Source organism: Girardinichthys multiradiatus, chromosome Y (assembly GCF_021462225.1).
Source record: "Girardinichthys multiradiatus isolate DD_20200921_A chromosome Y, DD_fGirMul_XY1, whole genome shotgun sequence".
Classification (NCBI taxonomy): domain Eukaryota; kingdom Metazoa; phylum Chordata; class Actinopteri; order Cyprinodontiformes; family Goodeidae; genus Girardinichthys; species Girardinichthys multiradiatus.
This window is the reverse complement of record NC_061818.1, coordinates 15931556-16070971: the sequence shown is the minus strand read 5'-3', so window position 1 is coordinate 16070971 and position 139416 is coordinate 15931556. Positions and strand designations below refer to the sequence as shown.

At 41.0% G+C, this 139416-nt stretch overlaps 3 protein-coding genes across 3 annotated transcripts in view; 2 read left to right on the top strand and 1 right to left on the bottom strand.

The window, feature by feature from the left end:
* The first annotated feature begins 28029 nt into the window (after window positions 1-28029).
* On the top strand, window positions 28030-31900 carry LOC124863674 (actin, cytoplasmic 1). Its single transcript, XM_047358105.1, has 6 exons — window positions 28030-28186; window positions 29481-29610; window positions 29767-30006; window positions 30352-30790; window positions 30882-31063; window positions 31152-31900. The coding sequence occupies exons 2-6, from the start codon at window positions 29488-29490 to the stop codon at window positions 31293-31295; spliced, it is 1128 nt and encodes a 375-aa protein (XP_047214061.1). The 5' UTR covers window positions 28030-28186; window positions 29481-29487; the 3' UTR covers window positions 31296-31900.
* An 8267-nt stretch (window positions 31901-40167) lies between these two features.
* On the top strand, window positions 40168-121503 carry LOC124864646 (trinucleotide repeat-containing gene 18 protein-like). Its single transcript, XM_047359505.1, has 30 exons — window positions 40168-40312; window positions 41923-42265; window positions 71624-71764; window positions 75414-75518; window positions 75900-77633; window positions 81710-81797; window positions 84290-84519; window positions 86098-86244; window positions 87588-87772; window positions 87936-88323; window positions 89840-90766; window positions 93351-93496; window positions 93583-93716; window positions 94279-94392; window positions 94476-94647; window positions 94732-95044; window positions 95649-95858; window positions 99347-99520; window positions 100098-100558; window positions 100922-101050; window positions 101235-101376; window positions 101456-101573; window positions 108991-109066; window positions 109243-109351; window positions 109503-109619; window positions 110212-110355; window positions 112584-114313; window positions 114421-114657; window positions 114773-114847; window positions 116589-121503. The coding sequence occupies exons 2-30, from the start codon at window positions 42058-42060 to the stop codon at window positions 116793-116795; spliced, it is 8961 nt and encodes a 2986-aa protein (XP_047215461.1). The 5' UTR covers window positions 40168-40312; window positions 41923-42057; the 3' UTR covers window positions 116796-121503.
* Window positions 121504-134855: 13352 nt separating this feature from the next.
* The window catches only part of LOC124863856 (equilibrative nucleoside transporter 4-like), a 35380-nt gene continuing 30819 nt past the window's right edge, over window positions 134856-139416 (bottom strand). The window contains exon 11 of the mRNA XM_047358381.1: window positions 134856-135921. Coding sequence (XP_047214337.1) covers window positions 135785-135921 — 137 coding nt within the window. The 3' untranslated portion in view covers window positions 134856-135784. The remainder of the gene's footprint in view (window positions 135922-139416) is intronic.

Here is a 139416-nt window from a genome sequence, read left to right as displayed (position 1 = left end):
TAAGAGGGTTAGGGTTAGGGTTTTGCTGTTCAATAATGTCAGAGCTTGGCTCATCCCTTTCAATTTTGCCATAATACCACCGCCTTATTGGGCTGGTATTCACAGGACAACCCTTAACAGACCAAAATGTTATTTAATAAAATATTAGAGTATTAATATTAAATATTAATTAATATATTCATATTCATAATTACAACACGTCATACGCTTTCCATTTTCAGATGATGGACTGAACAGCCCAAAGTTTAAGATTTAGTTTTTTAACCTACCCCCACTTTAAAGTTTTCCCTCTCTTTCTCTTTGACCTGTCTGCTGTGTTCCTTAGTCTTCATGCAGCTGTGCACTAATGCTCTCTGTCACATCCACTGTGGCCTTCACAAAACACCTGGATTTATGCTGAGATTCATTTACGCACAGATTCATTCTATTCACTAATTAGCCGACTTCTAAATACAATTGATTGAACCAAATTTTATTTGGTGGGAGCAAAGTACAGGGGGAAAAATACACTCTAATGTCCTAGTTTGTGTTGGTCTGTCACATAAAATCCCACAAAATACATCAAGGTTTGTGATAGAATCTGAAAAGTCTAAGAAGTGTGAATACTTCGCAAAGAACTGCATCCTACAGTAATCTTTTATTCGCTACACCCGAGGTTATCATCAGTCAGTCATTTTCTACCGCTTCTTCCATAGTGGGTTGCGGGGAAGCTGGTGCCTATCTCCAGCAGTCTATGGGCAGGAGGCGGGGTACATCCTGGACAGGTCGCCAGTCCATCGCAGGGCAACACACAAACTACCATGCACACACTCATTCACACACGCAATTTAGAGAAACCAATTAACCTAACAGTCATGTTTTTGGCCTGTGGGAGGAAGCCGGAGCACCCGGTGAGAACCCACGCATGCACGGGGAGAACATGCAAACTCCATGCGAACCCAGGATATTCTTGCTGCAGGGCAACAGTGATATCAAGCTGAAAATAAGACTTCAGGATAATTTTAATCCGCTTCTAATCAGCTCTTCTGGACTGCCCGTCTCAGCAGTGTATGTAATATTATGGCTTTCCAGAAAAAAACTCAATCTGTCAGATTATTGTCTACTGACTGCAGCCCAGATCAACGGAGGTTTCAGCTGAGTAATTCATTCATTTTTAATGAGCGATCAGATGGATGGGAACTTCATCCACCTTACTCTCCTAAAACCTACTATTAAAAGGTTTCTTTACTGTCAGAATAGTTTCATAAAATGCATTACTAACAGGGCGTTTGTATATTTCTCTGCCTCGTCTATCTAGCTTCTGAATCAAGGTTCACTAAAAAGGTCCCAAAGTGTGGGATGCCTCCCCCAGCTGATGTTAGTGAATGGAAAGCATGATGCAGCATTTTGCATCCAATGACAGGCAACTTTGCAGCTAACTGAACACAACAATTTGAATCATCAGGATCACATATAAGCAAATCAGTGACAGGTGGAAAAATATTCAAAGAGGAGTGGTACTGTAGTGCATGTGTGTGCGTGTGCTGGGCCACACCTCATGGCTCTCTAAAAATCTCTTCCTCCAGACAGGTGCCTCCATTGTTACAAAAATGAAAAAAAAAAAAAAACTCAGACACAGTAACCTACATAACTATCTGATTGAGCGTCTGTTTTTCATATGTTCTGTCCTGTTTGTGTGATGAGATTTGTGATGATTTCTGATGGCAACATCCATCCACCTCATCCAGAAACACACATTGACAGACAATGGCCGCCAGAGACACCCACAGCTGGTTTGGAGAACAGGAGCGGGGGTAGCTATCTTTGTTCCTAAGGAAAGTTGCCATGGATACCAACCTCGAATCTGAGGGCAGGCGGTGTGCGCTGACACACTGACACACTTGCTGCCTCTGAAGCATGCAGACACTGCAGCAATGCAGCAGGGCAACAGAAAGCGGACCAATCAGCATCATTCATCAGCAAACAGACCTTACACAAGCAGAAAAGATGTGTGGAAGAACTATGAGCTGAAAGGGTCTGGGTTGTTTTTCTCAGAGTCCAGTTTGCTGCAGCTGTTGAAAAGCTGTGGCAGGTTTTAGTCATAACTCCCAACTTCCCTCCCAAGCGGTGAAAAGTTAGGAATGAAAGGAACTTATCCAAATGAGAGAAAAAGAGGGAATTTTGTGAGCATGTACTGGAGAGAGACGGCTGGTGCCGGGGGGATTTTTGTCTCTCATCTGACCTATATTCACTCTGTCTCCTATGACCCCAAGCTGCAGAGTGATGATTATTGTATCCATGTAGGCTTATAGTATACAGAGACTATATTAGGTCACTGATTTTAGGTTTCATCAAGCAGGTAGAGAGGTACCTATAAGGCCTGATCTCAAGAATAGAGAGATTATTAAAAAGAGAGATTCAGGGTGAAGATCAGAGGGAGCGTCACAGCCACTGACCTGCATCTTACTGTGAACAGCCAAAGCTTTTTTGTTTTTTTTATATTTCTACCTTGTGTTTATCTGCATGCTTACATTTGCTTGTCACTTTGCCACTGATGCACCTGAATTTCCCCACTGTGGGACAATAAAGGATATCTTTACTCTATTCTTTCATTCTAAAATGGATGCAGCAAGCAATGTAGCAGGTAAAGTTAGGATTTCTGTGAAACTGACGTCAACAATCACGTCCCGATCCGTCCTACTTTGCTGCAGACACAGCAAATCACGTGATGTGACATACATGGATACACCAAATATTGCATCAAATATTTAAATCGGAAATCTCAAAATATTCCTGGTTTACCTTCATTACTAAACCATTTGCAGATAGTGCCATGGTTGCACTGATCACCTTTATGATTATCCTCGAGCCACATTCTAATTTCGCTTTGGTTGATTGGACTTACCTTCCAGTGTGATTGTAAGCAATGAGTTTACTTTCTAGCTGGTTTGAAATTAACTAATCATGAACTTACTGTTACCTAACCATAAATTACTGAACTAATCATGTAATGTTAGCAACCACTGACTGATGATTTTATTTCAGAGTAACACTGCTATTAGTAAAGGATCAGTTTCTGGTTAGCCGACTAAGCATTCACTAAGGCTCTGACCAAAACACATTGAGGTTCTCAGTGGGCAACCATCAACTAAGCATGGACTCACCATCCCACAATGATTTGACATGGAAAAATGTTTATAAGGGCTTCAGTAGTTAATAGGTAACCAGCAGTTACTTCATGTTTAGTTTACCATTGGGTAATGGTTAGCTAGCATTTAGTTTAGTATTACTAAATGGTTAACATCAGTTTAGACATGATTAGGCTCAGAATAATAAATAATGTGTTTTGGCCTTTATGATAAGTGTTACTGAGATAATAAACATGTTTTAAGTTTTACCAGCATTCACAAGCTGCAACTCTGATAAGCAACAAATGGTCTATATGAATGTCTGCAACACAATTTGCAATACATCAAGAACAAAGTTGCAAAGTTATTTGCATAAAAGCGGTCTTGTATGAAATATTTTGCAAGTTTATGGGTTGAAAAAGGCAAAAACCCTAAATCATTGTTATATTTCAAGCCTTCTATGGTTTCCAGAATTCTTGTTTTCTTAAAAATCACCAGAAAAGTTAAGCAAATATTGAATATTAGACCAAAAGATTGAGCATGGATTTCAGCCAGTTATGTGTCATGGGTTGGATAACTATCCAATTAAAATCAGGAAAACGTTTTTGCTAAATGGTGGAACATGATTTCAGGAAAATGTTATTTGAAACCTCATTCAGTCACAGAATCAGTCCACCAGCATGGCCTGTGCCATAAAAATAGGCCAAGGGCCATGACATATTTTTAAAAAATTATATGTTGCTGAAAATGGCTATTTGATTAAGTAAGCTGTGTGTCTGTAATCGCAGTGGAATGTATGTGTGTGTTTGCTCATGGGGGTGAGCACACAGCTGCAGCTCTACCAAGGGCCTCCTCTCCACTAACAAAGAGCTGGAAGCTGGAGCCACAGGGGAACACCACATACTCCCCTCCTCCTCTCCTTCACCTTCGCTCTCCACACAACAGTCAGGTCAGAAGGTCAGAATGTGCATACATGAGTGTGTTTGTGTGCGAGGGTGAAATGGGGTGGGGGGTCTTGCATCCCCTTTATTGCCATAGCGACAGCTAAAGGCGATCAAGTCCCCCGGTCAGTCTCTTGGTTTCTCCCTCTGTCGGACATTTTATGAAATGGTCAGGGTGCGTGTGTGTTTGCATCGTGTTGATGGGTCTGGCAGGAGAAATACAGCAGTGAGGCACAAGGATGCTGCAGATGCTGCCTTTAAATCGTTGTATGTTAAGCTACCTTGCTGGTACAAATTACCCTGTTTTGCATCCTCATCCACTCCATTACCTTTCTGCACTTTCAAAAAATGTAAACTAGTGCTTCAGATTCTTCTCTGGGTCTCTACTTTTCAGTATGCAGCCATTTGGTGTGTGGTTTTGCATCTGCTGAAATCGATCGGATGCTCTGGTTGGCGCCCTGAACACTGACTGAAGGGGAATTTGATCAGGATGCCACTAAAAATACCTCTTCCTGCCTCTCAGTGAGGGCCTGTGACTTCACATCCTGGCCTCACAAATGAGCAGTGTTACTGTGGTCAGCTGCCCTCCTTCCTGACTGTTTTCCTTCCTTTTAACACCTTGTATGCATTGTTTCAGTTCTTCAGCAGCATAGGTATTGCTTACAATTCTCCCTTCTGAGTGAACAGAATGTATGCAAATCTTTCTTCTAAAGCGTAAACTAATCTTAAGGTGCTGCAGGACCATATTTTGATGGGATTTTAGCATGACCAATACCAGTGCATAATTGTGAAATGAAAAAATCTGTGGGGAACCTGATTAAAAAAACATCGCACTTCTCATATTTCTATTCGTAAAAATAATAAAATACAATAAAACATGTTAAAAACATTAACTAGATACTACATAATATGACTTAGAGGCTCCTTTCTCCTACAGGTCCTTCTCAAAATATTAGCATATTGTGATAAAGTTCATTATTTTCCATAATGTCATGATGAAAATTTAACATTCATATATTTTAGATTCATTGCACACTAACTGAAATATTTCAGGTCTTTTATTGTCTTAATACGGATGATTTTGGCATACAGCTCATGAAAACCCAAAATTCCTATCTCACAAAATTAGCATATTTCATCCGACCAATAAAAGAAAAGTGTTTTTAATACAAAAAACGTCAACCTTCAAATAATCATGTACAGTTATGCACTCAATACTTGGTCGGGAATCCTTTTGCAGAAATGACTGCTTCAATGCGGCGTGGCATGGAGGCAATCAGCCTGTGGCACTGCTGATGTCTTATGGAGGCCCAGGATGCTTCGATAGCGGCCTTTAGCTCATCCAGAGTGTTGGGTCTTGAGTCTCTCAACGTTCTCTTCACAATATCCCACAGATTCTCTATGGGGTTCAGGTCAGGAGAGTTGGCAGGCCAATTGAGCACAGTGATACCATGGTCAGTAAACCATTTACCAGTGGTTTTGGCACTGTGAGCAGGTGCCAGGTCGTGCTGAAAAATGAAATCTTCATCTCCATAAAGCTTTTCAGCAGATGGAAGCATGAAGTGCTCCAAAATCTCCTGATAGCTAGCTGCATTGACCCTGCCCTTGATAAAACACAGTGGACCAACACCAGCAGCTGACACGGCACCCCAGACCATCACTGACTGTGGGTACTTGACACTGGACTTCTGGCATTTTGGCATTTCCTTCTCCCCAGTCTTCCTCCAGACTCTGGCACCTTGATTTCCGAATGACATGCAGAATTTGCTTTCATCCGAAAAAAGTACTTTGGACCACTGAGCAACAGTCCAGTGCTGCTTCTCTGTAGCCCAGGTCAGGCGCTTCTGCCACTGTTTCTGGTTCAAAAGTGGCTTGACCTGGGGAATGCGGCACCTGTAGCCCATTTCCTGCACACGCCTGTGCACGGTGGCTCTGGATGTTTCTACTCCAGACTCAGTCCACTGCTTCCGCAGGTCCTCCAAGGTCTGGAATTGGCCCTTCTCCACAATCTTCCTCAGGGTCCGGTCACCTCTTCTCGTTGTGCAGCGTTTTCTGCCACACTTTTTCCTTCCCACAGACTTCCCACTGAGGTGCCTTGATACAGCACTCTGGGAACAGCCTATTTGTTCAGAAATGTCTTTCTGTGTCTTACCCTCTTGCTTGAAGGTGTCAATAGTGGCCTTCTGGACAGCAGTCAGGTCGGCAGTCTTACCCATGATTGGGGTTTTGAGTGATGAACCAGGCTGGGAGTTTTAAAGGCCTCAGGAATCTTTTGCAGGTGTTTAGAGTTAACTCGTTGATTCAGATGATTAGGTTCATAGCTCGTTTAGAGACCCTTTTAATGATATGCTAATTTTGTGAGATATGAATTTTGGGTTTTCATGAGCTGTATGCCAAAATCATCCGTATTAAGACAATAAAAGACCTGAAATATTTCAGTTAGTGTGCAATGAATCTAAAATATATGAATGTTAAATTTTCATCATGACATTATGGAAAATAATGAACTTTATCACAATATGCTAATGTTTTGAGAAGGACCTGTAGATACTTTTCAAAATGGAGACAGAAGAACAGATGATTCAATTAAGGCAGATGTGTGTTGATATTCATAAGTCAGAAAATGAATCAAAGAAAAGAACTCTGCCTAAATGTGCCTACATCTACAGTAAAAGTGACAATTAAAGGGTTTTAAATGACTGGAACAGTGACAAACAAGGCTGCTTGAGAGCCTATATTAACCTCACCACTACACACAGTGAGAAGGATGGTCTGCATGACAACTATTTATTTCAAGGCATTTTTTAACATATCTTTAGCAGTGATGCCAACAATTGAGAGCTTTGTATCTTTGGACACAATCGTGGCTCAACCCTTGAGTTTAGCTGCCCCTTTAAGCCTGAATCCTTCATATGTTTAAGTTTAAAAGGCTAAACAAAGAAACTTGCTCTGTAAATTAGCAGACAGACTGGAAACAAGTGAAAAAGAAGAAAATCTGAAGAAATATTGTTTGAGATCGCTTTGAAGGAAAGTGATCCCCATTCATTATGTACAAAAAATCAAGAACCTCCTTCCCTGAACTTTCTTTCTAAAAAAGCTGAAGACAGCTTTCAGTTCTTCATAAAGCTATTAATAAATAGATCTAAATAGGCAAAGATAGCAAAACTTGCAAAAAAACAACAACTTCAACATACTGCAGATCGCAGAATCTGATATAACGTTTCCTATTTATTTTGGTATGTGTGTTTGCATTTTATAGATTCATATCAGAGAGAGGGAGTAAGATTTCTCACTTCCAAAAAAAATAAAGGTTCTGTGAGTTCAACGATTGTTCATTTTTAAGTTAAAGACACAACATATCAATCAAAATTGGAAAAAATGCATTAATTTCTACCACATCAAACCTGTTTCTCTACATCCAATTACTCAGCTTCTATTTCTCCTTCTTCTGGCTCATCTCTCATGTGGTTTAAAGGAGCTCTTCTGCGCCATCCACTGGCAGCAGGGTCATACTGCACTTGTGGAATTTATTCATGAAGGGATTCATTGTAACATTCCCTCAGATCTGCACTGAGAACAGTTCATGGAAGTCCTGAATGGACGAACAAACATGTAAACAGAGGATGGACATAGCTAAACTGGCAGGTGTTACTGGTTACTGCATCCGCTTCCCTCCTGGATCCCAGGGGTCCCCCCCCCATCCCCCTCTCCATCCCTCCACCTCTGTGACTCTCTGCATCCATCTCGCCTCAGATTTTCATCGCCTTCTCTTGATGGCCAATGAGGAGTTTTAGATGCTAATGATATGCCCTCTTACAACAAAGGGTTGGAGGCCCCCTCTGGACAAAACACAACACACACACACACACACACACCAAACAGCAGCTGTTGTCTGCTGGCCTCTTATTACACAGAAATAAAATAAAGTCTTTTTTTCACAAAGATGCTATTTAATAAAGGCTTTTCTAACAGTCATAACAGATATTTATTAAACATTTAGATCAGTATATGTTTTGAGAAAGAAAATTAGTCATTATGTAAATACAAAATTTTATTACTTTTTTTATTTAATGACGTATTTTAAACACATATTTTATTTTTTATTATATATTATTTGAAACTATTTATACTCTTTTAATTTCTCGGGTGTCAATCTCCTGGTGTGAATAATTGATGACTGGGGGAACTGATAATGGAAGTGTGTGTGTGTGTGTGTGTGTGTGTGTGTGTGTGTGTGTGTGTGTGTGTGTGTGTGTGTGTGTGTAAGCAACACAAACCATATGCTCACACACACATACACCATGCTAACACACACACTACACACCTAGCAGGGGATGACCATCCTGAAATCTTAAACACATGATCTGAGCTGCCACTTTTATAGGCCTAACCACTGGGAGCACTGGTTTCATCCCAGCAGGTGAAACAGTAATAAATGCTAAAAACAAACACATTTTGTATGGTTGTTTACAGCTATCAGTTTGTCACTGTCTGATAAACACTCTGCAAGGGTTGTACACTCTATAGGCTGAAGGTAATGAAGGGAAAACATGTCAAAGCAACAAATAATGACATTATTATTGTATTATTGAATTGACTATGTCAGTTTAAAAGTTTACAGGCCTGAACATGTGACACGCTCATCGGTTAACTGGGAAAAACATTTAAATGTGGCAATAACAAGGGCACTTTCTGTTCCTGATAGGGCTAAACACAGGAAATCCAAAACAGCAGAGCTGTCATAACTCCACACAGTTTAAAGAAAGCTTTCACCGTTCAGCAGCCAACTGTTCAGTAGATCCACCCCTTCCTACTGGGTGCAGACAGACTTCACCTTTATGTTTTACATATTTTTATTGCACCCAAAATGCAAAAATGATAAATGAGTCCCACTGAAGACCTGATCTTTGATTTGGTTACATCTCTGCACATATTACAACCTGAATACAGTAACTTTGCATTGCTTGCTAAGACCTTTAGGTTTTTTATAAGGCTTAGTGGAAGCAGGGGTTATCAGATTTTATTGTGGTTCAGTAGATACAAGCTTTCACTGCTGTTTCATTCTTTAATCCCAGCTAACTAGTTGCTTGTTCCAGATCCATATTTTCTGTATCAATCTAACAGGAGTATCTGACAGGAATCCCAATGAGGCCATTTTTAACAGTCTTTATCAGTTTCATAGACCTTGCACATTATTTTGGTAATATAATTAATCTGGAGTTCCCCTACAATCTAAGTGGTTTTCACAATTTACAGTGTGTGCAAATTATAAAAGCAAAAGAAAGGTTGGTTTTAACATTCTTCTGTATGTTTTTATGCAATATCAGAATGGCCTTTATTTATGGAAAGGGCTTACTCAGCTGGCGTCATTCTACGAAAATGAATAGTTTGTTTCCTTTGTAAAAGTTATATGATTCAATTTGATCTAAAATTTGAAAAATAGAAATACATTTTAACTTAATTTATTTGCTTTCAAAATAAAACATTTCTTGTTGTACATATTTCTTAAATCTATTTTTGTGGCCCTAGACACACTTGATGTTATAGCAGCAGAGGCAAGAGAGGCTCTTTGAATTAAAAAGGTTGTGGACCCTTTTTAAATTAGCTTTGAAGCTTTGTGGCTGACATATCCCGAACTGCCATGTGGTTAACATAAAAACAGTCAATATAAGTCAAGTCAAGTAAGTTTGGAGAAACTTAACTGGCCTGCACAGAGTCCTGACCGCAACCTTCTTAAGGACCTTTTGGATGAATTAGAGCAGAGGCTGCAATTCTGGTTTTCTCATTTAACTATGAACACACTCCTAAACCTTGTGGAAGATGTTTACAGAATAGTTCAAATTGCTATTGCTGGCAACGATGGGTCTATCAACAAATTGGACTTTATAGATTAAGAATAGGATGTCATCAAAGTTCATGTACATGTAAAAGAAGACAGACAAATACTTTTGGCAACTGTTCGTTCATCCATCCATCCATCCATCATTCATCCATCATGGGGGACCTGGTGCCTATCTCCAGCAGTCTACAGAGACAAGAGGCAGGATAGACCCTGGACAGGTTGCTAGTCCATTGCAGGGCAACAAAGAGACATACAGAACAATCAACCATGCACACACTCATTCACACCTAAGGGCAATTTAGAGAGACCAGCTAATCTAACACTCATGCTTTTGGACTATGGGAGGAAGCCAGAGTACCCAGAGAGAACCCATTCATGCACAGGGAGGACGTGCCAACTCCTTGCAGAAAGACCTTCAGGCCGGGAGTCGAACCCATGACCTTCTTGCTGCAAGGCAACATTGCTACCAACTGTGCCGCTATGCAGCCCCTAACTGCATATGAAAAATATGAAAACTTTTAATTATTGATGTTTTTTTTTTTGTTCTGCTCATGTCTCTGATTTGAGAGAAATTGATTTTCACAAGAAATGTGTCCAGATATATTGTTAATTAGACAGCAATGTGTGCATGGGATAATAACGTGCTATACATTTCTGCAGAACAGGGTTATTAATACACCAAGGAAGTAACAAGCAAGGATGTAAACTGGTTCCGTTTGCCCCAAGCCACAGCGGGTCTTTTACATGTGAAGCAGACACAGAGATGCATAAATGAACCACAGCTGCAGTTGGTCTCTTTTGACTGAAAATATGTCAGTGTGACTAACCCAGTTATCTGTGCCTCAAATAAGGCTGACATGAGGGGAATGCGAGCTTCTTACACACTGTTCACACACACACGGTCTCTCAGGGTGTCGCCCGTCTCTTATGTAACAGCTCAGTCCTGCATTTCAGGTTATCAGCTTACAATCAGATGAGCCAAGAAAGACGTTGCACCGCCTGTCTAAATCCCTCCCCATCGCATCTTCTTGTCTCCTCTCACTTATTGCACTTATCCTTCCCTCACCTTTTGTTCTGCAAGTGCTTTGTTACACAAAAGGGGGTACGTGTGAAACTGGGAGTGGCAAAAAAAACAACAAATCAGAATGACATGATGGAAAGACAGCAAGCTGTGAAGGATTTTCCTTAAAAGGGAAACCCGCATGTGATTACCTGCAGTCTGCAGCCAATGGCAGCGCTGCGAGTCATCTACATGTAATCGTCTTGTTCTGCTGCCTACTGATGCCATTATCTGGACACACACTGCTAAGTACATACTGAAACATTTTCATATCTGAAGTAAGAGTGTAGAGGTGGAACATCTGAGAAAAGTGCTGCAAGAGCTGCTCATGTAGTTTCTCCCAATAATTCTTCTCGAACCTTTTTACATTTTGTCAAGCTGTAAAAACAAACTTTGCATCTCTCCAAACACTTCATCCACACAGAGAAACATGGTGGTAGCAGCGTCAAGCTGTGGGAATCCTTTTCTTCAACAGCGATGTTGGTCAGAGTTGGTGGGAAAATGGATGGAGCTAAACACAAGGCAGTCCTGAAAGACAAACTGTTAGAAACTGCAAAAGACTAGAGACTAGGGAGGAGCTTCATCTTCTAGCAGGAGAACATCTAGCCAGAGCTACAACTCTAATTCCAATGAAGTTTGGGATGTTGTGGAATACGTTAAAAATACAGAATACAATGATTTGCAATTTCTGTTTAACCTGTAGGTAATTGAATATACTACAAAAGCAAAATATTTAATGTTAAAACTGACTAATTTTATAGTGTTTTGTGTTTTTGCATATTCACTTGTTTTTAATTTGATTTTTGCAACACGTTCAAAAAAAGCTGGGATGGTGATCAAAGCTACTTGAGTGGCCCAGTTAAAGTACAGACCAAATCCAGTTGCTGAAACTTGCTGTTCAACCCCTTTCAGTTCAGTATCACTGAGTTTGAACTATTTGCAAAGAAAACTGAGCTAAAGTTTCTGAACCTAGATGCTGGTAGAGGCATATCCCAAAAGACTTCCAGTTGTAATTGCAGCAAAAAACAGTTTCATAAAGAATTGACTTGGGAGGACTGAATATCAATACACACCATTTGTAAGCAATTCTGAATGAAGGTCATACCAGTGCCTAAGACCGCTCATCCAACATCCAATGGACCTCAGCATTTGCTAGCCACTAGCACTGACCTCACATCTGATGAAACCTTCAAGATGTTGATCCTCAACCATTTTCATCCCTTGGTAAGATCTTTGTTCGGCAGTTCTCTAATCAGCCTGGCATTGGGGTGGATGATGCCATCATCTACGTCCTGCACCGAGCTCTGACCCACCTGAAGAAGCCTGGAAGTACTCTTAGGGATCATGTTCTTTGATTTCTCCAGTGCTTTTAATACCATCCAGCCTGGACATCTGAGAGTGCAATGTGACCTATTTGTCTTGACCAATAGGATACCCCTTCGGCCGCATACCAGCTCACTTCTGCATGCATGCACAGACACAAATATCCAGTTCTACACCTTTTTAGCTTTCAGATTCATCTCCATCTGTCATTTGTTTGACTCTTTGACAGCATGTGTGTGTACACTGCTAGGATAAACTGTATGGCAGCTAGGAGACAGCTTTATCCAAATGAAAGAATGCAGAAGGAATAAAGAAATGGAAAGCAAAGGCTGGGGGGTGGGGGGCTGTTGTTTATGCACATGCAGAGATGGTGCGGTATCACTGACAGAAACATGCCAACACCTTGGAGATAAGGAGAAAGTCAATTGTTCTTTACAAAACAAAGAAGTAAGTGAAAGGTTTTTCTTGGTGAGCTGATGTCTCTGTGTCCATTTAGAGCTGCAGACTCTCTGCTTGAATGCACAATTAAGAGGTTTCAGTGATATTGCAGGGATGGACTGCACAGGGATGAGTCAGTGGGGGTGAAGCTTGGAGGTGGCCCTCAGAGAAAGGAGAGTGTTAGAAATGACAGAAGTAAGAGTTAGAATCTGTTTATTAATTTCCTGTTTTGCACAAGCTGCACAGCCAAATTCCACAGAATCAGCTCCTTAATATTGCTTTGCTGAGAACCAAAAGTAAAAATAATGAAAAATAAAGCCATAATTCAAATAACAGAAACCCAAGAGTCACATAACTACTTAAATTACATCCTGACATAAAAACCTTTCATGATAGTGAAACAGAAAACATCTTCTGTTGTTGGAGCATTTTGGAAAACCTCAAACTGTTTGCTGATGACAGCCAAACATCCTCAGCAGCCTGTTGCCCAAAACTTCCTGTTCTCATGCTGACTAACTGGCTTGCGCGCTGTGCAAATCATATAAGGAGACATGCTTCACTCAGCCTCGTTGGTTCCACTGGCTCAGCTAGTGTAGAATATGTCTACCTGGTAAATGTTAACCTTATATGGTGCCTGATAAAGGAAAAAAGAGGAAGTCCCTTTCTGTGAGCAGCAAAACAGAAGGCAACTCTGGTTACAGTAGGTGCTTTGTGACTGTAGGAGGCAGTAGTGAGCAGCCCACAGTGAGGGTACAGCCAAAGGAAGTGCTCTTTTTCAATTCTACCTTTATTCACTTGTACACAAGTCAACAGGATGTAATGAAATAAATAAAACAAAATAAAAAAGGAGCTGTGGTTTTTTTATGTTTGAAACCCTTGTACTGCAGTGCCTAGCAAGCACACCATGAATTGCTCTCTCTCTCACACACACACACACACAGAGAGAGAGAGAGAGAAAATTGTTCTTCTAACAGAGAAGGAAATTGTAACAACCTCCTCCTTTGCAGTTTCCAGTTACTGAAACATAACTGAAAGAGAAGTGAAATTGTCACACACACTTACCCCACCGACACACACACATCACACACATAAAATAGACACACACACACACATTTATAATACATAAAGACATAATGTCTTTTTTATTTACTCTAATAGTTGAAAAAGAAAACATGAATGCAACAATGACTGAAGAAATTCGTAATTGCACACACAGAAAACACACACACACACACAGACACACATAATTTCGACTGTCCTCAGGAGTGAAACAGATTTCTTGAGATGGCATCCCATGTGACCAGTCTTGCATTCCTCAGATTGTTGTCATGTGACAAACTTAAAGATCTCCTTTTATGGACGTCAGGGTTAACAGGAAGGTGTGGCCTCAACATTACACACCCAGGTCAACAAACACACACAAGCACAAATGAAGAATGCATAACCTGACCCTAAAACTACAGTATGCTGCACACACACTTCTGCCAGCACAAGCCTTCAGAGACAAAAGAGGTAAAGGAGTTGCAAAATCAGAACTGTCACTGTACTTTTTCCTGAATGTCACAACAGCTGTTTCATTGTGTGGATTTCAGCTTTCCAATCATGCAAAAGGCCTTAGTAATCATTAGCCCTGTAGTTTCTAGCTTCAAGGACTGTCCAGCAGCTTTGTTAGTACATGATGGATCCATTGTTGCCATGTGTCAACACCAAGGGACAGGTCCAGGTTCTATTTAACAGGTATTAGTTTATTCCAATGGTTACTTCATTTGTCTATGATAATGACCAAGAGAATGCAAGTATCCAGGACCTGTATTTACAGGTCTGCTTGATAGTATTTAGGTGGTTCCACGTCAATTCGGTCCATTTCGTACCCACTTGGTTCAATTTTGCCCTTTCCTAGAGCAGTTTGGTGTCTGCAATAAAGTCTTTTTGTGCCATGTTAACTGGATATATAGTTGTAAGGTCCAGGTGTAGAGTAACTCTGGATAAAAAGTGTTACCCATATGGGTCCTAGATGGTGTACATATATTAAACCCATTTAATTAATACCGATTTTAGACACAGCTAAGACCTACATAGGGTACCGAACTGGTTTTGTCACAACAGGTATATATAGTTGACCCAAAAGGGACCCACACAAGAAGTTCAGTGTCAACTAAGGCCTATTTAGTATCCATTCAGCCTGAGACAAGGCCATATGGGGCCCAACTAGGTGGGAAATAGGCTGGAAAATTAGCCCCTAATGGAATTGGTGCAGATTATGTGTTTGTTGCCAACACAGGTTAAATGAGGTTCAAATCTGAAAAGAAAAATAGAACCCACTTGGATCCTAAGAAGGCGGCATAAATTTAACCTATATTTTGACACCTTCTTCAGACCCAACTAAGACCTACATAGGGTGCCTATTAGGTTTTGCCAATAGAGGTTGCATATAGCCAGTCCAAATGAGTCCCATACAAGAAGCCTGTTGTGAACATAGGCCCACAGCGTAGCCCATATGGGGCGCATATTCACATGGTGGTTGGTTTATGTCGCTGAACCTTGTTTGAGCTGGTCAGGGGTCAAATATCAGACCAAAATAACTCTGTTTGAGCTCATGTTAATAGATATTTTATGGAATTACATAACCAGATTTTCTTACAGAGGACTGTGAGTTGTCAGTTATCTGTTGAACAAAACGTTCCTCTTGCAAGGTACAAATTGGCACATGATAAGTACAGAACTGTTTTCTGCACATTCGTATTATGTCCTGCTGCCGAATAACGCCGGCTTGGACTTTGTCAAATCCTTGGGTGTAAAGCTCAGCTCACATGCTGAACTAAAATGAAAGATCTCTGCCATGACAGATTAAGAGATTTTCAGTCACAGCTTTTAAGCTTCCTAAGAGACTGCATTTGTGACACAAGTGTGTCAAGATGCTAAGTCAGGAAAAGGAGATAGTAGTAAGATATTGAGAATAATCAAGACTGAATCATGAGATGAGATAAACAATGAGTTGATGTGCAGTGAAAAGTTGGAGATGGATTAAAAAACAAGATGTGCCACACTTGTTCTTGTGAATCTTCAGCAATCTGCATGTTTCTCTTTGACAGAAAGCTCTCCACTTCCTCCTTTGCCCCACTTCCTGCCTCTGCTGCTGGCCTGTGTCCATATATGGCAGCTGTGGGTGGCCAATCGCAGCAGAGCAGGCAGCTCATTCAAACAGCCAGAGAGACGGGTGGGAACTGCAAACAAAAATCCAGCACTGCTGCATACATAATAATGTTTCCTCACACAATAAAATAACGCATTTCTAAATCAAATGGCAAACAGGTAGCAGGGAGATTGGTTGTCATGGAGAGGAATAAAGGAGAATATGTACACATTTTGACTTTGATGTATGTAAATGCTCCTAAATAGCTGGCAAGAAACTGGGGAGGGAATCAAAAAACCAAAATGAAATGGTGAGTTGTAAAGCTATGTAAGGGATGTTTATACAGAGACAACTGCTGAGCTCATGAAGAGGCGAACCCCTCACTCAGTTTGCTTTGCCTGAGGGGCAGCAACGCAATAAGGAAGATCAAAAAGCTAGAAAAGGACTGCAGCCAGTCAGATGCCACAAATCCCCAAACGAGCCAATCAGCAGCCTGGAAGCTAATGAACCCCTCCCACTGAACAGAGGCAGATGGTCGAGGATGGATGAGTCCCCCTGGGTCCATCAGCATGCAGGAGGGGAATACAGAGTGTGTGTGCTTGTGTGTGAGGTCAGCTTTCTTTTGTAAATGTCTCTAAAGTCTATTGCAAAGTTCCCTTTACTTTATATTCAAAACTCACTTATTACACATGCATGCCTGACTTTGCATGGACGTCATCGCAAAACACACCACACTACAACACAGTCACATCATTATACAAATATGTGCTGCAATGAGACGGGATGAGATGTTGGTGACAATGATGGAGGCTGCTATGTCATCAGTGCTGGGTTTGGACGCCACCTGAATCAAACCTCACACCCTTAAAAGGCACCTCAACTTCCACTGTGGGCCAATAGGAGGTAGGGGCAGCATAAGGAAGTGAGGTGGGTGCACAGGAAGAGGAATAGAACCAGCAAAGGCGACAGAGGCCCCAGTGTATATACAGGTCCTTCTCAAAATATTAGCATATTGTGATAAAGTTCATTATTTTCCATAATGTCATGATGAAAATTTAACATTCATATATTTTAGATTCATTGCACACTAACTGAAATATTTCAGGTCTTTTATTGTCTTAATACGGATGATTTTGGCATACAGCTCATGAAAACCCAAAATTCCTATCTCACAATATTAGCATATCATTAAAAGGGTCTCTAAACGAGCTATGAACCTAATCATCTGAATCAACGAGTTAACTCTAAACACCTGCAAAAGATTCCTGAGGCCTTTAAAACTCCCAGCCTGGTTCATCACTCAAAACCCCAATCATGGGTAAGACTGCCGACCTGACTGCTGTCCAGAAGGCCACTATTGACACCCTCAAGCAAGAGGGTAAGACACAGAAAGAAATTTCTGAACGAATAGACTGTTCCCAGAGTGCTGTATCAAGGCACCTCAGTGGGAAGTCTGTGGGAAGGAAAAAGTGTGGCAGAAAACGCTGCACAACGAGAAGAGGTGACCGGACCCTGAGGAAGATTGTGGAGAAGGGCCGATTCCAGACCTTGGGGGACCTGCGGAAGCAGTGGACTGAGTCTGGAGTAGAAACATCCAGAGCCACCGTGCACAGGCGTGTGCAGGAAATGGGCTACAGGTGCTGCATTCCCCAGACCTGGGCTACAGAGAAGCAGCACTGGACTGTTGCTCAGTGGTCCAAAGTACTTTTTTTGGATGAAAGCAAATTCTGCATGTCATTCAGAAATCAAGGTGCCAGAGTCTGGAGGAAGACTGGGGAGAAGGAAATGCAAAAATGCCAGAAGTCCAGTGTCAAGTACCCACAGTCAGTGATGGTCTGGGGTGCCGTGTTGGCTGCTGGTGTTGGTCCACTGTGTTTTATCAAGGGCAGGGTCAATGCAGCTAGCTATCAGGAGATTTTGGAGCACTTCATGCTTCCATCTGCTGAAAAGCTTTATGGAGATGAAGATTTCATTTTTCAGCACAACCTGGCACCTGCTCACAGTGCCAAAACCACTGGTAAATGGTTTACTGACCATGGTATCACTGTGCTCAATTGACCTGCCAACTCTCCTGACCTGAACCCCATAGAGAATATGTGGGATATTGTGAAGAGAACGTTGAGAGACTCAAGACCCAACACTCTGGATGAGCTAAAGGCCGCTATCGAAGCATCCTGGGCCTCCATAAGACCTCAGCAGTGCCACAGGCTGATTGCCTCCATGCCACGCCGCATTGAAGCAGTCATTTCTGCAAAAGGATTCCTGACCAAGTATTGAGTGCATAACTGTACATGATTATTTGAAGGTTGACGTTTTTTGTATTAAAAACACTTTTCTTTTATTGGTCGGATGAAATATGCTAATTTTGTGAGATAGGAATTTTGGGTTTTCATGAGCTGTATGCCAAAATCATCCGTATTAAGACAATAAAAGACCTGAAATATTTCAGTTAGTGAGCAATGAATCTAAAATATATGAATGTTAAATTTTCATCATTACATTATGGAAAATAATTAACTTTATCACAATATGCTAATATTTTGAGAAGGACCTGTATGTGTTAGGGAGCAAAATAAAAAAACACTTTATGACAAGCTTTCCAGCCTCAGGCATTGCTGCATGTCATGAACAGCATGACTGTAAACTGGGTTGCACACTTCCAGCTTTTAATCAGATTTAGCTCTGATGATCATATGATTTTTGAAAGGCCAGGGTGTCTACAACAGTCTTGCAATGCAATGCAAAAAAATCTTTCTTTTGCACTTCCACTTCTCCAGTTGAAGAAAACCAACCCAAGCAGGGACATAAATGTCCAAAAGGAAGCAGAAAACCAGTGAGCCAAATAAAATGGGCTCAGTTCCTCACAATGAAACCCTTTTTGTAGTCTTTACTACCAGCTGCACTGCTGAAGATGTACTTTTATGAAGGCAAAGCACAAGGAAACCGAAGAAGGTTTTATCACAAATATTTTGTATAATCTAAAACTCACCAGCCACATTATTAGGTACACCTGCTCAATTGCTTTATAACATCTAAATCTAAAATCTAACACAGTGATTCATATTAAGTTCCACCTCAACACATATCAAGTTTGCCAACTTCCCACTTTAACTATGCCTTCCATTTATGTTCAGAAGTTGAAATTTACTAGTTTTAAATTAAGAAAATTTACAGAATGGTTCATATAAAGAGCAAAGTGTACCGGAGTCAAATTCCTTGTTTGTATGCACAAACTTGGCAATAAAGCTGATTCTGATTCTGATTCTGATTCTGATATAAGCCAGAATTCCATGAGACAAGTTGGACTTTTCTAACCAGCCTTGATTTGAAAATAAAACATGGCTGCCTTGAACATTAAATGTAATATTTTCCCCAAAGTAAAACAAAATCTGCCCTTATCTCTCAAAAACTCAGTACATGTTTTAGTGAACTTGTGGTTACAATGTTTGAAAGTAATAAAAATGCAGCCTATTGCTGTTAGCTTGTTTATCTAGTCATAGTTAGCTGAGCATATCAGAGGTACTGTAGATCCAGAACTAAATAAAACACAACAGAAGCAGCCACCGCCCCCTTATTCCTAGTCTGCTGTCGTCTCCCTCAGTACCAAGCGGGAGTTCTTGAATTATCTTCTCTGTACTTCTGGGATGAAGAGTTTCTGATGAATTAAAGTTCAATGTGCACAACTCATCCTAACTTATTGCTATTTACCAAGTAAAGACCTTGTAAATTAGCTAACACTAAAGGCAATTTAAGTACACAGTTGTACTTGTGCCACAGTTTGAGAACTATTACAGTTATGTTCATATATTGACATGGCTGTCATCCCAGAAGGAAGACTCTTCTGAAGATGATGCACAAGAAAGCCCTCAAACAGTTTGCTGAAGGCAAGCAGACCAAGGACATGGATTACTGGAGCCATGTCCTGTGGTCTGATGAGACCAAGATAAACTTATTTGCTTCAGATAGTGTCAAGCATGTGCGGCGGCAACCAGGTGAGGAGTGCAAAAACAAGTGTGTCTGCCCTACAGTCAACCGTGGTGGTGGGAGTGTCATTGTTTGGGGCTTGCATGAGTCCTCCTGCCTGTAGGAGTTTTATTGAGTTTTTATTTATAGTTTTATTGAGGGAACCAGTATTCCAACATGATAACGACCCCAAACACACCTCCAAGATGGCCACTGCCTTGCTGACAAAACTGAGGGTAAAGTTGTTGTACTGGCAAAGCATGTCTCCAGCATCTGTGGGAAGGCTCAAATAGAAGGTGGAGGGGGCAAGGTCTCGATGTCGTCTTTGAGATGTCATGGAGTAGTGGAAGATGAAGCTTTAGTGAACTCCATGCCTAAAAGGGTTAGGCATGGAGGTAGGTATGGTAAGAGAGGCCACACAAAGTATTGACACTTTAGGCACAATTTGGACATTTTCACTTAGTGTTGTACTCACTCATGTTTCCAGCGGTTTAGACATTAATGGCTAACAAATTTACACTATTAAACAAGCTGTACACTGATCACTTTACATTGTATCAGTGTCATTCCTTCTGTGTTGTCTCATGAATAGAAATCATGAAATATTTACCAAAGAGTGAGGGGTATACTCACTTTTGTGTGATGGTGTAGCATCCTCATTAAATATTAGCAGTGAAATCTCCTTCAGTCTTAACCTTCTGTGCTATGTTTTATCAAAAAGGCCAACTTTCCTTGAACAAAACATGGCAAAAACATTAACAAAAAAATGTTCTGGCATTTTCTGTGGTATCTCGTTAAAAAGAACCTGACATAGAAACAATATAAGGGAATATTTTAGCAGTTTTGAAACCTTCATATACCTTAATACTGGTAACAGACAAATTCCTATAAGTTGTAATAAATTACATATATATTTTTAAGGCGTGGCAAGAAGACTGTTTGTTTGGGTAAATGTGTCAATTTGTCAAGAGAGAGGCAGGCTGGGAATTAATATGGGCTGTAAATGGGAAGCTAATCCAGTCCAAACAAACTGGCCAGCTGGCAGGCACAGCACACAAACACACACACACACACACACACATACAAATTAAAACACAGCTGGTAACTGGCCCGTGCCTTGGAGTCAGGCCGTCACCACAGTGACCCACGGATCAATGATGCAACAGACGGCAGATCTATTGGCAGTGTCGCAGGGGAGGAGCAAAGAATGAACACGGAGGAGGGCTTCCCTCTCTGAAACCATGACCAGTCACAGATGGCAAACAACTGCTCGGCTGGTCCCTTTTCATCAGGAGGCACAAGGTGAGGAGAAAGACAGGCTGTGCTGGCGAAGAAGGAAAAGCCTGGTCTCACAGGCGTGCGTCCATCATGTCCAAGATGATCCTACCACTTAAATAGAAGACATTAAACTGTTCCAAATGAGGGTTCCTTTAACATGTACTGTAGATCCAGCTGCTCTTACAGAGTATTTTGCATTTACCATAATGCAGCTGTGTCCAGACCTTTTACACAAAGCACACACCCATGTATACAGTGGGTAACAAAAGACAAGGCATTAAACATTTCTTGTTATCTGCTTCTTTTCTTCTCTTTTAATTCTATAATGCACCACCCAGATCCCACTTTATGGATTTAGCCCTTGTCTCTGTCTTACTGTTTCCCAACCATCTTCTAGCATCCCGCATCAGCTATTACCCTCTCTCAGGGCTAATTGCAGTTAATGTATTCTGCATTAAGATGCATGCTAGTACCAGGAAGACTGGAAGTGGTAGATGTTTTAAAGTGTGTGTCTGTGTGTGTGAATAGAAATAGCAAGCAGCCTATTCAAGTCCACCCCCCGGTCTCACTCACCCATTTGCAACAGACCTTCCCCCTACCATCCCCCACAAGGGTCTGGACATAAAAATGGAAGCAAAAGAATAAATCGGGTTTTTTTGGCAAATAAAATATAATCTGAAAAGTGTGGTGTACATCTGTGTTCGGTCCCTCCTGGTTCAGTACTCTTTAGAACCATGTTTTGCTGGCTCTAGTATGGCTCTACCAGCTCTGCACGTTTTGAGACTGAGATTTCTGACCACCCTCATTTGCAAACTAGCTGAGATTCAGTCAGATAGGCTAGAGAAGACCTGTGAACAAACCTTTGTAAGCCTTGCCAAAGATTATCAATCAGATTTAGGCTGGACTACTACTGGGCCATTCAAATACATGAATATGCTTTCATCCAAACTATTCCCTAGTTATGGCTCTAGGGTTGTTGTTCTGCTACAGTTGTAATTTGCATGACAAATTACAACTGGAACAGTTTCCATAAAGACCAGATTTGTAGAGTGCACAACTGCACTTTAACAAACTCTCTTACATAAGCTTTGGATTTCTGCAGCTCCTCCAGAGTTTCCATTGCTTCTTGGCCGCTACTCTGATTAATGCTTTCCTTATGTGGCCTATCGGTATTGGCAGACAGCCATGTCTTGGCAGATTTAAGGATGGCAGTTAGTTGCACTGCATTTTATTTAGGGGTGTTAAAGCACTTTACGTTGGCCAGTCACATAAAATCTTTATAAAATATAATCAAGTTTGGATATAATATGACAAAACAAAAAATCTTTCACAGGGTATGAATGCTATTGTAAGGCACTGTACATATAACAGAGAGGAAGAAACAGATACAACAAACGCAGACCGCGTGCAATTGAAAGCAGGCTAGTTTGGGTTATTTGTTGGACGACAGTCTTGTTTGAGTTGGAATAAAAGGAATTTGTGGCATCTTATCTTTGGCATCTTATCTTTTTCAAGGAAAATGACGCCATGGTGGGATGGTGTTAGTATCACAGGGAGTGGCAAAGCTGCAGAACAGGCAGTTACTTCTAAGCTGTAGCGCTTGGCCAACTGGTTGGTTTACCCATAACGAGAGAAAGAACAAAAAACCCTGAGAGGTTGAAGTCACGTGTCACTGTCACAATAAGTTTGGTTCCCTGGTAAAATCATGACTAGACCGCCTCACATGCTTGCTTAAAGACACATACCAATGTGTAGAAAATTACTTTGCAAAGGTGTGTGTAAACCACTGAAATGCTCTCACATTGTAGCCATTGTTCTGGTGCTGTTGCTGGCATTGAACAGTTTTAAAACCCACTTGCCGCAACTCTTAAAGTGTGAGATCATCTTGTCCCACGGCTTGGGTGATGCCTGACTTCAGCTTGCCAGAGTCAAAATAGTGATCGCATATTTTATTTCAACAATATAAATAAAGGCTGCTGACGTTAACATAATGAAACATAACCGCATAACTAATAAAACGAGCTGCTTGTTGCAGTCTGTTTGACCTGAAAAGTCATAAGTTCAAAGTTTTAAAAAGGACAATCCTTGTATTTTTTTTTGGCACTCCAATGTTTTCATGAAGCATATAGATAGTTTATGAGAATATGCTTAAATCTTGCATGTAGTTTAATTTCTTTATTTTCTGAAGACATTAAATCACATGACATGTCCTGTAATTGTGCTTCTGATCCCTGTATGTAGCAGTTTACCAATACAAAAGAAGGCATTTTCTCTTGTGAGACTCCTTGGCTGTCAAAGCGGGTACAAATGACCCAAAGGCAGTTGCAAACTGTAGCATGGTTGGAGCAAAACATCCTGTGACAGGTGACTCCTTTCATACTTGAAAAACTGGGTGCTACACAATCACAACCACAACGAAGCTGAAATCACTGACATCCCATTAAAAGTAGTGATAGCTGCTTTATTAGCATGCTGAGTACTTGTGCAAGTTTATGTTTCATTACTGCAATCTGACACAAAGCACTGTCAGTCTTTATCAGTTTGTATGTCTAGGATTTGTACTGTTAGTTCTTTGAAATAAAAGATGCTATGCGTATTAGCTAGTCGAGTAAGCTAGCCCATTCAGTGAACAAATTCCTCAGGTTTTTCGATAAACATTAAGAATATGAAGTAAAGTATGAAGTAAGGTTCCAGTATAGTTTAATTTGAACTTTTTTGACCAAACGTAGAGATGAAAAAAATTATAAAAAGCCTATTATCTGAAAACAAATTATGCAGTTGCCTATGAACAGCTAGCCTGTAAGCTTCTCATCATGGATATCTTAGATTAGATTTGAATAAAAAAAAGTGAATAAATGAATAAACTCATCCTGAACATTGGAGCTTAAATGAAGACCATATTTGCTATTTGTCTATTTGACTGTCACATTAAAGTTCAAATGTAGCCAAACAAAATGCTCGCATTTAGCCGTTAACAGGTGATGCAAAAACTGCTGGTACAGTGCCTTGCAAAAGTACTCGGCCCCCTTGAACTTTTCAACCTCTTGCCACATTTCAGGCTTCAAACATAAAGATATAAAATTCTAATTTCAGAAGTTCAGTGAGGATCTCTGAATGATCCAACGTTGTCCCAAATGACTGATGATGATAAATAGAATCCACCTGTATGTAATCAAGTCTCCGTATAAAAGCACCTGCTCTGTGATAGTCTCAGGGTTCTGTTCAAAGCACAGAGAGCATCATGAAGACCAAGGAACACACCAGGCAGGTCCGAGATACTGTTGTGGAGAAGTTTAAAGCCGGATTTGGATACAAAAAGATTTCCCAAGCTTTAAACATCCCAAGGAGCACTGTGCACGCAATCATATTGAAATGGAAGGAGTATCAGACCACTGCAAATCTACCAAGACCCGGCCTGCTTTTCGTCAGCAGGGACAGGGAAGATGGTCAAAATTGATGGGAAGATGGATTGGGCCAAATACAGGACCATTCTGGAAGAAAACCTGTTGGACTCTGCAAGAGACCTGAGACTGGGACGGAGATTTATCTTCCAACAAGACAATGATCCAAAACATAAAGCCAAATCTACAATGGAATGGTTCACAAATAAACGTATCCAGGTGTTGGAATGGCCAAGTCAAAGTCCAGACCTGAATCCAATCGAGAATCTGTGGAAAGAGCTGAAGACTGCTGTTCACGAACGCTCTCCATCCAACCTCACTGAGCTCCAGCTGTTTTGCAAGGAAGAATGGGCAAGAATTTCAGTCTCTCGATGTGCAAAACTGATAGAGACAAACCCCAAGAGACTTGCAGCTGTAATTGCAGCAAAGGGTGGCGCTACAAAGTATTAATGCAAGGGGGCCGAATAATATTGCACGCCGCACTTTTCAGTTTTTTATTTGTTAAAAAAGTTTGACACATCCAATACATTTCATTCCACTTCACGATTGTGTCCAACTTGTTGTTGATTCTTCACAAAAAGTTAGAATTTTATATCTATATGTTTGAAGCCTGAAATGTGGCAAGAGGTTGAAAAGTGCAAGGGTGCCGAGTACTTTCACAAGGCACTGTAGGTGGATTATTGTATCTGTCACTGTCTTAACAAACATTAAATATTAAAATAAAATAATAAACTGGTACATAAAGCATAAACTTGATAAGCTGCGGTGAACATGAACTTCAAAAAGTGTTTTACCAACATTGGTTGGTGTGCAGCTTTGCCTTGACATGTGAAGGTCCCACAAACAAGGATGTGATGCTTTACGCTCTGCAAAGGCAAAATAAATTTGAGCAACCACATCAATATTTACAAGAAAACCATGTTAGAGATGTTTAAAAGACCTTAAAAACAAATTCATCTTATGCATATATTATATTTAGCCTTGTTTGTCCCCGATATGCTTGTTTTAAACATCTGTTATCTTTTATTCTGCGTAATGGACACGTTTAAGAATTCAAGAGTTTTTCTGTAGCTTTGTTTGACAATCAAGCACATCAGTCTTGTTTTAATAGCATGCTCTATTTTCATTACCATTTTGGAAAGGGTTATTTTAAAAGCTTAATTTAATTCTTATGTTGTAAATTATTGTACAGTTTCTTATTCTTATATAATTTTCTGTTTTTTCTCATATGTGTACCTGCATGCTTCCATTCACCTTTCACTTTGCTGCTGGCACATCTGAATTTCTCCACTGTGGGAGAATAAAGGATATTTCTGTTCTATTCACTTCTATTTTATATGATATTGTAAATGCATCAGTTTAAGAAAAATTATTATTTGTTAAAGATGTCACTGAGAAACACAACATATAAACATCATTAAAAGCTACATTTTTTTTCTACAGTTTTGAATGTGAGATTATACTACATGCACAGATGAAAGATGAATTTATTTAAATAATTTTCAACTGGGAACACAACATCCTCACAGTTAAACATGGTGGTGGCAGCATCATGCTGTGGGGCTGATTTTCTAGGCAAATATTTTAGCTACAACCTGTTGCTTCATGTACAAGGGTGAAAAAGCACACAAAAAATTCTGCCTAAAACAAATTTGTTCCAAATAAGTCTGACAATGTGAGGTTCTTCATCAAGCTTATTTTGTTTGAATATTGAATATGATATTAACAAAGTGTTATTTTTATTTACAAAACTATTCTTGGTCAGTTTAATCTTTTCCCTAACACTCAATTGCTATAAATGACAAATTTAGTCTCCACTTAGATGTCTCATTAAAGAATCTCACAATTTTACAAATGATCTATTTAGACAACATATAATTGTGGTAATGGTGATTATATGCAACACTTCACGTGACTGTAAATGAGTTCCTGTCAGGATGACAAATTCCAAGAAAGATTATTTTAAAGCAGAAAAGACATTGACTGTAAGGCTCAGGTTCAGAGAGCCTGCATTTAGCTGGCAGCCAGGGCGTAAGCACAAACGCACACTGTTGTGATACATGAGAGGGAATCTTTCCAGGACAGTATTCCAAGCACTTGGCAAGCACAGATTCCCAGTGAAGAGTGTTGGCAACACAGTACTTAACCAGAGACCTCACACGTACAACTATAAACCAGTTAACACATAAACACACCTAAAGCCCTGCTTACCTAAGCTTTCTGAAGACAGAAACAAACATGAAATTCCATTTTACTGTATGTGGTTTGAATGTTTGTCATGCTCTGAAATGATAACCTGATTCATTCATGTATGTTAAAACATGTAGACATATACACACAAAGTATAAATGCAGAGCCATGCCCTTGACGCAGGATTAAATATTTCTTAGCCAATCCATGTTTATGTCATTATAGCAGTTTTTCTGTCATACAGAATTAAAACTGTGTGGAAATGCAGGGATAAAAGACGATGTCCATTTAAAGTCAAAGGAACTGCATGAATGAAATCCAGGAAGAGAAGCCAAGAACAAAAAAGCTAGAGTGATCACAACTAAATGAGGAAGGGGAAGTGGTGCAGGAGGAAGAGGAGTTGCTACATGTCTCAGTGTAGACACTTTTAAATGGCCTCTCGGTCATTTGACACACTGTCATGTTTAAAGATTTGAAAATCATCACAAAACGTACGATTTAAACTTTTATATGAGAAAAAATATAAAGTAATGACACTAAACCTGTTAGTGTAGATGATTCATGCTCTCTCCTGCATGGGAGTGATCAAGTTGAAACATGCTAGACATGCACCCAACATCATTACAGGTGCACTACAACCATTTATCCTGCATGATGACATCTTTATCAATTTATGGCATTTCAGACACCAAAAGGGTAGTGGCATTTATACACCAAAATGATCTTTCAGATTAACTAATAATCAACCCTACAAAAGACTGATCAATAAATTTAAAGGGTGTTGCCAAAGACGGAGTGGTCATTCCTCATTCATTGCCTCTTACCTCTGTCCCTGCTATCTGACTCCTGTTTGTCATGTATGATTTGGGATCTGCTGAGGACATAAAGTGAACAGCAACATCAGTATCACATCCAGTTAATTACAACCAGTGTTATAACTAAAACGATTAAATAATGTGAATTTATTTCACGGAAGAGAATGGGAGTGATTTCAGATGCAAGACCTAGGCCTTGGCTGCCTTCATGGGGAGGAGCCCTTTGATGCTTAGTTCTAATTATTGTCACTAAAATACTTGCCTAACTGCTTAGAGCAGGTGCATGGAGCATTTATTTGACAGGTATCTAACCCTACACATGCATATAGCTGAATATAACGTTATATCTCGGGATTAGACCTTCTAGGCCTCACCACATCAATCCCTTCCCTTTTATTTTCTCCAATCCTTTGCTACTATCGCCTCCCTCTCCTCTCCGCCTCGCGAGCGCTCCCCTCAGCGCACAGGCAAAGGCGCGCACGCGACGTGCCTCAATGCATGACGCTCGGCCAATCAGAGGCGCCATTCCGAAAGTTTACCTTTTATGGCTAGAGCCGGACAGCTGGAGCGGTATAAAAGCGGAGCGCCCACAGCTAACGGATTCACTCTCGGCGCCGTCACACGTACAATTTGTGCGGGATATCATTTGCCTGAAACCGGTTCCCTTAAAGCGAAAAGTCCCCCCACACCCAAAGGTAAGCTGACAGGAACTGTACTTTACAGAATTCAAATGTTAGAAGGCTTTGAAATGTAAACATTGCGGCTATTTTTGTATTATTGAGTTGGATTTATTTAATTTTTCCGGATTAATGTGGGAAGGGCCACGAAGTTCTTTGTCTAGTCGAATAAAACTATTTGAATTTGTAAAAATCGCAAATGAGAAATCACTTTTGGCTAAATTTATTGTTGGAGCTCGTATATGGTGGTTTTTATGACTGGAAAATGAGAAAGGCGTTAACTCTTGGATGCTTTAATTGGAGCCGGCTTATTGATTTCTAAATACTTCCTAGTTAAAACTACCGCTTGTGGATGGCTTGATGCAAGTATTAAACGTGTGCTGTAGTATGGAATGTATTCCTTAGGTTTAGCACTTCTGCTTTGGGCTCGTCTGGATCAGGGCTGCTCCCTTTGTGCGCCTGATCTAGCGGGGTGTGACCTACTTTAGCTTTAGAGCTTAGCCACATCATGCTAACACGCCCTTCAGATTTGAATCATTAACGGCTGCCTCTCATACAATAAATGCAACTTATTTTAGTATCATCTTGTAACTTTAGATCAGTTCTTGTAGTACAGTGACAGCGAAGACCACTGGGCCTAACTTTAAGACGGTCGTTAAATGACTAAACCGTTATGATCGTTGCTTTGACAGTTAATGAAGGAAAGGAAAATGGCCAATGACTAATCACCCTCAGCTAGTTAAGGTGTGGCTTTCAGGAAATGGTGAGTTTGTCTTGCCCTTGTGACGATTTGTGAGCCAGAAGTATATCATGCAACTCTTTTAGTTTTTTATAATGCCTCTTAATGTACATTTAAATATGCACATGGTCGAGCCAGATGGGCCTGTCTGAATTGAGTCGGGTCAGAACTATGACGCAGTGATATTGAAGCAAAGATTTCCGACACGGGTGGGGGTGTTGAGCAACAGTGGGTGGGGGTGAAGAAGTGTATCTTTAGTGAACCCGAGGGAGTGGTCTCTCGGAACCGGGTCTCGTAATGTCGACTGTTCCGTTTTTTCTTGCCGTATTCTGGCCGCGTGCCACACTGCCAGTAGCCGCAAAGCTGCTCAAAACCGAACAATGCCCTTATATGGTAACAACAGAATGCAGCAGCACTTCCTTTTGTCTGACTGGTAGGAATGTTGGTTTTGAGCTCCCCCTAGCGGACGCCTTGGCACATAGCCTGTCAATAACAGGAAGTGAGACTTGTGACTGCAGACCAACTGGTTTTGAATTGCTGTGTTAACGGGTTTCCACCCCTTTTTTTTTACAGTTCAGCCATGGAAGATGAAATCGCCGCACTGGTTGTTGACAACGGATCCGGTATGTGCAAAGCCGGATTCGCCGGAGACGACGCCCCTCGTGCTGTCTTCCCCTCCATCGTCGGTCGCCCAAGGCATCAGGTTGGTGATGAGCACATTAGAAGACTTTTGTGGGAAACTTCCAGTCCCTTATAACTGGATGACAAGTTTATATAGCATTTTATATAAGTAATGTAAAACCTTAATCTAATTTGTTTGTATAGTAAATGCATACTTAAATTTAATCTCTTCTTTCAGGGCGTGATGGTGGGTATGGGCCAGAAGGACAGCTATGTAGGTGATGAAGCCCAGAGCAAGAGAGGTATCCTGACCCTGAAGTACCCCATCGAGCACGGTATTGTGACCAACTGGGATGACATGGAGAAGATCTGGCATCACACCTTCTACAATGAGCTGAGAGTTGCCCCTGAGGAGCACCCTGTCCTGCTGACAGAGGCTCCCCTGAACCCCAAAGCCAACAGGGAGAAGATGACCCAGGTACATGTCATTCAGCTTAAGTTAAAAAGATGTCTGAAACCTCTCAATATAGCTCCTATTCTCACTTCGTCATTCCTCCTTCTCTAGGATCTCTCTCCTATAAGATGATCTATCATCAGCAGGTCTCTTGTGTGCTTTCATTTGCACTTGTGACTAGATTTAGCAGAGCTGATGGCTCAGTACATGATGGGTCTGACATGCACAAGTGTGAAGGAATGTAGTTTCTGCACTTTTTCTACTAACGTCAGTCTGAAGCTCACTCTAATGCATGTAGTGAGTGCAGTGGCCACAACCTCTTGAGATGTCATGGATGAATGCTAACATGTCTCTCCCTTGTCCTTACAGATCATGTTTGAGACCTTCAACACCCCTGCCATGTACGTTGCCATCCAGGCAGTGCTGTCCCTGTACGCTTCCGGTCGTACCACTGGTATCGTCATGGACTCCGGTGATGGTGTGACCCACACAGTGCCAATCTATGAGGGTTATGCCCTGCCCCATGCCATCCTGCGTCTGGACCTGGCTGGCCGTGACCTGACAGACTACCTCATGAAGATCCTGACGGAGCGTGGCTACTCCTTCACCACCACAGCTGAAAGGGAAATCGTGCGAGACATCAAGGAGAAGCTGTGCTATGTCGCCCTGGACTTCGAGCAGGAGATGGGTACCGCTGCCTCTTCTTCATCCTTGGAGAAGAGCTACGAGCTCCCTGATGGACAGGTCATCACCATTGGCAATGAGAGGTTCCGTTGCCCAGAGGCTCTCTTCCAGCCTTCTTTCCTTGGTATGTTGACAAATTTAAACCAGTTGTAATCAAAGAAAATGCACTTTAGAAGTGTTCTGCACCACTTGCTAAAGAATAAATCTGCTCACAGGTATGGAGTCCTGCGGAATCCATGAGACCACCTACAACAGCATCATGAAGTGCGACGTCGACATCCGTAAGGACCTGTACGCCAACACCGTGCTGTCTGGAGGTACCACCATGTACCCCGGCATTGCTGACAGGATGCAGAAGGAGATCACAGCTCTGGCCCCATCCACCATGAAGATCAAGGTGAGTTGTCTCAGCAGGTTCCTGACTCTATTCACAACACTACACTAGGAGTGTGGTCTTTAATACCTGCTTCTTTATGTTGTTGCAGATCATTGCCCCACCAGAGCGTAAATACTCTGTCTGGATTGGAGGCTCCATCCTGGCCTCCCTGTCCACCTTCCAGCAGATGTGGATCAGCAAGCAGGAGTACGATGAGTCTGGCCCCTCCATCGTCCACCGTAAATGCTTCTAAACAGACTGTTCCTCCTCCCCTTCCCCAAACACCCAACAACTTCAGCTCTGTGCAGAACAACCACACCACACATTTCTCATACACATTCAGGCACAGAGCCTAGGTGACCAACTCATTGGCATGGCTTCAGTTATTTTTGGCGCTTGACTCAGGATTTAAAAAAAAAACTGGAACGATGAAGGAGATGGTAATGTTTAGGTTTTTTAGCTAGGTTTGAAGGAAACCCCTAAGGTTCTGCAGTTTTATCTGGGGGCATAAAATGTACATTTTGTCATTCCAAATGTTCGTTAACTGCATTGTTCAGACACGTATTTGCCTCTATGAAGGCTGCCCAGTGGTTGGCGCATACTTAAACATGGTAGTATCGCTTGTATGTAAATTTATGTCTGGGTTTTTGTACTTTTCAGCCTTAAAATGATCTTGGTCCTGTTTAATTTTTTTTTTTTTGTTATGCAAAACCCAATTGTGACCTTCTTCCCCATTGGTTTCATTCCTGGGGTGGTGGGGTAAGGGGTCTCAAAGTGATGGTAACATGGGGTGCCAGACCGGTGGGGCCAACCTGTACACTGACTAAACAATCCCAATAAAGTGCACATGTGTTCCAACATCATGTCTGACTGTCTTCTGTTGAGTCTGTTAAACCTCTGACTTTCTAGTATAGTCAAAATTTAAGCTACAATGCTAAAATAACTGCAATCTGACCACAACTTTTACTTGACCTGAACTGTTGCTTCACTGAAGGAAGCTTATATAAAAACAAAAGCTGGAATTATTGAGCCAATTCAGAATTGTATGAATTTCCCAATTGCATGCCAGTAAAGGCTTTTAGTTAAACTAAATGGATTTTTTAACTCAAACTTAAGGGTTTGATCTTATTAGTTTGGAATAGATGCATCTGAAGGACTAAAACCTAAACCATGCAGTCTTTGAGCTTAGTCCCTCCTGTGCCAATGTCTAAAACTAAAACTTGTGCCTGTCATTTGAACTCTGCCAATGGTCATAATCTAGTAATGTAGCAGCTGGACAGTAGATGGCAGTAAAGCTCTACTATAGAACAGGACTAGTTTATCCCACTTTGAGGGTGACTGAACTAGTGTAGAAAAGCATGCTCTGAGGCAGATCTCCACCTTAGCAAACTGCCGAGATGCATAATGCTGAAGGGAGCGGCTGCTTATTCTCATGTATGTGCATGACACCAAACATCCAATGTTCTCTTCTATTTCCATGAATCAGCCTGTCCCAGGTGGATCCAACGCGAGTGATACAAATTAACTTAGGTATGCACCAAGAAACACAGGAGCTGGTAGCACCCGCATGGCTGTCTGATATCTGAGATTTATTCCCCCTCCATCCCACCCGAGCGCCACTTTCTGCTGAGACTGCTTCCTTCTGATATCCTTTCACTGCAGCGCCAGCAAAACAGACAGGTGCACGTCAGTGACGCACTTATCTACTCTCTTTAGAAAACGCCTCTCCCCCCTCGAGAAACGACACAAGAGGGCTCACTGTACTCTTTTATTAAAGCAGCTTCAAAGCAGCTCTGTTAGTCTCTCTGCAGAGTAAAAAACTGCAAAAATAGTCAGCCAGCTCCTGCATTCCTTTATTTTCTAACAGCATGTAGTTCTAGTAGTTCTCCGACAGGTGGGGATGTTGCATCACATTCATTTGCCTTTCAGGAAAAGTGGGTGAAAGGCAAAAAGAGGGCTACCACTGCTGATGAAAGGAGGCCGAATGAGAATAACAGATCACACTAATAATGGTGCAGATCTTATTTTCTAAAACGCATCCAGCAGAGGGTGGCATTCTCACCGATAGAGTATTTGAACTCCATGATTACAATATGTTGCAAAAGTATTCATACCCCTTGAACATTTCTGCATTTCATCACATTCCTACCATAAAGGTCAGTGTGTTTTGGGGGGGATTTTACGGCCTACAGGATAAAAGAGATGTAGATGTATTCAGCATCCTTTGCTCTGATACACCTAATTACAATCCAGTATAACCAGCTGCCTTCAGAAGTCACCTAATCCTTAGTCATCCTGCTGTGCCTAATTTAATCTCAGTATTAAAAAAAGCTGTTCTGTCAAGACCTCAGAGATTTGTCTGGGATCATTAGTCATCAGGAGCAATGCACAAAGCAAACAGGTCAGCAATAAATAAAATAGATAAATAAATAAAGCAGGTCAGATTTTTAAACATAAATACTGCTTTTTAACGTAACCCTGTTTTAAACATCTCCACAACTTTATTCAATTCAATTTAAAAAGCAGTATTTATGCTTTAAAAATCTGCAGATGTACCTAGATATGGCTGTCCACCTAAACTGATGGGTGGTACTATGGTAGCATTAATTAGAAAAGCAGGTAAGAGGCCTATGGTGACTCTGGAGGAGCTGCAGAAATCCAAAGCGCACGTGAGAGTCTGTTGACAGAATAATCCTCAGTTGTGCACTCTACAAATATGGCCTTTGTGGATGAATGACAAAAAGAAAGCCATTGTTGAAAGTAAACAATTGTACGTTCCACTGATAGTTTGTCATGAACATGGGAAAGAAGGTGCTGTGATCAGAGACTAACATAGAACTGTTTTGGCCTACGTGCAAAACACCATGTGTGGTGTAAAGCTAACCCTGCACATCATACCCATGCTAGGTATGATGTGTTCAGGGTGACATCCAAACTGCTTTCGAATGAACACTGCACATAACCCTGGATGTCCACATTGAAACATAGGGGTGGCAGCATCATGCTGTGAGCATGCTTTTCTTTAGCAGGAATAAAGGAGCTGGTCAGAGTTGATGGGAACAAGAATGGAACTAAGTAAAGTACATCCATACCACTTTGCAAACTACCACGGACTGTGGTTAAAGTTCAAGGCCAAAACTTTTGCATGTCACTGTATTATTTTGATGGAGTCACAGCAGATATTTGCTGTGAAGCTATAAAAAACTGACCATGTTTTATTTTTCTACATACCCTGGTTAAATGAACTCTATCTGGTTTAAGAAGCATCCTGTCTTCTACAGTCCTGGAATGAATGATGGATTGGCCGCAGCACAGCCATAAAACCCCTCCTGGAAGGTTTAATGGCTCTGACATATCCCAGCTGAACTGTTACCCAGCAGGATGTGTCCATTGCAATATTGTTCCTTTATGCTTGTGTTGAGCCTTGATTGATTTTCTCAGGAAAAATAAAAAATAAAGAATTGCTATGGGTTTTTAGAGCTCTGATCGCATGAGTCAGGAGCAACCACCAAATAGTGCATAGCCTGTGCACTGCAAGCTTGCTCGAACACGCACCAATCAACAACACCTCTCCTCCTACTCTCCCACCCTACCTTCCACTCGCCCACGCACAACCACCAAAAATGTGTTTTTATGACTGAAAAAGCTGCATGGTTAAATCTGCAGGAGCTTTTAGAAATATATTTTCTGCGAATGCATTGACTGTGTGATTATCGCTCACTGCCACAGCATTAATCATAATATATGAGATCATATATGGTCATGCTGGAGGCATACAGATGCCAAATTTATTGGCATCGCTGCTAAAGGTTAGCGTAAATTCAACTTTTATTTTTAATGTTGAAAAATCTAACCTTTAATTAGCAAGGGAAAAAAATCCCACATTGTAAAATAATTGTATTTATTGGCACACCTGCTGTCAGTTAGTTGTATTTCAAAGATTTCAACATGTCATGCTCTCTTACTAGGATTCCAGGGGCTCTAGAAAAGAAAGAAGCCCAAAGCATGACGGATCCTCCACCCTATTTATCCAGTGTTTTATTCCAACTGATCTGGAATGTGCGTTCATCAGTCTTACTCTCATCAAACTAATGCACATAGTTTCAGACAAATCTGCACGTTTATGTTTGTGATAGTTGGACAGAAAAAATGTTTTTTCATTAGTTCCCAAACAACCGGTTGACATGTAAAGATCATCTGGTGATGTTTGGAGACTTGTTTACCTCCTGTAGCATCCTGCTTACTGTGTGTTTATACGATAAATATATTCTTTTACTGTCTTGTTCATCACATGTACAGGTGCTTTAATTATTGCTCTAACTGTAGGTTTAGGTGATTCATTTTTTTTGCAGCCATTTGCTACGACACACGTCTAACTTACTTGAAAGGTAACTCCAATTTTGAAGAGTGGCTAGGAGAAATGGAGTTCCTTCTCAAAGTCCCTTTATATTTACAATCCATGCATTGTTTATTTTAAGTTCTGATCACCTTTAAAAAAGTCAAGTATAAATGATAGCAAATGCTTCAGTTAGATGTATTTTAAAGGGGTTGTTAGAAGTATCAATACCTGCGCCACCAGTTTTTTAAACAACTGTTATTTCCTAGCATGCACTTGTCTTCTCCACTGAATAAATGTAGTCAAATTAAAGGTTGGATTATTCCACTTTTTTCTGGTTGAGGTTATGCTGCTGCAGTAGAATAACGTATTAAAAGTAATTTTGCACCTTTTTTCCAGGGTATTATGCGTGAACAGTGTTCACTGTGTTTTTAGCATTTCACGTTGTTAAACACCGAAAAACGCCATGTCATTTGAAAACGTACTATGGTCAGAAGTGGGAAAAAAAATATATGTATGAAACTAGATTTTCTCATCAGTTGTGTCATCTGAATGCTTTGCATGCAGTTGCGTGCCTGTTTGGAGCCAGCTGCTTGTCCTCCAGCAGAAAGCTCCCCCTCTACTCCACATAAGTGGTCCATCATAATAACCCTGCCAGGCACTGTCTGATGATTGAGAGCTGTGTCTCTACATGTGTGTGTGTATTAAGTGGGGGGTTGGTGTGTCATATGGTGTCAGCCATTTTTTTTTATATGTATTTGGTTCTTTAGGCATTTGTACAGGTGAATCTGAAAACATGACAGTAGTTAGTTTTTTATCACAAACATATGTTGATGTTGGACCAGTTGCTGCAGTGACAGTGCAGCAGTGCTTGCATTGAGCACACAAGATGTGGCATGGTGAATAATTTAGCCCTGAGGGCAGGCAGGCACCCTCTGGTGTGTGTGCAGAAAACACATGGGAGGGGTCGCATACACTGGATCTCAAAAATGTACACACCTCTGTACATTTAGATATAAATGGAAGAGAAATAGAAATGCAATTACCTTTATTGCAACATGTTTTGATTTAATTTTAGGTTTCAGTTTTATTTTGCTCACCCCTTTTAATTACAATAAATGTCATTAATCAGAAATAAACCACAGTTTGTCGAGAGGTTGCAAAGAGCTGAAAGTATCTATTGTACAAAGGTACTTGTCTGGGGGAGGAACAATCAAATCAAACAATCTGATAGCATTATATAAATATATAACATGGCACAGGGAGGTCATAGGAAAACAGTCATGTTGCAAAGACTGGGCTTTTCTCCAAGACCGATAAAAAGTTAAGATGGAAACTGGTCAGGGAGGCTGCCAAGATGCTGAAAGAAACACTGAAGGAGCTGTTCTAAAACTGACAACAATCTCTTGTATTGTCTAAACGTTTGGACAGAAACATTTTCTTCTATAAGCCTGACTAAAATAGTTCCAAACCTTGTAGAACACCATACCCACAAAGAAACGAGGAAGTAGCCACTGTTGGCTGTTCTCTCAAACCCCCAGTCGGTCGTGGCAGATGGCCGCTCACACTGAGCCTGGATCTGCTGGAGGTTTCTTCCTGTTAAAAGGGAGTTTTTCCTCTCCACTGTCGCTACATGCATGCTCAGTATGAGGGATTGCTGCAAAGTCAACGCCAGTGACTGTCCACTGTCTCTACATGCTCATCCAGGAGGAGTGAATGCTACAAGTTACTGACTGGATGCAATCTGCTGGGTTTCCTGAGACAGAAAAACTTTTTATCCAATTTGAATATATAACTAAATCTGACTGCACTGTTCAATAGTTAGGAATAATTGGAATGTATGAACCTGACTGTTGTGAATTGGTGCTATATAAATAAAACTGAATTGAATAATCCTGTGGGGTCCAGTTTCTTTAGATGCAACTGGGACTTTTGTCAAAACTGACCAAATTCAGAATAGTTCCAAATACCAGCAAGTCCCGAGGACGTGTATATTTTTCAACTGAGTTATAAAGGTTGAAATCTTTTATCATGGTCTTATTTTCTTTTTTTTTATTTATTAATTCGTATTATTTTATCAGGTGTGCACTTTTTGAAGCCACTGTATGTTTAACAGGGAACATATACTTAGGTTTTAGCTGCAGATTCTTACAGGGTGTAATGAAAGCTTGTGCCTGTGGAAGAGAATATCTTTGTATAATATTAACCATTTTTCATCCCCAGGGAAAAGGTGAGGCCCCCCTTGGCTGACCTAATGAACGCTGTCTCCCGCCATTTGTCCCTAGTGAGTTAATGCATCCACACGACTGGGGAAAATCCAATAGTCTGTTGGCCAAATCCAATCATTTCCCCGATTCTTCAGCTGACAGGACACAATTAAGCCAAACAGCGGGTGCGGAGCTGAAGGTTGATGTGAGATATGGTGTTCAGTCGAAGATAAGACTGGAACCATCACGCGTTAGCACAATAAAGCCAGTTTTGATGGAGTGTGGTTTAAAGACATGTTTGACTCAGCAGCATTTTAGGCTGTGACTAATGGTTTGTTTCAGGATTGGAGCATGTAGTTAAACCGTGAACAACCTTGTATGTCAGTGAAATAAAACGTAGTCTGCTCTAATGCCCAGCGTCATCTCATTGGTTATAAACCTTGAGCAGATTTGCCAGTGAGTTTATCCTGCACCTTTATTGTATGCACGTTGAGCGATAAACCCTTGCTTTGTACTTTACACCCTAATCCTGAGTGATCTAACATAGTGAAATTACACTTCACAAGCTTAAATGAAATGACTTTATAGGCAATGGTTTTTGCAGACATGTGTATTCCCTTGGGCTGATAAGCACTTTTTTTATTAGATTATCTTAATGACAGATTCAAATCTAATCAGTTTATCAAATTTTATCAAAGTTTATCTAATCAGTTTAGCGAGCAGACAGGTCAGCGGGGTGACCATTGCAGCTCGTATCGGTGCTCCGCTCGGAACTCACCAGCAGCATTTCTCTACGAGAAAGCGGCTGTTGGCGTCCTTAACTCCACAGCTTCTCCTCCGCCGCTCTGCTGAGTGCCGAAGCGCCTCCTGTCTTCTATCAGAGGGTCGCCTTGAAACCGGCAGGCTGCAGAAGGGGGCGAGGAGAGGAGTGGGCAGCTTGAAACCGCCCCGGACCTTTTTAATCAACGTTTTGTAGAAATATTTCGCAGAGCGGTGAAGTTCAAAGAAAACGTAAGGATGAAAAAAAAAAACTTCTGTATCTGAGCTGTTAACAGCGAGGTCATGCAGGGGGGATTTAGGAGCCCCAGTACTACACCCAAAGCTGCCTCCACCCCTTCTCTCCCCCAGCATGAATTTTAACATAATTCTACTAAATGAGCAGGCAACAGCACTTTTATTCCTCTTCTTATGCAAATGTCCGTGTGTTTGTTCCCCCCTCAAGACTCGGGGGGGCGCCCAGCCTTGTGTCACCCACAGCCTATGGGGTTTTCACATTTGCATACCCAAAGCAATGCTTTATTCCACGCTGAGAGACCAGTTCAGGGAATCAGCGATGCCACCACCAAAACGTCTTGGCTGTTTTTGATACAAGGATAACACAAGGAGGACATCACTTCCTATTTCCGTTTTATAAATGTAAACAAACCATTTTGAACAAGTTAAATTCGAAGAAACATCATCGTGATCAATAGTCATAAAAATGATCTACTCTTATGTATAATGAGGTTATGTCTGGGGCTTGGATGCAAAGTAGGGCAGTTGGTAGAGCTGTTTCCTTGCAGCATGAAGGTCCTGGGTTCAAATCCCGGCCTGGGGTCTTTCTGCGTAGGGTTTACCTGTTCTTTGCTTGCATGCTAGGATTCTCTCAGGGTACTCTGGTTTTAAAAATGCCCTTTCTGTATTGTCACAATTGGTTCAAATTTTCATAGATTATACACTTTATTTAAAATATCTGCTCAGAGTAAAATGGTCTAGCTCCAGTCTACATAGATTCCTGAGTACAGGTCATCAACTATGTCAGATTCCTTGATTAAAGTGAAATAGTTCTGTAGATCAGCACCAGTCTTTAGCATGGCCAGCTCCATGACCCACCCACTGTGCTCGTTCATATTCTCTAACAGTAGACATACAAAAATCCTTTTGTTTTTGAAGCATTGGCGCTACACTATAAGGGAAGGACACCCTGGGTGCAGAGCTGCACCCCCTTTATCATAAACCCCCACTGGTGGGAACTATAGGGGGGCAGCAGAATTTTAGGTGTGGACATTGCTATTGAACGTGAAAACTGTTTAAATGTTGCCCAGTGAGCTATATTTAATTCAATTCAGTTTTATTTATATGCCAATTCACAACACATGTTGTCTCAAGGCACTAGAAGACGCTTAAAAAGCAAAAGATTACCTTTATGTCGATGTGATTTCTTCTAAAAGGAAATGACAAGCAAAGAACGTCATTCATTACTGGGGTTAATTATTAATTATTCACTCTCTTTTCCTGATGAGAACAGAGGTCCACTGTAAAGCCTCCCCACCGCCCTCCATATCTAAACACACACACCCGCCCCTCTAAAAACTAGCCCCTCTCCTTGTTTTGATCGTTCAGTCATGAAGGGAGAGGGGACCTTGAAACTGCTCTGCCTCCTTGCTCCATAATTGGTTTTATAGTGCTGGCGAACAGCCAGAGTGCGTTTTTTTTTTTTTTTTCAATGCGCCAGCGACATTGAGTGACACCCAGTTCAGCCAATCAGAGAGGAGGTATTTGAAACGTACACGGTTTGTGTGGCGGTGAGGGAGATAGGCGGGGCTTGTAAAACAATGCTGTGTTTCATTGCTGAGGAGCACGTCAGGGGTTTTCTCTCCCCCCGAGTTATTCCTCCAGTTTACCTTCGGACCAGCCTGTAATGGACTACTCCAGTTTTTACAGCAGCCTGGATACATTTTGAGAAAGGTTTGCATTTATTAAGCTCGACATTTCTCTTTAGTGAAGTCAGCGCTCGGGGTGTTTTTTTAAAATGTTATTATATATTATTTTGTTTTTCTGCTTTTCTTTCTCCAGTAAAAAACCGCTGTCGGTGTTTTAAAACCAATTTTAGGGTGTTAAAAAACGCGCGGAGGCAATGTTGTTACTTTTTGTCCTCCCCCCCCCCCAGTCGCTTTCAAGACGTTTCCTCCGAGAAAGTTTCTCTGCGTCTTTAATGGAAGCGTGAAAAGTTTGAAACGTGGCTGAAATGCCGAGCTCCTCCGCCCGCTGCTGCTGCGGCCGCTGCCGCCGCCGTCATGCCGGGGATCAAACCCGAGTTGGATATAATATAACCCGCCGTCAGAGGCGGGTTCGGAATCATTAACAAGAGTGTTTGCACCCAGTGTGTTTTAATAAAAAGGAGAAATTAGGGTTATTGTTTTTTTCTTACCTTCTGGGCGAAGCTCTCTTCTGATCCCGCCCGCCTGCATATCACGAGTCGCTGGTGTAATTTGTTTTCCTGCAGCTTTTGAAGGTGAATTTAGATTTGTTTTCAAACAGATTTTGATCCTAACTTTTATTTAAATCACTGGTATTTGAAATGGCGAGACCTTTCCGGCTTATTGTTTGATTAAAGAAAGCAGCTTCTTTCTAACTAACTTATATATTCTAGTCATTTTGTTTATTTGTAACTAAGACAGAATGCTGTAGCTATTATAGGAAAAGCAGTTTAAGCAGTTCAGATCCAATCATTTGGTTATTTATATATATATATATATATCTTTAAACTACATTATCGGCGTCCTTGTGGCGCTTCACACTAGACATAAAAAAGTGTTACTAATGTGGACATTTAGTAAGATTTCAGCTGGTAAATGTTATTTGGTTAGGTTCTGGCCAGCACCTATGTCCAATGGTCAAGCAACCCGTACTAAATTTACATGCGTGGGCAACAAAACACCGCTAACCCCTGGCTGATTAATGATGCATGCTTCTTTTTCAACCTTATTTATTTTTAAACCGCTTGAAATTTATATTTGATGCGCCCTTTAGTATTTATGGAGAGGCTATTGGTTTACATTCACCTCGCCAAGATAGCAGTGAAAGCAGCTGGACCGTCGGATAAATGTAAAAGAGGTTATTTGTTTAAAAAAATAAAATAAAAGGGACGTTTTGCGTTTCTATAGCGGGATCCGGTGGCGTTTTCGCGACGATCGCCGAGCAGCTGACCGCTCCTGCAGAGCTCCAGGGCGGCTTGAAAGACTGTGTGCAGCGGGGTGGGGGAAGGAGGACCGCTCACGCAATTAAACATTAAATTATACATATACATATACATAGATATATATATATCTATATATATATAAAGTTTAACTCCTATTATAATCTGGAATTAGAATACAGGCGGATCAGCTCGTTTGGTCATGCTTTAGCCCAGCTTTTAATGTTAATGTAGTTTTTGAAGTGTTTTTTTTAAACTGCGTCATTGGTGCTGTGGGCCGCCTTTTCGCTGGAAAAGAGCGAAATCCCGAAACTAAACCACAGTTTGGTCTGCTGTTGGATTCTGCATCGAGTGATGTTTGTCTTGTTGTGTTTTATAGGTCAGCAGTATGGCTGAGAAGGAGTCCGAATCGCCTGGGAAACTAAAGACACTATTATAGCCAGAATTGGCTTTTTTCCCCGGGATCTATTAGAACGGACGCATTTTTCTGTAACAGCTTTCCCATTTGTGGATAATGGATGGCAGAGATTTTGGTCCTCCTCGATCCGTCCACGTACCCCCGCCGCTGTTGGCGGGGCTCGCCATGGAGTCTCACCGAATCAGAGCAGCGGCGGCGGCCGGTAGGATCCCTCACTCGCCCGGGCACCTGGGCGCGAGCCACCCGCCGCCTCTCCACTCTGGGAAATTTCTGTCATCGGCCATTAACCTACACCCACACCACAGTAAGTGCTCGATTTACCAACGTTAGTCTTTGAAAGCGTGGATGGTAAAGAATGACTGCGCAAAATTCTGCACAGTTTCGTGGCTTTCTATGCGGGGAGCATAAGTTTTATGTAAACAGACCACGTAAAGGATTGCCAGTCACTGCAGCGGAAAATTACTTGGCAGTTTCCTGCACAAGCAGCGTCTGTCCGTCCTTTTTCAGGCACAAATAGGTGTGTTTTGGTTTGTGCTCGGGCTGTTGTTGCAGCACCGTGCGGGTTAGGTGGTGATGGGCTTTTGATTGCATGTGGATCATTACGCCGTTATTGCTGTGAGAGCAAACGCAACTTGCGTTTGTATTAGTATTCTCTGTGGGAATGGTGAAGTTGTGTGACCTTTACAGAGGGATGAGAGAGCACTGTTTACCCTGGTGGCTAAAATGGCCTGAGTGTTTGTGTGAGGGAAGAACTATGGTGGTTCCATATTTGGAATAAAAGGCCTCTCCTGATAGACCATTTGTCACATGGCAGCAGTTTCTTGTTTTTATGGGTCGTGTTTTTCCTGTTGGACCAATCTCTCCTTGAAGAAAACAGAGAAGCAGGTATGGTGTGTGTGTGTGTGTTATGTACATCAAATACAGTTTATGTTGCTCATTGCAGAGCTGGTGATTTTCCTCTTACATTCATTGCCAGCACTGTCGTTTCTGCTCTTGGTATTAGTAAAGGATGCATTGAAAAGAATGAAGGTACTGCATGTTTGCACACAGTTTTATGAAAAGTGATGTTACTTTTAAATATATGTATGTTTGGCAAATTGAAAGGAGAGTTTTTGAAAAATTGAAACCCTTAGTCATAAAGCTACTTGCATATAGACATGAGTTGGCTATCTGTAGAAATCACGCCAAGAATTAAAAATGTTAGTTAACTGGTTCAAAACTGCTAAGATTTAAATTGATAGCATTCTGACCAGAGATGCACCAATCAATGGAGCAACAGGTTGGAATTGGCTGAGGTCAGCTGGCTGACAGACATCTACTACACCTATCTCTCGGAAGGCAGATTCGGTTGTTTGGAAATATTTCGAGTGGTAATATTCTGCTGTAAACATACTCTTGTTAAAACTACTACTTTTTGCTTAAGTCTATGTAGGAAAGTCAAGATAAAACTTAAATTTTTATGGATAACCTTATTATAAAAGTAATGGTCAATAAGTTAATACATTTTAGCAGCAGAAAGAGTAATTGTTGCCTACCTGTTTCCTGAATTACTTCTTGCTTTACTCCTGTCCAAATAAACCTAGACCATCATGTAGTATTTTTACTCAATATCATCATACTGTGAGAATCTAACATTAGCCCAGGCCAGCTTGTATCCCCCATGAGGTCACATAGCTTCTGCAGAACAAGACATTTTTAATTTCTGCTTTATGCTGAAGGCATTCACACTATTGAGATCCTGTTTCTCTTTATTCTTTATTGTTCTTCTTATTCTGGTTTCTTCCGTACACTTTTTGATTCGCTACTTGGCCTACATACTTTGTGCTATTTCTGCCATTCAACTTCTGCTTATTTAGGACATTCTGGCTGCGATTTTTGGTATTTATACTCTTTATACTTTTTAAAATATTCAGCTTTTTATAGATTTTTTGCTCCCATTGAAATGAATGGAAAACGGCAAAAATTCTGCTAAAACTTCACTGTTTTTGCCATTTAACTACTTCCGCATACTTTCAGCTAGAAACACCATTCAACTTTTAAAATGCTTTCGCAACCCTCTGTTATTACTGTATCATTCAACTTTTTGATATCTTTTACAGTTTTTCTACAATTTGGATTCAAACTTTATTACAATTTTTTTAGATTTTCAGTTTTATAATGTAATCCAATGACGGAATGTTCGTATCGCTAGAGTGTACACTCTAGGTTTCTGGATAACCTGAAAAAGAATGAACAAATTCTCTTCACTCACAATTCACTTCACAATTTTCATTCTACCTATACAAATTATACATCAAAACGTAGAATGCTCTTTCGCGATTAAGACAATATCACCCTCATTGATGTGGGACTAACAGATTTCCTCTCGTAAACCGTGCGAGGTAGAGACATGAGCCTTGTGGAGATTTATCTTCAGACCTTGCTGGCGCTCACACTGAAAGAATTTTTTTGATACCTTTTATCGTTTTGTCATAAAAAAGGTTTGTTTAGGAGTACCAAATCTGTCCTTCCCAAAATCGCTTAAAATTGAAAGATTTCTAAATGATCCACTTTTCTACACTGTCATATCTCCTACACGGATTTATGTAGACACACGAAAATCTCCAGGATTGTTCACCGATCCCTGCTTATACATACGGTCCAAAAAGGTTTTGGATATCTTTTATTGTTTTCTCATGAAGTAGGTTTGTTTGAGAGTGAAAAATTCACCTTCACCTGAATTAAAAATGGTTAAAATGATCCACTTTTTCACAGGGTCACACCTCCCAGACAGCTTTTTGTAGAAACTTGAGAAGCTCCATAATTGTTTAGCAAGGCCTGCTGATTCATACGGTGCATGAATCAAATCGATAGCCCATATAGTTTCTGAGTTATTAGATGTTGTTCAAGAGCATGTTCAGGCATTTTTGTGTTTTTCTCAATTTTTCCCCTTTCTTTTCACCTAATGTTGTGCCTTTTAATATTATATTTTCAATAAAAAAGTGGTAACATTCTCGTTCCCCTGTCCGTTCTGAGAAAAACGGTCCAAGAGTGACGTCGATAGCCCCTACGGTTTCCGAGTTATGGCCAGTAGTTTGGGAGCATGTGCCTCCATGTTATAAAGCCTAGACCAGGGGAGACAGAGAGAGAGGTGCTGCGTGAGTGAGAAACAGCAGGTGTCAAGTTACACTGACGCTCTTTGCTGATTGGCTGATTCATTCCTCACTGTTCTATTTATAGCTCTGTGTATCTCCTACTGTATATGTCTGGATGTGATTCTGTCTTTCTTCTCTCCCTGTCTCCTACTCAGACACAAACAAGAGCCCTGGCGCGCGCACACACACACACATCCCTGTTTTACTCTCTTTGTGAGAAGTTTTCATTGACTTTCATTGATTTTCATTCATTTCTATGGCCTAAACCTGACCCGACCCCTAACCCTTTGACCATCTTGATAGGAGGCAATTACATGGCAGCCATTTTGTGTTGAGTACTTAAACAGCATGTACTGCTGTTCCAACAGCTAGACAACAGTGATTAAATTTAAAAGGCAATTTCATACACCTTTGCATACATAGGCTGTTAACACATCAGAACCTGGAACAAGTCTCTATCAGAACCAGACACAAACTCTGTCAGAACCAAGAGGAAATCTCCATCAGAACCAGTTAGGAACCTTCCAGCAGAACCAGGTCCAAAATCTGTCAGAGCCTGAAAGAAACCTCTATCAGAACCAGTTCAGAAGTCCATCAGAACCAGGACGAAACCTCTATAAGAACAAGGTCCAAACTCCATTAGAACCTGTTACAAATCTTCATCAAAACCATGTACAAACCTCCATCTGAACCAGGTCCAAATTCTATCAGAGCCAAGGAGAAACATCCATCAGAACCAGATCCAAACTCCATCAGAACCAGGAAGAAACCTCTATAAGAACAAGGTCCAAATTCCATTAGAATCTGTTACAAATCTTCATCAAAACCATGTACAAACCTCCATCTGAACCAGGTCCAAAGTCTATCAGAACCAGGTGAAACCTATCAGATCTAGGAAGAAAACTCCAACAGAACCAGGTCCAACATTCATCAGAACCAGACCCAAACTCCATCAGAACCAAGAAGAATTCTTCATCAGAACCAGTTAGCAACCGCCATCAGAACCAGGTCCAAATTAAATCAAAACCAGAAAGAAACCTCTTTCAGAACCAGTTCCAAAATCCATCGGAACCTGGAAAAAATCTCCATAAGAACCAGACCCAAACTCCATCGGAACCAGTTAGGGACCCTCCACCAGAACCAGGTCCAAATTGCTTTAAGAATCAGGAGGAACCTTCTACGAAGACTGGGTCCAAACTCCATCAGAACCTGGCAAAAATCTCCATCACTACCAGGAAAAAATCTCCATCAGAACCAGGTACAAGCCTCTTTCAGAACCAGGTACAAACCTGTATCATAACCAGGTCCAAACTCTATAAGAGCCAAGGAGAAACATCCATCAGAACCAGGTACAGACCTCCATCAGAACCAGATCCAAACTTCATCAGAACCAGGGAGAAACGTTAATCAAAACCAGGTCCCAACTCCACCAGAACCTGGCAAAAGTCTCCATAAGAACCTTGAACAAAACTATACCAGAACCATGTACAAGCATCCATCAGAACAAGGTCTAATCTCTATCAGAACCAGAATGAAACCACTACTCTGTGACTTATGATGATAAGACCATCTTCATAGGTCCCAGTGGAGAATCAAAACAGCAACCATTTGATGTCAGCTACTTAAACAGCTTCTTCTGCTGTTCCAACACCTGAACAAGAGTGAATAATTTAAAGGACAATTTCATAGACTTTTGAAGATAGGCTGTAGTAAGCATTAGCATTTTAGCTAATTTTAGCTTATACATTGTTTTTGAATAGTAGATGGGGTAAATTAATATTCGCCTTCCTGCTAGTGATAGCCGATATGCTAATGTTAGCATTTTACATTCTCTATCTCATCTCTTCTCTCTTAGCTGACGAACACATTTGCCTTTTTAGGCAATTTCCTGTTTGTTTTTGTGTTTCTTCAGCGTATTTGTTGTTAGTTCATTCTTTTTCTGAATTTTCTGCCATTTTTTATACACTTTAGCACTGACTTCAACTTCTTAGGCAATGTTTTTGCTTCAGCCTATGCTTTTTCAGCTCATCTATGGGCAGCTCTTTCCTGCTTTTTTAATGTTTTTGTCAGTTCTTGTATTTCAACAACTATTTCAAGTAGTTTTGAGGTAACTTCACTTTGTTACGGTGTTTTATACCTGATAGTCTTCCTGCTTAAACAGATCAGATGACAGTTTTTCTTTGCTGTTCTACTAATTTATCAGATTTCAGCTGATATTCTGCTGTCAACCTTAGCCACTTTCTGCCAGCTTTCAACTGGAGTTTAGCATTTATTTTTTCTTCTAATTCATTAAATTTCAGCAGATTATCTGCAGTCAATTTCAGCTTGTTTCTGCCAGCTTTCAGCCAAAAAATTCAGCTTTCAGCATTCACACTGCATTTTTGCAGGAAATGCAAATTTTTCTAGTTAAATAAATGAACCACAAGCTAAAACTGCATTATATGTCGAATCACAGTGGACACGGTGAGACCAGTTTGTGCAGAATCACATGGTTTTTGACTAGACCTGATACAGATCTTAGTGATCATGATCTTAGAGCTCAGGTAGAGCGGTGGAGAGATGACGGATAAGAGAGTGGTGAGGAAAATGTGGAATAACTGCAATCAACATCAGCATTTGAATATTCAACAGTACCATCTCTGTTGCATGTTTTCCTAGTAGCAAGCACCTCTGCCCCAAACATATTCCTCCAGAATTCGATGACTTTGGAAGTGAGAGTTAGGGGTTCCAGGAAAGTCAGGCAGAGCTTGAAGGGCACGGCTCTGATGAACAATTAATTTGACACTCTGACAAAGCCAACACACTCTACTCACACACAAACAAGAAAAGGTGACAGAGATGAAATCAGCTCACAGTGAGGGGTGTTACAATGATTGATGGATGTATTGTTGCAATGAGAAGTACCAGAGCAGGGTTTCTTGCAGCTTAGATTAATGGATTTTGCAGTTCTTGAAGAAAATGTAATATTCAATGTGTGTCTAGAGACTTTGTCTGAACAACACAAATGCCATGTCTATTTAAAAACTGTGTGCTGCAGAAGCCTGTTTCAGTTTGGATGACGCGATGATCTCCTTTTTCCTCTCCTGTGTCGCCCTAACGAGCCGAAAATTGCTTGTGGTGTGTGTGCAGATGTGCTTTTGCAGTTGCAGAACAAGCTTGAAGCACAGTCAGGGGTGGGGGCTGTTTGATGGAATTGACCCAACCACCATTCCAGCCCAGATTGGTGGTTGAAGCACTCTTTTTAACTGGAATATTTTTTATTCTGCCCACACGATGGCCATCTCACTCTCTGACTCTGTTCTCCCCCACGTACATTGAAGCAGTCCACTGTACGTTACGGGTCATTTAGCTTTATGGTGCTGCTCGCTGGCAAATCCTCACCCATTACATTAACAAAACAAAAAAAACGATTGAAATCCATCTCGCTATGGAAGAAGCGACATAGAAGATGAATGAATGAAGGGTTTACTTTTGTATAAAATGAAAGTAAAGTGCATACTAGCATGGAAGCCCACAACAATAATAACAGTATATTAATCAGATAGCAAAAGGCGCTTAAGAGGAATTTGTTTTTTTTTTTACAGGATTTGTATCAGGTGAAGCTAAAGCTATGCCACTTTAAGAGTTCTGGATACAGCATATTTACAGACAAAGGTGTTTCATCCTAAATGCAAAATATATATATTTTTTGTAAATCTTTGGCCTAATTTCTGCTTTGACCGGGTTTTTCGTTGAGCAAATGGCTAATCTGAGTTTTCTGTCCATATGTGACCCAAATTGGGTTTTAGTCAATTCAGACCCTAGGTGGTCCTAAATTGGTGCATATCTGATGTTTTTCAAAGCTACCTCAAACCTATTGATCACAATCGCAGTTCGTCAAGCTCTTAAATCGTGTGTGACAGACTCATAAAATATTGCCAAGCTGAGGCAGAAAGTGTCTAGATCGATGATAGAAATGGCCGAAACAAGCATGGCAGCCACCTTGGATGGAGCTGGTCATAATTGTGTGGGCTCTGAGTGCCCAACTACTTCCTCATTAATACAGGTTAGCTGATGTGTAGCGCCCATATTTACCCGTGCAAACACAGCATGTAACGTCACGTCATTGTCTGCTCATGTGGGTCACTTTTGGACCGTGGAGTTTTATCTGATGGTGGTCGCGTTGAAATTCTAATGTGAACAACCATGCAAAAAAAAAAAAATCACATCATAGCATAAAACCCGGCATCTTTTATGAGAGCTCAAAAGTCAACTTTGCACCTTCCTGGTATCTGCTAAACGTCTTGCTCTCTCTCACTCTCTTTCAGTCTGAATCGAAGGCATTTTTGACATGTTGTTGAAACTGTAATTAGGCAAGCTGTGCTTAGGCTAAAACCCCATTTACTTCTCTGAAACTACTGAAACGCCAAGGTTACCGTGCCGTCGAAGAGGGGGCAACTACAAAGACGTACTGTACTTTTCATTAAACAAATCCCTGTTTTTGCACAGTGCTTATTCAATTTTATTTACTAAACCTCATCAGGAGTAGTCTGTGTTTGTAGACTTAAACTGACTTTAAATGGTCTTCCTTCTACTGAGGCTCTGTCGGTGTTTCTGTCACCAGATTGAGGCCATCTGTCCTCTTTCGCCAGTTCCCATCCCTCTAGAGCCCAAGAGTGTGGGGTGGGTGAGACTCGGTGAAATGTAAATGCAGTGAGAAGACAAGGCTAACAACGGTTTTATTTCCCAGACCGGTGAAGTGTCGCAGCAGAACATCTTGCTGTGAATGGCGGGCATCAGAATTTACCACCGGGTGTTTAGATTAAATATTGAAACCTTTTATAGTATTTGGGAGAAGTGCTCTTTCGTTGCATTTTCCTCAGATCATTTCACAGTCTAAAGCAGTGCTACTTTCCTATTTCTTGGGGTTTCTTTTGTCACCATGTTGCATTACTTAGATGTAGCTTTAGGAGAAAGTTAGTGATTGTTTTGGTTACCCAGGTAGCTTACCTTCAGGAATCTCAAGAGCTCAGTTAGGTCCTAATCTGTGTTTAGTAAAGACTCTTTCTGTTGATGTATTTGTAAAGGAATGGGATTTTGTAGATGAATGAAAACAGTTGGAGAATAATGTGGAAGGGGAACTAAATTAGCCCAATATCTGAGATGGAAGCCAGTATTTTCAGCTCTTTGAAGGCTACAAGCTGAGCCTGCTGTTTGTGTCTCTGTAAGAGTATGTGTGCAGATGAGAGCGCCCAGGTGTTGTGTATTTTTCTGGGACTCCAGAAAAAAGGAGATATATCTTGGCCGCAAAGAATTCATATTGTTAGATAAATGCGGTAACCCTTCCGCTGGTCTCTCAATCTGTTTAAGACCCACAAAGGCCACGTGGATGCTGTAATTCATGGAGCTCACAGGGCAGACCAGGGGTATCGGTACCAGTAAGTCTTCCACAGCGCTTGCTTAGTGTTTCTGTTTGAATTAATGTGAAGACTTTGTGCTTGAATGTATTCAAAGCACAGACCTGTGTGTGTTGGAGGATGTGGCTCAGACGTGACCTCGCTTAGATTAATTGAATCCTTCAGGACAAAAAACAGCCTCCTTAAGAGAATGCACAAGGCAGTTGTGCCCTGGCACAATAAACCTGTCACACACAGACAAACTACGCTTCCTCTCTCTCTCTCTCTCTCTCACACACACACACCCACACAACCCACTGTCAAACACACACCTGTCAAACATGAGAGTGATTGGATGTTGTGTGAGGAGAGAGAGAGAGAACAAGCAAGCCATGGCATGTTGAAATACCCAAAGCATTAGCTTAGCTGTTCACTTGGCCAGTCCCCTCCCTTTAAGGCAAACAGCCTCCAACACACAAAGGTCACACACTGCGTTGTCTGTCTGTTTGATTACATGACTCCGTTTCAAAAGCCAAATAAAGCTCAGGTAAATGTGCGGTGACTTTAAAGAAACACCCAGCTAAATACACGTTTGCTGCTGGCCAATAAAGTGGATCAGGACATTGAGTATCTGAGTTTAGAACTCATCAGAAGTGACTCATACAAAAGGAGACGCAGTGGAGGAAAGTCTGGGCACATTTCAACACCAAGTGTTGCTAAAATTCATACAGATACTTTATTTTAATTTAATGTTTACCTTTTACCTTTGTGTCATTCTGTGTTTGTCTTGTTTTCTTGTGTTGACACTTGGTTCAGACCGGTTACCGATATCAAGGTATACCAAGGTTTTAAAAAGTTGCGTAAAGCTTAAATTGCTCTTAATGAGATGCCAGAGAAAGGGTCTGAGTGAAAAAAGCACTGCCCTTCCTCTGTGTGTTGCTGTGTACTGCTGATCAGCTGGCTGAAAGAAGAGTACTGCACTTTTCTCCTTGCTTGCATATAGATTCTTCAATCAGAATTACGATCTCCGGTTTTGTAAGCCTGCTTATACTGAATTTAATTAAAATTTCTATTTCACTTTGGAAAATACAACAATAATCACAAGAGACCATAAAATTAAAATCTGGGAATCTATCATGGCATACTATCAGAGTACTGCAGACAAATGCTGCTCTAAAAAATTTATTTCATTCACATTCAAGTTAAGTATTGCAATTGTACGTCTAAGCCCAAAATTATTCCGTTTGATCGTACTTTGTTTATTGTTCCTCACATTGTTTTTACTACGTCTTGATGCTCTATCACAAGTAACACTCCCAGCCATACTGTCAGATTGTGGGGTTTGCAGTAATCATCAGTTAGTTTTATAGCTAGCACAATAATCAACAGTTTTTGTTACAATCATCTTTTTTTCCTGATAACAATGAACAATAATGGCCCATCCCTATTATAATATAAGAAGATGTCATAAATGTATTCAAAGTATCTTCTGGCCTTCCCATCATGAGTGATCATTATATATAATGGGAGCAAAGATTGTCTCAGAGCAGCAGCTATAAAACAGGTGACCTTTTAAACTGTCTTTAGCATATGCTATTAGGAGTTGGTGTGGCTAGCATTACAACAGCAGCTATCTCCTTGAGTATTCCTTAGAAAACAGATGATTAGCTTAAGTGTGAGATTTCCAAACAGTTTCCAAATCCACCATGTCCCACGACTGCCCAGGGCTTAAAGCTCAGATAAATAGCTCGGATAAAAACAAACGCTGCTGTACATCATTCAGTATTCTTATCTGCTTCTTGTCTCGCTTTCTCTCACTGTCTGGCAGCCTGAATGAACTGCCTACATGGCATAGAAGATGTTCATCTAAATGGCTTCTTAGATCTCTCTGTGTCCTCTGACCTCACTCACCTTACTGATACTGAAAAATAGCCAACAATGAATCTTCACCCAGTATCAGCGTTCACTCTGAAGAGTGTTGTCCCAGGAAAAGAAACACTGAGCTGTTTGGAGACATTTACAGTTGGAACCTAAAACAGTGTAGCCTGTCACTCTTATTAGGGCAATGATGTTTAATTGTGTCACTCTGTTAGAGCAAAGAAGCAAAAAGCATTCATATTCCACCCAATTAGCACCTGGAAACTACTATGTATTTTTGATCAAGTCCATGCATCAAACAAAAACTTAACACATGTTATTGGTACAACTAGATGATTTATACATCACTTTTACAATAGGAGCAATGGATTTTCTTTTTTAAATTACTCTGCACCGGCCCATGCCTAGTTCACACAAGGCGTTTCCTTAAAACACCAAGCAGAGATTGAGTAAAGTTATGCCTGCTTTCTTTATATTTATGAGAATGTGAGTTTATCTGCATCGCTGCCCAGCTGCGCTTGTCATTTACTGTGACACCTCACGATATGGTGAGCGAGCACCTGTCGGGAGCTTATAGAGTATGTCAGAATCGCTCCTGCTGTCTTCACAGGAGGTTAGAGTGCCTCAGCCTGGCACAGCGAGGCTCACTGGGTGTGCTTCCATCCATCTATCCACCCATCCATCTTTCTTAGCAGGTTTTTCACCCAAGTTCATGTGAGAAGATCAGCTGGGAGCCTGTTGGAGATTTTGGTTGAGGTGAATTTGGGCGGCTCAGTCCCGTTAACAAGTTGTGCTGCATCATTCTTCCACTCTCATGGCTTACCGAGCCAACGATAATGTTATTAGTAACACCCAAGCTTTCCCATTTTCCATTCATGGCAAGTCCGGACTTCTGCGTTGGAAAAACGCCTTCTTACAATTGATTATTCTAAGAAGAGAGCTTAAAAAGCTACAGATTCTTCATACCTGCGTTCCTGTATGTCAAAGTATGTTTTCTTGTTAAATTAAAAGAATATCATCCAAGATTTGTGAAAATATTAAGTTAATTCCTCTTTCTTCCTGGCCTAGCTTCTCATTCATGCATTCACACATGGATTATTCTGTTTGTTTTATATCTGAATTTCGATTGCATTATATATGGTATTGTTAGGTTTAAACACCAAACACTTTCACAATTCTGCACAAAGAAAGACACAGAGAAGTTAGTTCATTTTAACCTGCAGGTGAGAGTGTCTCAGAGGCTGCTCAGTTACAAGCCTCCACACCACACTCTGAAACAGCCCCTGCTCTCTCTGCCTTTTATTCATAAGAGAAGAGGCCCTGGTTACAGAATGTTCCAAGCACAAAACAGGGAGAGATGCACACTCATATTGATTAGAAACAGCTGCACTGACAGAATGTTCTAGAACATCCTGTCTCTATCTTGCAGCTCTTGTACATATAAGATATAATCACTCTGAACAGCAAGCTTCACTTCTATTAAAGTTAAAACATATATAATCATTAATTAACCCTAACATTTTCCTCCTCTTTATAAATGTTTTAAACACTTGATACATCAATCATTAACCTTTTCTTCTCAGATTTTCAGTTAAGACATCATGGTGTGTTTTATCTGTACATGTCATTAAAAAGTAGCAGGAGGTCTTTAAGTTTACTGTATACAACTAATTGTCGTCAGGGTCAAGATACAGATCAGGGAAATGCAGAGAAGTCTCTTCTTCTTCCTGGTCATCATCATCATCATCACTGGCTCCTTCTGTCTCCTCAGGTCTCAGGAGGGCATACATCTCTGACATTTCTGTTTTGACTGGCTGAATAGCAGAGGTTATTATGCGAGTGCACAAAGCTCTTATACACGGAATACAGCAACATCCACACAATGTGAGAATAGCTGCAAAGACTGCTATTGACATAAGGATAGACAACACTAATTGTTTATATTTACCAAACATTTCTCCAAACCCATCCCACATTGTGGTGTCAACTCCAGAATGATCTTTCATTTTGCTGTTAAGTGACCTAAGGCCCTCCAGGGCCTTGGTGAGGCTCCCATCAGCTGCGGTGTTATTTGGAATAAATGTACAACATTGATGCCCAAATATTGAACATACTCCACCTTTTTCAGCTAAGAGCATATCGACAGCAATTCTATTTTGGAAAGCCATTAAAGAGGTAGCTGACAATTGTTCATGGATGGCTGAGAATCCTTCTTCAGTTTTATTTCCTAGTCGTTGCACATTGTAATGGATGTAATTGATTCTATCAACGTTTTTATTTATTGTGCACCACCAGCATATGGTGGATTCAAAACCTGCTGCTACTTGATCTGATAACTTATATTCATCAGGAACTCCTCTTGGTATTCCTATGCTATCTATATAAGTAGGGTCGTCTTTACTCCATCCTGATCTTTTTTCTCTATTTTTCCAGGTGTGTGGAAATATGCTGGCTACTGTACCCAACAACTCTGCTACTGAGAGTGGAATAACAGACACGGGAAATATTAATGACACTGATGCACACAATCCAGTTGTGTTGTATGGCAACCTGTCATACAGTTTATCGTCTCCACACCACCACCAGATGTCGCTGCGTGCTTTAGGTTTAAAGCTGACACCTACTGCTATGATGGAGTGACATTGATCTTTATTGAGTCTGCTTATGTTTGATCCCACACCTGTTCGGTTTATACAGGAAAAATTTCCTGGAGCAACCTTATTTGAAAACATCGGTTTTTGTTTTTCGGCGGTAGTCAAAGGATAAATCTTATCCCACATAGTACAGTTTGTTGAGAGTCTTGTGCTGTTCATTACTTCTACTAAGCATTTTTCTGTCAACGTTGAGGGAACCACTTGTAGCAGGGGTCTGGCTCCCATGCATACTACACAATCTGTTTTTACTGCCTGGGCAGCCTGTTCTGCCATTAAAAGCCAGTTGTTATCTATTTTAGATATTCCTGTAGTTATTTTGAACCAGTCATCCGGGGTTACTGGTTCTGTCTTAAACTCCACTAATAGTTTTAGCCCCATATGCCATTTGTTTGTTGTGTTTTCAGGTGTGGCTGCATCATGCCGTATTACCGCAAGTGGCTCAGTAATGTTTTTAACGCATATTTGAATCTGCCAGTAATATTGGCCTTGGCTAGAATCTACATATGGTGCCGCCACAAAATCTGTACATCCCGTGTTGTTGGGGGAGATTACAGTCAAGGTTAGACCTCCTCCATCTTTTATCAGGGTCAATTGTCTTCTCCATTTAATTGCTGGACCTGTGGACCAATCAGACCAGTCCTGTCCTGTTTCTGCTACTAAGTATTTCCAACTCCACCATTGCACATCTCCATAGGTCAAATACCAATCCCATTTCTTATACATTGAGGCTTGTTCATTTGTGCCATCACGTGCTGTTCCAAGCGTTCCCCAGGGTATTTTTACTGTAGTGGTTTTCTGTACTGGTACACATAGTTTTGTGGTTCTGATGCCTACATCATTTGGGCAGGAATTAACATTTATTTGTCTTTTACTCAAATCTTTTCTTTCTTCGTAAAAACGTTCCCATAGTAAAATAGCTCCTACAATTACCACTGAGATTATTCCAGCTACTAGCACTATTTTCTTGTGTGTGGGGGTGTACATCTTACTTATAGATTGGAACCTTTCCTAAGCACCTTTAAACAGAGTTGTGGAGATCTTCACCGGTTTGAGACAATTGTAAACTATAATTACAATTCCCTTTGTAGCCGGACTTTCCTCTGTAGGTTTGTTGAAAAGTCACAATGCTACAGCAGATACCACAATGCTATGACCACAACACAAATTATGATGGTTAGAATATACACTGCTATTAAGAAACTTATTTTAGTCATGTTCTATTATTCTTTTACAATGTGTCAGATGGATCCATGAGTTTCTTTCTGCAATCTTAATTGCAGTTCCAGTGGTCAACAACACCTGATAGGGACCTTCCCACTTAGGTGAATGCCAATGCTTCTTCTTTATGCTTTTTATCAGGACCCAGTCTCCAGGTTCAACTAATGGTTTTTCCTGTGTAGACACAAAAGGCTCATGGTCACTTGCGTGTTCATCTGTTTGTTGTTTTTGCTGTAACATTTTTCTCATGTAATCTGCTAGTGTGCTTTCATCATCAGTTTCCCATTTATTTTTAAAGAATGGTAATCTATATGGCCTCCCAAACAGGGTTTCATAGGGTGTTAGTCCTCCTGTGCTTGTGATGTTTATGTAGAGCTTTACTAAGTCTAAACATTTAGTCCATGGTCTTCCTGTTTCTTCCATGCACTTTTTTAATCGATTTTTTATTGTTCCATTCATTCGTTCTACTAGACCAGCGCTTTGAGGGTGATAAGCGCAGTGATGTCTAAGATCCATTTGTAGGGCTTCTCCTATTTTTTCTATCATTTGATTGACGAAATGAGTTCCATTATCACTATATATTTTTTCTGGAATTCCATATCTAGGTATGATATCTTTACATAGTGCTTTTGCTACGGTCAATGCATCAGGATTTTGTGTAGGAAATAACTCTATCCATTTAGAAAAAGAGTCTATTATTACTAAACAGTACTTTTTTCCTTCACTTTTATTTAATTCTATGAAATCCATATGTATGTGTTGGAAAGGATATTTTGCTTTGGGGAACTGTCCCCTTTTTGGTCTGAAGTTCCCTTGTGCATTGTGTTTGGCACAGATCAAACATGTTCTACAAAAATTTTTTGAATAAGAGTTAAATCCATATGTTGTGTATATTTTGTTCACTAATCCTACCATTCCTCCTCTCGAGACATGAGAAACTCCATGACTCGATATTGCTGCCCATTTGTATAGGTTTTTTGGTAGGATAGGTTTATTTTCTGGTCAGGTGTATATTCCTTCTTTAAGTTGAGCTCTCTTTTTTAGCCAGGTTTGTATTTCATTTTGGGGTGATTGTTGTTGCATTTCCAGTAATGTTTCATCTTTTAGTTCCATTGTTACTAGGAGAAGACTACTTGGTTGTTGTTCTGCAGCTGCTTTAGCAGTTTTATCAGCAAAGGCGTTGCCTTTAGTCACAGTGTCTGTTCCTGTGGTGTGTGCTGCACATTTGCATATTGCAAGCTTTTTTGGCAGTTGGACTGCTTGCAATAGCTCTGTTAATAGTGCTGCATGTGTTACAGGTTTTCCAGTGGAGGTAATCATACCCCTATTTTTCCAATGTTGTGCAAAAGTATGCGTTGTTGCATATGCATACTGGCTATCAGTGTATATTGTTGCACTTTTTCCTGTCATTAATTTGCATGCTTCAGTTAAGGCTACTAACTCAGCAGCTTGCGCTGAGTAGTGTGAAGGGAGTGCTTCTGCTTTTAGTACTTTATTAAGAGTCACTACAGCATATCCGGTTTTTGTTTTACCTTTCTCATCCTTTTTGGAAGACCCGTCTACAAATAATATTTCTCCTTCTGTCAAAGGAGTATCTTTTAAGTCTTTTCTGCTTTTTGCTATTTCCTCAGATAATGTTTCACAATCATGAGTTTCTCCATCCTCCTCTGTGGGGATTAATGTTGCTGGGTTTAGTGCTGTACACCGTTCTATTTTGAGATGTGGTTGTGACAGCAGGATAGACATACAGGAAAGATGTCTTGCAGGTGACAGAAAACTCATTTTAGTTTGCAAAAGCAGTGCTGAAACTGCATGAGGTACTTTCAAAGTGAGTGGATGGAATAGTACAACATCTGCGCTAGACGTGACTGCTAGGGAAGCAGCCACCACTGCTCTAACGCAATGTGGAAGGGCACACGCCACTGCATCCATTTTGGTTGAATAGTAGGCTACTGGTTTATATTTACTTCCATGTAGCTGTGTCAACACGGAGGTCATGAAATTTCCTTTGCAGTCTACCATTTGTACAAAGTCTTTGTTGTAATCTGGTAATGCTAACACACAACTTCCCACCATAGTTTGTTTCAATTTACAGAGTGCATCTTCTGCTTCAGAACTCCATTTTAGGTAGTCAGACATTTTAAGGTCCTCTTTGTACATCAGGCTTTGCAAGGGTGCTGTTAGCTCTGCATAATTTGGCACCCAACTTCTACAGTAATTAGTGAGTCCTAAAAAAGACATCATTTGTTTCTTTGTCAATGGTTTTGGTGCTTGCAGAATTGCAGTTTTCCTTTCTTCCATTATTGTTCTTCCCCCTGAACTGAGCTGATGGCCCAGATATTTCACACTTTCCTTACAAAACTGTAATTTGTTTTTGCTGATTTTGTGGCCTTCTTTAGCCAAATGTTTCAGGAGTGCTATGGAGTCTTTTTTGCATTTTTCTTCGGTTTCAGATGCAACTAGTATGTCATCCACATACGTGAGCAATTGGCTCTGTTGTGGTGGGTCAAAAGTGGCCAAGCTGGATGTAAGAACTTGGGAGTAGATGGTGGGGCTTTCACAATATCCTTGTGGTAATCTGGTATAAGTGTATCTTTTCCCTTTAAAGGTGAAAGCAAACCAGTATTGACTGTCTTTGTGTAGTGGTACAGAAAAGAATGCATTGCTTATGTCCACCACAGTGAAGTATTTTGCTTTTGGGTTCAAAGAGTTTAATAACGTGTGTGGATCTGCTACACACGGAGATCTTTGTATTACTGCATTATTTACCGCTTGTAAATCTTGAACCATCCTCCATCCCACAGATGGGGGTGCCTTTTTTACAGGGAATATTGGTGTGTTACAGGGTGATTCAGCACACTCAATTAATACTCCAGCCTTTTTTAAATCCTCAATAACAGGTTCTATTCCCACCATTGCATCTGGTTTTAGAGGATATTGTTTAACTCTGGGTCTGTACTCTGTTTTTGGTCTTATCACAACAGGAAGTGCTCCTTTTACCAGGCCAACATCAGTAGGTCCTTGTGACCATAGTCTCTCAGGAACTTGTTTAAATAGTTCCTCTTCTTCTTTTGTGAAAAAGATGTGTCATTTTTGTTTTGGGTCTAGGTGCACTCCAGCCTGGACAGTTACTGTCCAGAACAATGCCTTTTTGGTCATTTCAGTGGACTGGCTATACCATGTGTTCATGCCGGTTACCACCCAATCCCTTGCTCTTTCACCTCTGTCCACTAGTTTTGCTAAGTTTTTCCATTCTTCCTTTTTGTCTTTGCATAAGGATATGTGTGGCCCAGAAAGTTGTCTGAACAGTGGTTTGACAGTTTCTGGCAATATTACTGCAGCTGCTGCATTTGCTTCTACATCTGAGTACACATATGAGACTGTTATCTTTGTTGGGGTCATCCTGTTCAGTTCACTCATGTACTTGGTGTCTGGCTTTGCAGTATACCACATTGTCACATGTAATTCATCTGGTGACATAACATCTTGTGGGCTCCGCATTGATTGTTTGCCTTCATCCACTAACGATGCCCCTGTTGCAGTTGGCGGTTTGTTAGGGATGTCTAAAGTGTAGTAATAATTTGGTGTTCCCGTCCCTTGTACTACATAGACTTCCTCAGGTTTGCCTCTGACCACTCTCAAACCCTCTGGGGTTGGTGTTAGGCTTAGGCAGAGGGCTATTAAGCCATCTCTTCCCAATAGGTTCACTGGACATTCTGGTAACATCAAAACTGATAACTGACATGTTTTTCCTTCTGGATCTCTGATCCATAAGGGTTCTGTTTCATTTACTTGTTTGATTTTACCTTGTGCGGCCTGAACTGTGGTACATTTCCCACTGGGTCTCACATATGGTAATTGTTCTCTAATTGTTGTCCTGCAAGCTCCACTATCACAAAGAAACGTGATAGGTGTGCCTTGTACCAGCAGGGTTATTTCAGGTCTTATTTTTTCAACATAGAATAGGTCATCTAAATTTAGTATTTCCTCATCTTCTGAGGTGGTTTTCTCTTGTATTAAATTTTGATCCAATTCTGTCCCGTTTGTCTCACGATCTAGTCATGCATTTTTAGTTTGTGGGGGAGGACCTCCCCTACAATCCCTGGCTAGATGTCCTTCTTTACCGCAGGACCAACATGCTCTAAGATTTTGTGCTCCAAAGTGTCCTCTACCTCTTCCTCTACCTCGGCCTCTGCCTCTTCCCCTGCCCTGTGACTGTTGATAGTACACAGTGTTGTCCTCCTCTTGGTAAAACACTGCGTCTCTGACTGTGTCCTTTTTACCCTTTTTACTTTTTATAACTTTTTCAGCATGCAGCGCATGATTTATGTAGTCTGCAAGCGAGCCCCCACTCATTCCTATGTAGTGCCGGTTCACCCAGCCATGTATGTCGGGTGTTGAGCCTGAGTGGAGTGCATTTTTTAGTTGCTGCTGATAAGCACCATTTTCATCCTCGCTTGGTTCCAGTCCACTGTGAACTTTAAAAACTTTTGCCATTCTTACTCTATATTCATCAAAAGGTTCGTCTGGTTTTTGTTTACATCTCCCTATTTCAGTATAGTTTGCTCTCTTTTTATATTTTCCTTTTATTCTTTCCAGGAGAGGAACTAACTGGGTTGTTAGCTCTCCGCTACCAGCTGCAAGAGGTGCTCCTAATGTAGTTGATGGATTATAACCTCCCTTCACGTGATACCAGTCAGGGCCAAGTTTGCACATCCATGCTTGTTGGACTTCTATTCCATTCAGATGGTAGGCTTTCCTAAGATCCTCCATCTGCCTCACACTCTCATCCACATCCTCTCTAGGGTGTGGGATTCCTTCTACAGCCTTTTTAACATCATCTTGGGTCCAAGTTCGATAAACTCTAATTATGTCTGATTGGCCTTCTGCGCCTGCTCGTGGGTTAGGGAGTTCAATGAGGGGAAAAGTTTGCACATCCCCTCCTTCATCTAGGGTCATGGGACTAACCCTAGGTAATGGAGATAATAAATGTCCCAATGTTGCAGACCATTTACCCACTGCACCAGTGCTTCGAGTAGCAATTGGTGTTCGTGGTGTATATCCAGGTGGTGATGGTGGTGGTGGAGCAGTGGGTGCATCTATATCATTTCTCCCCACTGCCCCTCCCTGTTGCTGCAGTAACTGCTGTTGCAACGCTAAGTAGGGACCAGAATATTCATTATCTTCCCTTCTGTGAAACATTATGTTCTCATGTCCTGCTTCTTTCCATTTTGCTTCCTCTTTTTCTCTCTTTTGCTCTTCTTCACTTGCTTTTTTTTTTTCTTTATTTTGTCGCTTCCTTTCCTCTCTTTCCTGTTTTGCCAGTCTTTCTCCTTCCTCACGTTGTTTTGCTATTTTAACCCAGACTTGAGTCTGTGCATAACCTTCCTTTCTCATTTGTTTTTCATTATTTTTGCATTTAATTTTTATTTTATTCTGTAATTCTGTTAGGGCACTTGTAGACAGCTTTCCATTATAATTATAGGTTTTTATCCAATAACATAGGGGTTCTACTGCATCTTGATTTTCTTTTTCTACCGCTTTCCAATCTTTGCATGTAAGGTTATCAAGTAACTTTTGTTTCTCTTTACTTTGCCCCTTTCCCATTTTGAACTAAATTTAGATCCAGTATGTTTTTTAATACCTGGTGTATTCTAAATACTGGATTTATGTATTTGAAAACAGGATGGTGATCAAGAAGTCAGTTGTGGTAAAATCCACTTCAACCCTGTTCAGGTGGGATTTTCTTGCCTACAAGCATCCACAAAGGCTCACCATTTACTATCTGTTTTCAGTTTATATGAAAAGTAAGGACCTAATGGTCATTACGATTCCATTCACTCTTCCACACGTTTTTCAGTCACACTTTTTTACGCGTTTTACTCTTACTGTAATTACTTTCACAAAAACATAACAGAGGACTCCGCCGTCCTGTGTAGAGTTTAATTAGTCTATTTCAACTAAGGGAGTCTACCCTCCTGCGGAATTTAACTGTTTATTTTAGTTCACCAGAGGACTCCGCCGTCCTGTGTAGAGTTTAATTAGTCTATTTCAACTAAGGGAGTCTACCCTCCTGCGGAATTTAACTGTCTATTTTAGTTCACCTGATAGTGTCTAGAATTGTCAGGGTTTCTCTATACTGTACTATTTTAGGTCATTTGCATTTCATCACTCATTCCTTTTAAATGAAAGACCTACTCACTGGTTCTCTGTGTCCTCGGGAGTACCGTCAGCCGTCAGACCCCAGCCTGTCAGGGAGGGACCAGTCCCGGAAAGGGTATTAGTACTGTGGCCACAGATTTGTCTGGAATCTCACTCACCCACTGGGATCGTCAAGCGTCTTGGTCTCCGGCTCGAAGGACCATTTATGTTAGGTTTAAACACCAAACACTTTCACAATTCTGCACAAAGAAAGACACAGAGAAGTTAGTTCATTTTAACCTGCAGGTGAGAGTGTCTCAGAGGCTGCTCAGTTACAAGCCTCCACACCACACTCTGAAACAGCCCCTGCTCTCTCTGCCTTTTATTCATAAGAGAAGAGGCCCTGGTTACAGAATGTTCCAAGCACAAAACAGGGAGAGATGCACACTCATATTGATTAGAAACAGCTGCACTGACAGAATGTTCTAGAACATCCTGTCTCTATCTTGCAGCTCTTGTACATATAAGATATAATCACTCTGAACAGCAAGCTTCACTTCTATTAAAGTTAAAACATATATAATCATTAATTAACCCTAACAGGTATTCGTTTGTTTTCTTTTTTGCAGCATAAAGCAACTAGCATTTGGTAGGCAAAGTTGGGTTTATCATTCCTGAGAATGCTAGGTTTAACCCATAATAACATTTGGAGAATGCAAATGATTGCCTAGTTTAATACAATAATGTGTTTTAAACATATGGATCTCTGAAATGAGTCACGGAGGAGCAGCAACATCAGAAAGTATGTTTTTCTCCATATTCATGCTGCTCTCTTCCTTTTCTGACTCCCTGTTCTCGTTTCATCTCTTCAAGTCTGGTGAAAGGTCTGATTTTCACCTCTTACATCCAAAAGGATTTGTTCTATTTTCACAAGCTATTGGCCCTTCGTCGTGGATAAATCCTCCACCTGGTTTGTGTTCTAGCCTTGTGAGTCATTAGAGACATAGGGGTATAACCAAATATTCATTTTTTTATATTTTATAACAAAAACATACAGAAGCATTATATTTGATATGGTGTTGAATCCCAGCTTAGTAAGCAGTTCCTTCTCACCCCAACCCCCCCCCCCCCACTCTTTTCTACATGGAGTTGTTTTAAAATGATGACCATGAAGGCGCGGCACTGGTGGTGTAGGGGGTGAGGCTCGCGACCCATGTACGGAGTCTTTGTCCTCAATGCAGACTGTTTCGGGTTCGAATCCCGGACCTTCAAAGTTTACTGCATGCCCTACCCCCTGTTTCCCCGTGCTATTTTCTGTCTAGTTACTTTCACAAAATGAGAAAAATAAAGGCCGCTAGTGCCTAAAAACAAACGTTTAAAACTACGATCATGATATTAATTACATCATTAATTTTTTTTGCTTTGTTTATTATTCCACAATAGTGTTGTGGATTCTAGACTGCAGCCTAATATGAAAGTCCTGGCTGCATTTAACTGCATTTTACTAATCATTTTGATGCTGCCAGCTGTGTCCCTACATTCAGAGAATGGAAAGATTAGAGGGATGAGAAAATAAATGTATGACTGTAAAACACACAGAGAGGAAGGACACTAACAGAGTAGCGTCCTCCGGCTCCACCTGCCGCCTCCCCCGCCTCCGTCTGCAGCTGGTGTATGAGCTCTTCAAATGTGTCTTGGCTTGTCTGTTGAACTTGTTACCAGCCTTTTAATTGATTGAACAAGGAGCATCTAGAGTTTGGCTTCATCTGAATGTTGTGGCACCTAACTGGCACTGCAGTGAGTCTGGAGCGCTGTTACAGGCTAGCTTAATAATGAGCTGCCACTGGCAGAATTTATTAGAATGTTTGCAGCAACAGCAGCATTATTGTAAATGATCTCTCATTGGTTTTGTCTTTGACTCTGTCTCGCCTCCCTCAAAGTGTTAGTCTGGGTTTTGTTTGGTCTCAGGTTAGTTGGGCTTGAATACAGCACTACAGGTGAGGTTTAGTATCTGAGCCACTAAAGTGTGTATCAGGGGTGGGCATTAAAGGGCAGCTGGAGTCTGTCCAACCAGCCAAACATACTCCTGATATGCAGAGTCAGACAGTGTGACGCTTGAAATATAACATCCTACCAAACTTTGCATCCAAGCTGTCCTTTCCACACTGACATCTTGGTGAAAATTAGGTTTTTGTTTATTGTGCAGCTCCATTTTCCACTTTTCAGTGTAGGAGAGACAATTTTCAGAATCGGCTTTATTGGCCAAGCTTGTGCACACAAACAAGGAATTTGACTTTGGTTCCACTTTGCTGTTAATGTGCAGACATTACATGGAAAGCTAACATCTGAACACATTTCTCCATGGTGAAACATGGCGGTGGCAGCATCATGCTTTGAAGCTTTTTCAGCAGGCACAAGTAAACTGGTCAGAGGATAACTGGGATATGGACGAAGTGATATACAGGGCAATTCTGGAAGGAGACTTGTAAAAGACAGAGTAGATTCACCTTCCAGCAGGTTAATCATCCTGAACTTGGATGCAAAGCTGCTACAGATATAAGTCAAGAGACTTCCAGCTGTACTCAAAGGTGGTTCTACAAAGTTCTGAATCAGGAGTGCTAAATACAAATCCGAACTACATTTTTCCAGATTTTCATTTGTAAATTCTTTGAAACTCTGCCTTATTATTTGCATGTTCATCAGATAAGATCCCAACAAAACGCATCGATGTATGTGGTTGAGTAAATGTTCCAAATGAGGGAAAGTTCAGTGGGTCTAAATACTTTGGTAAGTGTATATGATGGTTATAATTGTAATGTGGAGATGCACAAGAGAGTGATCAGATTACATACTGAAGTGCTAAATAATAACTCGTATTTATCCCAATCTTCCAGCCACAGAAAGAAAAACAGATTTTTGGACGTATCCCAAAACAAAGGAAAATCCGAGCAGTTTTCAGCCACATGTTCTCAGTCTGAGTGCATGCAGACATGAACCCTGTGCATCTCTGCCTGTGTGTTTCAGGGCCTCTCCTGCCAGGATTAATGGTTATCAGTTTCAGAGTCCTGGCTAGTTGCAGCAGAGATGGATAGAACAGTGGAATTTTACGTTTGTTTTGTCGGGAATAAAACCCAGAGATCAATAGAGATTCCCTGTCAGCTAACCCTGCTCCAAGTACCACTGATGTATAACAGATGGGTTCACAGAGTGTGTGTAGGTGTTTGTGGTGTGTGTGTGTGTGTGTGAGTGTGTATGCAGGGTTGACTTTTAGCCCAGAGATTTTTGTCTCACATTTTGTTTGCTTTTGGACATTCACCAGTGTTGTCTTTCTTTTTTTTTTTTGGATAGCGTTTCAGTACATCTTTTATCGATTTGCGATCGAGGAACCTGGGTCTGATTTTTCTGGATTTCTCTCCATGTGGGCATGCTAGCGCATCAGATACGTGGCTGTGTCACAATCAGAAATGATTTCCATCGCTTCTCTGATGCTTACATTTTCTTTTTTGATGAGGATCTGAAAACTGACTCTTACAGCAGGTTGGGAGTCGGAGACCGCGTCTCTCTTGGCAACCCGCTTATCCCAGTTTGGTAAACTGGCTGTCGTTTGAACTGGGAGCCAAATGCAGTTTGTGTGTGGCGAGGAGTGGGAGGGGAAGGAGAGGAAGGAAGGAAAGGGCTAAAAGAAAGGGAGAGAGAGAGGAGAAATGAAAGAGTCACTCCAAAACATTTCCCTCTCAGCTTACATTTGGATGTCGTTCCTGGAACAAGGAAAGCAAATGTTTGTCTCATTCCATCCCTTCCTTTCGTTTCCCTCCTGTAGACTGTACAAGAAGGGAAAATGGGATTTGGGACTTTTTCTGTTTTCCTGTAGGAAGTTGCGTGCATGTTTGCATGCTGTGCACACATGGACTACAGAGCCTGAAGGTAGCAGAGATTGATCCATACTCCGGTGAGACATCTGTGCCTCCGACGTGTTTGTTGAAGAGCCCTCTGTGTTTAGCCTGAAGAATAGAAAGCTGCCGACAGAAAAGCAGGAATATGGCGACTTTAACATGTGGAGGTTGTAAATGAATTCTGTGCACAATTCTCTAAGCATTCCAGGGAACAATAAGAAAGTGAGAATAATTACTTAGAATAACATCAGTTTTACATGATACCTGCCAGATGTGGAGGGAGAAGCACATTTCATCACTGTCAGAGATGCCAGATAATAAGTAGCATTTTATTTACATATTTAGCTAACATTAGGTACAATTAAAGCAGGTCTTTGTAATGCAAATACGATACGTTTGCGATATATTCTGCAGTAAGCCTACTAGGACATGGCTGGCCACCTAAGCTGATAGGATGGGGTGAGAGTGTGTTAATCACAGAGGCAACCAGGGGGCCTAGGCTAACTCTGGAGGAGTTGCAGAGATTGACAGCTCAGATGCAAGACTCTGTTGACAGGACAACTGTTAGCTCTCCACAGATACCACCTTTCTGGAGGACTGGCATGCAGAAAACCATTGTTAGAAGAAAGCCAGAAGAAGTCCATTTGCAGTTTACCACAAACCACGTAAGGGACAGAGCAGACACACGAAAGAAGGTGGTCTTGTCAGATGAGACAGAATGTGAACCTTTTAACATCTGCATATCACTCTGATTATGCTGTTCCCACAGCAATCCATGGTGATGGCAGCATCATGCTGTGGGGAAGCTTTTCTTTTTCTTTTATTTATATATAACCTAATAAAATTAAACAACAGATGAATAACGCAACATTGGTAGCAGAACAAGATGCATAACCAGGGAAATGTCTTAGATATTTTTTCAGAAAAAGTCTGATCTAATTGGCTTAATAAAGTTCATCCATCCTTTCCACAACCTCTCAAATGTACATGAAAAACTCAGCTTCTCCATAACATATCAATCATGTTTCACATCGAACCAGTTTCCTTATTTGGTGTTTCTGTCTTTAACCATTTCCTGCTAATATTAGGATTTTAAACATTGTAACATTTGGATTCTTTTTACCTTACATATGAAGTATTCCGAGATGAATCGGAAGAATCTTGTCCATACATTGTTTAAACTCCATCCAATAGTTCTCAATAGAAGAGCAGCTTCAGAAGATGTGAACATGATGTGCAACACTTTCCCCACATCCATGCCAACATCTTGTACCTTGATGTTTTATCTGAGCTGGACTTCTGAAATATCTTTTCCACCTATGCTCCCTCCATGTTAAGGAAGATGTTTCTTTCCATATTTGTTGGTAAATATCGTCCTGATCCTCTTCTGTCAAATTGATATTGGCTTGTGTTTCCCACTTCTGTTTTATGGGCTGTGTGTCTTCATTTTTTAAACTTTGTATTCCTGTGTCTAATGTGAAAATACATTTCCTGTTTAGATTTTTAAGCAGAAATAAACATTTTTATTATGTCTGATCTAGTCTCAGTGTTTGCCTTCTTTATGTCACGTCTTAAATAATGACTCAATTGCACGGATCTATAAAAATACGGGGATGATTTTTTTAAGCAGGCAAAAGGAAGCTGGTAGATTTTTCTTTATTAAAAAAATAAAAACACTGTTTTGTTTTTCTTCCAACTTAATTTTCTCGAGGTTTCTACACAGTCCCGAAGTGTGTGGAATTTGCTTTAATCAATTTCCAGGTTTGGATATTTGTAGGGAAAAACACAGTGAGGAGAAATGTTTGAGTTTCCAGACTTTAATCCCTTTTTTGTAATCTAAAAGATAAAATAAATCTGACTTTCTAAGCAGCAAAGTGAATCCTACATTGACTCTCTTCCTCTAAATCACCACATCTGATCTTGATCTGTTTGACAAACGTATTGATTGCCTTGTTTAAAGTTAATGAGAGAAAGACCTCACAGATAAACATTAAAATACTTTAAAGGATGAGTTTTTCTTATGTTTTAGCATCTAGACCTTTTTAGTTCAGAGGTTTAGATTGGACCTGTCTGTAGTTTTAAACTGAGTCTGGTTTAGTCAACTCTTCCTAATTGTCGAACTTTTACAATATAAAGATGGCCAAAACTGATAAGCGGTGCTTTAAATAATATGTTAGTGAAGGATTATTTAGTACAGGTTTGACTAATCTTAGCGTGATTTAACTTAGGAAAAGTTTAAGTAATACCATAGCGCATCGTCTTGGTACTTTATGGTTCAGAGAAACGTAAAGGTGATCAAATCCAAAAAGCTGCATTCTTTTTATTCTCAAACGCCCAGAAAATCTTTGAAATTTAAATCTTGATAAATATTGAATTTTGACATATAGAATGTTAAGAAACCCTGAATTAGGGACTAATTTGTGTTGGTTGATCAAAAACAAATCCACTAAATGCTTTCTGGTTGTAATGTGACAAACGTGGATAAATTCATGGGGTATGAATACTTTTGCAAGGTGCGGGTTATGAACTGACTCTTTAGTTCTTGTACAAAATAAGGATTTATTACTTCAGTAACTCTTGGCATCTTTACAGAACTCAGTTTAATAGTTGTGTTGTCAGTACCTTGGGAATCAGAGTGGTGCACTCGTATTTATGTTGGCATTCAGGGTATGAAGGTCTTGTAGTTGCTTCTTTGTCGCAGTTCTGAACGTTTCCTGCAGAACTTGCTTCTCCGGCTTTAGATTAAAATTTCCTTAAATGAAATTTGTTCCACAGAAAACAATGGTGTGATAATGGCTTCAGTTACATTGAATCCTGGCTGCTGATTGTGGTGCATGTTTTTTTTTCTTTTTTTTCTTCTGTGTGTGCATGAAATCAAATCGATCTTCAGCTAGGTAAATGTAACGGGGCGAGGTAATGTGTAATGCAGATTTGTGTGTGTGAGAGCAGTCCTGCAGTATCTTTGACTCTTAGGGCATTTGTCACAAATCCACACGGAGCGGTTTGCACATGTGGGATCATTTAACAACCCACTGCAGCCAACATAATGTTACCCTTTAACACATGCAGCACAAACCCACGCACACATGCGCACACAAGCATGCATGCATGGTGAGATTTTAAGACATCTCTATCTAATAGGCTCAGGTGTGAAAGGTTTCACCTACACAGTATGTTCAGGGTAGAGAATAAAGGCTAAGTGCATTACCGCTGTGTATGTGTGTGTGTATATACACCTCTGTGATTAATTGGAAAGCTGCATTTGGTATTGATTTAAAATGCTAGATATGTGTGTGTGTGTGAGTGAGTTTGTGTGTGTGAGTGCACAGGCGCTGACGGACTACAGCTTTAATGTACTGATTTAGATGCAAGGGGAACTCGGCAAGCGCAGCATGTCTAGAGATTCCCACCGGAGTAATACAGAAACACACACACACACACACAGACTCATTCAGTCCCTACCCCCTTTCCCCCTACACACATGGTTAGGTTTATCAGGGTAATGGCTGTGCAGTAATGGGCTTGGACGAGGAGAATGATGGCGGTGCTGGTGGTGGTGGGGGTTGGCTGAAACTCCTTGGAGGTTGTGATTATAGAAAGCAGGAATGATTCAAAGCTTATAAGTGTGCTCTTGGTAAAATGGCAAACACAAAAAGGGCAGAGTCGAAGAAAAACAATTGATAACGGTAAGATATGGGATTGTTTTATGAGGACTCAGTGGAGGAACTGGTTTTAATGGTGTGGTGTGAGACCTTAGTGGGCTATGATTGGCCTGTGCTTGCTTTCAAAAGCCTCTAGCTGTTGGAGCGTGATGTTGGCTGTAGCTCCAACCACCTCTGACCACAGTTGGTGGAAAACACTCAAAGAGTCGGTCTCCAGTCGTCCTCCACGCTTCAGTTCCATTAAAGTCTGCAACACAAGTCAGATCAGTGTTTCTGCTATCGGTGCAACAAGGAAAAACTGTCAGAAATATTCAAACAAAAGCAAAATGGACATTTGGGAGCGGGATTGATTTTTGTAAAAGGAGCTCGCCATTTAAAAGTATTCAAACCCTCTTACCTTTTCACATTTTGTCCCATTACAACCACAGAATTTAATGTGTTGATTCATCATGAAGAAGAGAAGGGATCCATTGTTTTGAAATGTTTTTACAAGTAATCAGAAAAGTGTGTATTCTGCCCCCCTGAGCTCACACTGCAATCACAGCAGCAAATAATTTGAGGGATTTCTTTACCAGCTTTGCACATTTAGAGACTGAGCTTTTTGCCCAATTATTTGGAAAAAACTTTGACTGGGCCACTTCAACACATAAATATGCTTTGATTTCAACTGTTCCATTTTAGCTCTGGCAGCATGTTCAGGATGGTTGTCCTGCTTCAAGGTGAATATCCGCCTTAGTCTCAAGTTTGCTGGATCTAATGGGTTTTATTCCAGGATTATCCTGTTTTTTGCTCCATTCACCTTCCCATCTTATTGTTGCTGTCCATACACAAGAAAAGGATCCAGCTAGCATGATGCTGCCACCACTGTGTTTCAGAGTAGAGATGATGTGAAATGTTGGGTTTTTTATTCTCATGCAGTTTTGCATGTCTGCCAGAAAGTTCAACTTAGGTCTCATCTAATCAGAACACCCTCCTCCAGATGTTTCCGGTATCAATTAGATGGTTCAGTCTTAATGATGCTGTTTGTTCTCTAATGTTCTCTAAAAACCTCCAAGGCCTTCACAGAACACCTGGATTCATACTGAGATAAAATGACACACTTTTATAAATTGACCTATTTAGTAATTTGGTAATATCGGACAAAAGGGAACTGAACACTTTTCAGATTTATGTTTGTTGAACATTTGAAGACCTGTATCAAGTATCTTCACAATTAACAAATATGTGCTACATTCAGTTTTGCTCTCACATGTAAATCCTAATGAAATTCATTAAACTTTGTGGTTGTAACAAGAGGTAGAAAAACTTTACCCAGTCCGTGACCCTTCAGATGACCTGCTGCTGTGTGTTTAATGACCTGACCATGTTAAATAACCAATCCCTAGGAGAGAAATCCACATCACATTCCTCCACTCAGACCTGTTCCTGCTGTGAAGATTGTGGTTTTTAGTCTGCAGTTACATGAACTGCTCCTGTCTTCTTAGTCTGTGGTCTGTCTTGTTGAAATGGAGTGGATGGCGGCTCAGTAATAATGTGATTACAGCGCGCTGCTTCGGCACAGACACATCAGCGCGTATCGACTGAACTCCCCACACCCAAACATAAAAGCACGAGCTTGTAGTGTTTAAAAATCAATTCCTGCTGTTTTTGTAGTTTGATTCTGGCGGTTTTTTCGGGGTGATTGAGAGTGTTTGTTCTTTCTTGCAGGTGATGCCTTCCCAGCAGGCTCCAGTCCCTTCCTGTCAGGTTATTCAGGTCCCTCCTCATTGACCTCTGACCCCACGTACAGGTCGGCCAATCCCAGCAGTCTGCAGATGGCTCAGCTCTGGGCGTCACACGCTCATGAAGGTAAATAACCTCATGAAACATTTGTTTTTCTGTCTGTTCTGGCTTTTAGTCTCGGTACATAATTCAAAGACAAGAGTGTTGCCGCAGTTTCAGGACATTTTTCACCGAATGCTCGAGCTCAATACCCAGAAGGCCTGTTCTTCTTCTGTTTCTGCTCTCTCCAGCAAGGTCCTGTTCCATTTCTGTGTCACTACTGGCGGCTCTACTCTCAGCTCTGGCCTAAATGTGTCTCGCTTCCTCTGTCCTCAACCAGTCCTTTGCTTTCACCCGTCCTCTCTTATTGTAATCCATCTTTTCTCTTTCTTCCCGTTCAGTGTGTCTCAGTCTGCCGTTGTCTAGCTCTCCTGCCCCACTTTTCCATAACATCTTTCTCTGTGCTCTCTTTAAACTCCCGTGCCTTTGTACGGGACTGCTCAGCGACTGATTAAATCTTGCATCTCTCTTTGTTCCTTTTCGTTTTTTTTGTGACTCCTTATCACATCACATCTTGGTAGAAGGTCAGATAGTAGGAAAAGGCATCCGACACTGCATGCTGGCAACGTAAAGAGAGAAGGACAAATGGATTCCAGTTAAGATTTCCTTTAAAACTGATTGCATCACCTTTGAGACACAAAACCCGTTCAGGGCTGTCCAAACACAGTGAATCAGATTGGAAGCGTTGTGATTAGGGCTGTTTTTAGGTTTTTTTTTTTTTTTTTCTTGAGCTACTTTCTCTAGTCCAAGGACTTGTCAAGGGCACTGCCCAGGCATGTGACTACATATGTAATTGTAACTCACTGGCTGACCTTTAGCTTCCTGCAGAGCAAGCAGTCATAATTCTGACCTTCATAAACCAATCCTATATTTTTATAGTTGTGTATAAATCTCCTGTCCTGCTACACCTTTTACAATGAAAACAAACAATCACAGATTAAGGTTTGAGATACTGACATGTATTGATGACATGCCAGCGTGTTTATTATGCACTATATTGTCAACATAAAAAAGGACTTCCACTGGTTTTATAGGGATATTGGGATAAACCAACAAAACTAGTGTGGACTGCAAGAACATTGATTTACTATTAAAAATCTAAGAAGCATGCTTTGCTTTTGTATTCCGCCCTCCTGAGTATATACTTGGAAGAATGAAAAACCACCTTTTGCTGTAATTACAGTAGCCTGTCTTTAGTGGGATGTCTCTAACAGCTTAACACATCAACAAAGAGAAGTATTTGCCACATTCATCTTTGATATAGCCTTGGATAAGTCATCTTGAATGGAGGGCATTTTTGAACATGAAAAGCATCTTCACAGGATGTTGCCGCCTCCACCATACTTCACATTGCATTTTGTATATTGTCCAAATCGAACAATTGACCAGAGCGGCTTTCATGAGTTTCATAAATCCCAGATTTGATGTTTGCCTTGTCAACTGATTCTCCTACCAGCTGTGGATCTCTGGAACTCCTCCAAAGTTACCTCTCAGCTGCTTCTCTGATTAAAGCTCGCTAACCTCTACAAATGCTCGTTATACTTTTCAAATCTCTTCTTGTTGTTATTTGTGGACTATTTTGTGTTGGTTTATCACATATAATCCTGTAAAAAATACCTTGGAGTTTGTATTTGTAATGTGTAAAAATTTGGAAAAGTTCTAAGGGGGTGAAGACTTCAGTAAAGGCACTGTAACTGAGAGGCTGTTTGACTTTGTGTTCGACAAAGAAGCAGGGAGGATCAGATGAATGATCAGACTTGGACACTCGATCTAAGTTTAGCTGTAATTGATGCTTTGATATCTGAAGCTAAAGGAACTAAATTCTCCCCACAGGCTACAAAAGCCACATAACTCACTTGCTTTGATATGAAAGAAATCCATCACAGGCTGAGAGAGATTCCTAATACCTGACGACTGACTGTAAGAGCAGCTAATGTTTTTAGAAGCTGCAGACACTTCCAGTCTGGGATGCTCCGTAGCTACGCAAGGGCTGTAAGGCTTAGCTGCTGGAGTGGATGTGCAGCTGTTATCTGTGGTGAAAAGAAGCTTTACAAGAAACCCATCCTGCATACCTTTAAGAGGAACGGTGGTTTCAGAATAGAGTTCCCATTTTGCTGCCCTGTTCGCCATCCCATAATAATACACCACTATTCTCCATTGAGTTTCTCATGTAGGCAGACAGGTTTGTTTAGGGTTTTTTTCCAGTGCTTTGTGCTAAGGTATTAATGGTATTTAAAGGGAGAATGCCACACCCTTATCTGTCTGTTTTTCTTCAACCGTGTGTCAAGTTAACAAAACATTCTTGCTGTTATTTTGCTGATCCACATTAAACTTTGATCTTTTATTATTTCCTTCCCTTATTGTTGAACATTGTTTTAAAAAATATACCAAAGAGGAGGGTTAAAAGTTTCCTAACCAGGGATCTATATTAAGATCTAGTCTCTGAGAGCAGCAGCTGTCCGGTGGGCAGACTCTGACTCAGCAGCCTAAGGTAAAGGACCACATGCAGGGTACTATAGGATCAGTTGCAACCAAAAAAATAAGTAATTGCTCACAATTTGGAACATTTTAAATCTTTTTTTTAAGAATATTAAATCTGATTATTAGAAAATGCATTTAAAATTTCGGTCATGTCAGAATTTTTTATTTTTCTCCAATCTGAGACTAGTGGTTGTTTTTTTTTTTTTTTTGCTTAATAATCCAGGTTATATACTCGGGTCAGGGCCATGAAAGGTCTGTTTTAATTTAATTTTGCTCAAAATGTCTTTATTGAAACCTTTTTTTTTTTTTCTTTTTACCAAAAAACAAAACAACTTAAAGTAAAATATATAACCTTCGACCTGATACAGTTTCACATCTAGATCCAAGAGGGTTAATACACTTGTTTTTGATGGGGTATCTGTGATGGTTTGATGATTTTAAAAGTACTTTAATGTTTTTAGCTTCAAACTAGGTGCTTTATATTTTTAAATGTACATTTCTTCATTTTCTATATTCATGGAATGGGCTCACTCACCTGGCCTCATTCTTCAAAATCAAGAGCTACTCCTTTGTAAAAGTAAGATGATTCATAAAAAAAACTATAATATCAGCAGATATAGTTAGAACATATATATATTTAGTACATGCTTATAAAATCAATATTTTGTGGCTCTAGATGTGTTTTATTTTGTAGCAGCTGGGGCAAAATATAAAATATCTGGTAAATACATCCAATCTTGGCAGACTGGGAGAAGCCAGGCTATAATAAGCGCTGTTTAAGATTGAAAGGTTTTGATTTTGGATTTTCAGTACAAAGTGAGACAAAAGGAGATAGAACAACTTTTTAAAGCTAATTATTAGAAACATCTCCTGTTTTAACATTTTGAAGTAATTTAAAATGGAACAAAAAGTGATCTATCTGATTCTCATCATAGTGTTTATTACTCAGTCATGAAGTTATTCTACACTCTATTTGAGCCGTAAGAGAGACAAAACGATGAAATGATCTGAAATCCAGATTGCATTATTTCCCTTATAAGAAGCATTATTTAAACACAGCAAGGCTAAAACCTTGTTTTTTTTTTTTTTGGTTTTTTGCTGCCAAAAATCACAGAAAGTAAAGCCTAAATAATTCCTTTTGAAGCAGTTGGTGGTGGTGTTTTATTTAACATGCTGTGTTTGTTTACCCACCCAGGCTACCCTCCTCTCCCAAGCAGCATGTACTCCAGTCCCTACCTGTCCCTGGGTCGCCTGGAGACCTCCTCGCTCTCCCAACATCCTCTCTATGATCCTCACAAAGGTCAGTCACCCACAATCATGGAGACAAGTACGCCACATGTGCCACGCACCCAAACTGACTGGCCAGGCAAAGAGAACAATTATCAGAGAAGCAGCCAGGAGGCCCATATCTTTGGAGGACCTGCAGAGATCCAAATGTTTTGGTTGGAGAATATGTAAACATGATAGCTACAGTGCCGGTCAAAAAAAAATCACACACTATTAATATTTAGTTTGTCAAACACAGGTTCCCCTTACCTTTGTAAATGACTCGTGCTTTAACTACTGTTTAGGTTCCTTCTGCTGCAGATTTGTTGTTGATCTATGTTATTGTTGTTTTTCTGCTCAGTCACTCAAATAATATGTGCAAAGATGTTTACACCGTGGGTTTGTTTTTGTTCAGATGGATACTTCCTGTCATCCTCATTGAGCCAGTCACCTCTGCACCTTCCGTCTGCGTCATCGACAACTCCGTCCAGCTCCACGCCTCCCCAGAGGATATCCCGAGACGGGGGCAGGGACAGGACTTATAGGGCAGAGAGGGAGCGGGACAAGGAGAGAGAGCGGCTACGCGAAGAGACCCGGCCGCACAGCGTGGTGGATCTGACGCAGGAGGGGCGAAGTGAGGATGACCGCAAAGCAAGCAGAGATCGGGATCAGGACAAAGACAAGGACCATGACTCTGACAGAGACAGGGATGGCTGGTCCTTCCATTCTCACCAGCAAAAGTCACACTCCCACCCTTCCACAGTGGAGTCCAGATCCAGACTGTCGCCTCCACAGCCCTCTTTCCCTCCTGGAGGGGGAGGAGGCGAGGGCAGGTTCCTTGGATCGGAGAAAGACAGAAGGGGTCGGGAAGAGGAAGGCGGTTCTCGATCCAACCACAGCCAGAACTCTAACTCCAATAACTCCAACTCTCATTCAGAGCGACAACGAAGGAACGAGTCTGTGGCCACGTCAGCTGGGTCCCTGCACATCTCTTATGTCCTCCCCCCTCCTCTACAGCAGTCCAGCGCTGGTCTTCCCAACCTCGCCACACCCAGAGACCCTGTCAGAGAGCAGCGAGTCAGTGCGCCCACATATGTGCCTTCTGTGGAGGTTTACGATGAGCGAGTAGGGCCCATCCAGATCGCCTCTCAGGCCCGTGACAATAAACACAGAGACAGAGAAAGGGATAGAGACAGAGAGCCTGAACGAGACAGGGAGAGGGAGAGCTACAGGTTTCATGAGAAAAGCCTCATGGAGCATCCACGGCTCTCTCAGTCAAGCGAAATGAACAATCAAAGAGAGGAAGGTTCTGTAATTTGTTCCAATGGTTCTCTTGGTAAACGAAGTCAGGATGCATCTTTCTCCTCAAGCCAATCACGCTTCAGCCCCGAAACCAGGGACCTCTCTAAACACTCACTCAGAGTTGGCGTTGACCGGATCGGGGCAGAGTCTAAGTGGAACGCCATGAGCCCGTCGGCCAATTATGCCACGAATCACATGGCTGCTCTGGCAGCTCATCATGGACACAATCACTCCACTTCTCAAAGCCAGCCCTCACAAACACAGAAGTCCAGTTCCCCTCACACATCGCATCAACCTAACAGCTCGCAGTCCTCCCACAGTCACTCCCCACAAACACATGGACACGGGCGTGCAGCTGAGGAGGGGAGTCAGAGGCGCTACCTGGACCAGTCGGGGCTCTATCACCCTGCGGCATCACTGGTAGGAGCATCCAGTGGTGGAGAACATCCAGACTCAACTGAGGTTTCGGCCATGCAGAGTTTGATTAAATATAGCGGGAACTTTGCTGCTGAAGGGCCCGCCTCTTCCAGGCACATCATCGATGGGCGAGGGCCTTTTGGCGGTCTGGGTAACCTCAGGATGGGTCCCGAAAGAGAGCGGGAAAGAGGGAGGGATCGAGACAAGGAACGGGTTGCAGGAGCAATGAGGGTCCCTCCTCAGTTGAAGAGGGAACAAGAGCGGCCGGATAGCGCCCGCTCCTTCGGGAGAGAGGGGGAGGGCGAGGTTCGCCATCCTCCTGTCGGGATTGCTGTTGCGGTTGCCCGGCAGAGAGACAGTGGGAGCACCAGTAAACAGACCAGCGGAAGCTTAGACACACAAAGACCCCTGCTGCAAACTGCTGTTAAGGGTAACGTCAAAGATTTATTAAGCTTTAACCAGTTTGATGGTGCTGCTTTAATCTGTCTCTGCTGTTGTTGCACTTTGGTTACCTTTTTCGGCCCTGTGGCTGGCTAAACTGAGGCCAAATCATTTCTGTTGTTAACATCTATGGCAGACCTTAATTTTACTTTAAGTTTAGGATGGGGGGAAATAAGTAATTTTTACAGGGGAATCAAACTGTTGCCATCAGATGTGTTCTCTCCCTGGCTTCTGCATTCTAGTCCAGTGTGGTTTCTCTCAGAATCGTGCTCCACGTAGTCCCCTGAACCAGTTTAATTCCTCATTTTGCTTTTAGATAATAATAGAATATTCATTTCCTTTTCTAGAAAGGTCATGTTTTCTCTGTAGCTGTTGGATTTTTGAGGCATTCAAATGTGCACTGTGACCTATATTGTAAGGAGAACTTCTGCACCATATTAATAATCATCTCGTAATGTAGACATGAGTTGATCAGAGGTTTGTGACCAATTTGTAGTCCCCTGTTTTAGTAAAGCTTTGACCTGCTGATACAGATTTCACCCGATTAAGTTTTCTCTTTAAAAACTAGAATATGAGAAGTAACCTTCCAGCTCTGATTGGTCATCAGCTACTTATATTAGGACTAGAGGTGACGTCACACCAGGTGTATCTGATCAGTGATAGGCGTGGTTTGTGTGGCTACCTGCATTGCTAAAGCAGCAAACAATTTATTCTAGAGAATGTATATCCTTGGCTTAACTCTGCCAAAGGCTGCCAACACTTTCCAGATCCAGCATGATCTATAACAGAAAGGAGTATAAAGATCAACTTTTCAGTTACAACTTCCACACTGACGACCTTTACTAGCTCAACCTTTTAGTTCTCATGTATGTTTCTTGAGTTTTTTCGGGTTTCCAATCAGCTGATTGTACTGACCGTGCTAGCCGGTTCTGGTCACTGGCTCGTGTCTCAGCTCGTTTCCTGAGCGCTTCTGTAACCCTGCGCCCTTCTGCTGCATATTAGGCCCTGCAGCAATGCATGCTATTCTTGGACTCCAAGGTCACTCAGCTATAAGGTTCCTGCTCAGTGTCTTGTCTTTGTCCTTGTTTTGGTCTCTGCTCAGTGTGCCATTGAGCTCCTTCTGTTCTCCCACCATTCAGCACCTCTCCCTCTGTCTTTTGCTCTTTTCATTTGGTAGCGTCTCCACCCTTCTTTCCATTCCAGGGAGGCCTTTGGAGAGGGGCTCACTCCATGTCCCATCTCAGGCCCCCTTCACTTTCTCCGTTCTTTTCTTTGGCTTCGCCTACCCTACTCTACCCCCTCTGCATTAAACTTGTCATTCCAGAGTGCGGCGGAAAGCTACACGCAGGCTTTGAATTACAATAAGGCCCTGGTTGTGTTGCTAAGCAATGGATCAGTCTTGAGTAACTCCATGTGTGTGCACAGTAGTAATTATAAATCTTTGCTGGTTTTTAGTTCCATACCTGGGCTTCCTGTTGAGGAGCACTTCTTCTGGCTGAATCCCCTTTCCTAGGATTTCTCCTCCTTCTTTCTCTTGCCTCTTGATTTTGGTAGGGCTTGAAATATTCCCCCGAGGTATGGGACACTCCTTTTAATGAAGCTGGTATTGGATCGGCGCTCGCTGATACCTTGTACTTTAACACATGTAAAGGTATATGTGTTGTGCAGACTAGACTACTGCAGATATCTTCATATGTTATTTTTGGTTTAAGGAAAAACAAACCAAACAACAAAAATATAACATTTCTTATTAAAAACAATATATAAAAACAATCTTTATTTGCACAAAATTATGATTATTGAAATCATTTTGCTACATTCAACTCATTTAAGGCAGTGAAGGTCAAACCATATGGTCAGAAATATTCTTGACATGCAGAGTTTTATTTGAAATATAGACTGGCATCCAATCAACCATAGTATCTGGCTATTGTGATTTTGCACATATTTATTTTGACAATTGCGATTGTGATCTGATCAGTTGTGCAGTCTAAATGTTAAGTAATCCTGAATTCAGTATTGAGCAAAATATTGTGATTATAGTGTTTTTCCAATAATCTGTTAGCCTTATGTTGTTGTGATGTTTGCCTGATGGCAGCAATTTAGAAAGTTCATGTAGAGGGTGTGAGGAAGATCCGGACAATGTTCAGTGACCTGTTCCAGCTGGAGCTCTGAAACACTTCCTACACAGAGGATTGTGCAACTCCCCTCACTGCCTGCTGCAGGGCACTCTTGACTTGTTTTAAGTGAGAAAATATTTGCATTTTCATTTTGGATATACAGGCATTGTTAAATGTTTCTCTCCAGCCTATACTATAAAAACCACATGATGAGGGGGTAACATCTTAAACTGTCATCATCAGCATCTAAGGCTAGAGGTCCAAAGAGTAAAACTTTAATTTGTTCAGCCTTCTTGGTATTTGCTGAAAGCCTCCTCTGTGTCCGTTCTGTCGCAGGAAGCTAACTGTGGTGTTTCCAGACTTTATTCCTTATCCTGTTAGGAATGTGCTGATCTTGTATAGTGCTTTTCTAATTATAGTGATGACTACACTACAGTCAAATTCACATTTATACACTGATATGCAGATCGATAGGTCACTTGGGGTTAAGTGCCTTGCTCAGGGGCACATCGATACATCAAAACTGGAATCAAACCCACAACTTTTCCATTACAAGACGACTCCTCAATCAACCGACCCCTGACTACATACTTAACTCTAAACACGTATCCTTCCTTTGGTGCATATTTCTTTCTTTCTTTCCTTCCTTTCTTCCTTCTTTGTGGGTAATTTCTCCTCTTCCTTATTCATTTTTCCCTTTGTTTCTTTTCTTTCCCTCCTTGTGTCCTACTTCCCTTCAACCCTTGTGTCCTCCTTTTCCTTATGTCTTTCCTTTCTCCCTTCAGCCCTTGTGTCCCTCTTTCCTTGTGTCTTTTCCATCCTTCCTTACATAGGTCCTTTCTTTCCTTACTTGAGTCCTAATGTCTTTTTTTCTTCTTTTCTTCCCTACCTTCCTTCCTTGTATCCTAATTCTCTTCCTTTTTTATCCTTCCCTCTTTACTTCACGTGCCCTTCATTCCACATCTTTCCTTTCATCCTTCCTTCTGTCCACTCTTACTTCCAGTGTTTCCTAAGGTTAGATATTTGAAGTATTTTCACTTTTAGAAATATCTGTCTTAAATTCATAGTAAACGTTTTCTTTTTCTGTTTAATTGAGTGTGAAATGTGGAGCTTTTGCATAAAGAACGTGTAGAAATCCTGTAGAGAGAGTGAAGCTGAATTTGGACTCAGAAATAGAAGAAAGGCCAGAGATGAGGAAGGGGAATGGAGAATACTCCTCATTCCTCTCTTCCTGATGCAGCGGCTAGCATGTGGGACAGACTCTCTGTAACCTTGGTAACAGAAACCTTTCCTACAGAGCATATAGGGGATTGTTAAAGTATTCTGTCTCTTTGGTGCTTCACTCACACACACAGAGCAGACCTGAAGGGTTCAGCAGCACACATGTATTAAACCCTTCTGCTGCCCAGGGACCTTCAGTCTGCTCTGATGAGATGGAGGAGGGTTTAGGGGGGAGAGCCTCATGTTTATTTTGCACAGCCTGGTTGAGCACAGCTGTCAGGTTTTTTTCCCCCTGCAACCATTGGTCCTGACAATCAGACTGGTTTCAGGCCTTTCTGTGTATAAATGTCTCTTGTGGCCTTACGTCGTTAATTGTTGAGAGCTGACTGTAGAAGCTAGAACTGTCACTGTTGTTTTGTGTTTGCATGTTTTACAGTAAGAATGAATGCACCGTTGTGTTCAGGCTGACGCCCAGCGTTGTATTTTCAGCTTCTCATCTTGTTATGACAGGCTGTGTCACGCACCCTATTATCTAGCTGGTGTTACCTTGTGCTCTGCACCTCTTCCTTCTCTCTGTGTCACACACGCCTTTTCTGTTCTCGCAACAGATCCTCCTACATTTGCTCTTTTATGTCTCCTTTTTTTGGTAGTCAGAGGTTCATTGTATATAAATTCTGGATTAAAATTGATGATAAAACCCCTAAAAATGAGGTTTTGTTTGTAGATGAGGATCGAAGGGAAGACCGTGCTCGCCATCATGATGACCGTCTGCTGGCTGGCCGGCTGGAGCGTGAGCAAGAGAAAGTCATCAGGTGAAGATGCACAGCTGCTTGGCGAATTTTCAACTAAATTATGGTCGTTCTCTACTCTGACATGAATTATGCTGTATATACTATTGAGTTTTTCCATGTTATATTACTTTCACCAACTTCAGTGTATTTCATGGGATTTAATGTGTTAAACCAACTCAAAGCAGTGCATATTTGTCAAGTAAAATTATAAATTTTTTACCAAAATCTTTGCTTTTAAAGATCTGAAAAGTTAAGTGTGACTTCCTTAGTACACACTTTGTAGACCCATGATGCACTGCAGTTACAGCTGCCAGTTTTAGAGATATGTCTCTACCAGCTTTCTCCAGCTGGAGACTAGAATATTTCCCCCTTTCTTTGTAAAACTGCTCTAGCACAGTCAGATTTGATAGAGCACATTTGTGAAAATGTAATTGCAGGTCTTGCCTCAGTTTCCTAGTTGGATTTAGCTCTGTACTTTGACTGGGCCATTCAAACACGTGAATAGTGAACATTCACCCCCGGTTCAAGTTTTTTGCACCCTTTAGCGATTTTACTTCAGCTTGATGCTGCCACCACTATGTTTCACCAAGGGATCATTTGCTCAGGAAGATGTTCAGTGTGTATACATTCAAAACGCCACCCATGGAAACACTGCATGTAATTTTGGTCTGTTTAGATCTGCATTACAGGTCAAAATATTAGCATATTGTGATAAAGTTCATTATTTTCCATAATGTCATGATGAAAATTTAACATTCATATATTTTAGATTCATTGCACACTAACTGAAATATTTCAGGTCTTTTATTGTCTTAATACGGATGATTTTGGCATACAGCTCATGAAAACCCAAAATTCCTATCTCACAAAATTAGCATATTTCATCTGACCAATAAAAGAAAAGTGTTTTTAATACAAAAAACGTCAACCTTCAAATAATCATGTACAGTTATGCACTCAATACTTGGTCGGGAATCCTTTGGCAGAAATGACTGCTTCAATGCGGCGTGGCATGGAGGCAATCAGCCTGTGGCACTGCTGAGGTCTTATGGAGGCCCAGGATGCTTCGATATCGGCCTTTAGCTCATCCAGAGTGTTGGGTCTTGAGTCTCTCAACGTTCTCTTCACAATATCCCACAGATTTTCTATGGGGTTCAGGTCAGGAGAGTTGGCAGGCCAATTGAGCACAGTAATACCATGGTCAGTAAACCATTTACCAGTGGTTTTGGCACTGTGAGCAGGTGCCAGGTCGTGCTGAAAAATGAAATCTTCATCTCCATAAAGCTTTTCAGCAGATAGAAGCATGAAGTGCTCCAAAATCTCCTGATAGCTAGCTGCACTGACCCTGCCCTTGATAAAACACAGTGGACCAACACCAGCAGCTGACACGCCACCCCAGACCATCACTGACTGTGGGTACTTGACACTGGACTTCTGGCATTTTGGCATTTCCTTCTCCCCAGTCTTCCTCCAGACTGGCACCTTGATTTCCAAATGACATGCAGAATTTGCTTTCATCCGAAAAAAGTACTTTGGACCACTGAGCAACAGTCCAGTGCTGCTTCTCTGTAGCCCAGGTCAGGCGCTTCTGCCGCTGTTTTTGGTTCAAAAGTGGCTTGACCTGGGGAATGCGGCACCTGTAGCCCATTTCCTGCACACGCCTGTGCACGGTGGCTCTGGGTGTTTCTACTCCAGACTCAGTCCACTGCTTCCGCAGGTCCTCCAAGGTCTGGAATCGGCCCTTCTCCACAATCTTCCTCAGGGTCCGGTCACCTCTTCTCATTGTGCAGCGTTTTCTGCCACACTTTTTCCTTCCCACAGACTTCCCACTGAGGTGCCTTGATACAGCACTCTGGGAACAGCCTATTCGTTCAGAAATGTCTTTCTGTGTCTTACCTTCTTGCTTGAGGGTGTCAATAGTGGCCTTCTGGACAGCAGTCAGGTCGGCAGTCTTACCCATGATTGGGGTTTTGAGTGATGGACCAGGCTGGGAGTTTTAAAGGCCTCAGGAATCTTTTGCAGGTGTTTAGAGTTAACTCGTTGATTCAGATGATTAGGTTCATAGCTCGTTTAGAGACCCTTTTAATGATATGCTAATTTTGTGAGATAGGAATTTTGGGTTTTCATGAGCTGTATGCCAAAATCATCTGAATTAAGACAATAAAAGACCTGAAATATTTCAGTTAGTGTGCAATGAATCTAAAATATATGAATGTTAAATTTTCATCATGACATTATGGAAAATAATGAACTTTATCACAATATGCTAATATTTTGAGAAGGACCTGTATGTTCTAAGCTTCTTTGCGTTGCTTTCACATTAAGTCCCAATGAAATAAATTGTAGTATGTGGTCACATTGCGTCAAATTGTGAAATAGTTCAAGTGGTGTACATACTTTTGCAAAGCCCTGTAATTTAGAGTTGCCGCAATGTTGTAGCTAAAGGACTGGCACACATCATGTTCTTTATCCATGCTCCTAAAGGCCGTACTTGATGTTGTGTGTCCATTCAGAGAGTCCAAGAATCTGCCCGAGTTCACTCAGATGCACCCCACCCCTCTGTCTAGCAGCTTGACACCTAATATGATGACGCCCAGCCTCATGACCCCCAACCTCATGGTCACAGGAGGGGCTGCTCTCGCAGGGGCAGGGCGGTGGCCTCCCGACCCCTCAACCCTGACCTCTCACCCTTGGATGTCCCGGCCTGGAGCCCCACCAGTCTGGGTCTCCAGCTCTCCGTACGGTATGTGAATGTCACCGTTAGCAAATTGCTAACTGTTGCAAGCAAGTATTTTAGATCTTTCTTTGTGACTCCATTGGTTAATGTCCGAGCTCCGGTTGTTTCAGAAGGTCTTTGATCAGATTTTGACGTTGAAGAATTCCTAGATGATTAATATTATATTTAATGCTGATATGTTATTAGAGTTCTTGTGCAGCCTTGAAAAGAATAGAAATGCATAAGATAATCTTTTACCAGGTTCCAGGTGTGGATAAATATTGAGAAAATGAAATGGTTCATGGAAAAAATGTTGCCTATTATTCCTGTCCCAGTTTTCTAAGACACACTAATCGAATGGATCTTGATTTAGTGATTTTTGCATAGATTCCTGTTTAAGTGACATTCTTTACCTTTAATTTGCCAAATCACACCTTACTGTGTGAATGCACCCATACAAATATATTTCACCACTTTTTCAACTTTAATCAAACCTTATATTCACTGGACCTTACACTGGCATAGGTTTAAAATGCCAAACATTGCACTAAAACTGGTATTTTATGGAGGTTTTTACAAATTAAAGGTACTAAGGTTCACAAACTGTGCTTTAACTGATCTATATTTAAGTACAGATTTTACAGTAGACCTTGCTGAGTTATTCCAGACGTCATAAAAGCCGTGAAAAGGCCCTATAACACACTTGAAAATTGGAGGGCATTTTCATGTTGTTTATTCTTTTTATGGAACCTACAGCAAAGATTACAGTTTATGGTCAATATGTTTGACTCGAATGTCCAGAATGTTATAAAAGCTGCTGGAAAGGGATTTTGAGTTTGGAAAAATATGGAGTTTAACATGAAAAATGTGCAGGAACCCTGTATTTTGTTTATTGCTTTTAGTATTATAACATACGCCCAGTTTATGGTGTGTTTGGTTTCTTCAGAACTTTTTACAATAAAAACATACAATAACTCTTGTGGAAGATTGACTTTTTATGGACTGCTCCTTTGGGCCAAACGCAGCAAGACACAACCTTGTATTAGTACCACATAAGTTGGAAAAGCTGTATTTCAGACCATTGGCCTTTGACCTTTTCAAGCAGCATCCCCCTCTTTCTGCCTGTCACCATGGTCCAAAACATGCTTTCCATGTACACATGTGGCTGCTTCCGATTGGTCCAGCAGAAAAGGGAGGTGTTGTCTTTACGTCAGACGGTCTGTCCAGAAGCAGGCTCCGGAGAGGTGGGGGCGACCATTGCCTCAGACATTCCTGGTCTTTTCTGGACATTCCAGACTTGCTGCTTCTACGCTCGCTATCCAGAAATAACATCACCAGTACACACAATCACTTACTTATGTAAGCGTTCATTCACATCTGATAACACTGAACAGAGAGACACACGCTCGCGCAGAAGTCCCTCAGGGTTTTTCTGTCTAGACACTGTGGGCTAAAAACAACAAGATGTGGCTCAGTGTGGCTGAATCCTGGATGGAGAGAAATACTCACTAAATGCTTTTCATTCAGCTAAGTTTGTCTTGTTTTTATTTTAATCCATCTGTTTTTCCGTTTTTTTTTTTTTCTCATACCCCTCTTTTCATCCAGGCCTGGGTCCCTCGCCTCTCCACCAGACCCTCCCCCCAGGCTACCCACCCTCTCTGCCGGGCTCCATACCCCCTCCCTACCAGTTTGCCAGGGACCCGCAGTCTGGACAGCTGATCGTCATCCCTACTGAACACCTGCCACATTACGGTATGAAAGCTGCTGTCCGTCTCAGAGAGCATTTGAGCATATGAAAGAATATGAAGGCGTGATTGGGCGCACAACGACGCTTTGTCAAATTTGACATGAAAGCAGTGAGATGCATTGGAACCGAGAGGGGTTTTCCTCCTGGAACAATAAAATAAATGGATAAATTTCCACCTTTTCTCACTTACCTCTGGATGTTCTTTGGCCTTTAACTGTTTCTAGGTTTCTGTTATGCAATGTCAAAATATTGAACTCTTTCAGGAAATGTCTTTGACGTCACACATTCATAAATTTAATACTTTTTAAAATATGTAACTTTTTCTAAAAAGTTTTGCTTAGAAATGAAAAAGGGAAGCTTTCAAATCATTTAAACACCGTGTGGTCTTTCAAGGCTAACTCTGGGTTCCTTCGCAATCTGAAAAAGTATGAAATTGATTTTGGGATTTTCCTGGACTGGATCTGTATAGGATAAAGAGAGTATGGAAAAATGTGTTTCCCGGCATTATTCAGTATTCCATTAACTGAAAGTTGTTTCTCTTTTGTTTTTGGGGCCTTTTTGTGTCCCGACTTTCTTCTTCCATGTCTTTCTTTGTTTCCATTATTGTCCTTTCTATCTCTCTCCTTTCTTGTGTCTAACCTCCCTTCAATCTGTGGTTCCCTTTTTATTTCTTCCTTCATTCCTTTCTTGTGTCCATTCTTTCTGTCATTTCATCCTTCTTTCTTACCTTGTGTCCTTCCTTCCTTCCTTCCTTTCTATCTTGAATCCTCCCTTCTGTGTTCTTTATTATTTTCTTCTGTTTCCTTCCTTCCTTGTGTTCTTTTTGTCCCCATTTCCTTTGTTCCTTATGTCCTAATTTCTTTCCTCATTTGTTCCTTTATGCCCTTCTCTCTCTCCTTCCGTGTTCTTCCTTCCTTCTCTCCTGTTTTTTGTACTTACAGTCTAGGTTTTTGCAGGTTCTATTTCTAAAGCCTCAATATTGCAGAACTAGCTGCTTTACATCCACGGTGAACTTCAGTATTTTTTTATGTTAAAGTTGGTCTGAAGGATTGAAAACGGGTACGAGGTGATACAGCTGAACATCTTTAACCATTTTTCCAAAATCACATTTTTGTTGCTTTTTTTAATCTTTTTTTTGTTTTTGTTTTTTTGTTTCCACTTTAGTTCAGCTTCTGTAGCAGATCAGCTCACCCATTTAGCTAACAGCATTCACTCCACATTTATGCAGTAAATGCAAATGTTTCTAATATTAATACCAAATGTCTTGGGTGCTTCAAAAAAGGAGTGTGGGTCAAATCTTTTTTCAACGTTTGCTGTATTTCCCTCTCCTCTCTCCGTGGTGCTGCAGGAGGCGATGTACTGGAGCGTGGAGCCCCGGTGTGGTCGAGTGTGTACGGCACGGGCAGCTCTCTGCAGCATGCGGCCCAGCTGCAGCTCCTCTCTCAGCACCAGATCCTCCGGCAGCAGGAGCTGTTCATGATCCAGCAGCACGCAGCGCAGGTCCTGGAGCTTCAGAGGAATGCACATATCGTTGTAAGTGGATTGTTACTTTGCTTGCATCTACCTGCATACCTGCAGCAGCAAGCACAACACGGACAAAACATGAATATTTACTCACCAAAACAAAGTCTGTGACAACACACATACGTACACAGGGCCTATCTGTATAAAAAATATCTCCTCTGCTCTGCTCCAGGAGCGCCTGAAGGCTAGTGAGCACCGGTCAGAGATTGAAGACAAAGTAGACAAGCGGAACCCCGACCCAAAAACCAGACCCTCTTCCATATCTTCCCCATTGCCCTCACCTGTGCTGCATCCTCGCAAACCTCCCCCTCCCTCTCGATCTCCTACTCCATCCACATCCTCCCTCACCCCTCTGCCTCCGACCCCCTCTCCGGTGACCACCCTGAAGTCGGAGGAGGGAGGGCACAGGGTCCTGTCTCACGCACCGAAGCTCCTGCCGCACCCGACATCTCCACGCTCGGCCTCTCCGCCTCCGTCCTTACCGCGACGGCCGAAACAGGAGGTGGAGGTGGGAGTGAGGAAAAAGTCAGCCACTACACCGTTTCAAGGCATCTACTCTGGTAAGTTCCTTGATTTTTTTTTTTTTTTTTTTTTTCCTCAATCAAAAGTGTGCATACAGGCGTTAAATGTACACACACCTCCCCTAGGATTTGAGTAAATATCACATTTTCTGTAGCCCTAAGCAAGGTTTTGGTTTTGGATGGTAGAGCTTACTTGAATTATTCCACTTTCTGACACCACTGGAACCAGCTTTTAGGCCTAGTCCATACATTTTCTATTGGGTGGAGGTTTGGGCAGTTAAAGAAGCTGAATGTTAGCTTGCTTTATCCATCTATAGGATCATTTTTCTGCTGGAATATGCAACTGTGTTTAAATTTCAATCTTCCTGCTGTTAATATGAGGCTCAGTTGATGAATGTAGATGTAATCCTCCTTTGTTACTGAGTTTGCTTTGTGTGATGCACCAGTTTCACGACGTGTGAAATTGGGCTGCCAGAAATTGTTGCTGAATGTTGCGACATTCTTGAACTCACTAGTGTTAACGTATTTCCTGCATGTTTGTTTACCACCTTTCCAGCACCTTCTAAAACATTTGTCCACCGTATCTTTCTTTTTTCCAAAAACACCATAAATATACAAAAAAACCTTATATTTTTATTTCCCTAATTATTGAAGTGTACCTGCATGGTACTTCAATAATCGATTAATCCACCTAAAAATACATTTGTGATATATTGTGCAGCCTTACAGTAAAATTGACCACGGCATGATATTCCCCCACTATGCTTGACAATATTGAATACTTCAGGCATACTATTTGTCGTTGTGGCCAGATCGTTCAAATCCTGTCTCATCTGACGGTAAAACCTTTCTCCAGGTGGCATTTGGATGGTTCATGCTGGCAGCTGCAAATTTCAATGGAGATTGAAGGTTCATGTTGATGATCTGAGGGGATGCAGAGCCTTACTGTGGACAGTAAGGTGTCCAAGCATCTTCCAATGTATGATCTTGAGCCTAGGTGGTTCCTGGTTTGTTCTGAAACAACCACACATTCAAAATGGTTTCATTATTAAAGAAATGGGTAAGAATCAAGCATCTGGAATGGCTACAATCTCAATTCTTCTGGAATTGTGTGGACTATGCCTAAAAGCGGGGTCCATGCCAGGAAATCCACTAGTTCATATGAGCTCTACCAGTTCTGCAAACAAGGCTGGTCAAATATCCATCCAGAATTATTCCAGAAGCACGTTGATAGCTAACAAAACTGTGGGGTCTCTCCATCTGCTAGGAAACATATTGACCCTGAGTGGAATTGAAATTATCTGCAATAAATTTAGAAATGTGCCCTAAGTTCTGCTTTCTATACGTCATTGAAGTTGTTTATGTAATCATTTAATCCTTGAAAAAAGCAGTTCAGATGCATCAAAGATGCAACTGTGTCTTTAATAGCTCGAAATCACTAACATTCATGGCCAGTATTGTTCATTATGACCAGAACTGTAGTTTCTCATCTAGAAAACGAACAAGGTACGAGTCTGTATGGGCTGTTAAAGACTGTATTTTACTTCTATTACAGATCTGCCTCCAGGTTACCCTTACCAATCCATCACTGCTCCGTATGGCTCATTTCCCCCTTTGCACATCCCAGCATCAACAGCTGAAAACTCAGAAGCACATCGATCCTGTTCTCCCGCTCCCGCTGCTCCTTTAACTCCAACTCACCACCATTCAAGGCTTTTGAATGCAGAAATCAAGCCCCAGACTCCGGAGCCACCAAAGGCAGGGTCTATTCTTAAACGGGTACCCTGTGAGGAGGACCCTCAACCTGACCTGATACCAGAGGCCCTTGGTTCCCTTCAGCTGAGCCGCAGCACTGACAAACATGATGAGGTAGATGGAGAAGACTCAAAAACCGCCTATCTTCCAGCTCCACAAGGTGAGAGCCTGCCGGAAGTGGGGAAGGAAGAGAAAAACGAGAGTGTGATTAAAATGGAAGCATCATCTAACTCATACCAGGCCATTAAGGCCCTGTCCCCTATACCTGCAGAAGATGAGCCTAAACCAGAACGTATCAAGGAAGCAGAGCTAGTACCACTTCACCCATCCATCTCCGCAGTTTCAGACAACCAGGAAATGCCTCAGATGTGTGTGTCACCAGAGCAGACAACTGCGTGTGAAGAGGAGCAGTCTGACGCTCTATCAGATTCCTTCCCACCCTCTCTGGAAGAAAGTATCTGTGAGCCTCCTGCCCTAAACTCCCCCTTCCCTCTTATCAGCTCAGACGATCCTATGGGGGGGATGCTCGCCCTGCTAACAGCCAGTGAAATGGCCCAAGTCCGGCCCAGAACTCCGCCCACCCCAACACTTGAATCCCAGGTGGAGAATCCTTCCGTTGCTTCAGACTGCAGCAGCGCAGCAGCTCTGGAGATGGTGGCTCTGGAGGGAATGGCCCTCCTCAGTCAAATGACTCAAAATGAGACGGAGCTTATTTTCCAGGCTCAAGGCAAGCTGTCACTATCAACACACTCATTCTAGAGATGCACTAATCAGTCGACAACAAATCTGAGTTAATTGCCTCTGATTGGCAGGTCAGACACTAAGAAACTCCACAAAAAGCTTCCAGTTCATTAAATGCATCAAAACTAAGAACTCCCACAGCTTTCAGTCTGTAAACGCATCATCCAGCAGCATGAACCTTTCACTTATTTGAGTTTAATAAAATCATAAATATACAATTTGAATGAATCACACTAGTCTGATTCTTGTACCTGTAAATCTTTGTAGAAACATTTTAAGGGTTTTTCCTGTTTGCCCTATTAAATAAAATCATAATTGCTGCCAAATTGTTTTGAATTTTGTTGGTCAAAAATAAATTGCTAGTGTCAAGTTTAATAAACGGGTGCGTCCAATAAATTAATAAATCAATAGAAAGCGAAAAAGTCTTGTTGATAAAAGATAAATACTTCATTTTGGTCCTAAGATTTTGGATTTTAAGAAGATCGGATTTTTTTTTCTATCTTCTTTTCAGTTGAAAGGTTTACCTCAGAAAACGTTTGAAAGATTTCAACCTGTTTCAACCACCTTCGCGGTTGTGTGCTGCACAAAATTAGGGGTGCAGGTCAAAATTGACTCAGATGAGAGAAATGTACAGGTCCTTCTCAAAATATTAGCATATTGTGATAAAGTTCATTATTTTCCATAATGTCATGATGAAAATTTAACATTCATATATTTTAAATTCATTGCACACTAACTGAAATATTTCAGGTCTTTTATTGTCTTAATATGGATGATTTTGGCATACAGCTCATGAAAACCCAAAATTCCTATCTCACAAAATTAGCATATCATTAAAAGGGTCTCTAAACGAGCTATGAACCTAATCATCTGAATCAACGAGTTAACTCTAAACACCTGCAAAAGATTCCTGAGGCCTTTAAAACTCCCAGCCTGGTTCATCACTCAAAACCCCAATCATGGGTAAGACTGCCGACCTGACTGCTGTCCAGAAGGCCACTATTGACACCCTCAAGCAAGAGGGTAAGACACAGAAAGAAATTTCTGAACGAATAGGCTGTTCCCAGAGTGCTGTATCAAGGCACCTCAGTGGGAAGTCTGTGGGAAGGAAAAAGTGTGGCAGAAAACGCTGCACAACGAGAAGAGGTGACCGGACCCTGAGGAAGATTGTGGAAAAGGGCCGATTCCAGACCTTGGGGGACCTGCGGAAGCAGTGGACTGAGTCTGGAGTAGAAACATCCAGAGCCACCGTGCACAGGGGTGTGCAGGAAATGGGGTACAGGTACCGCATTCCCCAGGTCAAGCCACTTTTGAACCAGAAACAGCGGCAGAAGCGCCTGACCTGGGCTACAGAGAAGCAGCATTGGACTGTTGCTCAGTGGTCCAAAGTACTTTTTTCGGATGAAAGCAAATTCTGCATGTCATTCGGAAATCAAGGTGCCAGAGTCTGGAGGAAGACTGGGGAGAAGGAAATGCCAAAATGCCAGAAGTCCAGTGTCAAGTACCCACAGTCAGTGATGGTCTGGGGTGCCGTGTCAGCTGCTGGTGTTGGTCCACTGTGTTTTATCAAGGGCAGGGTCAATGCAGCTAGCTATCAGGAGATTTTGGAGCACTTCATGCTTCCATCTGCTGAAAAGCTTTATGGAGATGAAGATTTCATTTTTCAGCACGACCTGGCACCTGCTCACAGTGCCAAAACCACTGGTAAATGGTTAACTGACCATGGTATCACTGTGCTCAATTGGCCTGCCAACTCTCCTGACCGGAACCCCATAGAGAATCTGTGGGATATTGTGAAGAGAACGTTGAGAGACTCAAGACCCAACACTCTGGATGAGCTAAAGGCCGCTATCGAAGCATCCTGGGCCTCCATAAGACCTCAGCAGTGCCACAGGCTGATTGCCTCCATGCCACGCCGCATTGAAGCAGTCATTTCTGCAAAAGGATTCCTGACCAAGTATTGAGTGCATAACTGTACATGATTATTTGAAGGTTGACGTTTTTTGTATTAAAAACACTTTTCTTTTATTGGTCGGATGAAATATGCTAATTTTGTGAGATAGGAATTTTGGGTTTTCATGAGCTGTATGTCACAATCATCCATATTAAGACAATAAAAGACCTGAAATATTTCAGTTAGTGTGCAATGAATCTAAAATATATGAATGTTAAATTTTCATCATGACATTATGGAAAATAATTAACTTTATCACAATATGCTAATATTTTGAGAAGGACTTGTATATTCCTCAACCTACTACTTTTTTGAATATATTGGAATGACAGTAATATTTAAAAAAAGACTAAATTAACATTATAAATATTTCTTTTAAAAAGATTAATTTTAAAAATTGGAATCAGAACCCTTACCTCAATCAAAGAACCTGCAATGTACCGTTTGTCTTTTGTCTTATATTTCTTAAAAATAAAAATCGGAATCAGCAAGCCAGACCTAAAAGAAAACAGTGAGAATCCTTATTGGCCAGACAAAGCCTGATCAGTGCATCTCTACCTCATTCCAGTAGTTTCCTCTTCCTCTGATCTTCTAATGTTTTGTGTTCTCCTTTCAGATCTGACACTAGATGGTCTGGACTGTCTTCTTGAAGCAAGCAGACAGATTTTGCTGGAGGCTATAGAGAAGCAGTCCCACATCGATCTGCCAAGAACTCTGCACTCCGACAAGAAGTACAGCTGGAGGCAGAGGAAGGAAGACCCAGTAAGATGAATAAAACAGGAATGGGTGTCGGCTCATGAAACCTTGCCAGTAGGATTCTCATGTTTGTTTCCTGTGTTTTTGTGCAGCTGTACAGTAAAATGTCTGTGGACATGTTGGATGCCGTGGAGGTGGAATACCGTGTTCACCTGGCCGAGCTGCAGAAGACTTATAAGGAGAAGCAGAGAGAGCTCAGCAAACTGCTGCGACGCAGGGACAAAAGGTTGACGCTTTCTCCAAGAATGCCTAAAGATGACTTATGCCTGGTTCAGACGGCAAGATTTTGAAATTATCGGTTGATTTTCAAAACCTGAGAGAGCCCAAACGTGACGATGATAAACCATAGATATAACAGATTTGGTGTTATAGTGTGTGGTGTCCAGCCACACGGCAAACACAACACATCACTCACAAACAAATTTCTCTCACAAAACATTCAGATTTCCAACGGGGAATCTCGCAAACTCTCCCGGGATCAAATGTGAGGTCAGAGTCATTTCCTTTCTGTCACTTCGCCTTCTGATTGGCTATATGTCCCATTCAGCAGGCTGCGTGCTCGGTTGTCCTCTGAGAACATGGCAGGAATATCTCATAAGATTAGCTTGAGAGCCATCACGATGATTGGGGCGTGTTGGGAGAGGAAGATTAGGTCAAATTAAGCATAAAAATCCTGTCGTTTAAACCAGGCATTAATTAAGTTGCTGCTGCTGCATGACACACAGGGCTGGACTTACATATCCAACTGATCTGTCAATCAGATATATATTTCTTCTGGTTATTGTCAGAGAGAGGCAGCAGCAGGAGGACGAGAGGAGTAGTCTGACCAGACGTGGCAGAGGAAGACCCAGGAAAAGGAAACATTTGCCTACACCTATCAAACTGGACAGCAGGCCTGGAAAGTGAGGACTTTCCCTTTTGAATGTTGTTCAGTTAAACCATTTTTTGCTGCATACATGAAAACCTAAATATCTCGATCTCTCAGGGTGGGTCGGACAGTGCACTACTCGGAGGACTCTGAAGCCGGAGAAGCACAGAGAAAGAGGTTCCATTGGTCCAGAGATGAAGAGGACACGGAAACTGGAACTGGAGCGGTGAAGAAGAAAAAGAAGAAAAACTGGAATGACCAGGAGCCGTCCAGCACTCACGTTCTAGAGGTAGGCCTGCTGGTGCATGTTCGGATTTCAGCAGAGACCCTAGTACCTTGATCTTGATTGTGACATACCTGGTGGCCTTTGTAGGCCTTGAAGGTGAAACGCGGCCACATGTGCGAGCAAGAGCAGCTGGCCTCGGACCTCGACAGAGCGCTCTCGCTCTCACAACTCGGCTCCCTCGGCACCTCTCGCAAGCTCACCTCCAGCTCCAAGTTAGAGAAGTCAAAGGGCCGATCTTCTGAAAACGGGCTGAAGGAGCGAGGCGATCACTCCTCAGTCAAAGTTGGGAAACTAAAGCTGGCTGCCAAGGCTTCGGCTGCAGAGACTGTCCGAAAGGTGCAAGGTCAGAAGAAGACAATGTTCTCGTCGATGAGATCAGAGCTCAGCAGTTGCTCGAACAGTGAGTACCCAGAGAGAAAACATAAAGTTAATTATGCCTGACATGGTTGATTCATGTAATGCGTCCTGCAGAGATGCCTGCGTTTATACCGCCTGAACCTCTTCACATTTTCTAACGCCACAACCACAAGCTTCATAATAGTGAAACGTAAAAAAAGCACAACAGATCTTAGAAGAAGGTTAATATTTATGAAGCCATTAGCCCGATAGCTACTGCTTGGATTCAAATACACAATTTGCAAGTAGTGTAAAGACTTATAAAATGAAGATTTATTCTGATTATCAGTCAGTTTCAAGCAAAAATATCCGAAGCAAACATCATACAAAGAGTCTTCACGTTACTTTTCTGTCCACATCCGTTTTCAGTTCCTTGCAAAGTGTTCATTCCCCTTCAGCGTGTACATTTGGTTACAACTACAAACCTCAATATCTTTTAGAGATAGATTATTGATTATTAACCTTATAAGTATTCTTGTTAAGCTTTTTTTAGGTCCGTACCTCTAAAGTCCTACACCTTTTAATTCAGGCGTGCAGCCTCCATGAATGACTTTTTGTTTTCGCACTCTCTGCCTCACGGATCATTAACGGCAATCTCTCCGCACCAGATTCAGATTCAGAGGAGCATGTTTCTTCTCGAGGGGGCTGGCCTCCTCACTCGGGGATGCGTCCCCACGACAGCTCAACCAGGAAGAGGTGTTCCACATCGCCGACCTCCCTGCTGCCCAGTCAGAAATCTTCGAGGAAGAAACACAAGCACTTATCCCTGCTGCTGGAGGAGGCGGGCCTCAGCTCCTCTGACGACTCCTTCGACCAAGGTTACTGACCAAATCTTAAAGCTTCAAGCCGTTTACTGCTGAGTCAGGCAGTCCTGTGTCTGTGAGCCTCCTCACAGCTGGTGAGGCTAAGCTAGCTTCTGTCAGACTGTGCGTTAGCTTCATGATTCCTACCTCTTTTGCTGCTGGCTTTTTCTGCAAAGCTGCAATGTTTTTGTTTTTCTTAGTTTTTTTTTTCTTTGTTTTTTTTTTTAAGAGTTTACTTATTTTTAATGGAGATTTTTATTGCCTGGATTGCAAAGTGTTTTTGTAGCATTTGTACAAATCATGTGAATTGTGAGATCTTTTTCCACAAAGCTGTATTGCAGTTTGGTATTTCTAAGCTTTATTAAAGGTGTTGATTTGATTGGTACAGATTGCTAAGTGCTGTGGTCCTTGTGTCAGCTTCATCTTGTTGTGTCAGTTTCTGTCTGTCTGTCTAGCTGCCACTGCACCTCACACATCCTTTAGAAGGCTCTGTTTGTCAAATATCCCTTCGGTTCTCCTAGATAAGTTTGGAGAACATGGTAGGAAGGCGAGTGTAGGGTCGGGTCGGAGCACAGGTTAGGTGTGCCTGGGTTTATTTGATCATAGAATAGGTAGATCAGTGTTATTGTTTGCTAAATGTTTCCAGATGATGTGACAGTGTTGAAATTTGAGGGATATTTGGACAATAGAGCTCCTGTGTGTCTACTAAACCTTCAAATAACCCTTCTCCCTGCTCTCTCTCAGACACTTTGCTCTGTCCTCTCACTGTCCCCCTCTCATCCTTGACCCCCGCCCCTACTTTATTTTCCTTCCCATGATGCTTTGAGTGTCTCTCAGCCTGTTCCATGTGCTTGTGCTGCTGCCGCTGCGACTTTACAGAAGCTTGGCCAGGACTAGCGCAGCCTTGAGCCTACACTACCTCGCTACGGCGACCCTACGCTGTGGCTAAGGCTTTGCTTTTAAAGCTAGTCTGCGCTAAGGCTAGGCTGCGCTCCCGTTGCTGCCCCGCCCCGCCCCGCCCTGCCTGAGGCCACACCCCTGTCACCTGCTGTGTAAGTAGGAAGTGCCCCTCCCTCCGTTTGTTTACTTTTATTTATTGAACACTCACATGAAACATGCAGAAATTGAGCTACATTCACAGAACATTAAATTTTATCTTGTTTTTGTTTATTGTCTCACAAATTTGAAACTCTTCAAAGCTACCCATGGTTACCCCCCACTTCCCCAACTTTGTCTCTTGGTGGCTTAAAAGTTTAAAGGAGGGCGTTTGGTGTTGGACGGGAACAGAGGACGTAACCATGGTGGCTCAAATCAAAAGGAGCATATTGCCAAAGGGGCCTCACAGGGCTGTCCTCTCAGTGCCTGCTTGCTGTAAACGCCTGTCTGCTACCGTTAACACACCGTGGATTCACAGTACACCATGAGAATTTGGTTCCTTCATGGAAAATATGTAGATAACCTTGCCTTGCAAAAATATTCATGCCGCCTGAACGTTTTTACATTTTGTCCTATTACAATCATAATCTTGTAAACCACAATCAATGTAATTTCAGCTGTAAATTTACATACCAAGTGAAAGTAACTCCTAATGAACCAACATTCAGCTTTTACCACCAAAACATTATGAGTGGCAGGAAACTAACACTGCATATCACCATGAAGACAGTAAAACATGGTGGGGGAAGTATGCTGTGGGGATGATTGTGCAAAACTGAAGTTGAAGAACAATGTTTTCTTTCTTTCCTTGCTAATCAAAATATTAAAATTGGGGCTTACATTTCTATTCAGCCTCCTGAGTCGATATATTTTAGAACCACAATTCGCTGCATTTCCAGATGAAAGTCTTGGGAGTTTATGTCTACCAGCTTTTTACATCTACAGACGTTTTACTCATTTTTTGTTTGCAAAATAGCTTCAGCTCAGTCCGATTGGATGGGAAACATCTTATGAACATCAGTTTTGAATTTTTGCAACACATTTTCAGTTAGACTTGGGTATGGACTTTGACTGGACATGAATATTCTTTGATCTGAACCACTACATTGCAGTTCTGGTTATGTTTATGGTGGTTGTCCTGCTGAAAGATGAACATTCGCCCAAGTCTCAAGTCTTTTGCAGCCTCTAACAGGTTTTCTTCAAGGATTGCCCTGGATTTAGCTCCATCTTCCCACCAACGCTGACCAGATTCCCTGTCCCTGCTGAGTAAAAGCATTCCCACAGCATGATGCTATTACCACCATGCTTTCCCATGGGAAAGGTGTGCTCAGAGTGATGTGCATTGTTTTCCTCTACACATAATATTGCATGTGCCACGTGTGGCAAACTGTGAATGGAACTTCTTATTGCTTTCATTCAATAATGATTTTCTTCTTGCCACTCCATAATGACCACCTCTTCGCAGTCCTCAACTTAGTTGTAGTGTCAACAAGTCTTTCCACCTGAGTTGTGGATCTCTGCAGCTCCTCCAGTTACTTTGTGCTTCTTTGCTGCTTCTCTGATTAAGGATCTCCTTGCCCATCCGGTCAGCTTAGGTGCACAACAATGTGTTGTGGGTTTTCTCAGTGCCATAAACGGTACATATTTAGACGTTGGATTGAACAATGCTCTGTGAGATTTTTTAAGCCTAGGATTCTGTTTTTAGTTGAGTTTTGAAAGAAATTTGTTTGCTCCTGATTTTATTTAGGGCTGGAGTAAAGGGAGATGAATACAAATGATCCCCACAGTTTTCAAAATGTTATTTGTAAAAACTATACTATGTGACAAAATGTGTATTCAGGAAGCATGAGTAGTTTTCAAGGTACTGCATTCTAAGTGGCAGGGAAAAAAATTCTTTTTTTTCTCTGCTTGGAAACAGCTTCTCAGCCTACTATTTATTAATAATACAACATTAAGTCTTCATGTACTGTGCATCCACCCTCACTGTTAACACTCTAACCCCTGAGGAGAAGCTCCTCCTGTTCATCTGCTGCTCTGGACCTAACAGCAACACACAGCTTAACCAGCAGTATGCCACAGTGTGTGTTTGTGTCTGCCTTTCTGTATGCTCTGCTGGTTTGTCGGTTTTAAAAGGAGCATTTTATTTTTCCTCTTTCATCTTTTCGTTCCATTAATACAAATGTCTAAGGCCATGTTTTGACTCACCCAGTCTCTACAGATGTGTGTCTGGCGTGTGTAAATGTTGCTCACATCTCGTGCATGGTCGTGGTAACTCACAAAGGTCCGCTGCTCTGTATTTCTGTGCAGCTTTACAATGTGAAGGGAGGCTGCAGTTGTTTGGACCTTGTATCTTCTTGCTCCCGTGTTTTTTCTCACCAACCTACACCTGTGTGTGTGCGTTCGACTGCATAGTTGCATTGTTTTTGAGATCCCACTTAGCATATTTTCCAAATTTGTTTATTCTTCATTTTGCTGTCATTAAAAATGATATAAAGAGAGAGATTAATCCCAGATGCATAGTGCAAATCATCTTTCTGCCTGTGCTCACAGTTTTCTCTCCCACACAGAGACTTCTGAAGATGAGTGTGATTCTGATGGTGATGACGATGACGGCGCCAGCTGTGAGGAGAGTGGGCTGGGTCTCCTGGCCAGGTTCGCGGCCAGCGCCCTCCCAGTCAGCCCGCCCCCAATGAGCCTCTTCCATGACGGCAAACACTGCAGCGGCAGGCAGAGCACTCTGGGTAAACAAACAGACATAAACAGTCTCTGTTATGACTGGGATATAAAAACCAGATAAGTTCTAGAACAACTCGTTTACCAAAACATTGACAAGTATTTCCAAGCGGGTGCATCAAGGTAGAAGCATTTCTAATCTGATTATTTATCAAGTTTACTGTACCATGCAAAAGTATCACTGTATCACCTCTATGAATTTAACAGGGATTTTAGGAGATGGACCAACAAAAAGTATTCTGTAATTGTTAAATGGATGACTGAGTGTTGAGGCTTTTTAAAAATAAAAACTTGAAAATTGAGGCTGGAAAGTGTGGTGTGTGTTTGCACACTTTTCAGAGTTTTATTTGTAAAACATTTTAAAAACCATGTAATGTTTCCCTTTTACTTGACAAACATGCACTGCCCTGTGTATGTTTATCTCATAAAATCCCAATAAAATAAAACATTAAAGTTAGTGGTTCTCATTAGACAAAATGTGAAAAGTAGAAAGGTTCTGAATACTTTTGCATGTTAATAAATGAACCCATATCATAAAAAGAAAAGCCTTTTCGCATCACTTGAAACTCACCTCTCCTCTCTCAGGTTCACCAGAGTGTGAGTGGTCCGAGTCTGGTTCAGACTTGAGGCAGAGGAAGTTCCCTTCCCTTCTGCATGGGAGGTGCTCAGCCCCTGAGCTCCCCCTCCTGCCGCCAGCCACCCGACGAGGCGATCAGCCCAGCCCCACCAAGCGAGGTGAAGCGCTGCCGGTCAAGCGAAAGCCTCTAACAAAAGCCCGCCCTTCGCCTCGATCACCGCGGAGATTCAGCTTCGACCTCTCCACCGGGATCGGAGGCTTCAGCGAGGACGAGGGATGGAACCGACGACGCAGTGAGAGGATCTTCCTCCACGACGCCACCACCACGGCCAGTCAGATGTCTGTGTCCACCTCTTCCTCCACTAGTCAGAGCTCCACATCCTCCGTCTCAGCGCCACCTCTCAACCCGAAGCCTTCCTTTAAACCAAAAGCCACTCCAGGAATCCGAGAGGGGAAAGATGTGATAAAAGTAGGTCAATAATGTATCCCTTACTCACTGAGTGCAAAAGAAGCATCTGTGTCTTATTTTCCTGATGCTCCTTCTCTCCAGCTTTAAACTCTGCATCCATTTTCCCCTCTCTTGACATTTTTCTGAGTGTGTGTGTCAGTGGCAGCAGGGTTTCTTTGTACCTCAGTCACTGCAGCTCTCTCCTGCTGTCTGTGTCGTGTTGTTGACGAGAGAGGACAGCTGCAGGCAGCCTGGGAACATTCCACCTTCAGTCTGTGTGTATGCGTGTGTAAAGGTGGAAATCTGTCCACCAGAAGATGCATTCTGCTGTCTTTCATGCATCTGCAGGTCTCATTTCTTTACGATTTCTCCCTTGAAACACAGAAAAAGAAGCAGAAGGACTCTTCTATGCCGGTCAGCCCATCCACTTTGTGCAGTCCAGTCTCTGATGGAGCGGCACCTCTGAGCCCGGCACACAAGAGCCAATCCAAAGGCAAAAGCAAAGCACGAGAGGTCAGTAGGGGGAACGATTGTTGCCATTCAGAATGTAATTAAAGTTTAATATGCAGTAGAAAATGTTTCTGGTATTTTTTACTGAGCTAAAACAGTTGCTTTTATTACACTTTTGTTAACTTTTGAGTATTTTTTGAGTGTTTTTTTTTTTCAAGTGGTACCAAATCACTGGGTTTTCTTTTAGCCGTCCAGGGGCGCTGTGAGCCGACTGATGGAGAGCATGGCAGCGGACGAAGACTTTGAGCCAAACCAGGACAGCAGCTTTAGTGAAGATGAGCTTCTCCCACCACGAAACAGCAGCGTGTCGGAGAAATCCTCCACACCTGGTCAGCATCCGCACAAACACACAAACCTGTGCAGAACTTAGAGGTCAGCACGTTCATGACTGGGATGTGTTGTGTTCAGCTCCCGTGCAGTGCGTGTTGGATAAGGACTCTCTGGTGGACGGACTCAGGGTTTTGATCCCGATGGACGACCAGCTTCTCTATGCAGGACACGTGAACACTGTACACTCCCCTGACATGTGAGTACATACGAGCAGCACCTTTCAGCCACAGAGGGGTTAGACAGACTCAAACTGAATATGTAGGGCCTTGCATACTATTTAAACTTGACAGCTCCCCCTGAATCAATACTTTTTAAAACCATCTTCTTTGGACAGAGGGCTCAGTTTCACCCACAGGTTTTTGGGGTTTGCCTCCTATAGATTTGCACATCTAGATGCTAAATATTTTGCCCATTCTTTGGAAAACAGCTAAAGCTCAGTCACATTGGATGCAGAACTTTTGAGAACAGCAGTTTTAAACTCATGCAAAGCATTCTCAATTACCCAGGTCTGTACTTTGACTAGGCCATTGTAAACCATTTCAGTGTAGCTCTAAAAGGATGTTTAGGGTTGTTGTCCTACTATAAGGTTAACCACCCTTCATCCCATAAACACTGACCAGCTATTCCATCTCTGTTGAATAAAAGTATCCCCACAGCATAATGCTGCCACCACCATGCGGATGATGTGCATAGTTTGAAGTGCAGTGTTTTGCTGGACTGCATTAGTTTGTATGTGGCTTCTGAATGCACTGGTTGCACTGGGTTTCATTTAGAGACACTAGAGTGAATGAAAGCTGAATCACACATTTTTAGAATTTTTTGTTTCTAAATGTAATTTAAAACCATTTACCTTCCACTTTAAATTATTAACAACTTTATTTTTGGTATTATCACATACAATTATAATACAAATCTAGACATTTTTGGTTTAAACTTTAAAAATTGTGGAAAGGAAAAGTGTTACGACCCCACTCGGTCTAGGGGTAGGGGGAAGTAAACATTCAAACCTGGTGTTGTTGGTTTTATGAAAGAAAGAGTAATTTATTTCTTTTTAGTTCAGTTTCCAGTATTCTTAACAAAACAAACAAAAGGAGGGTACTTAACAAAGTACAAACTGTATGAAAAATAAAGAAATAAGGGGTAAAACCCGAAATACACAATGACTATAAATTTAACAAAATACACACCCATCAGTAATTTAACTAAAAATAATCCCCCAAAAGGAGGGACAAACTAATTCAACAGTTTCCTAAATCAAAAGCGTCCCTGCTAACAACAAGCAAACAAATCAAGACAAAGCTTAACAAACTTTAAAGAGACTCCTCTGAGCCAAGATGGAGTCAAGCTAACCATCAAGCAGGTAAGCATACAAAAATAACCAAGCTTCAAAGTTTCACAACACCAAGGTCAGAAGTGGCGAGATGTTCAGTCCAAATCACAGCTGCCTTTAGTGGCAGGTGCAGAGAGTTTATATAATGTAGTCCCTTCAATGATTGGCGGCGAATTCAGAAGAACCAGGAAATGAGTAGTCCAACATGAACTCCCGGAGACGTCCAGCAGGAGGAGTGTAGAGCGCGCAGGGAGATCCGAGTCCGTCAGGAACAGCGAAGAAGAAATCCGATCCGATCAGAAACAGCGGTACCGATAGCACGGAGGAAAACGGCGCTTTTCAGCGACATCGGCTGGCCAGTCTGTTGATTATGGTACAAAACTAACACACACATACGGCCACCAGCCGTAACAAAAAGGAAAAGGGAATATGAATATTTGTTACAAAACAATGTATACCCTTTTCAATTTTTAGTTTGGTTTTGTTGCTGCTGCTTTATTTCTCATGAACTTATATCATGAGAAATCACTTTAGATCATTTGGTTTAAAGGACCTTTCTGTATCTGGAGCAGAGAGTACAGGAGCATGACATAACAGAGATTTAATGCTATCAAAAGCATGTTGACATTCTGGGGTCCATAAAAAGTTGACTTTGTAGACGGGTCAGAGGATGAACAATAGTGGAAAAGTTGCAACAGAAATTCCTACAATAACTTGCTATACCAAGAAAACGGCGTAAAGCCTTTCTAGTGCAAGGCACAGGGAACGAAGTAATGGCAGAAATCTTTTCTTTTAAAGGTTGCACTTGTCCTTGGCCTACCTGTCTACAAAGATAGGTCACTGTGGCTTTCCCAAAGTCACATTTGGTGAGGTTTAAGGTCAAAGAAGCTTTAGCAAGGCGAGTGAACACTTGTGTTAAAACAATTGTGTTCTGTCCAGGTAGAAGTATATACTACTATATCATCCAAGTATGCACTGCAGTTAGACAAACCAGACAAAACAATGTTTACTAGGTGTTGGAAGGTTGCAGGGGCATTACACATCCCAAATGCCATCACATTGTATTGTAAAAATTAGTCTGGTGTAACAAAAGCAGAAATATCAGAAGCTCTCTTTGTGAGGGGTACTTACCAATATCCTTTTAATAAATCTAGTTTGCTTACATACTGAGCATTTCCCACATTATCTACACAGTCCTCAATGCGAGGAAGTGGATATGAGTCAGTAACTGTAACAGAATTTACCTTGCGGTAATCTGTAATGAAACGTGGTGTGCCATCAGGTTTCATTTCAAGCAAGCAGGGAGAACTCCAAGAACTAGAACTGTGTTTCACAACTCCATTTTGCAACATGTACTCTGTCTCACTGTTCATTAGAGCTCTTTTAACAGGATTTATTCTATAAGGATGTTGCTTAATGGGTTTAGCATTAGCAACATCAATGTCATGTTCAAGTACTGTAGTGCGTGTCGGTATTTCATTGAATAGACATAGGAAACTGCTCATCAGTGATAAAATATCTTGCTGGCTCTCAGGCAAATGTGTAAGACTATTTGAAAACTCCTTCAACATTTCAGATTTGGGCAAACGAGGACTTTGGTGAAAACTGGAGCGAAGAGTTAAGCCATCTTCACCCGATTCAGAGCTAACATCATCTGTCACAATTATGGCTGCACTGCCACTGGGTTTTATTTTACTCTGGTCCATATTTGGGTTAGTTGTTCGAATGTAGTACGGTTTTAGCATGTTTATGTGACACACTCTGGTTTTTCTCCTCCTTTCAGGAGTGTTTATCACATAGTCAGTGTCACTCAGTTGATCACTAACCTCATAAGGACCTGAGAACTTGGCATCAAGAGCAGATCCAGGGATAGGCAGTAATGCCAAAACTTTGTCGCCAACCTGAAAGTGACGAAGAACAGCAGAATGATCATAACGTCTTTTCATTGATTTCTGAGAGTCACAAAGGAACTCTTGTGCAATTGCACGGGAAGAATGCAAACGCTCACGAAACTTACAAACATAATCCAAAATGTTTTCCTGAGCGGAAGTGTCAGAGTTCAAAAGTTTCTTTTTCAACATTTTTAGTGGACTGCGAAGAGTATGACCAAACACTAGTTCTGCAGGGCTAAATCTTAATGATTCCTGAGTGGATTCTCTAGCTGCAAACAGTACAAAAGGGATACCTTCATCCCAGCTTTTCTTATTCTCAAGGCAGTATTTCTTCAGCATAGACTTTAAAGTCTGATGCCAACGTTCTAAAGCTCCCTGAGATTGAGGATGATATGCACTAGAAACAGCATGTTTAATGTCTAGTTCTTTAAGAACCTGTCTAAAGAGTTTCGATTTGAAATTTGTACCTTGATCTGTCTGTACAGTTCTAGGAAGACCAAATGTAGAAAAGAATCTGGTCATGGCATTAATGATTGAACTAGCAGTGATTTTACGGAGAGGAATGGCTTCAGGGTAGCGAGTGGAGGCGCACATTTAGGTAAATAAAAACTGATTACCAGATTTGGTTCGTGGTAAAGGACCCACACAATCCATAATGATGCGTTCAAATGGTTCTTTCACTGCAGGAATTGGATGGAGCGGAGCATTTGGTATGGTCTGGTTAGGCTTTCCAGCCATCTGACATATGTGGCAACTGCAGCAGAATTTAATCACATCTGTTTTTAATCCAGGCCAGTAAAAGTGTTTTAAAATCAGTTGGTATGTTTTTGAAACACCCAAGTGTCCTGACCATTTACTTTCATGTGCTAATGATAAAATATTCTTTCGATAACTGGAAGGAACCACAATCTGTAAAACTATGTTCCAATCAGCACCAGGAAGCAGAATAGGACACCATCTACGCATTAAAATTCCATCATCCAGAAAGAAAGATACACCTTCATCCTTGGCCGCATCAGGACCTACTACACCTTCAAAATAGGGTTTTAACGTTTGATCAGACCTCTGAGAAGTGCGCAGGTGAGCACGAGTGATTGGGAAAGCACTATCAGGGGTCTGTAATGCATCCCCACCAGTCATATCCGGAACTGCAGAAGCCTCTGTAACAGAGTCAGATTCTCCACCACCTGAGAACACTGACATAAACAAACTGTCAGACAAATCCACATCATCACTTTTAGCCTTTTTCTTATGTTTTTGTGCACGAGTTAGTACACCAGTTGGGTTCACTTTGGGAGATGACTTTTTTATCTCTAGTTCCCATGTTTTGTGGTACATCCAAAACCTCTAATGCAGGAGTTACCTTACCGCCAGCAATATCATTACCTAACAGTAATGCGACACCTTTGATAGGTAGTGCTGGGCAGACAGCAATAGGGAAAATTCCTGAGATTATTTTGGACTTTAAATGTACCAGATGTACAGGCCGAGGAACATAACCCATTTCTACACCCTGTGGAATTGCACTATATCCACATGATGACTGTTCAGAAAACGGTAATGTGTCAGCTAAAATAATGGACTGAGAACCTCCAGTATCACGCAGAATGCGAATAGAACACTGATCTTCAGGCTGTCCAGTGAGTGAAACTAGTGCATCTGACAGAAAAGGGTTGAAGCAGGGATCAGGTGTGCAGTCAACTTCAGCTCTTACAATGTTTGGTTTTCTTTTAATGAGTCCTACACCTTTCGGTTGGGACTCAACAGAAGTTTGTGTTTTTCGTTTTAAAACTAAACAGTTAGCAATGACATGCCCTGTTTTATGACAATAAAAACACTCTCTGTTTTTCTTCAATTGTATGGGCTTGACTGTGTCACACGTCTTAACAACAGAAGTTTTGTTCGGATTGGACTGAAAAATTGTTTTGTGGGTAAGCACATACTCATCAGCAAGGACAGCAGCAGCAGACAAAGACTCTACTTTTTGTTCATTTAAAAGCATGGAAATGCGTTCAGGCAAACAGGTCTTAAACTCTAACAAAATTAGCTCTTTTAAGCTTAGAAAGTTTGAGACTTTACAAGAAGAACACCATCTGTCAAAAAGAGTTCCCTTTTCCCTAGAAAACTCAACATAGGTTTGACTGGGATTTTTCTTAAAAGACCTACATTTTTGTCGGTAAGCCTCGGGGACAAGTTCATAGGCTTTTAAGATGGCAGCCTTTACCTTTTCAAAATCTAGGGTGTCAGCAAGAGGGAGAGTTGCAACAACCTCTTGAGCTTTTCCATATAGTTTGCATTGCAACAGAAGTGACCAGGCTTCAGGAGGCCGCAGTGGCCTCCTGAAGCCTGGTGCTTGTGCTATTTTTTCAAAAGCTGAGAAGTAATCTACTTCCGCTTCTCGGAATTCAGGCACTAGAGCAACATACTTGGTAATATCGAAAGGTCTAATTTGAGATGAAGTAGTAGAATAACCAACAGAAGAGGAGTTTACTGCAACAGACGTATTTTTATGGCAGTTTCTGCTTCAGTTTCCAACCTTTTCATTTCTAGTTGGAACTGCCTTTGCTGTGCCTTCTCTTGGGCCTCAAGGTGCAGTCTAGCGAGTCGGACATTAATCCAAGCATCAGCTTTTGACCCAGCTGAACTACTGGTGTCAGAGAGGGGATTAAACCGAGGGAGTGTGTAAAGAGTCTTAATCCCCACACCCACCTCAGCATCCACATCTGGAGAGACTTCTGGAGGTTTTCCCAAAACCTTCTTACCACCTTCATCAGAAGAAAGGGCCTCAGACTGCGCTACAGCAACAGAAGTCAAAGCAGGTTGAGCCACAGAACTCACAGATATCTCAGAGAATACAAGACCTCCTAGTTCGACCAATTTCTCCACTACAAGATTCCTTAGTTCCTTTTTAAGGAGCTGTTTAGAAAAAGAAATGCAGAAATGTGCTGCAATTTGTGTCAAATCGACATGACTATTAGTTCAAGAGAGGGACTTTGCAAAAACTGTTTTAAGTTAAACTGTGCCATACTAAAATTTTGCACAAGTGACAACAGGGGCCTACCAAGACCTTATGACTTTCTGAACTGACAAAGCTAAAGTTTACACTTTCAATCACAGGATTCATTTAAAGATATCCCGGATGAGCCCCCATTAAATGTTACGACCCCACTCGGTCTAGGGGTAGGGCGAAGTAAACATTCAAACCAGATGTTGTTGGTTTTATGAAAGGAGTAATTTATTTCTTTTTAGTTCAGTTTCCGGTATTTTTAACAAAACAAACAAAAGGAGGGTACTTAACAAAGTACAAACTGTGTGAAAAATAAAGAAATAAGGGGTAAAACCCAAAATACACAATGACTATAAATTTAACAATACACACCCATCAGTAATTTAACTAAAAATAATCCCCCAAAAGGAGGGACAAACTAATTCAACAGCTTCCTAAATCAAAAGCGTCCCTGCTAACAACAAGCAAACAAACAAATCAAGACAAAGCTTAACAAACTTTAAAGAGACTCCTCTGAGCCAAGATGGAGTCAAGCTAACCAACAAGCAGGTAAGCATACAAAATAACCAAGCTTCAAAGTTTCACAACACCAAGGTCAGAAGTGGCGAGCTGTTCTGTCCAAATACCAGCTGCCTTTAGTGGCAGGTGCAGAGAGTTTATATAATGTAGTCCCTTCAATGATTGGCGGCGAATTCGGAAGAACCAGGAAATGAATAGTCCAACATGAACTCCCGGAGACGTCCAGCAGGAGGAGTGTAGAGCGCGCAGGGAGATCCGAGTCCGTCAGGAACAGCGAAGAAGAGTGTATCCAGCGAAGAAGAAATCCGATCCGATCAGAAACAGCGGTACCGATAGCACGGAGGAAAACGGCGCTTTTCAGCGACATCGGCTGGCCAGTCTGTTGATGAAGGTACAAAACTAACACACACATACGGCCACCAGCCGTAACAAAAAGGAAAAGGGAATATGAATATTTGTTACAAAACAATGTATACCCTTTTCAATTTTTAGTTTGGTTTTGTTGCTGCTGCTTTATTTCTCATGAACTTATATCATGAGAAATCACTTTAGATCATTTGGTTAAAGTTGGAAGCTGCTATCTTGTTGGTATTAGCACCACGTCAGATATAGTTTCAGCCCCAGTGAAAGTACTGCAACAGTAGTTAAAAAACAAAACAACACCGTCCTCTGCCTGGTACCCGTCAGAACAGTCAAAACTGAGATAAGGACACGTCTTTCTTTACTAACGAGACCGTCTGCACCTCAGAGTGAGCTGCTGTAGCTGGATTCTGTCTGCCGGCGTAATTAAAAGCCACGGCCCCTGCACACTGACCCCTAAACTTCTGATCCCTTCCCCTCTTATTCCAATATTTCCTCCCTGCAGATACAGCGTGGTGGTGGAGGGCGAGAGAGGGAACCGACCTCACATCTACTGCTTGGAACAACTGCTCCAGGAAGCTGTGAGTAAACTGTAACTCTCACATACAATATGTCTGTCTGCACTTCCAGACTGCTTATGCCAGGTTTTTTTCTGGTTTGAAACGGGATGTGAGAGCTGCTTTGAGGAGGTGGAAATGTGAACGTGTTGGCCAAATGTGAAAAATTAAAATCTGTGTGAAATATTGTGTATTTACAGATAATCGATGTGAAGCCTCCATCCGTGCGTTATCTGCCAGAGGGCACCCGGATCGCCGCCTACTGGAGCCAGCAGTACCGCTGCCTCTACCCGGGAACTGTTGTCAACGGTGCGGCAGACAGACACCCAGCATTTTAATTACATGATTCACCTACTGGGTGGAGCAGGAAGCACCAATTATTGCTCCTTTATTATAAATGGCAGCAGTGATTACTGGTCAAAATGCCTAAACAATGTTATTTTTTATTTTGGCCAAACAGGAAGCTCAGACATTGACGAGAATGGCGATCTAATCACGGTGGAGTTTGACGATGGGGACACAGGACGCATCCCGCTCTCCCACATCCGGCTGCTGCCACCGGACTACAAGATCCACTGTAAGCAAACACAAAAACTGCTTCTTCCTCAATCTTTTAATAAAAGTCTTAGAGGAACAAATCAGCAGAAATCAGAAAAACGCCCCACAAACTTGTCTCTAGCAGTCTTTTTGCACTCAGATGTTGATTTGAATTTCATTTCCCAGACGACTGCACTCTAAAATGCAACACTGACACTTCCACTGGTGTCTGCAAATATTTTTCTAAAAGCTATAACCCACCTAAGGTTTCAAATAAATGAAAGAAATTCAGTTCATTGGATGGTAACATTTACTGAGGACAGTCGCTAAAACATATTTTTACATCTCAGTTGTTGGTTTTTGCACATCAGAGGCTGAATTACTGTATTAGATTTTAGAAGCAATGTGCCTCCAACATGATTTCATGAGGGAACAATTACATTTCCCAAACAGCCGAACACATCAGCTCAGTCGAGAATTTAAAAACGGTGCAGATGAAACACAACATGTTGTTTTTATCAAGGGTTTTATTTTGGTTTTAAACATTTAAACTATTTTGAAATTAAATTCAAGAAGTGCTGAATTCTTGGAGTCCGGGGGAAAAGGTTATTTCCTCTTCTCCTTTCCCCCAGGCGCAGAGCCGTCCCCTGCGCTGCTTGTGGCCGGGCCCTCCAGGAGGAGGGTGCGCAAATGCAGCAAGGAGGCAGGAGCAAAGCCTGAGGAGACCACACCCAGGATCAAAGGGAAACCGGGTCGCAAGCCAAAACCCAAACCTGGTAAGGCTTGGAACTTGTTTTGTGATATTACATATGGCATAGTGCTCTGTTTTATTCTTTTGAGCTTTCAACATGCGTCTCTGATGCGACTTCATGCGTTTGAAATTGTTGGGAGCCTTCTGGAAATCTACGAGTTAATAAGAGTCATCATTAGGGAATACACTGTAGTTTTGGTAAAGCTAACCTTGCAAACTGGAAATAATAGATACTTCTGCTGATTTCAAAATTTAACTGATTTTAAAATTTTCTCTTTCTTTTAACCTGTTGAAATCCTGAAATGACAACTCACAACAGGAAGGATAGAAAAAATATTACCGATTTAGTCTTACATTAAAGTATTTAAAGATAAATCGGAATCAGCTAAAATTATCGATCCGTCAAGTCGGTCGCAAAGCCCTGGTTGGTGCATCTGTGTTTCTGTCCATTGTAGCAACCCACTCTTGAATGCACCTAAACTCCATATAAAATGACAGTGTGATAAAATAAAAGAAAGGTGTATCCCTAAATTCTGTTTTGACTTTTGGTAATTTAGTGCCATGACAAGATTATCGGTGTCCCTCATCTGGCCCCTAAATATATAGACTGCCTGCTAATCTTCCTTCCTAACCCATCAACCCACTGCGTGTCCCATTAATAGATGTCCTGCTTTATTAGTGTAGCAGTTAGTAGTAACTCCTGTGGAGCAGAAAAAAGGACATCTGTTCTCACACTGAAGTCAGCAGTGTAACACCATGAAGCAAGAACCAGACATGTTATTTCTGAATCTGGACCTCCTACTCAAGTGCCTTGTTTACCCATTCAGAACTTTGCTTATTTGTATTAATATAAACAAAACAAACCTCTGATGATCTGTTTAAGTCATCTACCACTAGCTGGAGCCAATAAAAATCTTGAGTGTCAGACATCCCATATTTTACCCAGTCTGTCTGTCACCTTGGGTTTCAGTTGATCCTTGTTTTGTTCTGTGAAGCAGAGTCCAAACCAGAAGCTGTAATTTGAGACACATTGCTTGTACAAATTTGCTGACCCCGGCTGTTATTCGGCCGGCTAAGAGCTTCTGCAATGTAATGTTTTCATTTCAGAGATCGTTTCTTGCTGATTTGTCTTCCCTGAACCGTGGGGAAAAAGCCACAGAATGAAAATGTCAGCACATCCAGGAGACTGCGCTGTGCAGAAATATATTCACCTGGACTTTTTTCATAGTTTGACATGTCAGAATCACAAACTTCAATGTATTTTCATGGAATAGAGCAACAAGGATACGCTCATAATCGTGAAGTGGAAGGAATAATAATCTATGGCTCTTAAAAATGTACTCCAATAAAAACCTGACATGCATTTAGGCCTACATGCAAAACACAATCTGGTGTTAAAAACGTACACTTCCCTGAACACACCATCCCCACCATGCATTCTGAATGAGCTTCAGTTTCTAGATGTGCAAAGCTCGCAGAGGCAAAACACCTTCAGTTGTTTTTGCAGCCAAAGGTGGTGCTAGAACAGTGGGGCCCAGCTTTTTGACAAAGGGGCCAAATTGATCAATTTTAAGTCCTTGCGAGCCACATTTTCTTTTTCCCAATTAAAAACAAAATTTTTTTTTTTTTACCCGCCCAGTAATAAATTAAACATGCAGTATTTTAACTTGACAAACAATGGCGTCAGGTTTTTGTAGAAAAGGAATCTATATAATCATTACAGAAGTGAAACATAAAATGGTGTCAAACATTTGCCTCCTTAAAACAAAAGCGTGCAGTACTTTTATTTTTAGGGGGTGCAGTGGTATTTTGTTGGTTTAATATATTTGTTTGTCTATTCCATCACGAATAACGGAATATGAGTCACTTTGTTAAAAAAAACTTTCAGTATTTTGGCAATTTCGATGAACTGATGTGCCTCAGTCTGTTCTTTAGGAAAAGGCATCGTATGTTTGTGGTTCCACTCTCCGTGAAATTAAAATGAACAAACAAAAACATGGCTAATAAGACAATAACGTTGTGTTGGAGGTCCAAATTTGTAGTGTTCTTAAATTAGGGGCCACACAAAATCACTCCAAGGGCTGCAAATGGGCCCTGGCTGCACTTAGGACAGCCCTGTTCTACACAGCATTGGAACAGGAGGCTTAAATACCAAAGGATGATGCTCATTACAGATTCTACTTGAACTCATAAAGTTTTTGCTGTTAAAAAAAATTTTTAACTATTTTACCGCTGTTTTTTTCTGAAATGCAGAAACCTCCATAAATCAAGAGGGTCGGGATAAAGCTGATCTTCTACCTTCCTCCACCCAGTCCGCTGAGAGACCCCAAGCCCCAGCAAAACCTGCCCAGGACAGGACCTCCTCTGTCCAGAAAACCGCTCAGGAAAAGCCTCGCCCTGCGTCCCGACCAACAATGGGCACGCAGGGCAAATCCGACCGGAAGAACTCTGGTGCTTCCCCCACAAGCAGCCCCACACTTCCCAGTCCTGTGTCCCGAAAGAGCAGCTCGGCCCAGTCTCCTGTTTCTATACCATCCCGAGCCCTCCCTTCCTCTCTCTATCCCTCCACTTATGGAAAGGTTCTGACTGTGAATCTGTACAGCGAGCCCAACCTTTGCTCCTACAACAGTCAGCGCAGGGACAGGGAGAGTAGCAGCAGCTCCATCAGTCCCACCACCAGCAGGCCTGTTTCAAGGCCTGCAATGACTGTTTCATCCTCTGCACCCAACCCCAGCGCCACTTCCACACCCAGACCTGCTTCTGTCTCCTCATCCAAAATGAAGTCCTCTTCAGATCATCAGAACAGCCCCAGGACAAGCCTCAGCTCCGGACTGTCTTCCAGCCCCATCGCCAGGTTGACAACTGGCAAATCCAGCTCTTCTCTGACACCTAGATCACCCTCTTCATTGCCACCTACTACCACCCCCAAGCCCAAACTGAAGATCCCATCAGACGAGATGTCCTCCAGACCCATCTCTAGGCCCAAGCCCATATCTGGACAAAGAAAGTCCTTGTCTGCAGAGCTTCTCGTCAAGCTGGACCATGAAGGCGTCACGTCCCCGAAGACTAAAAAGACCAAGGCTTTAATGTTGCTGGAGGGGCGAGGCATCAGGCGAGACCACACCCCTATTACTACTTCCACACCCAATCAGAAGCTGCCAAAGGCAAAAATGAAAGGTCCTGAGAGGGCAGCCAGTCTACCTGAGAGGGAGTCTGCCTACAAGACCCCAATCCTGGCTAAGGACAAGCTGGAGAGTCGTGGGCGGGAAGGTAGAGGACAGGACATGGACACTAGAAATGATAAGGCTAAAAAAGAGGAGCAAAAGGAGCTAGACAAGAGGGAGGAGAGGAAGATGAAAGAGGAATCCCAGAGCAGCAGCAGCTCCGAGTCGGAAGAAGAAGGGGAAAATGGGAAGGTGAAGAAGAAGACGAAATGCACTTCTAGCTGCTCCTCCTCATCTTCATCGTGCTCTGGTTCCTCCTCCTCCTCATCTTCTTCATCATCCTCATCATCGTCATCATCAACCGATGACTCTTCCTGCAGTTCAGATGACGAGAGGCCCCTTACCCCTCCACCTGGCCCCATCCAGAAAAGTCCAACTCTGGACAAACCTAAAGAAGAGGTGAAAGAGGAGGAGAAAGAGGTGAAGGAGGTGGAAATTAAAATAGAGGAGGAAGAATTATCCCCTCACTCAGACTCTCCTTCCCCATCATCTCCTCCAGTCACCACCGCTCCTGCTCCCAGTAAACCAGCTAAACCCACCACCGGAAAGGGCTCTGGACAGAGGGGCCGTCCTCCGAAACCAAAACCAAGCAGGGGAGAGGGGAAAGCAGGGAGGCCCAAGAGGAGAGAGGGAGTCCACCTCCCCACGACTAAGGAGCTGGCTAAACGTCAGAGGCTTCCCAGCGTGGAGAACAGGCCCAAGATTTCTGCTTTCCTTCCAGCCAGACAGCTGTGGAAGTGGTTTGGTAAACCCACTCAGGTGAAAAGGAAAACCTCTCAGAAATTATGACGTTAACAAATCCGATCCCTCCCTGCTTTATTCACCCAAATGTCCCCTTTTTTCCGTCCTCTACTGTCATTCTACAGAGACGCGGCATGAAGGGAAAAGCTAAGAAACTCTTCTACAAGGCCATCACGCGTGGTCGAGAGATGATACGCATCGGGGACTGCGCCGTGTTTCTGTCCGCCGGACGGCCCAACTTGCCCTTCATCGGACGCATCCAGAGCATGTGGGAGTCCTGGGGCAGCAACATGGTGGTCCGGGTCAACTGGTTCTACCATCCAGAGGAGACGAACCCTGGCAAGAAACTCACCGATAAGAAGGTCACAATTTAAAGAAAAAAGAAACTTTTTCTTTGTTTTTCAAAACAATTAAAACTTAAGATCAAAATTACAGGAAAGTGTAGCGTTTTTAAGTGTGTGTTTGTTTTCCTTGCAGAACTGGGACCAGATGTGTGGTCAGTCTTTACCAGCAGCTCTGCACTCTTCTATCCAAAGGAAGGACTTTATGGAGGTGAGTGTTTAAAAATTGCTCGCCCCAATTCCAGATGCATTTCTCACTGGATGGTGGCTTAAAAGCACAGACAGTGTATCAGCAAATTCAGCAGATCTATTCAGAAACCTTGATTGAGGCTTGAGGTTATACGATTGAGACATCGTTAAACAATAATAATCATCTAGCTGTAAGTTTGGATATCTTACTTTTGATTGATGGAATAGCTGTTTCATCCAATCACCCACAGAGCATCACCGCTTCTCTGCAGAAGTTGGCTTAATGTTTGGCTTCTCACTTTCTGCACACTTGTTTTTCATTTCTCTTTTCATTATTTCAAGCAATTTTTCCTTTAGTCTTCAGTCCTGATGCTTTGACATTTTTCTTTATTGACCTATGTGTTTTCCTTCTCCAAGCTTCACATTTAGTTTGTACTTATCCTGAAGGCTAGACACATGTGACTAGGAACAACGCTATGTTCTAGCTCTGTCTTCAGGCAGCTCTGTAATCTTTTTCATTGTTTCAGTTGACGGCTCTTTTGTCATGACTGCTTTCCCATCGATCAGCCAACCCTAACAGCCGCACACACGGGTTGCAAGAACCGGATATTTCTGGGCCTCTATTTGTTTTTTTCCTCTCTCTGCTTGATCTGAAAACAAATATTTTCAATAGTTGCAACAGTTGAATTTATTTTTGGACAAATATTCTCAAAGACAGGATATTCATTTGTTAAAACAAGTAGTTTAGTGTCATCATTGTAATTAATATATTTTCAGAAAGTGAACAGCTGACTAGATCCCATGCGATCACATTATGTCACATGACTTATTGATTCTCTGTATATTTCCTTCATGTTTATTTTATATGGTTTGCATCTCTTCTGTCAGTCTTGGGTTTGCAGTGACAGCTGCATTGATAAGCAAATAAATATGGCATAATTAAAATAAATATGGCATAATCTCACACAGAACAAATTTAGAAAAATCCGACCTGTTGGTACCTCTAACAAACTATTAAAATAAAAGTAACTAATACCTTTTTTGAATGGATGCATTACTTTTTTTTTTGGAGCTGATCAGAGTTTCTGTGAATTTCTAACTGGTAATTCAATATTTTCTGTTTCCCTGGGGCATAATTAGACTGTGACAAAGAGCCAGTTTCTCTTAACTGCTCTTCAAAATAGGAAAGACTAGTAAACATGTCCTTTTTTATTGAGGCAGATGTGGTGCTGTTCATAATTAAGAAAATAGCTACTTGCCTAAACTTGGCCATAAACTTAAATTTCAAGGTTTTCGTTATTTTTAAGAATTTTAAAATAGCCTGAAGTGAAACGCCACTGAAAACGTAAATGTGTGACATTTGCTCAACTCTGCAGCAAGTTCACTTAAAACTATGTGCTCCAATCAGAAGAGACTGAGATTTTTGGAAACAAACACTCCTGCTTACTGGTAAATACGCTGGAGGATCTGGGATGCTTTGGGCCTGTTTCACTTCCTTGGAACCTTGTTACTCATTGAAATATAAGACTTTGAATTACAATCTGGTGGACTCTACCAATAAATTGATTAGCAGGCAGCAGGATACTTATTCAGAACATATGGCTCCAAATCAACACAGAAAAGAATGATTTAGAAGAGTAATTTAAATTGAGGCCTTTTGAAAGAGCTTTACAATGGCCGCTTGTAAATGTAACCTGCGCTGCAGTGTATAACCATGTGCATCATGTAGTAGCTCCTCAGTAATACCTGTGTTTGTGTCACAGCGTGCCCTGTACCAGTCATCTCATAGCGACGAGAATGACGTGCAGACCATCAGTCACAAGTGTCTGGTGCTGAGCGTGGAGGAGTATGAGCAGATGATCCACACTCGCCGCTACGCCGACAGTGAGGACCTCTACTACCTGGCCGGCACTTACGAGCCCACGACCGGAATGATCTTCAACACTGATGGCGTTCCGGTCATCTGCTAGACGAACTACTGAAAAAAAATCATGACACGACCTCCCGAGGAATTCGGCCCAATCCATGGTCTGATCACTGATGTTAAGTTTTTGAATTAGAACCTTGACTCCATCAACTGAACTGCTCACATACCATGATACACTTCAGAGAGAGACCGTTGAGGACAGCTCTAACTACGGAGACGGGAGACACTACAGACAGTATTAAAAAAAGAACCGGTCTCCTGAAGCATTTGCACACACAGAATTCATTATCCCACTCTATTCATGGGGAAAATGCATGGATACTTCCTACTGCGTGTAAATATCTCCCCTGCAGAACCAGACACGTGCACAAACACAATGTAAATACTTACTCTTATGTAAGAGACACAGGTATCTAGAGGAAAATCTAAGTGTTTTATTTTCTTGTGATAGATTTATGTCAGAGTACTTTTTTTCTGAAGAGGTAAACAGTAAAGAAGCTTTAACGAACTGTGAATGACGAAACAGGAAGGGCACATGCCTGTTCGCCCTACAGGGGGAAAGCTGGTGTGATGTTGTGATTATGATGTTGCTGTGGTGATGTTACAGTCCTGTTACAGTCATATAAATGTGTGTACAGAACAGCCGGAGCAACAGAAGCAAAGAAAGAAATGCACAGAAAGATTGAGGTAGACTCATCGAAATCAAACAGAAAGCACTTAGAAACACTTAAAGTGTACTTTTGTGTTATTTAACCCCTGCAATCCCCTCCCTCCTGACAATCGGAACTCAGGACAAAGTGTCCCTGCATGGTTGAAATTTGACTCCCTCGTTAACTCAGGCTAAAGAGAGAGGAAGAAATGTTGTATCTTTGGAAGCACTTCTCCGTTTAAAGGACAAATACACACCGAAACACACTATGAAAGAAAACCAGCGGCGGGCTGAGGATCTTCTGTCATATTTGCCCATTTTGCACCTCCGTTCAGCAACACTTTTCTGCACAGCCACGAGATAGTAGACATGGGCCGGTATCAGATTCTCCTGGTTTAACCTTGAGTAAAAATACCAAGGTTTCACTTTATTTACTCAAAAATATAAGCAAAATGTAAATAACATGATCTTAACTGCTTTTATTTAAAACAGAAAAGCAGCAATTATTCCTGCTGTTGCTAAAATAGTATAATATATTTACTTACATATAGTATAACGTTTTCTGTGACATCGATTATTTTAATTTTGAGACATAGATTTAAGCCAAAGTATAGTATAATTGTACTTGTAGAGTAACACAAATATAAGTAGCTGAAATTAGCTGGTTAATAAGTCTGACAGTTTGGGGCACTAGCCTGTAGTCTGCTGCTTTACAGAACTAGTGCCAACTGCAGCATGGCCTTATTAAGAGTGATGGTGACACTCCTTTAGTTTCCACACCAGGACATCTTTTCATTATAGGAAATATTGCCAAGCAGCTGAATTTGTCTGGATGTCTGGAAATTATTTAGTCGTAGGAAAGGATACAGCAGGAATGTTAGCCGTTTTAAAGTTTTAAAACGGCTTTAGGCCTGTGCATGTTTTGGTAATTAGATCCTCATTTAAAAAAACTTTGAATAAAAATGAAAAACAAGACATAATTAGATTTTTGTTTTAAAATGTGAAAATAATTACTACATTGAATTTTTTTTTCACATTTCTTGTCCTACTTGAAAGTGTTCTGCTTTCTGCATTTTTCCAACATAAAACCGATATACAGTCATTACAATCTGTTAGAATATTATTGAAAAGTTAATTTATTTCAGTAACTCCATCACTAAATGAAACACACAAAGGTTAATTACACAGACGTTTTCAGGTCTTTATTTAAATGAAATAAAGGAAATTTAATATTTAGTGTTTTAAAACAAAAATCAAGTAACTTTTTGTATTCCTTATTTATCATGAAGAAATCCTACTTCCAAACCATATACGGCCTCCTTGATACTGGTAGCCGGCCAATGCCTACAGGATGGGGTTGCCTAGAGGCTCTGTCAAAGAATTTCTTTTTTCTTTTTCATGGAAAACAGGACAACCTCCTGATCTCAACGTATGTGTGGGATCAGGAATCCTATTCAATGGGAATATTTTTGTTTAATGGTCATAAACACTGCAGTCAGTCCAAGATTCATCAAGGTCATGGTGCTGATATTCACCACGCAGCTGTTGAAACTGATTCGATCAGCATAATTCAATTTTGAACACTCATTTTTCACAGCTTGGCATCCTTCATCCTCTCATTTTGTCTGTAACCTTCAAATGTCCTGTTTGTTTAGTGTTTTCTTTCCTTCTTTCTTTTTGAAAATTCAGCTTCTGCTGTTTTGTTGGAGCTTCTTTGCCCTTTTTTAATCACACGCTTCCCTCCAAACAATCACCGTTTCCACACGAGTGCACTTTGAATAAGGAGACTCTGAGGTCTTGTATTGTGTCTTCCTCGAGTATTTCCTCCCTCCGGTTACTCCCCCCACCTTTACCTAATGATGCAGGTAAACAAACGAGTGCAGCCCCGTCCATCATAACACATTCTGTTTGCTGGTTTCATTTAGCTGCCACTGAGTTTTTTTCTATGTGCCTCATTCAAGGTTGTTTTTTTCTGTTGTTTTTTCAGTAAGACTGTTGAATGTTGTGCTCAGGATTGTGAGTGCTTTACGCGGCCTTACTTTCCCAGGCCTTAAAATGATGTTTTGCCAAACTCTTTTTGTCTCCCTTCAGTGTGCACAATCTTCAAAGGAATGATCCTGTTTTTTTCGCAGTCTTTTGCCTTCTTTATTATACCGTTTTCTAAAGAGTATCAGATATGTCCGTGAATATGTGCAGTGTGTTACTGTATGTACCTGCGTTGGTCTTTCTTTACTGGGCATGGGCTGGTGTTAGATTGTCACGGTATGGTAAACTGTCGTAGAAATACCACGGTATCAATTCTTAATAGAATTGAAAAACAAAATGTTTAACCCGTATTTGGAAAACAGAAGCAAAAATTAGTCAGCCAAATTTGTCTTTCCTGTAAGCGAGAAAAAAGTGTAGGCGTTTTCTTTCGGCCAGCTGACCAGCAGTGCATGGTAATAGGCAGAGCTGTGATGATAAGGCTGCTTTAGTTTCTAAACAGCTAATTGTATTTTTGGTGACTGGAAATATTTCCAAACAGCCAAAAGTTGTTGCCTTCTTTCAGCCAGCTGACCGTCGGTGGGCAACTCAATGCTACTTACAGTCACACTGGCACTTCTCTCATTTAAAGACTTTAAACCATAAGTATGAACCTTAACTTTTTAAAACCTTTGTATACCTTGTTACCGTGAACCGACCCATGCCTACTCTTTACTTTCTCTCTGCACTGTGGCAGAGTTAGAAGACTGTCTTGTTGATATTCAATACTTTTTAATATTTTCTACTCTCTCTTGAGACTTTCTCTACATTCGTCTGTTTTTATTTGCTGTTGATGGCTGCAGAATGCTTAGATGAGGATTTAGAGGAAGAACCAACATGCTTTTATCTTCCTATTAAACCAAGCATTTCAGTGCACATTTACAGATAATCCAGACATGACGGCCTCCCAGTAAAGTTTTTTTTTTTTACATGTGCTGCTAATCTGATCGTATTTAAAATGGTTTAAACCAGGTACAGAGTGATTCTATTTACTGTTTTTATTTTTAACTTTCTAGAAAAAAAGTGATCTGCTAAAGCCCCCCGTTTTCCTGATTATGCTGCTCTTAAGTCTGTTTGAGTGACAGGCGCCGCAGATGGATCTCGGTTTGGTATCTGAGCACTACAGATTCACAGGTCGCACCGGCATTTGCAGAGTGAACACGTTTAAAGTGCCCGTAATGAATGTTTTTTTACCCCTGGAGCTGCTGAAGCACTTTTCTCTGTATGTCTGTGTGTGTGTGAGGAGTCTGATAAGACATCAGTCTTATCTCCTGATAACACACACACACACCTACACACCCTGAAAGCCCCTTTTACAGGTGTGTGTTCTTGCCTTCCAGTCTCTTACTTTGCCCCCTCATCTCCATTCAAAGCCCAGTCTTCAGCCTAAACAGGGTTTGACACTTACATATTTTTACTCTCCACTACGCTTTGATTATTTTGCTTTAAGACCCTGATTTTGTATATGTTATCATGTTTTAGAATGGTTTTTTTTATCTAGTTTTTTTTTTTTTTTGCTGGGCTGCTTTCAGCATTTTTCTAAATGTTATTTTTGTCATTTATAGTTTTTGTTTTTTTTCTTCCCTTTTGCTTCCCCTTTCTGAACAATCGTCCACGCCTCTTAAGCAATACTGCTGACAGGCACTGGGAGCTAGCTGCTAGAAAGAGAGAGAGAAATGGAAGAGCAAGCAAACACGTGTATGAAAGAGAGAGAGAGAGAGGTGGACTGGAGGCTGGTTCTTCGTCTGCTGTTCCTTCAGTATCGTTATTGTCCTGTTACAGGAGAAAAAAATATTTTGAGAATAAACAGAAGAATCATCTAAGTTTTGTAAATGATCCTTCGCTGTCGGGGGAAGAAAACTATCAGAATATACTTTGTCTAATCTTGTAAAAATGCAAAATGAATACATTTTAGAGAGAAATCTGAAGCTACATATATACTGTCACCCTATACTAAATGTGTAAGGAACTCTGTTTTTGGCTTTCTTTTACAGACGGCAACAACGTTTATCAGTGTTTCTTTAAAATTGTTTTAGTAGGTAAATATTTTATAGTTAATCAATAAACAGATGGAACTGTATAAATTTTGTCTTGTTTAATTTACATATTTTGTCTCAGTGACCTGAAATGCCTCTGCTTCATCCTACGTTACTTATCATGCAACCCACTAACTACCACATTGAAATGTCTTAAACTGCTTCTTTTAGACATTTGATCCAGAAAAAAATATCAAGTTAACCACAAAGAAACTAAATATGCCACTTAAAATATTTCTAGATTTTTTTCTCATTTGGGAGAAAAGAAAGGCTTTTCAAACTCAGAAATGCCACCCATGTTTTTTGCTTATCCAATATTGGATTTTAAGGGTATTAGTTCCATTAAGAAAACCCAAGCATCACTGCATCGCATCCTACTGGATCTCACGGTGCTCATAAAATGGATATATGGTCTCTCCAGTGATTTCTAGTTCCGCTCCCAGTAGGATGTGCCCAGAAAACCTCTAAATGGAGGCGCCAAGGATGTGTCCTGATCATATCCTGAAATACCTGGAACTGATTCCCTTTGACATGGAGGAGAGTGACTCCACTCTGGAGTCTTTGTCTTACCTGGTTGAGTCCAGCTAACCAACACAGGAGGCTAATTCCAGCCACTTGTATCCAGGTGTTGTTCTTCTTGATCCTCATGACCATTAGATCAGGGGTGTTGAACTCCGGCCCTCGAGGGCCGATATCCTGCAATATTCGGATATGTCCCGAGTCCAACACACCTGAATCAAGTGATTTTATTACCTCCTTATGTAGCCAAGATCTACAGAGTCCTGCTGTTGACTTAATTTTGTGATTCAGGTGTTTTGAGGCAAAGTAATATCTAGCAGTTGAAGGACACTGTCCCTGGTTCGAGTTCTGATCTTGGCAACCTGTGCTGCATGTCTTCACCCCACATCCTGTCTGCCTATTTTTAAAATAACAAAAAATAAAGGCCCCTAGTGGCACTAAAAAAACTCCAGATCTAAAGAAATTCAGAAGCTACAAAGTTATTGACTATTAGTCGGTGATGGGATACAAAGCCACATCTAAGGCTTTGGGACTCTTATCGCACCACAGTGAGAGCCATTATCAGCAAATGGAGAAAACATGGAACAGTGGTGAACCTTCCCAGAAGTGGTCCAGTTACATCCGGCAGTAAAACCAACAGAGCTTATTGAAAAACGGGCATCATAACAGTCAAAGATGGTGATGATCACGTCATGATGCTTTGCTTCTTCAGAACCCGGAGTCAATTGCCATAATTGAACCATGAATTCTGCTTTCTGTGTGGAAGGATGCCCGGCCATCAGCACAATGATCCTGCTGCATTAGTGGGCCAAAATTCTTCCTCAGTGATTTAAAACAGGGTGGGGCTACTATTTTTTCGCATAGGGCCAGGTTGGTTTGGTGCTCTTTCCCCCCTTTATAAATAAAATAAGTTCAAAACTGCATTTTGAGTTAACTTGGGTTCTTTTTGTCTGATATAAAAATTTCTTTAATCTGAAACATTTGTGAAAAACAACCAAAATAAAATCGAAAATGTTAAAGGGAACAATACCTTTTCACAGCACTGTATTAGTGACTGAATTATTGGAATGCAAACCATCAGAATGCAGTTTATGATTTCCTTTATGGCAGCCATATTGGATTTTGAGGTCAAGGATTTTGATGAAACTTAAGAGGCTTTTTAGTTAATTTGTTAATCTTGGAATCTTGTATGTATAAATGGAAAGTTCCACAGGGAAACATGCTGTCAGCAAATACCATCATCATGGTTGCACTGTCCACTGATCTTTGTGAATATGCAGTATATCCAAAGCAACGTGTGGCGAAACGACTCCAAATCAAAAGATGGTGAAAAATGGACACCAAAAAGGAAGGGAAACTGCCACAAAGACTCTTGTTTTGGGACAACAGTGTGAAGAGATCACCGGAACCAGAGGTTAGGTCATTTATCACTCAGATGCCACAAGGTCAACATATATCCTTGAAGTGCTGCATTCTGTTTGTACCTAAAGTTCGCATTTGGAAAACAAAGGTTTACGAGCAGCTTTGAGTTCAAAATCCAATATGGTTGCTGGGCATGTAAAAAGTAGGGAAAGTTACAGGTAGAAACTATTTGTTTGCTGTTCTGATGCTCTGTGTGTCATTAAATTAGTGATACACACTGAACCATACAATCTCTATTTGTTGACATGTTCCTTCAGTGTTGACGCATACATCGGAGAGAAGTTGTATTGCTAATAGAAGTTAGCTCCACAACAATCAGCAAATCCCTCCAGCTTTCTGACCTCCAACTAGAAAATGATCAACCTATAGGTGTGAAATGATTCCTGGATCCGAGATCTGACTTCTGAGGAAGATTGGACGCCGCAAAATTCAACACACTCCGGTCTAGCTGCTCCCAAAACGGAACACTGAGAGGCATTCGATGAGTTTATCATTGGGATATAAACCTTGTTCTGTAAGAATCTGAAACAATAAGCACAAGTAGCCTAATGTCAAAATAACAAATGTTTTGCTGACTCTGAATGGCCTGATTTCCTACAGTTGTTCATTCAACCAGAAAATGCATCTCAGCTTGTTCATCCTCAGTCTCATTTTTGGTTTGAGTGGACTGCTCCTTTAATCAGTAATGGACTCTATCAGACCTCCATTTTGGCAGCCCAATAATGAAGCTTTGGGTTGTGATAAAATGGAGGGAAGTTCAGCTTCCTTTGCAGAGCTGCACAGCGCGGTTTTTCACCTCTGACCGTTCATGACTGAGTAATCTTGAGAGTGTGTGTGTTTTTGTTTGGTTATATGTAATTAAATCTGGGCTGACATGAACTAAAGACGTGTACCTGCAGTACTCAGGGATTTAGACACCTCTCAGTTTCCTCGAAAGGTTCGCCATCAGCATATCATCTGAGCCTGCTGGGAGCCTGGCTGCTCTGATACACACAACGTGCACACACACTGCCTCCATCATGTCTCAGCATCGCTCCACACGTCCTTCTGAGGGTGTGTCAGCTTGCCATACTCTGATTGGACGACACTGCGTGAGCAGAAGCACTCTATTGGCTGAGACTTTATTGCATCCTATATACAAAGGGCTTAAATGGAAGAACGTGTGTATTTGAGCAATTTTTTCTGAATTTCCTGAGATGTGTGTGTGTGTGTGTGCGCTTTTGTGTGCGCATGCAGTTGGTTTCCTGGGAGACAGGTATCTTCAGTTAGAGGCCGTTTAAATGCATACAGAGCAGTCTGAAAGGCTCGTTATTCACTGTTTCAGGGCTGTGTTTGTCCTTCAGTTCTCTTTTGTCAGAAATAAACAGACTTTCCTCCTTCCCTCTCTGCTTCTTTCATTCTCAGCATCTTTCCTCTTAGATTCCTTCCTGTAGATACTTTGGGGGTTTTAACTATGCTCACCAAAACTTAGAGCTAGTACATAACTGTATAGTTTGTAAATGATTCCATACTTTAAAGCTGTTAATCGAGTGTTCCCTGCCTACGACACTCAAATTATGTACGTATGTAAAAAAACAAATTTAAAAAAATCATAACTCAACGTTCGCATTTTGTGTGTTATTGAGGTCTGAACTTTGGTCCTGTTTTTATACCACAAAATTGTCTAGTTATAACTTAGTGATATGAAAAGATTCTAAAGCTGTGCTGTGTCCTTTCTAGCCTGTGTTTATTTAAATGTGTTTTAGATGGATTTAAATGTAAGGATTGAAGTGCATTTTGTAAAAAGCACAAGTCCTCTCACCTCGGTTATGATGCACCCTCTTTTTGAAGAGTGCATGTGTACTGGGATGAAGAATAAAACATTCAGTGTTTACTGTGTCAGAACAGGGTGTGTTACTGTTGGCTCGATGTATCAGTCTTTGATTTTTTTTACCCCAAACGTCTCTAATGGCCCACATACATTCCAAGAGTTCCCTCAAGTGGTCGGGTAATTCTTTGCTAAATTAATAATAAAATAGGTTGGACTGCCCTCCTGTTGGAATCACTTCAAACATTTGGCATGCCGAGGTGAGTGTATCTTTATTAGTGCAGACAGAACATCTGCACACCATGACATTGAGATTTGAGTCACATTTACCACGACGGCACATATGTTTCACTGTGCCTTTGCTGGAGATCAAATTAGGTTTGCTACAATATAAGATGCTACAGGCAATGCTGGGGGTGTTATTTATTTAATGCTGGGCATCTTATTACACAACTGAAACGCAAGGCAGATAAGCAAAAGTGCGACAGAGGAATAAAGTAATAACAGGCAACAAGACCAAACAAGAAAGTTAAATTTGAAATTATATCAGTAAAACAATGGATGTGTTCAGTAACTTATTGATGTTTAAAATGATTATATCTAAATGGCCCATCGAATATTTTGGAGTTGTTGAAAAAATAAACCTCTCCACATGGATTTTAACTTTTTGGTAAACTGATTTCTCCTTAACACAAGACATGCTTACATTTGGAACCATATATATGCTGTATAAAAGGTAGATGTTTTGAATTTGTTTTCTCAGTATTTTGTACATTTGCATATGACTTGGGTCAAATGTTTTGAGTTTCCTTTAACAAGTTTCTTGGATCTCGGCTCATTCCCGCTGACAGGACTAGTGTAACTGGTCAGGTTTGTAGTCTCCCGTGCTTACACACACCTTTTCTGCTCTTCTAACTACTGTTCAATGGGACTGAGATCAGGGCTTTGAGATGGTCACTTCAGAATATTGACTTTTTTGTCCTTGAGCTGTTTTGTAAATTATTTAGTGGTATGATTAGAAAAGAATGATTTCGAACATTTGCATTAAAGGAGTTGTTGTCCTAAAGATTACCTACAGCCTCCCAGTGGTCATTCAGTGCAGGGATCCGAGAGTAACTTGAATATATAAAAAGTGAAACATGCTGTGATTGAATTGAAAGTTTGTTTCTGGGACACAAATACATACTTTTCTCCACCCTCTGTGTCAGAAGTCCTGCTACAATGATGCACTGAAAATATTTAGTCCTTCTTTTCCCTGCCATCTGAACTGTCCTCCTCACCCATCACTGTCTTTTCTTACTTTGAAAGAATTTGAAAGTGAAATGACTGCTGAGCCATACAAATATTAGTTCAGACTGTGATCCTTGATGGAAGTGTGCGTGCTCGTGTGGATGAGTTGGTGCATATCAATTAGCTATCTATTATTCATGCTCACAACGTAATGAATGAAACATCACAGTCTTTGTATTCCAGGAATGTTTAATCTCTCTCTCTTTCTGTCTCTCACACACACACACAAATTTGTATTGAGTTCCATTCATTTTAGTTACTCCATTTGTGACTTTAAAAATGGGATTCCTTGGCTTTGCACCCCATAAGGTCCATTGCTCTTCAGAAGGTTGATGATCATACCAGAAAAGGTCCTAAAAAGTCAACAGAAACCAGGACAAACACACTCACAGCTGCTGCTGTGGATATTTAGGCTGGAGAAACAGTGTGAAATAAAATCCCTTTGTGGCTTTGAGGACCTAGTGATGGCCACTGAATATCTGGCAGCTGAATCCAGCTTAAGACCACCAGCCCCTGTTAATTATAGAGCAAGGGCATAATTTCTCCTAAGAATAACCAGGACAGGCTCTGAAACTTCTATTAAATGTGCCCTCTAACTGTCCAGGCACCAAAACCCACATAAGAGAAGAGCTCTTAAAAGTGTTGACGCATTGGTTTGCCCCCATGTGTTATTATGTGCCCATATTTGGAGCAAAAGCAGGTGCTTCATGGGTATTTACCCCCTGGGTTTTGTCTAAGAGGCTGTAACCATATGGATTTTGAGCTTAAAAGCATCTTAAATGAGGCACTGATGCAATTACAAAAATTTAAAGGGGATCAGTGTGTTATAGATTTAACCAGATATTTCCTTACACTCCATCAAAAGGAAAACAAAATAACCTTTTTATTTCCATTGTCATACACTGAACCTGATTAAACTTTTCCTCTATTATGTAAGTACAGATGTAATCCGTTTCTGAAATGTAAAAAGTTTGTATACAATTTGAGATTTGTCATTTTATTAGCTGGTTGAAAAAGGATTTCAGATTATATTCTGGCATTAATGTATTACCAATGAGGAAATATTTCCTAGGAAGATATGTGTTTTCTTTTTAAATCCATCCGAATCATCAAGAAATAAACAATTACTTGTTTTTAGTGACATTCCTAAGCAGTATTTCTCATATTTTGGGAAGTTTATATCTGTTAATGTAATAAACGCAACACCAATTAGTGGTAAATTGTAAACACTTTAGCCCAAAATATACCTCTAAGTTTCCTCTTAGAAGGACTGACCTCAATGGGATCACTATCTGAATATATCTAAATGTATTATCTAATATGTAAACATTGATCTAATGGAGAGCTTTCAAATAAAAGGGTTGGGCTTTTGAAGTGGGGCTATATAAAGTAAATGTGATCAATCAATATCCTATCTGAAGCAAGAGGAAGCAGCATTTAGTTTGATGTTCCTCAGCTCTGGAACAAACTCCCTGAGAATCTCAGATGTGCAAACACTAATGGCTATTTTAAATCAGGACAGAAAACATTGTTTACAGCAGCTTTTGATCAGATTCTGACTAATGAACTGTTTGTCTGATACACTGATGAGGGATTGGTTAGATTTAGATTTAAATGTAAAATCAAATTTGTATTTGCATTTTAAATCTGTATTTTAACATTTGTTTCTTTTATGTAATAAGTGTTTGATATAGGGCCGCATGGCGGCGCAGTTAGTAGAACTGTTGCCCTGCAGGCCGGGGGTCTTTCTGCATTGGGTTTGCATGTTCTCCCTGTGCATGCGTGGGCTTCTCAGGGTACTCTAGCTTCCTCCCACAGTCCAAAAGCATGACTGTTAGGTTAAATGGTCTTTCTAAATTGCCCTTAATATGCCCTGCAATTGACCAGGCTGTACCCCGCCTCTCGGCCATAGACCGCTGGAGATAGACACCAGCTTCTCAGAGACCCTTACTTATAGGTTGTTTTTCGTCTTTCATTTGATGTCCTAAAAAACACTTTAGATTGTCTTGTGTTGGAATATAAATAATGTTGCCTTGCCTTACAGCAGTGAGGGAAACTCCCTTATCGGCATGTGATTTTGTTGATGTGAAAGAATCTGGGTTTTTCCCAAAAATGTTTTGACCCTTAAAATAACTGTTAAATTAAAAAAGAGAGTGTATTGCCTGGTGCAGCTCCCGATGTCATGTGACCTGCTCTGTGTGCTGTGCTCAGATCCCCCAATAGCCTGGGAGAGCACAGCTAAAACACGAGCCATTACATTTTACAGCTTTCAAAGCAAAGTGCTGTGTTTATGAAGAAGAACCGATTTTTTTCTGTTAATTTTTTCTGCATAGAATTAACAGTAAGTGGAGAATTATTAATGAGTCACATAAAAACTGTGAGGAAACATGCTGACTCCACAGAGAAATATTGTCAGCAGAAGCTACAGTAAATTTACTTTGGACAGTAGCTTTATGTGCTGAATCAGATGCGTTTTTAGGAGCAAATTATAAAGCTATATGCCTTTTAGCTTGGTGTGTTGTCAGAACATTATAGCAGCTTTCTATCCTAGATAATCCAGATTAGATGAGCATATTATTAGGCTATACTGCAGAAACTCCAGTTGAGACTAAACATCTGTGGCTGCGAGTCCAGATAGGAGGACTGCAGCATCCAGAATGTAATTGTAATACTGATAGAGGGCTCATTTACTAACATCAAATGAAAACAAGGAAACGTCCTCACTTCCAGAAGTCTACCACTTCCTCATTTAATCTGCACTACAGAAACTGGGAAGAGATGTGAAAGTGTAATTTATGCTTTTTCACACCAATAAAAGTGCAGTTATTTTATGTAAAGGACCACACTTACTCAGGAGACTGCTATCAGTGATATCTTTCATTCCAACGCTATCCTTCTAATGTTAATTTTATCTAAGAAAAGGATTAACCTGATGTTTATTATCATGCTTAAACACACCCAGAATGAGCTGTAATAAAAGCTGTTTTATTTTCACACCCAAATAAAAAACTGCAACCCAAAGTGGACAGCCACAGCCAAAACCATTATTTCCTTTTAAATCTCTTTATTTGGTCTCCCTGTCTTCCATCTTTTGTTTTCCTTCTCCTTCTCCTCCCTTCATACCTAGATTATGTAGAGCAGAAGGACTAATGATCAGATACTCCATCATTTTCCAGCCTTTTCTGCCTGCAGCGTCATCCAAAATTAGCACATGTGCACACAAACATATGCACGGACACAAGCCTCATACGCGCCTGCGCACTCAGATATTCACGGGTACTAACTACAACACTGCAGATGATGAAGTAGATGCAATTTGTCTTTACAGTCAAGAAATGTGGGACCTTTGTGTTTTTCATCCGGGATGAAAGCTTACAAGGAGAATTTGCTTTTAATAGACCTTCTTTCATTCCCCCTCTGACAAACTTCTTGAAATGTTACGACCTCTTCAAACTCTTTGTTTTCTGAGCTACAGCGCTCTCTGCTGGATAGAATTGAGAAAGGCAACATTTCTTTGCCTGCACCAGCTCTACTGATCTCCACAGTAAGATGGTCTGTCCAATATCGAGGGCCAAAAGCGTCGCAATACACATTTTTATTTTTATTTTTGTATTTGATAGCTGAAATAAAATGTAAACAATACATCAAATAAATAAAAAAATATAATGATGTTAATGTGCTAATCATTTATTTGATGATTTATATGTTTAAATAAATAAATCAATGTCAGAATCAAGAATAAAAAATAATTTCATTATGTGCTAAAATCAAATTTATTATTTCAGTATTTATTTAAATGTTATTTAAATAAATAACTTAAATAAATACTGTTATTTAAATGTTATTTAATATTTAATGTACTATATTCCATAAATAAATTACGGAAACTTCCACTGAACCTCAACAAGCAAGCCCTAACTACTGATTGGTTTATCTGGACAGCATCTCAACTGCCTCATTTTGTCTTAAACAGTGTTAATCTTGTCCTCTGACCTTTACAGGTCAGGCTAACAGATTATATCCACTATGAGCAGTAAAATACAAGTATGGAATATCTAAAGAAAATAAATACTGAAACATGTCATTTCAACATATAATCCATAGAAACTTTGGTTTTTGCATTTGATTATTATTTATAGATGCATTAATTAAATAATTTAAAGTAGGATTCTTATTTAAATTATCCATTTTCAGCAGACACAAAGAAAGGAGGGATCCAAGCATGTCTTTTATCTCTCCTAACACATCCATGTTAGCAACTGAATTAACATTCTCACACAGAAGCAGACACAGATGTAAACAGGTTTTATTAGGCGACACTGATGGTACAATCTCGTGCATAAACACATTGTTCTGGCACAATCCGTAATCATTAATCCAGCATAAAATAAAATAGCTCATGTTAGTTGGGTTTGTAGAAAGAACATAATTTTGTTGAATTACTTGGCATTTTGACAGGTTGGCCACTAAATCATAGAATGAATGAGCTGAACAGATGCAATGTGCATCCACATTCACAAGTATGTTTTGGATTTCTGTAATCAAAAAAAAAATACAACTGTTTGCGAATATTTTGGTTTGTAACAGAACTGCAGTTTAGACATTGACACTTCATGCAAATATGGCACCAGATAACAGGTCAAATTGGTACTTGGCACAGTCTTCTTTATTTATTCCTTGCAAAGAATCTGTAAAATTCTTAAATAATTCTTTGTCACCAATATCATTTCTCAAATATGTTACAGTCCTTCTTTGTACAGTATTTACAAAATATCTGTGTTCGCTACCCTATTTACCTCATTGCTCACAGTGTGCAGTCACATGTTTAGCAAATTTCTGGTGAAACTCTGTTCAAGATGAGAAACTAAAAATAGGCCAAATATATCAATATCATGTTTTACAACCAGGACACCTAAAAATCTTGAATGTATAAAAATTAATAAAGCACATTTTTCCATGTTTTTTTAAGCAGATAAATACTTTCATAGCACACTTCCCTGACACAAAAAAGAGCGTTTGGAGCCACACCCCTTAAAACAGAAAGAACTGTCAAATGGAAAATCAGAGCAGTGTACAATCGTTTGTGTTCCTCAAAAAAATATCCTTCCAGTAGAAATATGTCATATTTTTATGTGATTACTCAATGGCAACACAGGAAAAGATGGAGTGAGCACTCTTACCTTCCCCAAAGAGCCAGGAAAATTAGTTTTTTTTTGTTTTAGGTTTGAAAAAATATTGGAATCTTGGCTTTAGGAGAAGAAGGAAGCTAACGTTGCGTGATGTGGACACAATGCAGTTCATGTTATGGCTGGGATAGACAGCTCTGGCAGATTAAACAGGAAGATGATAGAGGTGTTGTTTGTAAGCATAACATTTCTCAGGTCAGTCAAATCACCGTGTCTTTTTTTTTCCTATACCAGTACAAAATATCCGCATATGGCGTCATTATAAAAATCAGTAACTAATCTCTGTAAATATTCCTTCTGTATTTTTACACATGGTAATTAGCTGCAGCTATGGCTTGTTTTTTATGTCTGAGTAACATGAACGACAGATTCTATCTCAGGATTTTGACTTTTGCACCATCCATCACATGAGCAGCATTAGTTGTGACTTTTTAGAGCCAAAAACATGCCTGTGTGGGAATGCTGGGAAAACTGTAGATGCACTTAGTCTGAGTGTGAGTGGTGTGTCTAGGATTGGTGTCTTCACAATGTTATTTTCACAAGTACATTATAATACTGCAGTTAAACCCTCAAAGTAATGTAGAGACTTATTATGTGTAGAATTGAGACTTCCATTGACTGATGCTATGTTTTACACAACCTCTGATGGTTTGCTTATACAGGTATCTTGGTCATGCAGTTGCTCATATGAACAATGTTTAACAATGCTGGTCAGAACCAGAGCAGAACTTAGGTCTGCTTAAAACCTGACAGAATTTCAGTTTTTTGTTGTTTGAAATTTTGTCTCAAGTGGTCATGTGGAAAATTATAGGACAACTGAGCTTACAGGAAAGCTGCAAGCTTAGTTTTAAATCTCAGGGTAGGATGCCAGTTTCTCCAGACTTTCTTGCATTTACTGAAATAATTACCATATAAATGTTATAAACTTCTACTCAAGCTTGAGACTTTGCTATTACTTCATTTTTCTTTGGTGATCATTGCCTTCCATGCGAATCGACGTCACTCTTTAGCAGCTGTTGGGATAATACAGTCAACTTAAGAGTTGCTATACAAAGCAAAAAATCTTCATTCAGACTTTCACACATCATAGTACTCGAGTACGAGTATTAATCTCATTTTCCTAAAGATTACTTTTAAATTTCCTTTGTCAGTTCACTGTAAGTTCAGCTAGGACAAGTGTTTTAGATATGGTCACTTTTTCAAGATAAACTGCTCCTCTTTTTATCAGAACAACTCCCCCGCCAACAAGCTTTTTCTTCCCCGCTTTCTTAAAACGGATCATGTGTTGTTGCATTGATTGTGTACATTTCTTCTTTTCAGCTTACAAACAGAAATATGTTTTTATCCATCTCCCAGAGAGAAATTCAGAGTCCTTGAAGGACTGCTTTCAGCTGTTAAATCAGCATGACGCCTTTGTAAAAATGCATTTACAACAAAAAGAGATTTCCCCTTTTTGTTGTAAATGCCCCACTTAATTCTCCTTTCTTTTCATATCCTTCAGTGACTCATCTTATCAAAAATAACTAAAGACACCTTCAAACCCAGTGGTTCAGAAAGGTCTGGGGAAATATGGTGCTCTCACAACAGCAGGACACACACACACACACTCTTGTTTTGCTATATGTAGTGAGGACCATGTGCTGACTCCCATTGACTTCCATTGATTTTCAGTCATTTTCAACCCTTTCTATGCCCTAACCCTGACAATAACCCTAACCTTAACCTAAAGTCAATTCACACCTTAGTCCTAAACCTAACCGTTAGCAAAATAGGTCGTGAGGACCAGCAAATTGTCCTCACTTTGGTACAAACGGTCCTCAATTTGATGGTGAAATCGGGAAAATGGTTCTCACTGTGATGCCAAGACAGGAACACACACACACACACACGGTAATAAGGTTAGCTTCCATACTGCTCTTCAAACAGTGCAGATATTAGGCTCGGTAACGCAGTGCATTTAAAGTCTATTCACACTGAGACTTGTTCTGCATCTTAAAGGATCGACTCTAAATTCAGCAGAATTTGCATTTGAAAAAACAAAAACTATTTAGTGTATTGAGTGCATTTCATATTGCATGATAACAGCTTTTCATTCAGACAGACATTTCTGGCACCAACTGGTTGTTTTTTTCTGCTTTTGTCCTGCATTTTTACGCTGATGATAACCAGTGACAGGAAAAAAGAATCAGAAATACAACAATACTACTTCAAACCCAAAATGTCCAAGCTGAAGGATATGTCATAACTATCTCAATGTGTCAATGTGAGTGGCATCAAAAAATTTGTTAAATCATCAATGATGATGCACAATGTAGGGTCAGCCTTAAAATCAATACAACAGTTACTGCATGAAACTGATCTCGCTCTGAACATTTTTGAAAGATCCAAATCTGAGAACATTTATTCAGTGGAGGGGGGAAAATTCTGTCATAAAATCACTGGTGTTTCAGTTATTTTGTCCCTTGCAGTTAATATTTGTCCGATGCGCTTTTGCCAATAAGATGACACTAACTCTTCCATAAAATTTCACAGAGTGGACATGGAGAGACAGATTTTGTCCATTCTTCTTGGTGCAATTTTACTATATCATCCAGAGTCCCGGGATGATGCACCCTTACCTCACCCCTCAGATCTTTGACAGGATTTAGATCTGGGGACTGAGATGGCCATGAAAGAAAGGTTCGTCTGTGTCTCATGATGCCTTGCATTCTTAGAAAGTTCCCAGGGCCTTTGGAAGATAAACAGGCACCCAGCATTCCAGATCCTCTACTATACTTAACCGTTGGGATCAGAGGCTTTTCTACATATTCATCCTTTGCTTCACAGAGCAGGAAATACATATATATATTTTTTTTCACCCAAACAACCAGTTAGCGTGTACATAGTTTTTAATGACAGTTATAGCGAGCCAGCGAACTTTGTAGATTTTCTATCTCCTTTAACACACTGCTCACTATTTCCTGGTGGCAAAACAACCTCAGGTTCTCATCTTGTTCTTGTTTATCACTGTTTAAAACTGCTTAATTATTGTCCTGATTGTAGCTATTGGCAAGTTCATGTGAGGAGATATTTCCTGACTTTTGAAGGTCAACAAACATCTAATTTTATTGAATAACAAGTTCTCTAACCTTTCCAATTTTGAAGAGTAGTTCAGGAAAACTCTTTAAAACATAATCACGGATTACTGACGAGACGTTTTTTTAAACACTTTTAACAGTAAAGCATCATTATAAAAAACATCTCCAATTGCATTTCATTTTAAGGGATTGCTAGGTGCACCAACCACTGTGCCACTGATTGTTTGTTAAAAATAACTCCTTCTTAAACATGTTTTCTTCCTCTACTGAATAAATATGCTCAAGTTGAAGACTGGACTTTTCTACAGTTTTCATTGATTATGAAGAGTTTATGTTGCTGCTGTTGGATTTATCACAAGGCTTCTTACCCACACACAGAAATGTATCTTTGTAGTTTTGCAAATGACAACACTCTTACTTGCTCATCTAACATACCTGCTATATAAAAGAACCTAACTGATTGCATGCTATTGTATACACATGTACAGACTTTTCTGTTTTTTTTCAGCTTTAAATGTTGTAGGAACTCTGGAAAGATAAATGCACTTTAAATACACTTATTGTAGAGCTTTAATAAGATAACCCCATGTCTAATTTGGATTCAATGTGAAAACAGACAAAATAAAAATAAAACGTTTAAATTACTTAAAAATTTGTATATTTTATATTTTCCGGTCTTTGATCACCTCTCTTAAACTTTCAAGACCCAAACTGCTTGTAGCAGAAATATTCTTTAATTTATGCTGATATAACCCAATAATAATGTCACCTTCTCATATTTAATCATGTATTATTATAAAACAGGGGCGAAAGATGCTTGAAGGTCTGTCTAATAGGGATAAATAGTTATTTTACCATCAGTACTTCTGTACCAGGGGCGCAGCTCCAGCTCTGCTCCTCTTTGAAAATTCATTACAGAGGATGAAAATGTTGCTACAACTATAAATGCTTGCTTCTGCTGCACATAGGTACATATATACTTCTTTGTTTGTGTGTGTGGATGTTTTAGTGTATATGTAGACATTCAGTGCCCTGTAGCATTGAAAGGTGCGTATGTGGGGAGGCGTGCTCCTGCTGCTGTAGGGGTGAAGCTGTACGTTGCATACGCCACAGAGGAGCCCACCATTAAACCCGTCATGTAGGAGACTGTCATTGTATTTCCTGCAGGCAGAAAAAAAGACAGAACAGGAAATTACTGAGGAGCCCTTAGACAGGAGAGGAAAACAGGTTGAACAGTACTTTTACGTATTAGGCTGCATACTGATGGGTCGGTGTGAAAGAAAATGTATATCCAAAAAAATGTATATCATGAAAAAAATCTATTTTATATAGATCCATTACACAAAGAGTGAAATATTTCAAACCTTTATTTTTTGTAGTTTTGATGATTATGGTTTACAGATAATGAAAACCCAAAATTCAGGGCCCAGAAAATTTGAATATTGTAAAAAAGTTAAAAAATGGGATCTCATGGTGTCACACCCTAATAGGCTAATTAAGTCCAAAAACACCTGAAAAGATTTCCGGGTCCTCTGAATGGTCTCTCAGTCTTTCAGTAGGCTACAGAATCATGGGGAAGACTGACGATAGATGTCGAGAAGAGGATCACTGGCACCCTCCACAAGGAGGGTAAGCCACAAAAGGTCATTGCTAAATTTTATTTGGAAATCAAGGTCCCAGAATCTGAGAGTGGAGAGACACAGAACCCACGTTGCTTGAAGTTTCCACAGTCATTGTTGAGTTGGGGTGCCATGTCATCTGCTGCTGTTGGTCCACTGTGTTTTCTGAAGTCCACAGTCAACACAGCCATCCGCCAGGAACTTTTGGTGCAGTTCATAATTCCCTCTGCTGATGGGCTTTCTGCACCTGCCCACACTGCCAGATGTGCCAAAAGGTGGTTCAATGACCATTGTGCTATTGTGCCTGATGTGAACTCCATAGAGACACTATGGAGTCATGTCAAGAAGAAGATGAGAGACATCAGACCCAATGATGCAGATGACCTTAAGGCTGCAAAGTAACCTCAGCTTCCATTACACCTCACCAGAACCAGAGGCTGATTGCCTCCGTGCCACACTGCACTGATGCAGTAATTCATGCAGAAGAAGCCCCAACCGGGCATAGTGTGCTTAAAAATTACTTTTCTGTACTTTCTAAAATGAGTGACAAAAAATATTGAACTTTTGCACAATATTCAGATATTCAGATTAATGCTATATATACCATGGCAGGGTGTCATTCTAAAAACTGAACACTTCTTCGAAATTGATGGAAAGACTGGAACTGCTATGCCAAAATGCCAACATCACTGGTGAATGAGATGCAATTAGGGGAAAAAAATGTTCAACATGTAACAATGTCCTGTATTTTCCATAAGTGTGAAAGAGTAAGGTAGAAGGCAGAAGCTTTTTTTTTCCCAAATAAGACATCAAAGCCATGCTAAAATCCCCCAAAATGTGAGAAAAAAATTAATTTTTTCTGAGGAAACCAAACTGAAATTGACCACAGCTCCAAAAGGATGTTTTTGACACAGAAAAAGCACTGAGCAAATGGAACTGGGCTCTGTGGCACCAAACCGAAGGCATAACTGGTATCATTAAAAAAACGTTATTAATCCAGGTGGATCGAGTGAGAAAGGTATCCCTTACCCTGAGCCTGCTGCACACAGGGAGGTCTGCTTTAAATGAAAATGTTTTTGTTGTTGCAGTTTTTTAAATTTCTAATTAAGTAATGTAATAATTAAATTACCCTGACTAAATGAAGAGGTCAATGAACTGAATTTTACATTAACAACAATAATGCATTCCTTCTAAAGGCCCCTATCACCCCTTTAAAAACACACATTTGCCCGATCCATTCAACTGAGTTGCTCTGGAGAACTCTGAGAAGCAGAAAAGCAAGAGCTAGAAAAAAAGGACGTCAGGCTGCAGAAACAAGAAAGAAACGAGAAAGATCTAAGAAATTCTCTTTTCTCAAAGAGAGGTGAGCAACATGACACAAACAGCTAATATCAGCAGCAAAGTTTCCAAGAGATGTTTGGCCCCAAAGATCAAGATACACTGATGTCTCTTTACCCACAATGCATTCCGTGACATTCTGCCATGTTGGCAGGAGTGAAAACCATTGCAAACAGAAAGCGTTCTTGTGAAGCAAAGCTGAACAAAGTAGTTATTTAAGTAAAAAAAGAAATCTTTCATAATAAGCTATTTGTAGGTAGTGAAGGATGGCGCTGCTGCATTAATCATCATTAAATGAGGGGAACTAATTCTCAGGTAAGACCACTGTCAGAGTTAGACACACTGATGAACTCAGAGAAGGTATGCAATGAAGACACAAGCGAGTTAAAGTTATCTTTGGCTGGCCAGGGTGAGACAGACCGTTCTCTCAGAGGAGCTGCACACTGAACCAGCCTTTTATTGAAGAAAGGAAAAAACACTCATGTTACAGCATCGTGGGTGTGACCACACACAGTTTCACAAATTCAAGTTCTACTGATTAAAACTGGTTCTATCCAGATGTTGATACAGCACACATGTCCACATCTGGCACTCAAGGACGCAAAGATTGGCTGGGGTGCGAAGAGCCCTCCTCCCAGAACTCCTCCACAAACACACAAGTTCCTGCTCAGTCTAGAAAGCAACCACCCAAATGCAACTCTAAGACAAGATGACAATTCTGTTAATAGGATTATTCAAAACCACTTCTATCAAAGTTCACCAAACTAAATCAAAACAAATCTTCCAACAACCCCTTACACAACTCTGTCGCTTGTCTGACTGTTAAAAAATTGACATTTACCACTTTATGTCAGATATATTTAAACAACACCATGTCTGAGTCAGCTTTTGAAGTGAGTAGTAGCAGTACAAGATGTTGAAGTTTGATATTTTTGCATGAAAGCGATATGGTGGGCAATAAACTGTATAAAATAAATGTGTAATATGTACCAACATGTAATATGTAATATGTATGGTGGACCTGCATTGCAGCACTGTTTAAAACAAAGACCAAGAACAGCAGAGTTTAACTACGTTTTTTTCTGAGGGACACCATTTGTCATTTTCCTACAGGGACAATTTTCAAGGCCACAGAGTGCTAGTTGTAGTCTACATTATTCGACAGTAGCTAGGCCGGATAAGTAGTCCGCTGACACTGGGATGATTTTTTAAATCTTATCGAGCTGAAACAAATAACATGGCTGATCAGCTGCTGTGGTCTGATTAGAGTGTTTTCACCACCAACAAAATGGAAATATCGCTGCAATTCTGCAACAAGTTCCTGATTACTTTCATAAATTCATGACCATCAAAGTGGTTACCTCCAGTCAAGTGACACTGAGATGCTGCAGAACTGGGGATAAACAAACGATGATTTTATGGGGGAAAAAACTAAAGGTTTTGGAATGGCCAAAGAGTTCAGAATGAAAATCTAACTGAAAATCTGTGGTCTCAATTGAAGAATGCTGTAGACAAGAGATGTCCTCAAAATGTGATGGATTTGCAGAACTTCTGTGAGAAAGAGTGCATAAATATTGCCAGTTTAAGATGTGGTATGCCTGATAGACTCCTTAGGCTATGATTTTCTTCTTTGGCATGAACAGGGGTTGGACAATGAAACACCTGGTTTTAGACCACAATAATTTATTAGTATGGTGTA

Coding starts and splice junctions, on each gene's coding strand:
- LOC124863674 (XM_047358105.1), top strand. CDS start 29,488: ATGGAAGATGAAATCGCCGCACTGGTTGTTGACAACGGATCCGGTATG. Junction 29,611..29,766: donor TCGGTCGCCCAAGGCATCAG/GTTGGTGATGAG, acceptor CTCTTCTTTCAG/GGCGTGATGGTGGGTATGGG. Junction 31,064..31,151: donor CATCCACCATGAAGATCAAG/GTGAGTTGTCTC, acceptor ATGTTGTTGCAG/ATCATTGCCCCACCAGAGCG.
- LOC124864646 (XM_047359505.1), top strand. CDS start 42,058: ATGGATGGCAGAGATTTTGGTCCTCCTCGATCCGTCCACGTACCCCCG. Junction 81,798..84,289: donor GAGCAAGAGAAAGTCATCAG/GTGAAGATGCAC, acceptor GTGTCCATTCAG/AGAGTCCAAGAATCTGCCCG. Junction 95,859..99,346: donor TGACGACTCCTTCGACCAAG/GTTACTGACCAA, acceptor TCTCCCACACAG/AGACTTCTGAAGATGAGTGT.